Genomic DNA, 144,179 nt, shown 5'->3' with positions numbered 1-144,179 from the left:
CTTCATTAGGTACGCTGACATCAAAGCGCGAGAAGTTGATTTGTTTAGGCGGTGGTAGATAGATTTGCCATATAGCCTGTTTGGATAACCAATTAGCCGCAGTGGTCTTTGTTACCTTTGCAGCGCTTGCAAGCTTACCAATTGCGGCCTTCCCCTTCCAGTATCCTCTCGGAGAATAATAGATGGAATCCATGTTGTTATTATAAACGCTATCGTTTTCAATTACCAGCGCCAGAAGCTCCGCTTCCAATCATTAATTTACCTTTCATAGCCGATTTTACCAACCATGAGGCTAATTTTTCTTTGACGGATTTATCAGGAATAGCATTTAATGCGTGAATTAATTTTACATCCGCGATATGACGCTGTTGCAGATCGCTACTTTTGTAGTAAGCAACATCATGAGCATGACACGCCTTATCGATAGCGTTTATTGGATACTCACCGGGTTTGGGCTGATTTTGATCATCGAGTCTAATATCTAATCGTGTTCCGGGGCCACAGTAGTTATATCCTGGGAGGTGTTTTTCTCCTGGATACTTTGCCCACGGTGTTCCGGGGAGTTTTGCCAATTTGGCTGCGATGTCACCTCCTCGCTTTTTTTTAAAACATCCCCGGGTTTAATAGAAATGAATCTAAATTTCTTTGTACCGCATTGTACACACTTACCAGTAAGCGCCGATCTGTTATTTCTTGTTGTAGCGGTTGTCATATCATTTGTGCCAGTACGCACTCTACACTTCACACAATATAGATCCATAATTTATGTATAGAGATATGAATATAATTGATTTTTCGGCGACTAAAACAAGAGAACCAGTTAAGCATGTTGCAGCGTTACCAAACTCGATCCGGATGATTATCATCGGACCATCTGGATCCGGCAAGACGCAATTGTTACTCAATTTAATAATGAGATGGATGAAGTGGGATAAGTTGTATTTGGTTGCTCCTAGCGTAGATGATCAACGATGCTACGAGGTGTTGAAAGATTTCAACGAGAATGCATCAGCGATCGCTAAAAAAAATGTTATTGAGTTTATTACGGATATCAATGATGCACCGGGTATTGATGATATTGATGGCGACGTTAACAATCTAGTCGTGTACGATGATGTTATGTTAGACAATCAAAAAAACCCAGCTAGGATATTTTCCAGAGGCAGGCATAAAAACACTGACGTGATATATGTCACTCAACGATACACTCAGATTCCAAAAGTAATTAGAGACAACTGTAATATTCTTGCTGTGTTCAACGGCGTTGATACACACACGCTACGAAATATTTGGCAGACATGGTGCGGCGGTGACATGGACTTTAATGTTTTTCGAAACTTTTTTAGTCATGCTCAGTCGACCCCACATGGATTCGTAACGATAAATTTACATGATCCTCGGACACGATATCGTATCGGACTTGACCAAATATTCGGTTAAATTGTAAATAACCACTTAGCAGCAGAGGGGGCGATGACATCGACGCGGGACGCCCGATGATTACCACGGGAAAACACCAACGAGATGTTGTGGCGAAATATAGCGTTTTCGAGCAAAAAACGCTAAGGCTCCATTTGCCAAACGGAGACTTTATTTTTTTTTTGTTCGAAAAGTGAGATTTCGAAGGAAGGCTCTATTTGTCGTTTTAAAGCCTCAATCAAATTTTGTCTAAAAAGTTGTCGGATTCGCCCCCTCTGCTGCTTGATGCCCCAGTGCTAGACATCACTATAAACTGCCACATTGCAGACATCGTAGCGATATGACTGAAAAATCGTTAAAGCTACGTTAAAAAATCAAAAATCACATCACATCACATCACATCACTGATTTTGTTTACTATATTGCATTTGCATAGACTTGTTACTAATTCACACTCAAGAAAGCTAATTATCATATACTCAAGAAAGTTAATTATCATATAATCAAGAAAGCTAATTATCATATACTCAAGAAAGTTAATTATCATATAATCAAGAAAGCTAATTATCATATACCCAAGAAAGTTAATTATCATATAATCAAGAAAGCTAATTATCATATACTCAAGAAAGTTAATTATCATATAATCAAGAAAGCTAATTATCATATACTCAAGAAAGTTAATTATGATATAATCAAGAAATCTAATTATCATATACTCAAGAAAGCTAATTATCATATACTCAAGAAAGATAAATATCATATACTCAAGTTAAGGCCAGCTGCGAAACAAAAAACAACATTGACCCTGATCAGAGTCTGTGCGCGGTTTATCTAGTTCAGAAACTATTGCAACATACTCTGAGAACGTGTACTTTTCAATATGAATTTTATAGAGTCTCTCCTCTAAAAGCGTGTTTATTTTTAGTCTTACTTAGGTAAACGATACATGGGTGTGTGTGTCCAATTAACGCTTTCTGGTTGGTTAATCGAACAGCGTGATTGACAAGTGGCAATTGGTCAATTCATAAGAAACAAATCAGAGAAAACGATGGCCTGAATGCAAGTACGTTTGAATCTACTTGCGTATGTATGTATGTATGTATGTATGTATGTATGTATGTATGTATCTATGTATGTATCTATGTATGTAACTTATTTTCCACATAATCATAATATACTGATATCAATATATTTGACTGATCGGTACTAAAAGATTTTAATTAAATTATCTCAGTAGTAAATACCGGAAATACTCAGTCATACAATTTTGTTCATGTTGATAAATCTCGAGGTAAATGAGAAGGAATAATTCATTAAAGATATCCTAACGATGAAAGGATATTTTTATATCATTAACCATTACTGTATTCCCAACCTGCTATTTGAACTAAGAGCCAGTTATTGATCTACGAATTCATGTACAACGGTATACACTATTTACGTGTTACAAGTCTATGCGCTTGAAATAAGTAACAAAAAAAGAGTGAAGAGACCAAGCTTTGTAAAAGTAAATAAATAATTTATTTCCCTAAAATACAAATTGCGAAATAAGAAAATTAACGTACAGCATTGGAATTTAGTCCGAAACTAATCGCAGAATTAAAAAATGTGATGTGATGTGATTTTGATTTTTAACGTAGCTTTAACAATTTTTCAGTCATATCGCTACGATGTCTGCAATGTGGCAGTTTATAGTGATGTCTAGCACTGGAGCATCATGCCGCAGACATGTAGCATGATGTCCCACCCAGTCACATTATCCTGACACCAGGCCGACCAGTCCTAACACTAACCTCTTAATGCTGAACGCCAAACGAAGCAGCTGTTAGTACCATTTTTTAAGTCTCTGAAATATTTCGGCCGGGGATCGAACCCACGACCTCCCGCATCCGAGGCGGACGCTCTAACCACTAGGCCACCGGAGCGGTCAGAATTAAAATACACAAGTCCCATCAATGAAAAGTTCTAAGTGAATCGAGTTCAAATTCCGATGGTATCCAAGACGTCTGTAATAATCAGCGTTGTACTGGTGTGTCAACAGTCTGTTGTTGAATCACAGAAAATATTATTCCAGTTTTGTTCCTTCTGTATAACTTCGAAGGAATTTCTTTCTCTAAGAATTATCAGAGCACTTATGCATTTCCAGGGAAAATAATCACTTTAAAATTCAATAATTGAAGATAATAAAAATACTCAGCCCAAACTGTACAGAACATAAAACAACTCTATGTCTCAAGTGTTAAGGTATAAGAAATAGATATGCCTATCATAACATGAGCTATAAAACTGACTACAACGCGAAACAGATTCCCGGATGGGGGTCAAGAGTTTTACAATCTGGAAGAAATGGAAGCTTGTTACATGATAAATATCACGTCGACCAGATGTGACCTTGACTCAAATTAACTATTTTTACTTTTGGAAAGGATAACAAAATAAAAAAGTATTTTAGAAAAAGTGTCACTGATTAACTCTATTCTGGACAATATGAAATCCAAAGAAATAAAATTACATTACAGTAGCATGTAATGGAACAAACGTTTATTAAATCAAACAGACAAATGATTAAATTACATATACATTACGAGTTCCTCCATAAAAGAGAAAGAACGATTTATATAATAATGCTTTAGTTTTTACCATAGGTCAATTATACATGTGGTTTATATAAAAAAATAACATAAGAAAAAATCATATACAAAGAATACATGAAATAATACATTTATATATACGGGGAAGTGCAACGGATCTTAAATTATCTTTTCCCCTGCTGTGTCTGATGTCAATATTATATTCCTGTGACAATAAACTCCACCTTAATAAAATTTGATTTATGTTTTTCATCATTACGATAAAACTAAGGGGAGGGGTTGATCATTAAACACAATAATCGCAGAAGGAGCTGAACTAATGTAAACTTCAAAATGTTGTAATGCCAATATCAAAGCCAAAGATTCCTTCTCTATTGTAGAATAAGTACTAAAGTGCTTATTTAATTTCTGAGAAAAAAAGCAGACGGGGTGATTAACACCATCTTTATCTTCTTGAATCAATATTGCTCCAACCCCAACATCACTTTCATCAAATGACAGTTTAAATGATTGACTGAAATTTGGAGCTCTAAGAACTGGTGCACGTTTAAGTATAACCATTATCTTTTTAAAAGCCTCCTGACATTCTTCAGTCCAAACGAACATAGTTTTCTTCCTTAATCAATTTTTCAGATGTGCAGCAATCATGGAAAAATTGGAACAAAATTTCAGATAGTATCCAGCAATACCCCAAAATAGCATCTGTTGTTTTTAACTGATAGTCAAAGGGAATTCAGAGATAGACTTGACCTTAGCATCCATAGGTTTAACTTGTCCATGTCCGACGATATCTCCTAGAAATGTTACACAAGCACGGCAAAACTCACTTTGGATAAATTAATTGTCAAACTTGCATCCGTGAGTCCGTCAAAGAATTCCCAAATCGTCTCTAAATGTTCTTTCCGGTGTCGTTGTTGATGATGACATCATCGATGTAAACATATAAATTGTCTAGACCAGATGTAATCATATTCATTAACCATTGAAAAGTACTTGGCGAACCCTTCTTCACAAACGACATCACTTTATATTGATAAATTCCATCTGGAGTTACGAATGCCGAAATTTCCTTTGCCCTTTCCGTCAGTGGAATTTGCCAAAATCCTTTCAGAAAGTCGAATTTGGTAACATACTTTGCATTTCCAATTTTATTGAAGCAGTCATCGATTATTGGTAATGGAAATGAATCTGTTTTTTAATATGTGCACATGCGGAAAGTTTGATCTGGTTTCGGAGCAGGTTTACATGGTGAACTCTAGTCACTTTTACTCGGCTCTATGAAATCATTTTTCCAGCAAAGACTGAATTTCTTTTTTTCAAGTATTCATGTTTGACAGGGTTCAGCCTGTACGGGTGTTGTTTCACAGGTGTTGAATTTACAATTTCAGCGTCATGGTAAATTTTGTTTTTTCTTGAAGGAACATCTGGAAATAGGTGATCATATTCAAGTAATACCTGTTTAAGTACATTAATTTCTTCTTGATACAATACTAATGTTTCTAGTCCAGATTATTCATAATTTCAGAATTCCAAAGATTTGTCACTCCAAAATCAGTAGAGTCCGATGGTATCACTTCACTTAAATCCTCAATGAGTGGGATATGTATAACTAAATTAATTGCATGTTTACCTGGATATCTCTATCAACATACTGGCACTCCTGTAATTTATTTACATCCCATGAGTACTATTATTATACTTTAACTCAGTCGTCTTCATTCAAGTTTCTAAGGGCCGTAATACGTAATCTGAGTACAATTTTAAAGAATGAGCAAGAGAGACAGAACTCAATTACCAGACTCAAAAGTTCTCTCTACACTAGTTCTGTCAAACCAACAATTCGCTCTTGACTGGAATTGCTGGATGCCAAATTCAAGCATAAATGGCTGGAAAATTCCAGACCTAAAATTTTACACTTGACCAGATTAGACAGATATGGGAAGGCCAAATTGATTAAAAAAACGTTATCAAAGCTTTTACTATTTTTTTAGTTTTAATGTTCCTCGAAGAAATTTCTTCTTGGAATCTTGTTGACGCACAGACAATGGTCAACAAGTATTGGTTACTTGACTTGATCTTAGGTAAGGGAACAAAGCAATATACCATTATTCTGCTAAATGGTTCGTCAAATGCAGGAATATGTTGCAGATGAACCTTAGGTATCTTCTGATTGGCTTGTTCTACCATTTGACAAGTATGGCAAGTATTTACAAACTTAACGTTTAATTTTTGGCCAGTATCAGTGATTTAGAATCTTGTGATAAGTCTTATTAATCCCCAAATGACAAGCCAAAGAAGTTTCATGGACTAAGCATATCCTGTCTGTATGATTTAGAACTACTATTTGATATTTCACGACCACTCGTCACCATCAGGTATCTCGGGAGGTCTCCATTTTCTTATAATAAATCCATTTTTTAATGAAATAACAGGCAGGTACTTCTGCGGCTTCCGTTCACTAATGTCCCTTTGAAACAAACATGATATCTCAGGATCTTTTTCCTGTTCGACGAAAAGTGATTGTCGTTTGTTACCCTGATTAGAATAAAGATAATAAGTAGTTAAAAGAGGATCACCGTGATCAATATTTTTTGATTGATCCAAACAATGAGTGAAAGTGACCTCATCAAAATTCTGAGCATTACATGTGTCAGCTAAAGGAATACGTTTCTGATGAACATTATTCTCAAGAGCTTTCTTTGTCCTAGGCGTAGTAACCCCACAAGCTGGGTATAAAACAGGGAATTCTTTGTCAATAGGATCGACTTTCCGGGCAAAAATAAGGCGTGTCAGTTACAAGTGTGTTAACCACAACCTTATCTCCAACTAGGTTGTTGCCTAGTAATAAGTGAATGCCCTTAACGGATCAGGGATACACTGTTCCCACTGTCACATATCTTGAAACTAAGTCTAATGACAAATTTACACAATGAAGAGGGACATTAACAAAGCCGGACTCTACTCTCTGAATAAAAAATATTCTGACTAGAAGAAAACGTCTCAAAAAAAGCAAAGTACCTGATAATACTAGACAATGGGAAGTTTCTGTGTCCCTTAACAGTTTAATAGTTATAGGATTAGCTGAATCACCCAAGAGTGATATAGAACCCTTGGTTGATAATTCTACATGCTTTCAATACAAGACCGTGACCTTGACTTCTTAGAAATAAAATCATTTGGAATAGGTCTGTCTTGATTCTGATGCTTATTTTTCAATTTGTAGCAATCAGAAATAATGTGTCATGTCTTTCTGCAATATGTACACGTGGGAAGAGATAAGGATTTTTTTTCAAGCGTATCAGAGGATTGATTTCAAAAGGTTGTGCCAGCTTGAAATCTGGAAAGGCTCGTGTTAGGCTTAACTACTTTTTTACCAGACGACGGCTGAGTGGAAGACTTACTTACAAAGAAAACTTTATGAGCTAAAGAATACTCGTCAGCAGTACAAGCGGCATTTCCCAAGGTTTCGACCGTATGTTCATCAAAATAATTTTTAATGTCACTATGGATACGTTATTTAACTCTCAAGTAATAAAAGTTGTCTGAGATTTTCATAATATTTATTTACCATTTAGAGGAGCACCATCTAATGAATTGTTGTGCTTTATCCCATGGAAATTCGACATAGGTCTAGTCAGTTGTTTTTCTAGAATTTATGAAACCCTGTTGATAATCCTCCGACACCAACTCATAACCCTTTACAATATATTCCTTAACCACATCATAATCAGAATTCTGCTGTAGTGACAGTGAAATGTAAAAATCACGTGATTTACCAGAAAGTACATATTGTAATAATAGAGTCCAATACTCTCTTTGCCACTTCAAATTTTCGACGATTTTCTCAAAATGAGTAAAATATTGATCTACTTCTTTTCTATAAAACTGGGTACTAATTTGATATTTCTTAAAACAGCAATAGTGGGGGAGCGTTTTTCCTTTGTCAGCTCTATTTCTTTAAACTTAATCTGAAATTACATTTTTTTCTTATCTCTTCCCATCTGCCATTGTCTTTCTCTCTCCTCTTTATCCAATTGTAACTGTATTTGTTTATCTGCTTTCTGTAACTACATTTATTTTTGAAAATACGTTTATTCTTTCTGTAACTGCATTTGCATTTGTCTCTCTCTATCCTCTTTCCCCAAGCTTCAACTGCATTTGTTTCTCTCTCTCCTCTTTCTTTTTTTTACGTCTTCATCATTTCTACCTGGAACTGAACCTGTCGTATCTCTAATTCAAGTTTTTTATAGCTGTATTTCCATTTTCAAAATTTCTCTCCTGAGTAAAAGTATAAAAAAACTACTTTTGATGATATTGTAAAAAGCCAGTTGATTTCATTAAAGATTTTTAAAATTTGAAATAATACTTGGGATTTATTTCAGAAACTAGGGAAATTGAAATTTAAAAACAAAATTTTCTGAAATATTTTAGCCAATATTCATATATCAAGAGAACGATCAACCAAATATTCTGCCACGAGTCTATGCTCTTGAAATAAGTAACAGAAAAGAGTGAAGGCAACAAGCTTTCTAAAATTAAATAAATAATTTATTTCAATAAAATACTTAGTGAAAAATTTAAAAAAAAGTACTTATGCTATTACAAATTTAGTCCAAAAATAGTCCTAGAATTTAAATACACAGGTCCCCTCAATGAAACGTTCTCAGTGAATCAGAGTACACATCATGATGTAATCTAAGGTGGAAGGCGAGGACGTCTGTAATAGGCAGCGTTGTACTGATGTGTCAACAGTCTCGTATTGAGTCTCAGAAAATATTATTCGTCTTTTGAATTATGTATAATTTCCAAGGAATGTCTTTGTCCAGGAATGATCAGAATACTTATGTATTTCCATGGAAAATAATTTCTTTAAATTTCAATAACTCGAAGAAAATAAAAATAAAAAGCTCAGCCCAAACTGGATACAACAGAAAACAAATTGACCTCTCAAGTGTTAAGGCACAACTAATATAAATATTATCATAATATCAGCTATACAACTAACTATATTGCAAAACAGATTCCAGGATGGGGGTGAAGAGTTCAACCTTCTGGATAAAATGGAAGCTTGTTGAATTATAAATATCACTTCGACCAACTGTGACCTTGACTCAACTTAAATATCTTACTCTGAGAAGAAAACAAAACATAAAAAGTTGTTTACCAAAACTGTCATTGATTGAGAAACAAGGACACCAAGAAGATATAATGTATCATTTATTAGTTCTTTACGTCAAAATTAAAACAAATTAAAAAATCAGTAAAAACTGAACTCTAATGTGGACAATATCAAATCCAGTAAACAAAATTACATCACAGTAGTATGTAATGGAATAAAAAATGTAAATCTAACAGAACTATGATTAAATTTCAATTACATAACATACGGAACTTCATTTTATAAATTTTCCTTATTAGCATTACAAAACGTAAACATAAAACCAACGATACGTACACAACATTGTTATTAGAGATTCCTTTCAGTAAAAGCACCTTTGCGTTTCAGTCCTTAACTTCATATATTATTTGGACGACATTTTTCAGAATAAAAGTTTGGTTTGTTGCGTGATGAAATCGTTATGAACATACATCACTGTCAATATTTCAAATTGTTAACTCTGAAGGAATGGTATTATTTGAGAACAAATAGTTTCTGTCTCAAGGTGTTTAACAGCCTTGAATGCCTTATGTTGGTAAATTGGATAATTAAATCGAAGAAATGAGTTAAAACATCATAATTGTCTCGAAGTTAGAAACCGATACAAGACGAATGATGATTTGCAAATAAATTAATATATTTGGTAATATTGGCTTGAGAAGATAATACTTTCTTAAATATTAAATCCGACAATCGTTTCTGGGTAACTGTTTGGTAGCTTGCGCTGCGTGCGGATGCACTAGATTTGACAACTTCTGAGCATGTCCACCGAGCTATAACTAGTTATGACCGTGTTAACATGCTACGGTTGACCTCAAAGAGAAGAGTAGTTTACATAAGTGACGTCATCTGTTAAACATAATCTCTGGCAATTCATTGTTGTCTCAGATGTCGCATCATCATCATTTAACATCTCTTTATCATGTTCTATTTGCAAACGAGTCCCTCGAAATCACCAAAGGTGGCATTGCAAACTGTACATTGTAATGTTTCCCATTAACAGAAAAAGTATGCCTGTGTCCATTCCCACCAAAGGGAGAGAATACCATGCTATTGCCCATAACATACGGGAACGTATTCCAGATCATGGTAACTCACATTCGTTTCTTGACTTTGTTATTACTAAACCAGCACATAAAAGGACTTATTAGACTAACTAACAGATAACAATCTTCTTTTCCGAATAGTAACGAATGTGGTCTGCCAATTCCTTCTATGTGCTATTTTTGTAATCTCTTGGAGATACCAGACTAAGTATCCTTGTATTGTAACTTTGATGCAGCCATTATATTTACAGCTGCACCAACGTTGCTAAAATATGTATATGCCACAAAGCGTGGCTGATGGCTACAGTTCCAGAATTGGTTAAAATAGTCGTTACTGAAATTCAACTTCTCACCATGACATCTGAGATTCGTTCGAATCATAATTTCTGCTTCAAGACGGCACTCCTAAACAAGGATCAATAGATACGTAATTAATCCAGTATACATGCTTTTACTGGCATGATCAGCTGCAGCAAGACACGTAAGTTTTAATTCCACGCAAACTCTTTTCCCTTAAAATGATCCTGTATCACTCAAAGTACTGTTTTGTTACAGAACTATGTCGATTGGTGTTTGTGCTTCTTAAGGTAATCCTTATTTTCTTATTATCCAAACATTATTCTAAGAAACTTTAATTCTGTAAATTTCTACTTTCTTTCTAGTGAATGGAATTAGTTCACCTATTTTGCATTCACTATCTTCCGTGTGCAAGTTTCAGCAACCTGGTCGTGGATCGAATATACTTCACACAATTCTCTAAAATGATCAGTCACTTCTATAACGTACCAGTTCATTTTGCGGGATCAAACCACAGCTTCTAATACGTCCAGTGGCAGTTTGTCAAGCGGCGAGCCGACATTTATATTCCGCAAAGACACAAGGGCTTGTTTTATGCCGCGATTGTACAAATTTCCTGTATTAATATCCCATGCATATTATCTTTTTCATTTCTGCACGTAAATGGAACTTGCATTGATCAAAAGACGGAGGTGGGGCCGGATTATGTCAAATATGTCCTCAATTAACCAACGTAATGCCATATGCCGTAATAAGTATACTGCAGTGTGTTCAAATGTCCCGCCAACGTAATATAAACATCACCTAATTTGACAACAGAGAATATGCGTTTTGAGTCAAACTCATTTTAAGACAACATAATGCTGAAAATAAATAAAACACCAAAGTCTACTAGATCTCGTTGGTTTTCACGATCTGAAGCAAGATAACATACAAGGAAAATCGAAAATACATTTTATACATTCTCAGTGGTCTGTAATATTCATTCGTAGTCCACTGAGAGAAGACACAGCAGTGAGGCACAACATATTCTGTCAACTGTGAATGTATCCTGAACAAGTAGTGTTACCAAGAATACGTTTAGAGCGTTCATAAACTCTATGACCACAATGTATTGTCACGATGTTAATTAGAATTAGTTGAAGAATTGGTACAGTATGAACAGCTAGAACACGGTACACAGTGTTAGAATCAGTTGAAGAATTGGTACAGTATGAACAGCTAGAACATGGTACACAGTGTTAGAATCAGTTGAAGAATTGGTACAGTATGAACAGATAGAACATGGTACACAGTGTTAGAATCAGTTGAAGAATTGGTACAGGATGAACAGCTAGAACATGGTACACAGTGTTAGAATCAGTTAAAGAATTGGTACAGTATGAACAGCTAGAACATGGTACACAGTGTTAGAATCAGTTGAAGAATTGGTACAATATGAACAGCTAGAACATGGTACACAGTGTGCGTATATAAGCTTGAGTATCTTGTGTTTATCACGTCTTGCAGTAATTGAAGTTGGGCTTCGTGTATAAATCGAAAAGTTAGATGTACAAAGTATACCAAATTGTCACATAGAAAAAGCAGTAAAACAAATGCCACAACCAAGCACGAATTACAATGCAGCAGATATAGTACAAACATGGGAAATTAACATGGTACTACGGTATGGCGAATTAAACTATACGACTCTTATTTTAAGCTTTTAGGCTCGAATAAACAGTAAAAGAGTGAAAACAACAAGCTTTGAAAATTAAAATAATTTATTTCCCTGGAAAAATTCTGTAAATATGAAAAAATATGAACTTACGGTTTTATAGAATCAAATCCAAAATTAATCCAAGAATAACATTTATGAAGTCCTAAAATAAAATGTTCTAATGATGTCATGTTCGAGTCCCGACGAAGAAACCAAGATGGAAGACGATGACGTATGTTGTAATATGCAGTGTTGAAGTCTACAGTTCCTTGTAGAAACAAGAAATATCACTCCGGGTTTTGAAATCTGAATACATTTTTTTAAGAGCTGTCTTTGTTCAGCAATGTCACATTTTTTTTAATAGAACTGTCTTTGTTCAATAATGTCACATGAGCACACGTACTTCCAAGGAAAAAATAATTAATCATTTTGAATCCAAGAAATTTAAAATAACTCCAAAATGCACAACATATACCTTCCAGTGTAAGAGTCCAACTACTACTGAGAATATCTCTCCAAAACAAAGGTTATATCTTTTTCTAAAACGCAAAAAGGGTGTCACGTGATCATATACCAGAAACACGTCGAAATTATGTATTTGTTAAAAATCACGAACACCCAGTGTGGACCTGACCGAAAACAATTGTTTTACTTTAAGAAATAAAAGATAAAACAAAAATGTTTACATCTTAAACACGTAGTCCCATCATGACCTCGATATCAAGCAATCAGTTTAAAATTAAAATAGAACTTTTTTACGTGGATGCAACTAATTTTGAATCAAGTCAGGATCTAGATCAACACCTGGTGTTTACAAAACGAACAGTGAAGGTCAAACTATTTTCTGAAAAAGGTATCATCTCAAGTGAATAAATTTACATTACAATAGTATGTAATGAAAAATAAATAAAACTTAAAACTGACAAACAATTAAATTGAAATAAATATATATTAAATCAGTTATAATTTCAATCAAATATACATAAGAACAAGATCAAAATGAATAAAAATTGTACGTAGCTGTGGATAAATAGTAAATAAGCGATCAATGTATTGGCACAAAAGAAGCCAATTCAACAAAAATTTCTTTATTTTAAATAATTTGCTCCAGATGGTGTTTTAAACATATTTAGCATAGGACCCTAACTTTGTTCTGCAGCTCAGTTTATGTCTTATTGAAGCGCGGTCATAAGAAATATTTTACAATACAAATTTACTACACTGACATTCAATTTTTCACATTCACGTCACTCAACAGTTGCAAAAAAAATCATCTTACAGTGAAAATAGATATCACTGTGACGTAATATTCAGGCAGGGTTATCCAAATTGGGGAGTGTGGATGACAAAATATGGATGCAGTATTTCATATTGTTATTATAACAAAGAAACATACATGTGTTATCAAAATAAGTATTCATCTTCTTCTTCTTCTTGTTTGTTTTTTAACGGTGCATCAGCACTTTTAGGCTATTTAGCGCCAAACAAAGTGTTACTTGTATAATCTTTTAAAACTTATAAAAGGTTCTATATCGACCAGCGATATAAAAGAACAAATGGTTGAAATTAAAAACGGTAAGATGGTAACGGTGCAAAATAAAGCTTCCCGATCAATGGGAGATGTAAAAAAGATGAATAGGTATTAAAATGGGACGTATATATATTGCATAAAACTGCACAAGGTGATAGCATAAAAATCAGAGTTTAGAGTAAATATTTACGGCTTTCAAGAACTCGATAATACGAGTGATGTTTATATTATCAAAAAGTTCTTTCATGTCATGCACAACGTAATAACGATCGCGCGTAGGTTGTAGGTCAAAGCACTCTATCATAAAGTGCTTGACAGTGAATGGTTCATTGCAAGAAACGCACTCTGGTGGGTCTTCACCTTTTAGTATGTGGGTGTGGGTGATATAAGTATGACCAATTCGGATTCTTGCAATGACTACCTCCTCCCTACGAATGGTTCTGTAGGAAGGAGTCCATTCTCCTAGAGTTGGTTTGATTGCATGAAGTTTGTTATTTACAGCATCATTCCATGATGCCTGCCACTTCTGACGTAAGAACTTTCTGATACAAGGTTTAAAATCAGTATATGGTATTTTAAAATCAGATGGTTCTTGAGAAAGGGCCATTTTAGCAGCGCGATCTGCTTTTTCGTTACCTTTAATACCAATGTGGCTAGGTAACCAACAGTATATTATATTGTGGGAGACACTCAGCTCGGTATTTTTTACGAGTATGCTTTTCAATAATGGGTTCTCCAGTTTTCTATTGTGTAGTGACTGGAGTACTGATAGCGAGTCGGAGAAGATAATACTGTTTAAAATACAGTTCTTTTCTATATGTTGCAGAGCAAGGTCTATTGCTCTGATTTCGGCTGTAAAAATTGATGCTCCATTTGGTAAGCGAACTTGCGTTGTGTGATTTCCACAAACAAAGGCTGCAGCAGCCTTTTCCTCATCCTTTGATCCATCAGTGTAAATTCTGGTATAGTTTTTAAATTCGGTGAGGAGTTCATGGTAAGAGTTGTGGAAGATAGAAGGGTTTGTTTCGGACTTTTTCCCATCGTGTAGCGTAAAACGTACTTTTGGTTGTTTAATTAGCCAGGGTGGTGTTTCGGAGATGGACGTTTTCTGAATTTTTGAAAGATCTATATTTGCAGTGTCAAGGCTGGATGATATTCTAATGCCAAAGGAAGGTATGGCGTTTGGTTTATTTTCGTATAAAGTTTTGTATTTGGGTTGAAAAACAGCCGAAAAAGCAGGATTCAGAGGGCTTGATTTTAATTTGAGAGCATACTGTGCGGAAAGCATTTCTCTACGATGCGATAACGGTGGTTCATTCGCCTCAGTTAGAAGGCTTTCACAGGGGGATGTTTTAAATGCTCCCAGAGCCAGTCTTATTCCCTGATGATGAATTGGATCAAGCATTTTAAGATACGATTTTCTGGCAGAACCATACACAACGCAACCATAGTCTAGTTTGGAGCGAATAAACGTTCTGTATAAATTTAGGATGACTTTTCTATCAGCACCCCAGTCAGTGTGCGCTACTACTTTAAGTAGGTTAAGTGCTTTTAAGCATTTAGCTTTTAAGTTCTTTAGGTGTGGAATAAAGGTCAGTTTTCTGTCAAAGATTATACCTAAAAATTTGGTTTCCTCAACAACTGGAATAGGTGTTCCATCCAGTGTGAGGTTCGGTTCATCGTGATCTTTTCGTAACTGACAGAAATGCATGCATACCGTTTTTGATTTCGAGAATTTGAAACCGTTTGCATTGGCCCAATTTTGAATTTTGTTTATATTTTGCTGCAGTTGTCTTTCAATTGTATGCATGTGCTTTGACCGATAACATATTAGAAAATCATCAACGTATAACGAACAATCCACACCAGGAGTCAAACACTTGGTCATGCTATTAATTTTGATGTTAAAGAGCGTCACAGATAAAATACTGCCCTGGGGCACACCCATCTCTTGCTCGTGCAGATCTGAGAGGGTAGAGCCCACTCGTACTTTGAATTCTCTGTCGGAGAGAAAGTTGGATATGAAAGAGGGCAAACGGCCTTTTAGACCTAGATCGTTCAGGTCATTTAGTATCCCGTACTTCCATGTCGTGTCATAGGCCTTTTCTAAATCAAAGAAAACCGCTACTAAATGTTCTTTCTTAATAAATGCATCGCGAATGAATGTTTCTAGTCTAACCAGATGATCATTGGTGCTCCGGCCATATCGAAAGCCACTTTGGAAAGGAGATATTAAATTGTTAGTTTCCAAATACCAGACAAGCCGAGAATTGATCATTCGTTCCATTGTTTTGCACACACAGCTTGTGAGTGCAATTGGTCGATAGCTGTTGGGGTCTTGGCTATCTTTACCGGGTTTGGGGACTGGTATTACAGTTGCTTCTTTCCAGATTTTTGGTACATTACCAGTAATCCATAAATCATTGAAGAGTTTCAAAAGAGATGTTAATGATGATTCTGGAAGGTGTTTCAGAAACTGGTAATGTATCTCGTCAGGCCCAGCGGATGTATCATGGGCCTTATCTAAAGCCTCCCTAAGCTCCGATAGTGAGAACAATTGATTATAACTTTCCGAGTTGTTGGATGTGAATTTTAAACGTGACTTTTCTTTTTGAGTTTTAAGTTTTTGGAAGGCTTCTGAATAATTAGATGATGAGGAATTTTTCGAGAAACTGTCAGCAAGAATATTTGCAATGTCACGTTTTGAACTAAAGTTGTTATTGTTCAGTGTCAGATGTCCGAGAGGGTTTTGCTTTCTCTTTCCGTTTATTTTGCGTATAGTGTCCCAAACATTTTTAACAGAGGAACGAGAGTTCAAAGAAGAAACATACTTCTTCCATGATGCTCTTTTACTTTCTTTGATTATGCGGCGAGCTTTGGCCTGGGTAATGCGATATATATTTAAGTTTTCGGGCGTCGGTTGATTATTAAATTTCCTTAATGCTTCTCGGCGTAGTTTAATGGCTTCCTTACATTCCTTAGTGACCCAAGGTTTTTGGGTTCTTTTACAATATGGCAAGGACTTGGGAACGGATTCTTCTGCAATCTCTATTAAAATAGATGTAAAATGCTGAATGGTGTCGTCAACATTGAAAACTGTATCCTCATTCAGCCTAGTTTTACAGAGTGTTTCAAACTTGGCCCAGTCGGCCTTCTTTAAATTCCAATGTGGAATAACTTCATCGCCTGTAGAGTTAAGATTTACAAGAAAGATTGGGAAGTGATCGCTGCTGTGAAGGTCATCAGCGACCTTCCATTCATAGTCCAAAAGCAGAGAAGGAGAACAAATTGTCAAATCGATGCTTGTGTATGTACCCGTGCCTGGGTGTAAATATGTAGGTGTTTTGGTATTATATAGACACAGATCGTGTCTAGAAATAAAGTCTTCAACTTTGTGACCTCTGTCACTTATATGATTTGATCCCCATAAAATGTTATGGGCATTAAAATCCCCGAGTAAAACAAAGGGTACGGGAAGCTGTTGAACAAGATTGTCGAGTTCGTTTGGTACTAGGTTAGTGTTTGGTGGTAAATAAATAGAGCAAAATGTAATCACTCGATGTAGAGTGACGCTTACAGCAATGGCTTGTAAATTGGTGTTTAAATGAATGAAGCTATGAGGAGCTCTGTTGTTTACAATAACAGAAACTCCTCCTGATGCCCTATCAACATTTGGAGAGCAGGTGTTAAACAGGGAATAGTTTTTAAATGTGATATTGTCTGTATCTTTCAAGAATGTTTCTTGAAGGCATAGTACCGCAGGATCATGTTCGTTTAAAAGCAGGAGAATATCATTGTAATTTGCTTTAAGTCCTCGACAATTCCATTGTATGATAGTGTTTTTCATTATAAATGTAAATTAAAGATTGTGGAGCTAGGTTAGACCTTTCGCAGACGGAATTTGTTTTGTTATTTCTCTGGAGGAAGTACGGGGGTGAATTTTTTGTTTGTAGGTCTGGAGTTCCCTTGGGCGCATGGAGCAGATTCTTCTGCATCCATGCTCTCGATGTCTCCAAACCTGTTGTAAAGTTTGATGGGGTCATCTGACCCCTTTTGTTGCCTGTTTCCGTGAGATTTTTTATTCTTTGGTGATTTAGGTTGTTGGGTATTATTAAATGTAGTCTGAGTAGATGCCGTGTTTTTCTGTGCTTGGTAATGGGGGGTGTTTGAATTTGGTGTTGAATCGGGTGCTTCTGTTTGTGTTTGAGCGTCCTTCGTTGTTTTAGGATTGCTCTTCACTACAGTGGAGAAGGATGGGCCAGGATGGGCTGTTTTTGCCTGTACAATTTTTCTGGCTTCTGGATAGGGAATATTATTTGTGTATTTTACCCTCTGAATTTCCTTCTCCTGTTTCCAGGTATCGCAATCCTTGGAATTTGCGTGGTGCTCTTTTCCGCAGTTGACACAATGCGGAGTTGCTCTACAATCAGATTCCTGATGAGCATTGTCTCCGCATCGGCCACATATTTGGCTCTTGGAGCAGCGGTCTTCGTGATGGCCGTATTTTTGACACTTATAACACCGAAGGGGGTTGGGAATGTAAATCTCTACCTTTACTTGCAAAAAGCCAACTTTCACCACTTTGGGTACAGTTGGCCTGTTGAAGGTGAGTACAATGGTGTTGGTGTCCTGCAGATTGTTATTACGTTTAATACGTATTCGTCGGACTGCAGTGACACCTTCATCTTTTATTCCTTCGATGATGTCAGCGTCGGTGACTCCAGCCAAGTCACGGCAGCGAATCACGCCTTTGGACGTATTCAGTGTGGTGTGAGCGAATGAGGTTACTGGGATATCAAAGAACGTTTTCATTTTCCTGATATTGTCTGATTGACCTCGTCGCTCACACTCAATAAGAAGACAACCCGATTTCAACTTTTTAACACTTTTAGGTCTGCCAATCGATCCTGTGATAGTCTTTTCGATGACAAATGGAGATAGTGCGGCAAGCGGTTTCGTGGCATCTTTTGACTGTATGACCATGAAGCGTGGAAATGACTCCACACTAAATGGTTCATCGTCAGACTCTGATAAGGGTTTCGATCTTTTATTTTGATTTTTTTTGGAATTATCCATGATGGCTAGATTAAAAATTCAGCACCCGTGCTCCCCACCCACCAAGGAGCCCAACAAGGGGACACTTTTCAAGTGTCAGGGATACACAGATGCCATACTCAGTTGATAAAATTACCTTTGAATGACCCTGAAGTCGCCAATTTCTAAGGTCGGTAAAATTACCCCCCGATTGACCCGTTAAGCCACCGCCTTCTAGGAAGCCTTCTAAGACTTGGAAAAGGGAAATATAAAGGAAAAGAATATAGGGGCAACGGTGGTATCAAGAGGGATACAAGGAGAGAGAGAAAGAAGGTGAGAAAGTTAATAAAGACCTCCTAGGGCTCGGCGTGACCAGCCGATTTGTCGGAACCGGGCCCATCCCGACCACCTGTCTAAGAGAAGTAGAGGCCAAAGTAGTGTATTGCAGGGAAAGCCACTGCTCAACTACCAGGATCCTTTCCTCCCCCGACACGGGACGCAACCCACGGCAAACAGGTTGCCTCTACTTAGTCGCCTTTTACGACACGTAGCGAGGCACGTCGGGCCAATTCTACAACCCCGGACCCGCAGGGGGAAAATAAGTATTCAAGTCTCATGTCTATTTCCAGATGCGATAGCATGTGCTATAGTGTGAAATAGGTCTGCTTAATGATGACACTTTCAAACTGAGAAGACACAACCCAGCATTTATTTATTTTAATCAGTTTAATCTGATCTCCAAGAATATTTAAATTCCACTACCACGTGTCCGAGATATCACAATGCTAAAACAAACACGTGATCAATAAGGAACGGGCCATATTAAATACTCTCTAGTTTAAATAACTCAAGCATAGTTCAGCTACACGGATACATCGATTTAATATAGAAGATATATTACTCATTCACAACTACCAATCATAGGAAGGCAAGGTTACGATGAAAGTATAATTATTAAATTGTGCGCAACAGATTCAGCAATTTGATTCTGTTGGATGTGACAGTATATGTATACTACCAAGTACCATGGTAATAAAATGGCTATTGCTGTTGGATGCAATAACAATTTAGAAAACTAGGGTTAAACCGTGCCATTATTACCGAGGTAACTTAGTTAGTCCAGGGATTTTTCCAGGGGTTATTCTGAAGCTGCACTACAGTTATGTTAGATGATCAACTCCTACGCTTTCACGGTTTTAATCCATTGCAACTGTTATTGTTTTATGTGGAAAATTTGGAACAAAAATCAAATGTTACTATTATTCCAAATACCAATCTCACAGTGTAGAGTCGCAACTACAATGATGCATTGATACGATTCAACGGAAAAGGCATTATAGGAGTATCTACTGAATGAAATAAAGTTTCCAATTTTAGCCTTTTAAAATCCAAATTCTATACATTTTCCTACACCACATTAATAGTGCAATACCTTTTATTATCAACAATTATTAGAGTTTACTCCAGTCTTCAAACTTTAGCAAAATGCTTCACAGAGACGTTGTTTAACACAATGTTCATGACAATAAGAATCAATAACAGAGGGGTACAATTAACATACTAATTATTAGCATATACGATGAAGATGGAATCGTGGAAGATTTGAAAGGTCGCTTGTAAAGTGCATTCTCCTAGCAAAATAAATCGGGTAAGGTACACATTGGTAGAAAAAATAAAATGTCCAGGTCTCAATGACACTTTACACATTGAGACAAAAACAAACGTAAACCTAATAAACCTGGTCAAACAAATAACAGTGACATAGTAATAACTCGGCAATAACGATATAGTCACTTTATAATCCTGAAACATTAACGGATGCAACAAATACTAATTTTGTTTTGTGGAGAGTTAATAACAAATATCAACTTCATTTAGAAAGATAAATTAAGTGACACAGATGGCAATGAAGCAATGACAAAAAAATATTCCTGAGCTGCAAAAAAATACCAAAAAACTATCTCATGAGAAGAGTAAAGTGATTTAAGAGGCTCAAACCTTCTTGAAAAAGTAATTCATAGCGTTATCAACTGTCGAACAAGATCTACAACTAGTAAAGGGAAACATAATTTACCCAACAATAGAAGACGTTTAAGAACCAGATGAAGAGAGGATAAACATATAAGATGATGTTCTGGAGTGAGATCTAGAAAAGAAAAAGATATATTTAATCTTGCAGCCTAAGTTGAAGTAGTTAAATGGTGAAATCAGTACCAAAGCAGATAGGACCGTCCATGGTCCAAGCAATATTTTTAAACTAGACAGCATACGCTAGAACGTTGTTCAGAGTTAAAGAAACAGGATGATTTAACAGATATAGCCAAAATAATTCATGACTCCAAAGACAAACTGAATGTTAACGAAAGCATGTTCGAGCAAACGAAAACCTTTGAATTACCTTGGCTTGATTTGAATAATATAATAGAAACCAAACAATATGATACATCCACTGAGCTCTATAGCAAACTGAGGGTGCAAAGGAGGATGCAAAAGAGTACGTAGGTGGAGAATTGTTAAATAGCATATGCAAACACAATCCAGTAGTTAGAAAAATGATGCAGAAGGTCTAAGAAAACTGAGATAGCTGTCCAGCAATGTTCATGTGATTATATGAATGTACTAGGTGTGTTTCTGTCCAATAACATCATTTTTACATCACAGACCTGACCCAAAGTTTGTGCATGATTTGGCAAAGGTCAAGGTCACTAAATTTACTTTATAAACATAGAGGACTATTAAATCTGGAGTGGGTAAATAATGTTGTATGAATATTACTGTTGTTCATGAGTAGTGTCCCTTTCTGGTGATAACTTGTATACTATTTGTCATACTTCTTGTGTGTGCAACTAGCTATTGGTGAATTCTCCAGAAACATGACAGTGATTACTGAAAGCAGTTGAACATTACAAATGTTTATTTCATTATGCTCTGAGAAGTCTTTCCAGAGTAATGTCCCTTTCATAGTCATCGTGTATGCTTTTAACAGCTTGTACATACATGCTTGGTGTGCCTTATGGACATAAATTTTTGCTATTGCACATCCCCTGCCCCCCCCCCCCCCTCTCCATGTAAAACATCTAGAATGTTTCCTAATGAAAGCTTTATTTATGGGTAGATGTTTAAAAGTATGCCCTGCAAACACTTTCAATGCATGATCTTTGTGGAGCTTTGTCTCTTTTAAACCCTTACAGGAATTCCATCCTACAGATCCCTTGCCTACCTGTGTATAATTCCCCCTCCCTCCCCCACGCCACTTAAGCTACTGGAGCTGTCTGATCAAACAAATGCTGTGTGAGAAAATATAAAACTTTGTTTTGGAGTTTGGCTATCATTCAATAAGTAATATATATGAACATTGCCCAGAACAATTTTCTCTGATCTTTCCTAATGAAAGCTTTCTTTATTGGTAGATGTTTAAAAGTATCCTTGGAAATACATGCACTCTCAATGCATGATCTTCGTCTCCTTGTGTCCCCAACAGGGGTTCCATCCTACAGACCCCATGCCTGTCTGCTTATACCCTCCCTCCCAAACAATATTTCTAGATCTGACCCAAAAAGGTGTTGGAAAACTAATTATTTTTAAGCCAGAATAGCAGGTAACTGGTGGGGAATATAAGATAGGGTACTAAATGGTATAGTAAATTAAGTTGATTTTTTTCTGTTATACATTTTACCGACTTTAATCTATATGCTAGGGTTGAGAACAAACTATTTAATGTCCTGCTGACAAAATAGCATATGGACTCCTGGTGGGAGGCTATGTTATTAGGTGCATACCATGGAGTGTCCTGTTTTAGCCATTCAGCTTCACATTATGGTAGGTATCTAAAAATCAATGTATTCATTCGCATGGCAGTCATCACAATTACAGAGTTTGAGCTGCCAACAAAATTATTTAATCATAATGCTTTACAGCTCGTTCAGTGTTCAATAAGGCTAGAGTCAGAGAACACTGTAGCTGTCTTTGTTCATTAAGATTACAGGCATACAGCCATATTGCACAATCTCTATCCATCAGCACAACAGTGCCTTACTGTAGCTCAGTTTGTTCATTAAGGTTACAGACAGAGAGCCATCTAGCATTTCTATGTCATTAGTATAACAGTGTATTACTGTGAACTGTACTTGAAGATCACAGTAGAGGCGGACATCATATGGCTTATTTAATCTTTGATATGTAACATTGGTGCAAATGTAAGTCACCTGACAATGATTAGTACAGAATAGACTGGCAGAGTGATTGAAAGAAAAACTGAATGGCAGGTCACATGTGAGTTCAAGTACTGCATAATAAAAAGGATATTATGAATATCTACTTTAAAATGACATGGAACTTAATAAATGGAAATCAAAAATCATTTATCCTGGATCAACATCTTTCATGTTTGAAAATCACATGACCATTGTTAATGTGAAGTGTTACAGATAATCAGTATTAATAAAGAGTTACAGCAGACACTTAGATTTTAATAAATATAATGCAATGTGGCATACATTGCTTTAACCAAAGGATGACGTAACTTTATATATGACATACCTATATATATATATATATATATATATATATATATATATATATATATATATATATATATATATATATATATATATATATATATATATATATTAATGGCTTTATATAAATACATACATGAAGTTCTGTTTTCAGAATCAAAACTTAAGACTTATCAAAGTTATATACATATCAAAGCAGATTGTTAGAAATGCCTTCAAATTGATATTGTTATTGCTATATATGTATACAAGTTTGGTGAAAATGTACCTAAGGAAAATGAGGACCTGGTATCATTATTACTACTATATATGGATACAAGTCAGAATGTACATATAAACATTGAGAACTTGGTGTTTATTATTGCTATATATTTATACAAGGCTGGTAAAAATGTACCTAAGGACAATTAGAACTTGGTATCAGTATTACTATACATGTATATTTATACAAGTTAGGTCAGGACGTATGTAAGAATAATTAATGTTCTGATTTTTCCTCTATAAAGAATTCAATGAATCTGACCAACATAAAATATAAATTTCAAAGATACACGTTCAAGAACACACATGCAAGCATACACTGTCAAGAACACACATGCAAGCATATCACATTTTCACTGGTGAACGGTATAGCGAGAGTCCCTAGAATGAACCGTGACTCTTCTGTTGACAAGAATTTCGAGAAATAAAAAAATAAAATCATTTCTTTTTTTAAAACGATGAATATTAAACCATCTCTAATTCTAACGTCAGTGGTCTGTAAGTGTTAGCGTTACTGGCAGGTGTGGATGATAACATTGGTAGGAATGAATTTTTATAAATTAAGTCATGATAAATAGTATTGTATACTGTTAACATTTTAACTCAATGATAAGAAAATAGCTATGCTACAAAATTTGGTTTGTTGCAGTTTTTACACTAAAAATGAAGTTACCTCAAACGTAAAAATTAGTTGTTACCAAAATTGTTCTGTTGCACTTTATTACCAATAATGATGAATACCAGCTTATTCATTGAAATTCAGCTAAATACAAAACCTAGTCATATAACAAGATGTCATGACATCCCGTCTGTATGACCATAAGTTCTGGAAAAACTAAATAGTAGGATTGTCAAGCTGTCCAACATACTGGCCATATTGAATGTCAGATCATCATCTTTTTAATTTAGGACCGATTAGACCTCATACAATGTCTTTAATGAAAACTTCACATTGCTATATTGATTAATTGAAAGAAATAGCCATAACAAAGTCTTCTAAGATGGTCACACCATACTGGCCATATCATATCTCAGATCAGCAGTATTTCCAGCCATTATGCAGGTCATGTGGTATGTCAGTTTGGCATAATTTCCAGCCTGATTGGCATAATTTCTAGCCATCATGTTAGCCATACTGTATGATAGACTTGTATAATTTCCAGCCACAATGCTGATCATATTGGCATAATTTCCAGCCATCACACTAGCCATATTGTATGATAAACTGGCATAATTTCCAGTCTGATTGGCATAAGTTCCAGCCATCAGGCAGGCCATGTGGTATGTCATTTTGGCATCATTTCCAGCCGTCATGCTAGCCACACTGTATGACAAACTGGCATAATTTCCAGTCTGATTGGCATAAGTTCCAACCATCATGCAGGCCATATGGAATATCAGATTGGCATACTTTCCATTTAATATCAAGAATACATGATAAGGCTTTTCATGAAATCCACCTGAAGCTATGAAAAGCCATTTAAATGGAGTAATAATAAAAAAAGACTTGGTACTCATGTTACGATCAACACCACTTTCATTCATAGCCAACAAGATATAACAAAGCATTTTTTTAAAAGCAAAATCTCTTGTCAATATAATCATCAGTTCAGGAATTGTAGCAATGACACTGCTTTTCAGATGAGTACCATGGTTGCCATATTGGGTGTCAGATAAATGCCATTTGAATTTAGTTTGAACTAGCCATCATAAGAGTATTAATGAAAATCAGATGTTGATATGACCATCCATTCTGAAAAGGTAGTGATACCAATAGTTTCAAGTTGGCCATCTTGGAGTCAAGATTAGTTGTAAGACAGACACCATTTTGAAATAGTTTTCAAAAAATCTCATGTTTACACAAGCATCCATTACACAGGAATACAGATAACATTTTCAATATTGCAATATTGGATGTCAGATGTAGAACCAGTTTTTGTTTTGACCTACTATGTTTATTTTGGACCTACCAGTTTTATTTGGGACCTAGCAGACAATTGGATGTACCCAAAACATTTTATGGCATTCCTCCCCATTCTTTAAGTTGGATAGGTTTCGATAATCCTTTAGAACACAAGTAGATAATTTAGTTCTGAAGCAATTTAGGTATGATTCAAATGTATACTATTGTATTTTAGATGGAAATTATTGGTTAAAAATTGTTTTATACAGCGTTCATGGTGTGTTCACAAGCATAGTAATTTTTGTCTAATTAGAATCTTCCATGCTGTTAATCTGACTTTCCATTTGAAGGCTAGTTTTAAACTATCATCAACATGGCTATGATTAACCTCTATGGTCCTCAGACCAAGTTCTCTCTCTGAATCAACATGGTGATGTTTCATCTACTGTAAAAATAAGTCTGTTTATAATAATCTATTGGTCTACAAGCAATTCATCCATTGTAAGATGTTGTTACTGACACCTGTTTCGGTCCACATGTAATTCAGGTCTAACAAGTCTTTTCATAAATGTTTATTGGTCCACAACTAATTTTCAGTTGCATCAAGTCTGTTCAGAAATCTGCACTGGAAAGCAAGCAATTCGACTGAAAAAAATATTCTCTTTAGAAATTGGTTTGTCCACATAATATTCAACTATTCAATCTCTTCAGAATATATCAGTACACACGTAATTCAATTGTAAGAAATCTGTTTAGAATCTGTTTTAGTTCACAAGTAATTCAACTGTAAGAAATATGTTCAGAAATTTGTATTTGTCTACAAGACATTCAACTGTAAGAAGTCTTTTCAGAATCTACAACAATCCAGAAGTAACTCAACTGTAAGAAATCTTTTCAGAAATCTGCATCAATCCACAAGTAATTCAACTGTAGAAAATAAATTCAGAAATCTGCTTCAATCCACAAGTAGTTCAACTGTTGGAAATCAGTTCAGAAATCTGCATCAATCCACAAGTAATTCAACTGTTGGAAATCAATTCAGAAATCTGCATCAATCCACAAGTAATTCAACTGTCAGAATTCTATTCAGAAATCTGCATCAATCCACAATCAATTCAACTGTAGGAAATCAATTCAGAAATATGTTGTTGTTGTTGTGGGCTAAATACCATATTTCAGCACATTATACCTAGCAACCAGTATATCTGGTGGATGAAGAACTATGCATATCCCAAGAACAACCACTCAACCACTGGAAGCTACTGGCAGGCTTTCTCACATACCATTGTTGGCCAGGCCTGCGACCTCAAAACTATGCAGACAGATGTTAACTGCCAGTGATCTGTAAAAGCGAACGCCTTGGCCAGTCAGCTACCTCGGGTGTGGATCCAGAAATTAGTGCAAAAACAAACTGCAGACCAGGTGCCAAAAGTTTAACATACTGACCACTGTACACACGTTTTATTCACCTGCCCATTTTTATGATAAATGTCAATGATATGGGCAAAGCGCATGTCATTTGTCAAGGAAGGTAATTTATTATGAACAAAATAAAATAAAAAGTTGCAAGACATTTTTTATAAAAGCTGTGTTCTAATTACCATACCTACATCACATTATTGACTAATACTATAGTCAGAACACTGGTCATAACATCACATGCTCCATGTCTTATGGTGAGTATGATACTGTAGTCATTAGACTCGTCAGTATTTTAGCACTATCACAAATCAAATGCTCCATGTCTTACAGTGTGTAGAGTGCTAGATTCGGTTTCTTAGCACTATCACAAATCGCACGCCCAATGTCTTACAGTGATAGATATTTTAGAAAACTATTCATAGCTTTACAACTTTTCACGTTAATAATAAATGTTCAGAGAGCTGGGCCATAGAGAACAATCACAAACCCTGGTGTATGAAAATCTGTGCCTCTCCTGGTCTTGTTCAAACAAACTTTTTCTTTTATGAAATTAAAAAGTGATGTTCGGTCTGCGCCTCCTTACGGGTTTGGGCCCTGGGGATATATCTCCAGTCACCCTGCCCCCTCTTGTCAGTCATGACAGGGAGATAATCACTTGAACAATCCGTGCTACACATCATCAATTTCTATTGATATCATGCTTCATTTTTCCCTTATAATAAATAATATCAAAAGTCCCTTAAAGGGACTAACACTCTATTGTCTGCATATTGTGGCAGACATGTTGGATGTCAGAGTGTTACAATTTTCATTTTGGACCAGCTAAATACAATATGTCTTTTGGTGAAAAACCCATGATGGTATGGCCATCAATTCATGAGCAGTGATTAAAAAAATTTCAAGTTGGCTGTCATGGTGTTCAACTCGAGTGTAAGATGGGCATTGTTTTCATTTACGGCCAACCAAATAACACAAATCTTCTTAATAAAACTACTCCATGTATATATAATCTTCCATTTCTATGCAGAAGTGATTACAAGAGTTTCAAGATGGCAGATTTATTGGATATCAGAGTGGACCATTTTTATTTAGAATAAACCTCAACATCTAGTCTATAAAGCAACAGAGATAAAAGACAATAGAATAATGTAATGGACAAGCATACCATAAGCTCTTCTGGTGATGAGCAACAGATATACAATACTGTATAACAATTGTAATGGACAACAAAATCATAATCAATAGAGGTTAAATACTGTACAACAATTGTAAAAAACTGTACAATAGTTGTAATGGACAACAATATAATAAGCAATAGAAGTAAGTTACTGTACAATAGTTGTAATGGACAACTTATCATAAGCAACCGAGGTAAAAGTCTACAATACTTGTAATGGACAACCATATCATAAGCAATAGAAGTAAGTTACTGTACAACAATTGTAATGGACAACCATATCATAAGCAATAGAGGTAAAAGACTGTACAATAGTTGTAATGGACAACAATATTATAAGCAATAGAGGTAAAAGACTGTACAGTAGTTGTAATGGACAACTATCCTTAAGCTTTTTTGGCCTATGAGCAGTAGAGATAAGATTGCACAGCAAACGTACATCTTAAAGTTCTACAGCATTTGTACTTTCCTTAACTTCTGTAGTTTAGTTTGTAATCAGCACATATATTCTTAGCTTGTAACACTACTGCCACCAAACAATTCTTGGCTTTTAAATACCACAGATAGACAATCAATCCCTTTGACAAATTCACTTTCTGTCAAAAGACATGAAGGAAAAAATTCAACCCATCCAACATCTAATCAAAATATTACTCCATTTCTTTCAAAAATATGAAACAATAATTTTACATGCAAATTACTTATAGAAGTAATGCAATTCTCTGTCAGCTATTTTAAACATGTCTTAATCTAAATACGTTCTCTTACTTCAAATAAAACTGCCACTAAGCTATCTGCCATATAATATTGAAGAGAGGGAGTCTGGTCCAGGATTTTTAATAAAATAATAATGCTTCAGAATAGATTAAATAAGAAAATGAGAAACAACCCCCATTTTCCATATTACATGGAAGGTTCTTATACCAGTACAGGTAGTTAACAATGCAAACTGGAAAATTACTCACATCTTACAATCTCACAAAAAGTACATTTCCTATGTAAAGGAACTACTATATGCAAATAAATTGGAAATAATTATAAAATCGTAACTGTACTAAATGGACAGAAACAAGAGGATCAAGGTAGCCTGACATCATTCACCTGGCCAACATAATGTAACCAAAGAGCAGGCATATTTAGTAGTGCAAGAACATAACAGTGAACCCTGTACATAGATAAAATTAGGGCAATAAGAGTACTAATAAGCTCAATAAATGGAATGTAAGACGGTCCCAATGTTTTATGTGTAACTTGCTCAATATCAAGTCTGAGTGACAGACTGATATCCCAAGTTGGAACAAAATCGAGCCAGAAATGTGTCCTACAGCATGGTAACAAGTTCAGCCAATCAGATTCCAAATGACCTCAATTATGAGTGTATTTTGCTCTTATCAAACTCATTCATGATCTTAGTAATGTAAGTTTATATTCTAAGTTTATTCAAAATTCAATCAGGAATATGGCCTCAATTATGAGTGTATTTTGTTCTTTATTGAACTCATCCAAGATCTTGGTGAATAAGTTTATATTCTAAGTTTTATTTGAATTCAATCAGAAATATGGTTTCCAGAATGGAACAAGCAATTATTGATGGATCAATGACTGATTCAGGGACATGATATCATCTCAACTGGCCTTATGGTTTAGTGAACTAAAATGTATAAATGAGTTATTCTGCATTGAATAAAGCTCTGAACCATTCATGAACTGATACTCTTCTAGACTCAATTAAAATTTCATTCCAAATTGAAAAAACATCCTTTTTCCAATTGCCAACCATGTTTATATTAAAATAATATATGCTTCTTATTGCTAAAATATTTAGAATATTGATGCATATCAACATCCAACAACACAAAAACAATCACTTACCAGTATAACAAAGCTAATAAAAGAACAAATAACTGCTAGTATCGACCACTCCAGTGGCTTAGTGGTTAGATTGCCCGCCTTTGATGCGGAAGGTTGCGGGTTAAAACTCCAGCCGAGTCATACCAAAGACTTGTAAAAATGGTACTAGCAGCTCTCTCACATTGCGCACAGCATTAAGAGATTAGTATTAGGGCTGGCCGGTCTGGTGTCAGGATAATGTGACAGTGGGACATGTTCCTACATGACTGCGGCATAATGTCCAAGTGCTAGACACCAATATAGACTGCCACACTGCAGACATCATAGTAATATGACCAAACAATTGTTAAAGCTATGTTAAAACTCCAAAAACACACATACTCACATAAACACAAACACACACACACACAGCAGGTATCATGCACAGGAGAAACATACAACACTTATTAATTCTCATTACAAGCAGTTATTTTTCAGACATCAATAACTGTCTTTCCTGCATGGCCAGATGACCAATCAATTTAATAAAATAAAAGATAAAATCAGAACAGTATTTGTCAGCTCATTGAGAACACTAATTGTTCTCACCGCACCTGACGTGGATCACATCAGAAATTATTTACTGGTATTACAAAGCAAATACAATGTAAATGATATCACAGAGGCAGGTATGTAACCAGTAATAACGCTCAGTATAAACTGGTGTTTATCAAGTATTAATCTATAACTGTCTTATATGCATGGCTACTCAGGTTAGTGAAATATTAAAGCTAAGAACAAAAATGTGAAAAAGTTATTTGTTCTCTTTGAATCCCAAACACGTCATGAAGACAGTCATTTCATATTCATGTAATGTTTCTATCACTTGAAATGATCATGACAGTGTTTCAAACCTGAATGGATGATTTGTCCCTAGAATGGAGTCATCAGATTCGCCATTTTAAGCAATCATATCATTTGCATTAGGTTAGAAGATTAATGTTTATGTACTGTGGGTTCAAGTGAATCACCCATGCTGAGATTATAAGGCTATGACTTTGATAAGAGATAATCATATCTGAACTCATAATCCAGTGGTTCACAATCACGTCTGTAGTCATTATCATGACATATATGAACCCATAATGCAGAGGTTAACAATCATGTCTGTAGTCGTTATCATGACATATATGAACCCATAATCCAGAGGTTCACAATCATGTCTGTAGTCATCATCATGACATATCTGAACTTGTAATCCAGAGGTTCACAATCACGTCTGTAGTCGTCATCATGACATATATGAACTCAGAATCCAGGGGCTGAATATTATGTTTAACATCGCAATTATAACATACCTGAACTAATGATCCAGGGAATGATAATTAGAGTTTGAAGTCTCACTCATGGCACATATGAACCCAGGATCCTGGGATTGACAATTAAGTCTGTAAGTTTAAAGTCATAATCAAAACATTGCATGATAACTTATTGTAGCTATAATTCCTTTTGTTAAGATATACTAATGAAGCATGTACAAAGATATATTTACATTATTTACATCTTATGATGTTTGTGATCATGTTTTGCAAAATCCTCCAGTTAAGGGGTTGACAAATAGGTCTGAAGTCATAATCACGTCATATCTGGACTCAAGATCCAGGGGCTCAAAGTTAAATCTTAAGTCTTAATCACAACATTGTACAACAGCTTATTTATGTTAGTTACAACTAATAACAATGCAATCAGACATTGCAAAATCCTCAAATTAATCTGGTTGATTGGTTTATTATAAGAATGCCACATTGATGGAGCTTATTTTGTGCAATCATGTATGTGTATACTATCTCATGTTTCCATGACATTGTCTGTAGCTTTACCATACAGATTGATTCTCCTAATTCCATGTCATAGCTTTTCTATACAGACTGAGTCCACTTTGATACTCTATGAAGATATTTACGAGTCACTGTCATCAGATGTTTTCTTTGATTCTTGGGATTGACTTGAAATGAAATCCTGAAAGAGTCTTTCAAGAGTTTCAACCCTTCTGGGAAATGTTTGTAGTGTATCAAGGAAAGATGTACCTTGAACTGTTGAAATCTGAATGCCTTGAATTTCTCTTAATATTTCATTTTCAAAATCTGGGTCTCCACACTGCTTACTCAGAGCTACCAGTGTTGTGCAGATGTCATTCCAAAGTGTCAGGTAATCACTTGAATTCACTGTGACTGATTTTGCATGAGCAAATATTTCATTTCTTTTATCTCTCAAAAACTGTATCATGTTCAATTGCTGCTGACTTACAGTAAGTACAATGTTTGTAAATAAGGCAGATAAAAGTGAAATATCATAATCACCCAGGTTGGTACTTCCGCCCTGTGGAAACAAGATGTTCATTTGTGATTTATTTAGTATTCTGTTCTTCTTTAGATCGTCAATATCTATTTTGTTGCTGGCAAGAAATTGGTCAAGAGTGCAGTTTGGAGTAACTGCATGATAAAGCAGGAGCCGTCTAAGGACCCTTGATCCAACATTTACCAAGAGACATGCAATGTGCATGAACCTGTCAGTATCATCAACTGCTGGGGGTTGTGTGACATCAGCTGATGTGGAACTTGATGTTGGGGTTTGCATGACATTAGTTGTGGAACCAGATCCTGGGCCTTGAATGACATCCGTTATTGTTGATGCTGATGTTGGGGCTTGCATGACATTAGTTGTTGTGGAAGTGGATGTTGGGCATGGTGTGGATCCAGTTGTTGTGGATGGAACGGAACCAGATGTTGGGGCTTGTATGACAATAGTTGTTGTGGAAGTGGATGTTGGGCATCGTGTGGATCCAGTTGTTGTGGATGGTATGGAAGAAGACATTGTAGCTGGAATTACATTAGTTGTTGTGGATCCAGATGCTGAGACTAGCATTACATAAGTTGTTGTTGATCCTGATGTTGGGGCTTGCATGACAATAGCTGTTGTGGCAGTGTATGTTGGGCATGGTGTGGATCCAGTTGCTATGGATGGTATGGAACCAGTTGCTTGGGCTTGCATGACATCAGTTGTTGTTGATCCTGATGTTGGGGCTTGCATAACAATAGCTGTTGTGGGAGTGGATGTTGGGCATGGTGTGGATACAGTTGTGGATGGTATGGAACCAGATGATGGGGCTTGAATGACAATAGCTATTGTGGGAGTGGATGCTGGGCATGGTGAGGAACTTGTTGCTGTGGATGGTAGGTAAGCAGATGTTGTGGCTGGCATTACATTAGTTGTTGTGGATCCATATGCTGAGGCTGGCATTACATTAGTTGTTGTGGATCCAGATGCTGAGGCTTGCATGACATCAGTTGTGGTGGAACTGGATGCTGCTGTTTGCATGACCTCAGCTATTGTGGATGTTAGATATGATGCAGAACCTGTTGTTGAAGTTTGCATCACACCATTCACTGGTGCAGAAGCAGATGTTGGGACTGACATAACATCAGCTGTTGTGGAAGCTGATGCTGGAATGTGCATGGCATCAGCTGTTGTGGATTCTGATGCTGCAATTTGCATGGTATTAGCAGCTGTGGATTCTGGTATTGGAGCTTGCATGACATTAATCACTGCAAAATTGGATATCGAAGTTTGCACGATATCAGATGTTTTGGAACTGGATGTTGTAGATGATGTTGATCCAGTTGTTGCCGATGGTGAGGCATTGGTTGTTGGGGCTTGAATGAGACCAACAGCTGTGGATGATCTCGAGCCAGATTCTGGGGCATGCATGACATCTGCTGTTGGGGCTGGAGTGGGAACATCCGTTTGGGCTGGTGTAAAATGGTTTGATATGTCTGGCAGAAGAACTACGGGGGCTGAAATAGAAAAAAAAAGAAAGATTCTGATACTATATTTATACTGTTTTCCAGGTATGAAAATATTTTAATACAAGAAGAGAAATGTAATTACCAAATCCAATTTTACAATTCTATCATAATAAAAGAGATATCTATGAAATCTATCTACTATCGATATATCTATCTATCGATGTGTGTGCTACTTTAATAGGATTAAAGTCTATTTTTATATGTGGACAAGAGGCCCAAGTTGATCTTATATCACTTATCTGGCCTATGTAGTATTGTAATATATAAATATACCTTTGATGGTTGTGCTAATAACTTTAACCTCTACCATCAACTGCAGTAAGATCTTATTAGTAGTGGCTGAAGCTCAGCAAATTAGATGCAGTATGTAAATATACACAGGGTTTGCACAGCCAGTTAGATGCTGGATTATCATAAACAGATGCCCCGATTTTGCTCACAAAAATGATCTAACATGTTCACAATTCAAGTCCACTAACATCATAGTTTGCTTACTCATACATAGATATTTTGATCAAATAAACATCTTCACTTCATAATCTAAATTTTAGAGACCTGTTTATTAAATTTATATTAACCTTTATTATAGGGCTATATTGTTTTGTAATACACGATGCTGCATGGCTAAACTGCTTGAGGAAAGAAATGAAAATTGCACTCTACTGTTAATTTTCTGTATTTTAATTTGGCTTGTTATTTTGCCTTTCCTACATTAATTTTTTAAATACGGTTGAAATAGTGAGTTATCAGCATGCCACCTATTTTTGTCCATCCACCATGTACTCGGAACTCACACTTAACACCATTTTCAGGTTCAAAGTCACTTGTATCTCCACTACCACTTTCCGAGCTCCAATAATCTGATCTATTTCCAAATGTTAAAAATAGACTGCCTTCATCACTTTTATTAAACAGTATCTACGAAACAATATTGTCATCTGAAGATGAACTATGCTGGGAAGAAGACATGTTTGTATTTTATTTTATGAATTCATACAAATCAAGCACAATTCACACACCTGCATGCACTAGCAGCATCTATGGCAAGGAACATTTTGATGATATATGCCTAGAGTTATTCATAAGCTATTTCTCAAATCTGGTTATACCAGAGGCATAGATCTTCATGCATAAGCCTACTTACCAAATCTTATAAAAATCGGTGTAGACATAAAACATAAACTTTAAGAAAGCTATTTCACAATTGTTTTGAATGGGAAATTATCAATCTGCACATACCACATATTATATTTATCTTGATTTTATACACGCTGACCAACCATGGTCCACATGTTGCACATGTCTACCTTGACTTTATACACATTGACCAACCATGGTCCACTTGTTGCACATATTTCTACCTTGATTTTATACACAGTGACCAACCATGGTCGACATACAATATATATCTCTATCTTGACTTTATACACCAACCAGTCATAATCCACATACCAGGTTATATATTTGTTCGTCTTTGTTAAAATCACCATGAATAACATTATGATGCTTATTTTCATTGTCTGATACCTATTCACACTTTTACAATGATTCCTATGATATTCTTAACCACTTGAATTTACAATATGATGTTTGTCATCTCACATAAAAAAACACAAAAAGCATTCTTGTCTTCTTTCTCAACACATACACACACACACAAGACAATTTTCTTTTTTTTTAAATATTTCCCATACATAGGTACCATGGATAGCTACCCTACGCATCCCACGAAATACCCTACAATTCCTTTTTTCCTAAATAAAAACTGTCTTTATATTAAAGGTTTCAGCTAAACTTTTTTTAATATAGTAAAGGATGATAGCCTGAAGAAAGAGAAAGACTATATATATATATATATATATATATATATATATATATATATATATACACACATGCACATACACACAAACACAAGTTTTGTTTCATGGCACAAAATATATGTATCTTTTAGATAAGAGAAATATAAAATTAATTGCACTGCCTGACTCTAACAAAGTTACAATTATTCATTTAAGAGAAAAGGTGTACGGGAAATTATGCTTATTTCAAATCCACTGGCTTAAATCCTGGGTTCATAGCAGCAGAAGGCACAAAATTTAAGTAAAATCTGATGTTTCTTAATGGCATTAAGGTCACCCTACCCACCCATAAATTACTAAAATGATCAAATGTAAAAAAGTAGGAGTCAAACTTCATGAAGGAAAAGCACATATAATATGGCTCTAAATGAAGCTGCCAATGTACAAAGGCTGGTTTTGGAAATGTGTCTGACTCGCATTCTCAACAGCAGCCATAAAACATAAGCATCCTCTATACTGGAAGCTATCATTTAACATTAGCAACCTTACTATGCCAAATACTGCTTCTTGGTTCAAATCGCTAGATGTACGTTATATTCGCGTGAACAAACTCTTATGGTTCAAATCGCTAGATGTACGTTATATTCGCCTGAACAAACTCTTAAGATAACAACCGTAATATACTTAAAAAACAATCCCTTGCTGATTTGTAAGTCTTTTTAAGGCTAACATCAAGCAAGGTTAAATATTGAGGCTAATGTAAGTTTGTTTTAGGCTAATGGTTAAATTTTTAGGCCTTTTCATATTTTTGAGGTCGGGATTGAACCCTTTTAAATCATTCAAAAGTTCTTGCACAATCCCCCCAAAACTGAATTAACATTCCATACAAAAAGAACATTAATTATTATTTGCTATTCCCAATTGTTTCTAGACGAGTGTTTCTGGCAAAAACTATATGCAGTAATTGATACTAAAAATATTAGATTAGAATCTCTTGTAATTATGGATGTTGAGGCAAAATGCATTGTCCAATCCAATCAGTTTGGTAGGTTAATTTGTAATTTCCATTTAATTAGTTCATTAGTTTCTGATACTTCAGTGTCTTTCACCAAGAGATACTATAATTTTTCTGCAATCCTTTCCTAGTACCAGGGAGAAGTAAAGGATTTTTCTTTAAGTGATGTTTATCTCACCACCATGCACGATACTCTGGTCATATGCTCTTGTTTGCTGCTAAATATTTGATATACAAATATTATAGCTGGTAGCAGTTGATATCAGACTATTTACTGACGACATTTTCCATTTAAAATGCTTTATGTTACTCAGTTTTGTCCTTTCATAGATGGGTCAGCTATGATATGCACAGTATGATATATGATCTCTATGACAGACTGCATTCTTGAGTACAGTATGATATATGATCTCTATGACAGACTGCATTCTTGAGTACAGTATGATATATGATCTCTATCACAGACTGCACGTTTTGCAAGACCACATTCTTTTGGTAGATTTAGGTGGTCTTCCTTCATATCCTATCTATGAAAGAATACATGTCTCGAGTACAGTATGATACACAGTCTCTATGACACACAGCACTCTTGAGTACATTATGATGGATCATCTCTATGATAGGCTGCATATTCTGAATACAGTATGATATATGATCTCTATGTCAGACTGCATTATTGAGTATAGTATGATATATGATATCTATGTCAGACTGCATTCTTGAGTACAGTTTGACCTGCAAGAAGACATGCTGTTGACAGATTTAGGTGGTTTCCTTCAAGATGTCTTTGTATTTCAAAGGAGTTTGACAATAAAATCATTATTACTCAAACCAAATAATATAAAATTACCAAATTTTTCCCATTACTTAACTACTCTACTCCTCAACAAAAGGATTTAAACAGAACTAAATATAATTCTAGTTACTTTAAATCTTACCTATGGGTTGTAATGATAGATAATGGGATTCCCAGATGTGCCCTAGGAGAATAGGCATCCCCTGAAAACCTCTCTGTCCAACAACCCACACAATGTTCTCATCAGGGCCAGAGGATGGTGAGCTCATTACAATGAAAATATCCATTTGTAGTTTCCTAGCCATTGCAACCACCACCACATGGTCTGCCCATTCTCCATCCCTGGCCATTCGTGTACAGTAGTCATTGTATGTTTCATTGTAGATGAAACCATCCAAATGTATGGTGCCTTCAGATGCCTGAGAAGATGAGAAACATTCAGTTCTGTACTAGTTAACAAAATCGATACTAAATTCATTAAGACAAGGATGCTGATACTTTATTCTTTGATTAGTTTATTGCGTTTTCAACAGTCACTGAACATCACATGAAAACATCATTTTGTCATAAAATCATTAAATGTTTCTCATATTTATTTCATCATAAAAGTTATATGAAACTAATAAGCGAAAACTGTCATGGTCATTGATTGCATGGTGTGTTACCTGAGTTGCTGATTGCTGAAAAGTTCATTGTTCATTAAATTTCAAACTCACAGAGTAAAAGTCTAGAGAGTCATATAATGATATGGTATGAAGTGATACACTTCACCAGGATCAGTCAAATGCCTGCCTAACCAAACAAGCTTCTTAATGATTCAGTACCATTCCATACTAGATCATTAACATAATACAACTAAAATAACCTAATTTCCTTTAAGGTTTGATCCTCAAATACTTTAAGAAAGCAAATGTTTAAGTAAATTATGTTTCTCCGAGAATAATTACAATATCACATTATGTTAGGAATATTAGCCTGCTACCTCACGAATCCAGCCCTACAAAAGATACAAAAATGTTTTATCTTGTCTGTTTTTGATAGACAAAGGGCAGTAACTCTTGCCCATTACCTCACCTTGATATTAGTAGGTGTCAACAGCTTTTAGCTGAGCGAAACACTAATGTGGATCCTTGTATGACACAGGGACATTGAGAGGGTTTTTAAGTAATGTGATTAAGTATTCTCAGAGAAAAACAAATTCTCCTTCGAATATGTTCCCCAATCACATTACGTAAGAAGAATATGTAATAGGAAGGGATACTGAGCATTAGACTTCTACCTCGTGTATCCTTCTGGGGATAACTCATTTTCCTATTGACACAAGTAACACAGCCTGGGATACGTATATCTGGAACTCTTATATGGCAGTGAACATAAATTTGAAATCTTCACACCTACAGATTCACGGGCGATTCCAGCAAAGCCATCAGTCTGTGATGATTGATCGGTTGGGTCTGATGGATGTCAGTGCTGCTGCCACCGGCTCTACCCGATCCAAGTGTGTCTCTACAATGCTAAATGTCTGAGGAAAAACTCGAGAAGGTTGATTCTGCAAGCCTGTCAACAGCTTCTAAAATATCTCAGATTGAAATATTGCATTTGACTTCAAGGCTCACAGAGATGGTTTGTACCTACACGAGGCTAGTCTGATTGATACAACTCAGAGCAAACCAAGTGTACGACTAACTTCAGCCAGGAATAAAGGTCGTGAAGCATGATATCCTGTGTTCTGGGTCACAGAGATTACTTGAAACTTCAAAGCAGTAAACTAAATGAGACGATTCTGATCTAGTGAGACATCCAAGTACACAAAGTCTACAACAAACTTCAGAATGGGCTTGAAGTGTGATATCATGTGTTCCAGCTCACACTGGAAGCAAGCATCATTTGCATGTTCCATGACATATTTCTGTGCTCTTCAAGCGAGTCCTTGAGAGTGTGAGTCCTTGAGACGATTCTGATCTAGTGAGACATCCAAGTACACAAAGTCTACAACAAACTTCAGAATGGGCTTGAAGTGTGATATCATGTGTTCCAGCTCACACTGGAAGCAAGCATCATTTGCATGTTCCATGACATATTTCTGTGCTCTTCAAGCGAGTCCTTGAGAGTGTGAATAGGATCTTACATTATTCTGTTCTCAACCTGGCTAAAGAAAAGAGCGAGCAAGGGATGTTTGTCTACTGACAGACGGTAACCTATTTAGGGCTATAAAGCCTTTGTTATCATGAGAACTACCGAACCATATAATCTGAACGGAAGGAAATTCGGCTCGAGATAAAAGGGTATTCAGCCCTCTCATCCTCAACGCAGAAGCTAATGCTTTCAGGAAATATGGTCTTTACAATAGTGACTTTAGCGATCTGTAGGCTAGAAGTTTGATGGGGTTTGAATCGAGTCAACTTAAAACCCAGGACTGGATCCCTCTGGAGACAAAATAAGGGATATTGGTCAAAGAGACCACTATTCTCTAAAAGATCCGATAGGTCTCTATTATCGCACCTAAAACATGTTTGCTATGATGCCAGAATGAGTCCAATATCATTGGGCGGTAACCTTTGGTAGCAATTGGAGCCCGACTGTTTCTCCTCAGACAACAGAGCCAGAGTGAAGTCTGCCAGTTGAGGGATATAGGCACGCAGAGGGATGTTACAGTTGGTTACTCTCAAGATTCTCTCCACAAAACAAGGTTTGAATTGTCTGAGTCGCAAGGCTGCCCTGGTTAAAGTCTAGCATGTAGAAGAGGGCGGTCAATTCAGGTTGGACAGAATCTTCCTGGGTGTAATATAATTAGGGAAAGTAGATCGGTGATGCATGGCTTGTCAGCACAAAGAAAGGCTATCAGCATCATCTTGCAATTTTGACCTTGCAACTTTAGCACTGCAGGAGAGGCGGCAGAGGCCCCAAACCCTCCCAAATGGCTGATAGTGCATCCCACGACCCACGCTGTTGTGTCTGGAACTAGGGAGACGAAGGCAGGTAACTTTTGATGCCACCTCATCACCAAGAGGTTGATCAACGGATGTTCTTGAAGTGCATAAATCCGAGAAACGACCAATTGGTGGATGGGGCCATGCCATGTTAAGGACATCACCACCTCTGGATTCTTTATAGGTCAAGTCACTGATGCAGCCAGAAGGTGTCTAATTATAATGCTGATATAGAAGTTGTTGCAACTACATAAAAAATGCCAAGTTATCGGACCAAAAGAGGGCAGTTATATCCCCAGATGCAATCTTTACAGAAATGAAAAGCATTGATGACAGCCTTCATTTCTAAGGTGTTGATGCACAGAAGCCATTCACCAGGTGTCACTGACTTTAATGAAGGTCAGCAATGGGAGAGTATTCCCACCATACAACCTGGTGGCGGTAATTTCCATTAATCTGCAAGGGATTCTTCAGCGGGATTTAAATAGTGAGCCAACCTGGATTACCCCACTGATGTGGGAGTAATCAAATTTTGGGTGTGAATGCTTGATTACGAAGAAACAAAACTGGATGCCAATGTGCTGAAAAGGCCTGCATAAAGAGACAGCCAAGTGGGATCATGTCCACTGTCTTATAATAAACAGATAAGTTGCATGAGCTCTCCCAATGAAATCCAAGTTATGTGTTCTGTTGGAAATGGACCGGACGAGTTCATCGATTCTGGTAGCATGAACACAAGGGAACATGCCAGATTGAGACGTCCATAACCAGATGGACTAAATACTGAAATGGATGGAGGTCTGACTTTCCCAGTTCAAGAAAAATCCGTCGATGATTTAGAAGAGATGGAACATAGTTCCCGCCTTGGAGTGGGGTAGAATGTAACATGTGTTTATGTCCCATGCTGCCCAGGTATGCTGCCATTGATATGGATGAAGTTGCCTGGAACAGGAAGAAGAAGCAATTCATAGTCTGAGTGTACGCCTAGAGCTGATGTTGTAGCCGAAGGGAAAAGGGGTGAATTGATTACGGTGTTTCAGTAAGCAGAATGGGGAAACTAGAGACAGACAGGGTGGATACTGACATGAAAGTATGCATCTGTCAAATCAAGACTGACGATATACTCACTCTGTTGGACAGAGAGGCAGAATGACCTAGCCATCCCCATCTTGAATAGGGTGAGGAGACTCCAGTTGATGCTGAGCCTCCAACTGTTTGCGTTCAGAAAACCAATAGTCCTGAATAAACTGCTGGGGAATGTGGCTTTAACACAATTTCATGCACCTTTTATGACTGACCGTATCCTTTGTTGTCGAAAGGCATCCACCTCCCTATCTAATGGTGTATTCATGTGTCAAGTGGATTGTTATAAACAAAACCCGCTGCCCCTTAGACTAAACTGGATCAGTGCCTCCCCTTTCTGAAGGAAAATGAAGGTCCAGTGACCTAAAAACGGGTTTCATGCTGCCACTGTACTAATGTATCATAAAAATCGATGTAGGTGCACATCTGACAAGGGGGATCACCTGTATTGAGACCGTTTTATATTCCTTCACACTGACGAGGATAGAGAGTGGTTCCAAACACCAGTTTGGTTGGAGGAGCGAGGAGGACGGGCAGTACCTGAGCAGCCTGCCTCCAATCTCCCTCTAATCTTCCTCCAGAACAATGGGTCTTGAACGGGGTCACCCTGAAAGCGAGGGTATGACAAGGTAGGAACGATGTGGATTGCATATATGTTTCATGTCATATCAAGAAGAGATTGGCCAGACTCATCAAAGAGTTGGCCATGTTATGGTGAGGAGCCCTGGTCAAATACCCTAGCAAACCTGGCCATCGCCTCCCAAGTGATATACCAGATTGCATGAAGACTCAATTCCATCCTCAGAAAAGACAGATTTGTTGGTGACTCATCACCCTCACTGTGTACCGGGTCCTCATCCGGCTCAACTTCAACTCATATCGGGTAGTATTCACAGCTCCACTCGGTTGTATCTGACCAAGACACAAGCTCTCCCTTGAGGATAACCCATGCTTAATCTAATATCCAACACTGCTAACATGTCCTGGCTTTTCAGCACTGCTGGAATCATTAGCTCTGCCAGCCTTTCAAGCCCTGACAGCATCACTGGCCATTTCAGCACTGCCAGCCTTTCCATCACTGTCAGCTGGTGTAAATGGTGTGAGGTCAGCCTAAAACGACTCAACTCACTGGGTCTTGAAAGTTATGAGATCAAATGGATCTGTTACGGTGTGTGGTCGGCTTGGGTGCTGCCAGTATACAAATAGTGTGGCAATCGCCTGTACCGGCTTCACCGGAGGCATGGTTGTACAGAAAGATTTTTCATTCAAATGTCCGGCATGGTAATGATTTAGATAGCAGCAGATGTTAACGTTACTGATGGCTTGGTTAGATGGATGGATCTATTGCTAAGATCACCGCATGAACACTTTGGCTGGATTGCCAGTATCGGCTGGACTTATGGTGCCAGCTGGGTTGCTTCTGTCAGCTGGACGACTGGTAATGTGACAACTGGTATCAGTGTGACATTATTATTATTACAGATCTAACGGATCTCTCATTAACCCTATGCACCAGGACTTAACAGTCCCGACAGCCATGTTCAGACGTGCGGGGAGGCTTATACCACCTGGGCTGCCTAAAATGGGCAAATATTTCCTAGTATGTCTGTATCTCCCACCACACAACATAGGTTGTCTCCCTTGCTTAATTCCGTCTTTCCATCCCTTCAGTGCCAAACAGGACAATTGCAGTGCATGTGCATGTCTTGCATATAGTAAACACTCCTCCTTAAATGACACATGAAGAGAGACAACAATGAATAGATTAGCAAATTACAATGTGACTAACTAGCTAATAGCATAAATGATGCTACCTGGTAGTCCAGAATGCAACTCATTATATACGATTGGCACTATATATCAGAAACAATATATTCATAATATAACACTGTAGGAGCCAAGACAGACTTTCAAGCTTTGAAAATGCATAAAGATCATTTAAATTAATATTCTACAGAAATGACCTAAAATGCACAAACTAATGCAGAAACTAGTAACTTGTTCAGATTACACTGGTCTACAATATTTTAGAAGTCGTCTGCTTCAAAGATAAAATGTGCAATTTATTATGGAGTTTGATGTGCTGAATTCAAATATGACAATTAAAACAACTGACTGGCTACTGTGTCCAAGATATTTAAGTTTTTCCATTTTACGTCTATGTATATTGTGTTGTTGTTGTTGTTGTTGTGGAGTTTAACGCCATTTTTCAGCACGATAGGCTATACATGGCGGCCAGTATTAATGGTGGAGGAAGAACCCAGAAAACCCCGGAAAGAACCACCGACCCACGAGAAGCTACTGGCAAGCTTTCTCACATGCCCACATTGGCTGAATCTTAGACTCGAACCGCCGCAGACAGAGGTGAGATGGCAGTGATCCGTAACGAAGAGCGCTTTAGACCACTCGGCCACTCGAGGCCCCCATGTATATTGTGTAGATAGTAGAGTTTTAATCATAAATTGTAAACCAAGGGCTTTTCATGTGTTTATGGGAGCTTTACATGATAATATTTCACCTGTCCAGATTATATAGCACCTTAAAAAACAGCAAAAGGGTTCGATAAATAACATTTATTATGAAACAAAAGGCAAAAAGCTAATATGTATATATAAGTACATAGTTTAGTCCTTATTCAGTGTGTACTAAGCACGTCTTGGCTCATCTCTTGTATTCATAAAATGAAGCATCTCTTGTCACTGTCCAAAAATAGTCTTCAAGCAATGATGGATCCTTTTGCCCTGATAGGTTTCTCCAGTTTTGCAATGTTCTAGTGAAATCGCTTGCCATGCTCCTCACTTATTGCTTCATACTTGGTAGGTTAAATCTAGATGAGAGTGCAAAAAATGCATCTTTAGTGACATGTTATAACCAAGGCTTTTGTATGCCTTGAGGAGGAATTCCACCAATGCTCTAGTTGTCTGCCTTGTTGTCATCGAGAAAAGCTGTTGCCCACTAACTGGAAGGTGTTGAATGCCATCTTTTCCTTTCCAGGCAGTGCACGGTCAAATGCATCACCTCGAAGAAGCTCATGAATTTGAGGACCAACAAAGACACCTTCCTTTATCTTAACTTCTCTTAATCTTGGAAATGTTCCATGTTGGTACTTGAAAACTGCTTGTATTTTGTCCATGGCCTTGACAAAGTTCTTCATTAGACCCAGCCTGATGTGCAAGGGTGGTACCAAAATCTTCCTTGATTCAACAAGTGGTGGATGCTGAACACTTTTCCCCCCAGGCTCTAATGACTGTTGGAGTGGCCAGTCTCTCTTAATGTAGTGGGAATCTTGCACAAGACTATCCCATTTGCAGAAAAAACAGCAATACTTTGTGTATCCAGTCAGCAGACCAAGCAAGAGGGTAAGAACCTTCAAATCTCCAAAAAGCTGCTGATGATGGTCATAGTTTATGCACATCAAAAGTTGTTTCATGTTTGCACAGGTTTCCTTCATCTGATTTCATGACAAACTGGAATTGGAATTGATGGCAAAACATTGGCATTATGCAGGAAAACAGATTTAAGATTTGTCGTCAATGAATCGATGAACAGGCTCCACTCATTTGGATCATGAATGATGTTGAGGGCTGTCATCACACCACTGATGTTGCAGGCTACAAGATGACCTTCGGTGAAGAATTGGACAAAATTATTTTGATAGAGATTCCAGTGCTGTAGTCTGGAGCCCAACAGATTTGTCTTACTCTAGGATAGTTCCAAACCTCTGACAAGGTCATTCAGTTCATCTTGTGTTATGAGATGTAGTTCAAAGGAAGAGAATGATATAAAATATGGGTCATGTGACATTGATGATTCAGAACTAGAAGTTTCATTCTCTTTTTATTCCTCATCTGACTCAATTGAGAATGATTATGGTGCATCAGGAACCACTAGTCCTTCTCTATGGGTTACTGGGTTTACAGCTGATGGAATGTTTGGATAATGCACAGTCCACTTGTTCTACTTTGACACCTTTATCAACTGGAGGCACCACACAGAAGTAATATCTGCTGATATGATATGTTGGCTCTCTCCAAATCAATGTCACTGCAAAAGGCATAGCTTTCCTTTTCCTGTTCAACCACTGGCACAGATTTGTTGCACAAGTGTTGCAGCATGTGTGTGTGTGTGGCCCACATCTTGTCCTGATGTCCAATCTTGCAGTGAAAATATAGGGCTTTTGTGATGAAAAGTCACTTCACCACCAAACATAGCAGAAGTATTCTGTATTGGTCAAACAAGTACAAGGCATCTCTGCTAACTCTGGCTAAACAGAAATGTGTCTCTTTGCAAAATCAAACATTGACAAATAAGAGCGCATGACACTGTATGATTTCTAGAGCTGTTATATAGCAATTTGTTCAGCATAGTTATTATTGCATCATCCATAACTTCTAGGAATAACATGATCTAATTTATACCATGTATGATGCAATACCAGCTTCAGATTGCATCATTTATTGTTGTGCCTAAAAAGCAAGTACTGTCCAAACCCAGTCATATATTTATGTAGATCAAGTCAAATGTGTAATTTAGTCATTTCAGCTTTACACTGAGATCAACTCTCTTTATTACTCACTTATCCTTTGCCATTCCCAAGTCAAGGGTAATATATACTAAACCAATAACATATCTTTAAGGCTGAAGCCAATAAACAATTTTAAGCAGCATTTTTGTTCTAGTGACCCAAAATTAGTAAACTTTGTCTACATTCATTTCAGAAGCATTTTAACTATATACCAGGTCACTAAAACAAAGCCGTAACTAACATACCTGTGAACGTGTTGTATCATGAACATATGGTACTATATTAAGCTTATGCACAATGCATGGTTAAAGAAGAGACAATGCATAGATGCTATAGACAGAACCAGAATCATGGTAGACTCCTGTACTCTGATACAAGAGACACAACTACTGGTAATTAGAAACTGTAATATGTGAAGTTACCAGGTCTTTAAAACAAAACACTGTCGTAACCACATTTTAGAGATGCTGTATAGCAGAAACAATGTTTAGATAATATAAATAAAACAGGAGTCATTGTAGACTTCCATGCTCTTAAGTTTTATTTAACTCTTAATTGAAAGTTTGCTGAAACGACACAAGAATTGTAACTAAAGCATAAACTAGTAATGGGTCTATCCTAACTAACTGATCAATGAAGTGCCATATCAGAAAACTATTGCCCTGTTTTAAGCTTATGCTGCATGCTTAGTTAATAATTAAACCATAATTCTATCAAAACAGCGTGAAATATGAATAAACAAAACATCATTATCAAGCAGCACTACAGAATTTCGCTACTAAGAGCTCTATAATGGATGGAGTAAGTGAATAAAGTCAAAGCAAAAGCGAATAAAGTTAAAGTCACCAGTAATGGTTCTGTTGTAACTAACAGATCAGTGAACTTAAACAATGATAGCATGGTGGGATGTTGGTCCTATAAGACAAAGTCCCAACAAGTGACAAATCTTTCCAAAAATTGGCAGAAATTGTATAAAAGTAGCTAGATATATCCAAACCATAAATGCAAAATGAACGTTGGATAGATCCATAGGGACACAAAAAAGAGCTGGATTGTAGGAGGCTATTGCAATGCATGTATCTCAGTACACAGTGAAGTTCAAAACTAGCAACACTGGTGGCATCAAGGGGAGGTAATTGGCAAGATTTACTCATTTGTCTATTTAAGAATAGACAGAGTAAGATGATTTCGTCTTTAATACAGTTGGATTTGCGAGGTAGCACGCCAATATTACTAACGTAATGTGACTGGGGAAAGAGAGAGAGAGAGAGAAGAGTGCAGTCCACTGAGTCCTTTAATCTATAGGATAATGCTTGATAATAACATTATAAGGATTACTAATCAGCATTATCAGATAATTTTAATGTTGTACTCTATAAAATTTCAAACCGAGGTCTACATATAAATGGTACCCATCAGCTGACTTGCATGCACATACCCCTATACCATTTCAACCAAGAGTCGCTGTTATAGGCATCAGTGAATAATAGAAACGCCCACACGTCAACCTAATAATTAATTTTCATCTGTACACATTAATCCTGGACTCATATGATATATATATATATATATATATATATATATATATATATATATACACACATACACTATGCAGAGAATGGATACATGTGTGTGAGATGATACAACCATGTTTACAGCTTCTATTCATCAAACCATTTTTGTACATCTGAGAAAAGATTTTAAAAAATGGTCGTTTAGTTCACCTTCATGATACAGTCAACATAAAATTTGTACTTACATCCAGTACTCTATTAGTCCTCATGAAGGCAACTACCTCTTGTCGTAGCTGTTGTGGGGATTTTTGTACACCACAATCTAAACGCTGAAGTTGACTGGAGACTGCCTCAAAAAAGCAATTCCCATTAGCGGGTGTTTCGTCATGAATTTCCAGCCCCACTGATAGACAGTTTAGTTCCAGTGTAGAATGACTTGAAGCAGCAGGTTGCTGTGACTTGTGTAGAAACTGGCACAGCAATTTAGGGTCTGAACAAGGGACTCCTGCAAACAAAAGACAGAAGCTTGGGCTTCAATAGCTGAAATTCAAAAATGCGTTTTGCTACATCAGCACTCCACAACACCTATCTAAACTGTGGTTAGTGGCCATTACAAATTTAGTGATCCAGGTATCAATCAAACTTGTGTAGCTACCGTATAGAAAAACCAGCTTGAAATGTTTAGTGGCCATTACAAACTTACTTATAAGTTCAAAGTCTGTAGCATGCTAAGCCATGTCTTTACATACTGACAGGACTCAAAGTTACACATAAATTTACCATCTGTAGCTTCTATACTGTCACTCTACTGACAGTTAACAAAGCCTAAACCATATTTGTATTTACGGTCACATGTACAGGTACAGGTGAGTTATTACACTTGCCAATTAAAGGATGTAAGCCACAGCAAGTGCATGTGCAGGTAATTTATAACACATCAATTATAGGTTGTGAGCCACACTACTCACAAGTACAGGTGTTTGATGCACTTGTGAATTATAGGCTGTGAGACACATTAATCAAAAGTACATTTAATTTATTACACGTATCAATTATAAACTGTGAGTCACACTAATCACATGTACATATAACATATTTTACATGTAATTTATTATACCTGTTAATTATTGGATGTGAGTCACACTAATCACATGTACATTTAATTTATTATACTTATTAATTATAAGCTGTGAGCCACTTTATTCACATGTACATGTAATTTGTAACACTTGTCTATTATTGGATGTAAACCACACTAATCACATGTACAGGTAAAGAATTAATGAATAACCTAACAGTCGTGCAATCATAAAGGGATTAGGAAATAAATTACATGTTCCCACTATTTGGTATGTATTATGTGTTGTCCACATGTATGGTTAGATGGTGCTGATGTAATTTTCAAGTCCCAAATTATGGTTCCTAAGGCCACTTGAGTTGATAATTGTCATTCGTCTTACTGAATTTTTTGTTGCAAAAGTAATCATTTTACTTGCAATGTTGAGTGCTGTTTATTTGTTATAAATAAGTCAGTCTCACGGTTGATATAGTTTGTAATTAAATCACTGAACAGATTACACAACGCAGTACAGGATTAAACCTGGACTGTTTGAATAGTAAGTTCAATTTCAAATAAAAATGATATACCACTTTATGGAAAACAGGATTTTAGCAATCAGTGACACATATCATATGCCACAATATACCTACAGACCTACATTGTTAACGAACACCTATATCTAATAAAGTGGTGTGAAAACAACTCAAGGAAAACAGGAATGGAAAAATGTGGATGCAATGTGAGCTGCATAAAAACATCAGCCACGAGTGGGTCTGATATCACTCACTGCGCTTAACAGAAAACCAACAGCTGACAATTTCACTAAGCAGGTCTATGTAGTACTGTACGTCACTGTTTCCCAAATTTTACAGGATGATATTGATTTTGCATATTTTACTGTGAACATTTATAAACTTGTTCTTAATGACATACTATAAATAGTATCTTGATCTTAATCAGAACATAATCAGACATATAGTAGATATATTTTTAACAAGCTCAGTCAATCTGATGATTGACATATTGTTAACAAGCTCAGTCAATATGATGCTTGATATATTGTTAACAAGCTCGGTGAATTAGATTATTGATATATTTTAACAAGATCAGTCAGTCAGGTTCATCCTCAACCAATACTGTGATAAAAAAGACCTATTTGACAAGTTTGATCAACAGCCTATCAACAGTAGTCTCTAGAGTGATAAAATAATCTGTATATCAGATGCAATTCCAACTAAAAAGTGTATGATTTTATTTGTGGCATGTGAAAAATCATCCAACATCTAGCCAGTATTATCCTATTTACTAGGGGTAAAATGATACATCTCAACTGTGAATCGAAGACTATGATATGATATATTATTTATACAAATATGAACTTCGTGGTCTCTTCATATTTCGAAGACCTGTAAGAGGTAATGTGGTGCCGATTTATATCTGCTGACATCTTAGTTGTACTTCCAGTATGCAGGTTATGGACATAAACGTATCTGTTCATAAGCCGTTCCCATCCTTGACAACAAAGTTGAAAAACTTCCAAACACTATCAGTTGTCAGTAATTTTCATTCAGCCTTTGAGACTATTTCAAGCTGCTCTACCTGACAAGATGCGGGACTTCTTTAGCTTATCATACCCTTTGTATTTCACTGCATGAATGCTTTAAATCATGTTATTTTATGCCTTTACATAATTTGGAATGTGTTATGATCTTATGATCACAACTGCAGAAATAGTGTAATTTTCTTGGAAGGTGTTATTGTCTTCTAATCCAAACTATAGAAATAATAAAATTTTCTTGGAAGGTGTTATGTTCTTATCAACAAAACTATATAGTGCAACTTCCTTCGAAAGTATCATGGTCATGTGATCTAAAATGTAGAAATAGTGCAATTTGGATGGTGTTATGATATTATCATCACAACTGTAGAAATGATGCACTTTTCTTGGAAAGTCTTATGATCATATGGTCTCTACTGTAGAAATAATGCACTTTTCTTAGAAAGTCTTATGGTCATATGGTATCTACTGTAGGAATAATGCACGTTTCTTAGAAAGTCTTATGGTCATATGGTCTCTACTGTAGAAATAATGCACTTTTCTTAGAAAGTCTTATGGTCATATGATCTCTACTGTAGAAATTGTACAATTTCCTTGGAAGGAGTTATGGTCTTGTGATCACAGCTGTATAAATAGTTCAATTTCCTTGGAAGGTGTTATAGTCGTATGTTCACCACTGTAGAAATAGTACAATATCCTTGGAAGGTGTTGGTGTCTTATGGTCTTGACTCTTGAAATAGTTCAATCTGCATGGAAGCTGTTATGGTTTTATCATCAAAAATGAAGAAATAGTGCAAATAGCTTGAAAGGTCTTGTATTCTTATCATAAATGTAGAAATAGTGCTATTTCCTTGGAAGGTGTTATGGTCTTATCATGAAGAAAGTAGAAATAGTTCAATTTCCTTGGAAATATTTATGGTCTTCTCATCAAACATGTAGAAAGTGCGCAATTTTCTTGGAAGGTGTTATGATCTTATCATAAAAAATGTAGAAATAGTTAACTTTCCTTGGTTGGTGTTATGGCCTTTTCATAAAAAATGTACAAAAAGTTAAGTTTCCTTGGAGGGTGTTATGGTTATGTCATCGAAAATGTTAAAATGGCGTAATTTCTTTGGAAGGTGTTACGGTCTTATCATCAAAAAATGTAGAAATAGGGCAATTTCATTGGACCATCTTATGGTCTTGTGATCAAAAATGTAGAAATAGTTCAATTTCTTTGGAAGGTCTTATGGTCTTGTGATCAGAAATGTAGAAATAGTTCAATTTCCTTGGAAGTAGTCTTATCCTCAAAAATGTAGAAACAGTGCAATTTCCTTGGATGGTGATATGGTCTTATCATGAAAAATATAGAAATGGTTCAATTTCCTTGGAAGGTGTTATGGTCTTGGGATTTCAGCTGTAGCAATTGTTGAATTGAGATGTATATAATATGACCCCTCACCTTAAAGAATAAAATGGCAGATAACTAATCATCATTCACACCTGCTAAAGACTGAACCAACTCATATAGGGTAAGTATCATTTTGTATAGATTTTTCACCACTTGTATCAATATAAATATTTACATACCAAATATGTTATGCATCGATAAAATGATTGTTTCACACCTGCAGATATACTTTACCTCATATGTTAATACGTCAAAATTGCTAATGCATTGATACATTGATGGTGTTACCACTACTACTTACTACATCTGATTACTGTTAGGTTATAAATAGTCTCTCAAGCAGTGAGATGCTCAGTCCATCAAATATAAATATTTGCTCATTAATGTGCAAATCTTTTCTATAAAAACGTCATGCTTTGAAGTCTGCCACTGTTTTATTTCTACATTACTCCTCCCATTTGAAAATGCCATGCTTTGAAGTCTGTCACTGTTTAATTTGTACATTACCCCTCCCATTTCAAAATGTCATGCTTTAATGTCTGCCACTGTCTTATTTCTATATTACCCCATTTGAAAATGTCATGCATTTAAGTCTGTCACTGTTCTATTTCTACATTACCCCTCCCCTTTCAAAATGTCATGCTTTGAAGACTGACTGTTTTAATTCTACATTACCCATTCCCTTTGAAAATGTCAAACTCTGAAGTATGCCACTGTTTTAATTCTACATTACTCCTTCCATTTGAAAATGTCATGCGTTTAAGACTGTCATGGTTTTATTTCTACATTACCCATCCCCTTTGAAAATGTCATGCTTTGAAGTTTGTCACTGTTTTATGTCTACATTACCCCTCCGTTATGAAAATGTCATGCTTTGAAATCTGTCACTGTTTTATTTCTACATTACCTCTCCCCAGCACTTTCAATTTGTGCATGAAACATGTTAACAAAAATAAAAAAATCTCTTCATTTTTTATGAATAATGTCGATATTTTGACAAAATACCTAATTTTAAGCATCATATGTACAGGCTGAGTTTGTAAAACACTGGCCATACCAAATTAACTCTAACATTATTCAATGTATATTGCAGCTGTTCATCACACTGGAACATCATGGAGAAACTCCATGCAAATTGACAGTCTGCATTAAAAGATAAAAAGAAAATGAATGTTTATTGAGCTGATACATGAAAATATTTCCCGCAAGAAGTAGAAACATTTTGTACTATCACCTGTGACAATACAATATTTCTATTTTACTCATGAAATATTTGTGTATTTTTACTAAAGATCTAGACATCCTCTACATATTTAAAGTGTATCCAACTCCTATTATAAGTATCGCATCCCAAGGGTTAACAAGTTGATGTCCTCACTAAATTACAAGTGTATCAAAATCATATTAGATATAAGGCTTCCGGGGAGAAACATATAGATATACTCTATATATTTAAGATATATCCAAACTGTAAAATGTAGATGTTGTCTATATATTTCTAATTAGTTGTAAGATCACCTCATTAGTATGCATGGACTTTGGTCATTTTCAAACTTTCTTCCTCATTATCGAACTAGTATGAGATTTTAATGATATAAATCCATATCTCCTGTTATACTGAAAGCAGACTTCATAGTGGCAGCAAGCAATTGCTGACAGAGAGACATTGCACAGTGGATAGCACATTATCCACTATGGACCTAGAACAATAAAATAAAAGCATATAAGATAAATTAGATAAGTTGACATTTTATACCTTTCGACTGATACAGTTTACATGGAATGTTCATTGCTCTAGTCCTCACATCGTGGACATGGGGCATGTTCTGGTCTCGGATATCTGTACTACCTGAATGAAGAAAGTATCGTTTTACACAAAATGAGTTCTATCTATCTCTTCATGTAATTTGAAAGTACAAAATACAATGAAGAGTTACAAGCAACTTCAATACGTATTTATCCCATTTCTAAGGTCATAAAAGTAAGAAGTAGTGAAATCAGATTGTGTTCTTGTGAGAGAAGCGTAAAGTACCTAGTCCGAAATTAAGGAGAGAAAAGAAAAGCTTGATTGGAAACTTATCATACTAACAAATGTTGGGAACCCGTGTGGCCAAGTGGTCTAAAGTGCTCTCTATCACGGATCACTGCCATCTCACTTGTGTCTACGTGAGTTCGGTTCTCGGGCTTGGCCAATGTGGATATGTGAAAAAGCTTGGCGGTAGCTTCTCGTGGGCTGGCAGTTCTTTCCGGGGTTTTCCCGGGTTCTTCCTCCAACATTAATACTGGCCGCCATGTATAGCATAGATTGTGCTGAAAATGGCGTTAAACCCTATAAGAACAACAACAACAACTAACCAATGACCATGATACTGAATATAACATCCCAGTACATAAAATACATTCAAATGATAATGTGTTACAAAACACCAAGTTTCATCACTAAAGCTGAACGGGCCTGAAACTATTGAAAATAATAGGAAACAAATTACTGGCTCATGACTGTAAAGATAGGAAACTAATGTGAGATGCAGCAGTAAATGATGATAAAAAACATGATGGAAAACAAATTACTTACTCATTACCATGAAAAGGGGACCAGTGTAAGATATAACACTAAATCATGACACAGAAGTATACTAGGCTTATTTGCATAATCACTAACAACTCATTACAGACTGGAATGAAATATGTGATGTGAAATTCAAACTATTTGGCCTTGAACATGTAAATAGAACTCCAAATATGGTACACAAAGTGCCATTAAATATCGTCCTTTAATCTTGTATGGCTTGAAAGGTACATAATGAAAAGGAACACAAGGAACACTTACGATATTGTACCATGACCATGACCTTGACATAGGAGACCAAATCCGCATTTGTAATATGCGACACATTACTCCAAATCTCATTAACAAATCTCAAACAACTTGATATCCATACAATATAGAAAGTATGATGAAAAATTAAAATTCCCAAGTCACGAAAAATGACCTTAATGATGGCTGGATGGACAGAATGGTGAATAGATGAAAAAGTAAACAATATCTCACAAAAAGAAGGAATGGCAATTAATGTACGGTAAACCTTGGAGAAAAGTATTTAGTGTCGTTGCTCTGTCACGATATGGTGTGCTCTATGGTCTAATATTATGGAAAACTCTACACAGATAATTATATACTTTATAAACAACAGTGCAGCAAGCTATATATATATATATATATATATATATATATATATATATATATAAATATATATATATATATATATATATATATATATATATATATATACACACACACAAATCGAGAGAAAGATAAAAACAGAGAAATATACAGCTGTATCCATTATAGATCTAATCACTGTGCTTCAATAATTAACATAGAATGGTATGGTATTATAGAAAGAAAAATGGAGGATGTTCTAAACAATTCACGAGACTGTGCAGTTAAACGGAGTGTGCAGTTAACCGAAGTACGGTACAGTACAGCTTTAAATCAGCACGGCACGAATATAGGTGAAAAATAGCGTATAACGATGATTAGAATCCACTCTTTCAATGTTTATTTACATGAAACAAGAGTCTACAATGAACAGCACTAACATAATACTGTTAAATCAAACACAATGAAATTGACAATTTCCAAAAGAAATCGGCAATTGATGTCTGCACACAAGTTTTACTAATAAGTTGGTGAATTGCCGACTCTATTTTGTAAAACGGTTCAAACAGCTCGCATTCTCTCTGTTCCATGAATCTGCATAAATTCTGGAGTGACTGAATAGCGACTTTAGATGAAACCTGGTCATCTACTGCATCACTTCTTTCGTCATTTTCTACTGAGTCGTTGATTTCACCTTCTGTCTGAAGACTGTCATCTATTGCAACATATGATTGTTCCCATGCTACTATTCCCTGGAGGGCGGGAATATACATGTATCTACCACCTATGGCGTCCTTTACATGTCAATCATTTACAAAGTCGCATTTACCAGCTTAATTGTTGGCTTATTTGAAGCGCTACAGCAGTGGACTGGCAATAACTGATCCTGACTATACATGTGCAGTTAACCGGAGTAGAATTGTAATGAATAATGTGGCACAGGCAGAACATTTATCGTGCTATTATCCGGAGTGTGCATTTAAGCGAAGTGCAGTTATCCGAAGTTTGTTCCCATTGAAAAGCATTGGGAAAAGACGGGACCGTCGTGACTACGTGCAGTTATCCGGAGTGTGCAGTTAACCGATGTGCAGTTAAGTGGAGTTGACTATATATATATATATATATATATATATATATATATATATATATATATATATATATATATATATATGTATATATATATAATGGACAGTAACCTGCTAAATTCTCCAATGAAGTGATGTGGCTTCCAATGCCTGAATGGCTTACATTGGAAATTTATTCAAATGTTAACTTTTTCTAAAAGCTCTTTTTAGCATGGAAATTGACAAAGCAGATGAAATCTGTCAAAAATTTTAAGACATAAGCAACTATTCGAGTCAAAAGGAAAGTCCGATTATGGTTATTCACTGAGTTTGCAGCTCAAATGTTTTGATTTGTCTCTCTTTCTTTCTTTTTGGTTATCTCTCTCTTACATATGCATACACATTTAATAACCTATGCATATTAAAGGTATTATTACTCAATAGATCAGAAATTATAATGACTTGGATTTTAGTCTACTGTAACTTAAAGACATGACATAAGGTTATTTTTTTGTGTTTGTTATTTAAGGAATCCATACTTAACTCCAGAGGAATATTTTTGTTTTACATATTTACATAATCTAGCACATAAGCCCACACTTTAGAACCTGATGCAGGGAAATAATTATGCTTCCCTTTTTTAAAAACAAAATGTTCGATTAGATCTCAGCTTGTGCTATATTCTTAAATTCTAGGAAGATAAAAAACAAAAACAGCAGAACCTTGCTTTGTTTGCCCCAATGAACTATCATATTAACTGAATTAACATATGTATTTAGTTTCTTCCCATGCCCAACTCTTGGGTAACAGCAGGGTTCATACTAAATTCTGAATGATAAATTCAAAGACTTTTCCCAACTTTGAAAGATCACAAACATAGATTTCCAAGACCTAATCTCGTTAACATCTTGTATACAGGTTATATGAGAAAACAATGAATGCAAAATACTACAATATTGTTTAATGATGAAATTCAAACCATAATTAATTTCCTAAAATTGCTTTATAATGATCTGAAGATAGGTTAACATTCACTATTATTTCAGAAATATGTAACTTGTGCATCAGATTTAATACAAAATAAACTGTTCTCTTAAAAGACCTCAGCACTGTTTTAAATAAATTATTATATTTGCTGTTTTAAAATCGGTTTGGGTTTATTTCCACTTTCAAGAATTTTAGAAACCTCAGGGTAATCTGCTTGATTTTCCCAAACTTTCAAGGCCTTGAAATGACTACCTCATTTTTCCCAAACTCAAAGACCTTCAAAGACCATAATAACCTTGAGTAGGTATATTAACAATGTCCTGACCTTCCTTTTCTTTGTCCGTCTCCAAACCAGATGACACTTTCCTCTCCATCTCTTTGTGCCTATGGAGGTTGTCTTCTTTGCCCTGTAGGAAAAGTATATACCCTTACAGTATTGAAAGTTGCATCAACATGTCTGTTGGCAAAAATAAATTTCATCGCACGTATAACACAACAGAAACATTTATCTGTCACACAGATCAATAATTGCTATGTTGATAATACGTCTATTGAAAGTACTAATATAGTTCATATAATAAAATGCTAAATCCAATAGAAAATAAAAGGTCTGTATAAGACATGCTACATCCAGAATAAAATAGAAAATGAAAAGTCCATATAATGACATTCGGTGTGTGCATGTGTGATTTAGATTTTTGTTGAATATTTTAACAATTTTTCAGTCATATTGCTACAATGTCTGCAGTTTGGTAGTTCATAGTGATATCTAGAATTTGGGCATAATGATGCAGACATGTATCATGATATTTCACCATGTCATATTATCCTGACACTAGGCCGACCAGTCCTAACACTAACCTGTTAATGCTCAGTGCCAAGCGAGGCAGATGTTTTGTAACATTTGTTATAAGTCTTTGTTATAACTTGGCTGGGGTTCAAAACAATGACCTCCTGCATCTGAGGCAGATGTTCTAACCACCAAACAAACCTCATAACAAAATAGTTTGCAAGTAATTTATAATGCATGCTTTATAAGCTTCATTCAAATTTTTTAATTCAGTAATACTACATGGGAAGGAATTTAATTCAGTAATACTACATGCCAAAGGAATTTGTTTCAGTAATACTACATGCCAAAGGAATTTGTTTCAGTAATAATACATGCCAAAGGAATTTAATTCAGTAATACTACATGTCAAAAAATTTAATTCAGTAATACTACATGCCCATGGAATTTAATTCAGTAATACTACATGCCAAAGGAATTTAATTAATAATCTTAACTCGGAGATTAAAAACATAAGAATGGAAATATCACAGACAAGATAATTAAATAAAATAAATCCTGGATAGGAGTAGCCTATAAAACACATTTCTCTAGAAGGAATTAATGCTCAAATGGCTGTAAACAATTTACCAGTATCCCAAAAGATTTTCTGTTTGATTTGTGAAGAGTGTTGAAACCAACATTGATATTCCTAAGCAACTGTGACAACAAATATAAGATTAAGATCAGCATTTTGTAGGGCAAACAATACACCAGTAAAAGACTTTGAGGGAAAATCAGGTGCCAACATGACCATCTACTCATTAGTAACAGCGAACCTATGGTGGCCATATATGGTGTGTAACTGGCACCATTAATATTCAGTACCAACTAGGTATCATAAAACATAACTGGGTTAAAATGCAAAATTAATATTGCAACCTGCTATAACTATATTGTCATAAATTAAGTAACTTACAGAAAGAAGCAAAACCAACAAGTTTTATACAACGTATCAAACAATATAATCATCTATGCTATCAAATAAAAATGTATTATGAACTTACAGTATTATGAATTGAATCTGAAATAATTTTGAAACCGTTCTATTAAGGAAGAAAGGAAAATCCAAATAAATTTCAGATCTTCGATTGTAATGGTCTGCCAACAATGCTTACATGTCAAAATGACACTGTCCAGAACTATTATGAATAATTCACAATAGTCCCAGAATCATACTGTAGTCTAATGATCACTTTCTATTTTCACTAAATATTCCAAACAACTTTTGTTCTTTTTAAATAAGATCAAAATATAACACAACATACATTTACAGACCTGATGTTACAACAGAACATAATAAATGAGAAAATTGTTGAGTGACAAGATCTTATATACATAAGTAAAAGGTAAAACACAGAATCATTTCTCAACATAGAATGTCCAATTCACATGATCTCACATCATTTGATGCAGTACCTCTTAGAACAGGTTACAGTTGACAATCCATTTTTATGAAACATAAAGTGTCCTTTTCGCAACTAAACATTACACTGTAGCTACGATGTCGTAGCCTCAACTTGATTTTTTGTGGTTGAGGCTACGAACTGATCCCATATCATGTAATGGAGCAAAATAAATCATCACCTAAGTCAGAAAAACAAACAGTGTAGAAATCAACTACATAAGTATAATCATGTTGTGAAAGAAGTTTGGCTTATTTTGAATTTATTAAGCCCTTACACGATAAAATAAATTGGCATGGTTACTCTAACCTTATCCTGTCCGCCATGACAGATAACGCGAGACTCGCCGTGACCCCTTTTCTACGTAAGGCTTGCCAGACTATATTTTGGATATTCTACGCTATATTATTATCAATCAAGTGGCGAATAATCGCTTCTTTGTGGAATTTCAAAGTTGCCGAGAAACTGTATTTACTTTTAATGCACCGAATTTCTGACCCAAACGGCGCCATATTTTTACTACGATTTGTTTACATTTCCAAATAAGGCGTCAATGTCCTTATATGGCACACAAACAAACGAGGCTGAGAACGGAAGTAATCATTTTTTGAAATAATATGGCGGACGATCTAAACGAAAATATCGGCTAGAAAAGGTAAACAAGATTTTACAACTATTTCTACAATGATTTTCGATACTTCCGGTATCAAATAAGAGGACTACTAAATTTATTTGATTATATTCGAGGAATATGTTTAAAGTGCTATTATTAGGCTAAAAGAACGCCAGGTGTGAATCACACCCGGCTTGCTCCATTAACACGTATATGCTCATGTTAGTACCCTGTCCACGAGGTACGAGTAAGGGTACTAATATTAGTACTAATTACACTGATGCTATTTTCACATGAATGAGGGTTTACTGGATGCAGAAATTTCCATATGTACTGCAATGTATTTGTGGCCAGATATTTGCAGTATTTAATTCAGAACAGTAGACTATAATCTGTACACAAATTTAATTCTGAATTGGAATTGCATCATATATTTACCACATATGCAGTGGTTGGATAAAATTCTGTCAGTTTGGAGACTGGTTTATGTCTACATTCTTCTGTGAACAGAGTTGAATTTATTTACTTCTCTAAATTAACATTTAAACACACTTGTGTATAGGGTGGATTCCATGCTACAAGTGTCAGGCCTGCTCCACTCCCACCACAATTACCCGATATCAACTGAGCAATACCTTTATTTTCACTTGTTGTTGTTCCTGAGAGTGGATTTTAGCCATTTTGACAAGTGTGATATATTATACATAACATAACAATCCCTAGTGGGTAAATTGTCAATATTCAGAGAGACGAGACCATTTTTATTTAAATTCCTTTAGTGACTTGAATAAAAAATGGCCACATAAATATTCATTGTTGACAAGCAATTCCAGAAGTCAGGGTCAATAAAGTTTTCACCAAGATCGTAGCCAATCAGTAAGAGATTACTGCACAATAACTTCATGTGCTTATCTGGATCAATAATAGTGACTTAAAGTAATATGATAACGTGTGGTAATATAAAAAATATTAAACAGCACACGCTATATGTAAATTGCACAAACTATCTGATAATAAGCGATATCACATTATACAGTATATATGTCTGATGCTAAACAAAAGATATTTACCAGAGTCTAAAAGATGTCACATTAGACTCTATATATCATCTGATAGACAAGATATATGCACGTTTTAAGAGGACAAAACTGCTTGTACTCACCTCTTCCGGAAACCAGAACTGAAGCAGTTCTCGTGAAATGAGTGTATGACTCTTGTTGTGGGAATGACAAATTACTATTTCATTCTCTTGGATTAGTGACACAGCAATCAGGCCCTCAAGACTGTCTGCATTAGTATCAGGGCACTTTATGTGTATCTCAAACTGTAGGCTCTGGCCCAAGTTTCCAAGTATTTGTGACAAGTTCTCAAGGATGAACATTCTGGCTTTACTGCAAAGCTCTGATGTCAAGGTTCTGTCTTTGACTCCCATTCTTGTGACCCTTGCAAAAATGATGTAGTTCCTGAAGTGGAGGGTCAATCTATGATGATGGTCAAGGTCAAACACACAACAGCCACAGTATATTAGATTTTCAGACCTCTTTGTGGCAATGGGCCAGTGCGTCAAGCATGCACCAACAAGTCTATGGAAAATGGGTGGTGGTAAAAACTTCCCTGAACACATGAAGCAGAGTACTGATGTACTATCCATCTCAGGGTCTGATTCTGGGGATATGATTTCTTTCGGCATTGCTTGACGGAGCATACATGGTGCAAGGTAGTAGTCTTTGTGCTGAAATGCAATAAAAGGGTTTAGTGCCATGAAATTAAAGATATTAGGCAGAAAAAAGATATATGTGTTTCCTACTGCACTGGTATTTAAATTCAGGCTAGTCAGGAAGGATTAGTATATATAATGTATGAAGCACTTAAAAGTGCTGGGCAAGACCGGCTCAGTTAGATACCCAAATCAAGTTTGGTAATGTGCTTTTATACCAAGGAGGACGAAAGTTATACTGTTATCAATGAGAAATATCATGGTCAGCTGACTGGAAACACGCATTTTTGTTGCCATACAAAACAAAAAGACAAGTATATGTACCTATATTACCTTAAACATAAGATGTTTGTACATGGGATATGAAAACTTATCCTGTGAATTTGGCAATACCAATTAAAAACTATCAGGTAATGATCTTCAACTAGCACTTCTTAATAAGCTGGCAATATCATTATGGCACTTCTTTTAGTTTCCATATAAATGGCTTGAATGAGCAAGCCAATCTACATTGACAGGAACCTATCAGTCACTTCCAAATAATGAATAAATATTTATTTACACAATCCAGTGCAGAAACTGTTCATTTTGCTCAACATTCAAATCATGCAATATATTGCTGAGTTCAAATTATTTATCATCATTCCCCAAAGCAATGATTCTAGTTTTAACATGATAATCGAACAAGACATACAATGAACTCATGACTATACAATCAAGTTCAATAAATAACAGCATGGCACATATGGTCTCCAGGATGGTAATTCTCAGCCAATCAGACATCAAAACAATTTGGTCGTTTATGTATTCAAGTCATCTGAGATCTGGATGCCCTAGTCATTATGATGATGACTTTAAGGTAACTGTCAGAATGGCATAGTTGACGATATTCAAAGGTCTCAAAATTTACTCAAGTCAAAAGTTTTAAACTCATACAGCTGTGGCAAAAATGATTGACTAGTACCTTTGCTGCTGTTGCCACAGTTGATTAGTTGGTTGATTTAGTTTGGTTTGATTTTTTTATAAAATTATTTTTTAGCAATATTATATTAAGTGGAGGAAGAACCCCGAAAGACCACCAACGATGGAGGTTTCAAGGTGCAGTTGGATAAACTACATCGATTTAATGATAAAACTCCACAGCACTTTCCATGTTTCAAGTACCAATGTGGCACTTTTCATTTTGTATCTTTTTGCAAAACACTATGCACTATCTACCAGACCTTCCTATGTCATGGCTATTGGCTATGTGCACAGAGTGAACAATATCCCTGATCCAAACAACTCCTTTCTAATTCCAAACTTCTGTAATTGCTTCATAAACTTTTACAGCACATAGATGCCAGACTACCAACTGATAATGAATAAAAAACACAAATTTCTGTCCTGCCATGTCTCAATCACAATGCCTTACATTTGGCTCTATTTAAGTCCATGTTGCATTTTGGGCATTCATGTGGGTAGGGGAAATGACAATCTGGTTGCAGAAACCCAAACTTAGCTTCAGTTCTCTCAGGTTCAGATCAATGACAATGGTTTAATTGTTGAGTTTACTACAATACTCCAAGAGTACCCTCTATTGCCGTACGTGTCATGGCCACCCTCAAAAATAATGACAGGAACAGTGCCCTATCCATGCACTATGTCAATGTTTACAACTGCTGGGTTGTCATTTGGACCCACTCTTCCTTACCAAGGAAAGGGTTTCCAATAACTAAGCAGCTCAAAAAATCCTTGCCAACACTGCTGTTGCTTTGTGATTTTAATCCTCAATTATTCAAGACTCATAGTTTTAGGTTTGGGGCATCAATGGAGGGTATTAAGCAGGGTTTATTGGACAGTCTTGTTCGGATCTTAGATAGGTGGCAGTGAGATGTTTTTAATACATCTGCCTGAGCGATAGAATTTCTAGTTTGTAATTCTGTGCTGACTTCGGTATTTCTACACATTTCCATAGCACTTTCTACTACCTGGTTCTGCTTTCCAATTATTCTGCTTTCAGGTTTCATGGGTGCACAGATCGATGCAGCCATCCATATCATTGAGGATGTGCTCATGTTACAACACATTCTTCTACTGGTGTTCTGTGACATGGAATAAAGATGTTTATGGATATCGTGCGGACAGTTCAGAAGTCTCATGGGTGGACAGACCGATAGAGCCATCCATATCATAAGGCACATCACTCCATACTGGTTCATTGAAGTGCACATCATATGACTTCATTGAAGACGTGACTATCTTACAATACTTCGGTTTCACAATGGCATTCTGTGATACGGAATTCAAACATTTCTGAATCTTGTGTGCCCCCTAACTTCAGAATTCATTCTTTTTTGACACATGTGCAGGAGTTTGAATTTTTCTGTGTCCAATAATACTAGGTCAGTGTACATAAATGGCTTCAAGCGTTTCTTGAATTTTGGCCCTTTTAGGTGTTGTTGTTTTTCAAACTCTTTACATGAACTCTCAAATGTTTTGATTTATTTAGTCACATGCTGTCACCCCCTGCGATGTGATGAGACAATTCCATTGTATTCGGATATTAGTTGGAACTTGCCTTTGTCATCAACTGTTCCTCATGGACAATGGATGCACCTTAAGTAGAACTATAATGGATACGTCTTCCACATGGGGGCAGCTACCAGTGCTGCTAAGGCTGGAATTCCAGGCCATCTGATCCGGCCTTGGGTCGAAGGTCCTCTAATGTATATGGTAGATATATTCAGGTGCACCCCGACAGAGTTAACTTTGTGTAGAGGCAGATGTCATAGCATGTGCCTCACTTGTCAGCTCACACGTGTGTTGATCAATGCACTATTCCAATTCTTCATTTAATGATGGAACACTTCAGAGATGTTGTATAGCTATACATGTCAATCATTTATTTTCTCATCATACGCTACATTGTCATTTCAGCTGTATCTTCAATTTGTAGACATGTGACTTCTTAAATGGTTATCTAATACATGTATATAATATTGATACATATAGGCACACAATGATGATCATGTGGTTCGAAACCTAGTTTATGCGCTTTCCACATTACTGCATTGAAAATCATTATATCTTTATTTATCCTTACATTTTCTTAAACTGTGGGTCTTCGTTACAGTCACACTGTTTCATAATCACAGGGATCTCTTCACTTTGTCTGGGCCATTGCCAAGTTTCATGCATTCACAACTTTGCTTCTGACCCACAATTTGTGTCAGTACTTAAATGTACTCAACTATTATTCCCATATTCTTCATACCCGCTTCCTACGGTGCATGTATGGCATATCGGCTTATCGATTTTTCGTTTCAGTGTCTATATATACCTCGTATCAGCCCTTTGCGGCTCCACATACAAGTGTCGGACAATTTTCACAACCCTACAAACTCCCCCAAGTCTGTCTTCCTGAGGTATTCTTACAAAAAAAATTTAGAGCAATGTGCTGTGACAGTGTAGACCCCATTATGCCAAAGATTACTTATATTTACAATAAAGTTTACATTGAACCTATGTCGTATGTATTATTTAAACTTCAATATCCATCGTTATGAAAATGTGATTTAGAGAAATCCCCCTGTAAAAACAAATCCTGTAGAAATCTTTGTTCCCTATGTGATATTTCATTGTAAAAGTGGCAATGTAAAATCTGGGGATGGGGGGGGGGGGCAGCATTAATACCTTGAGTACAGTTTTGTCATAAAAGTAAAATGCATTTTTTGAGTTTGAAACTATTAGCAAGAGTAATAAAAAATTCACACTGAATATCTACTCCATATTTGATAACCATCTACATAGGCAATCATACAATAGTCTGCATGTCACATTAAACGCCTGTCCCATAAATAAATACTCCTGTTAGACACTCATACAGTAGTGTGAATGTCACATTAAACACCTGTTCCATAAATTAATAATCCTATTAGACACTCATACAGTAGTGTTTAAAGTTGCATTAAACACCTGTTCCATAAAGTAATAATCATGTTAGACACACATACAGTAGTGTAAATGTGACATTAAACACCTGTCCCGTAAAGTAAAAAGTATGTGCAGTCACATAACAATACTCTGAATGTAACATTAAACACCTGTCCCATAAATTGATAATCATGTTAGACACACATACAGTAATGTGAATGTGACATTAAACACCTGTCCCATAAAGTAAAAAGTATGTGCAGTCACATAACAATACTCTGAATGTGACACTAAACACCTGTCCCATAAATTAATAATCATGTGTAGGCCTATTAGAGTAGTCTGAATGTTACATTAAACACCTGTCCCATAAATTAATAATCCTCTTAGGCACTCATGCAATAGTGTGAATGTTACATTAAACACCTGTCCCATAATTAATAAGTCTGTGTTGTCACTCATACAATAGTCTGAATGTCACATTAAACACCTGTCCCAAAATGTAATAATCCTGTGTACACCTCATACAGTAGTCTGAATGTCACATTAGACACCTGCCTGTCCCATAAATTAATAATCCTCTAAGATGCTCAAACAAAAGTGTGAATGTTACATTAAACACCTGTCCCAGAAACTAATAATCATGTGTAGGTACTCGTTCAATAGTCTGAATGGCACATTAAACACCTGTTTATTAAAGTAATAATCCTGTGTACGTCACATTAAACACCTGTCCCATAATTCAATAATCACTTATGTATGCACGTATTAGAAATGGTTGACACTGGAGAATGGACAATCTTTGGTCAATGTACAAGACCTACTGATCCCAGAAGTTAATGGCTTCTTCCTTGCCCTATGAAGAAAACATTCATAAAATGTGGGTCAAGTACATGCTTTGCATGCTGCTATTATTATTTCAGTCAGCCATCTTGAGCACCGACCTTTTGATTCTAAAATTAATAGGGTTCTTCCTTTTTCTACATGCAAGCCATCCTCAAGGTTGTAACTATATATTGTATATATCTTAAGATGTTCTGTGTAAACCATTTTCAAGACTTCAGTCATGATGACCTTTGAACATTGAAATTTTCAGCCATAATTTGTTACTTTCTCCCTCAAATGTTGTAGACAGCTTGTTATTCTGGAGGAACTGAGGATGTGATGTGATGTGATGTGATGTATGTATGTATGTATGTACGTACGTACGTATGTATGTATGTAGGTATGTAGGTATGTTTAAGTAGATATGTAGGTAGGTGAATACGTAGGTAGGTATGTGTGCCTGGCCTGAAAATTTAGTTTTATTTAACTCACTAGTCTAGGACCATTTAGACCAAAGATTGTCGGGTCCACAGAAGCCAAGTACCAGTCGAGCAGCTATGCCTGACAAGTAAATATTTACCACAGTTTCTTAACAAAAAAGAGAGACAGGCTAAAAGAAAACATGAGTACAAGCTCAAAATGCAGACAACTACTTTACGGTTCATTCAATAATATAATTATCAATCTTGACATTTTAGAATTTTAAAATGACATGATCAGGTCTTTGTGTGACATATCACATGTGTAGCTATTTTTAGGGTTAGGTAATCACTCAATATTTCATGATCAGTCTTAATCTTCTGCTCTATAACCTTAATGCTGTACAAGTTTATGATATTTGTAACATTTAAATATCAACAGAAGGTATGGTGAGAACAACACTGGAGGGTCCTATCTTCAAGATCAAGTGTAGGATCATGACTAAGTATTTAACATTTGCATCACACTTTCCTAACCCTTAAGCCATTTGAGATTAAGGGATGACACTTTATCTAATTATGCACTATCACTAGACAATATGTTGCAGTAATTATGCACTATCACAAGACAATTTGTCACACTAATTATGCACTATCACTAGACAATGTGTCACACTAATTATGCACTATCACTAGACAATGTGTCGCACACCACAATATGGTTACTAGATATATCACACACTTTTTAATTACGTATAAGCAAACCAGGTTCACATCAAAGACACAAATAGCTTTAAAGTTATGGAGCAGAAACAAAAGAATGACAGATGGAAGGAGGGGTACTATGTCCACAAAGTTTCTTGAACTCAGGGAAGACAATATTTACTGATGCAAGGAAACTTATTTGTCATGTAAGGACCAGAATACAGTTACAGTTCAATCTGGAAATTGAAAACTGAACTTCAGTTTGGTTTTATTAATATTCTGTTCTTTCATACCGAATCTGATTTGACATAATAAAGTACAGACAAGTTTTCCTTTAGTCTCCATCAGTTTTATGCTATATGGACAGAGGGAATGGAGCAGCCACTGTCCATAAACATGCTATATGTATACTCAAAAAAATGTGGTTTATGCAAACCTAAATGCAATACTAAAATTTCAGTTTTGTATTAACATACCTTTAACTCCTTTCCATCTTCATTGTATGACCTTGGCTTTGCAATTATGTTCAATTGTTCCATGATAAGCAACAGGTGATCCTTATTGTCATGGAAGTCTGGATTTTTCTCCTTCGTCCAGATGGCATCTAAAACAACAATGAGGAAATATATAATATTTACAATCACCATTAACTCAAACAACAATCACTCAATTACAAGGCATCGCATCAAAAACTCACTTTGACCTGTGTGAAGGAGCTAGAGACTCAAGTCAACATTTTGGACTGATATCAGAGTCTTTAAATTTCTCTGTGATTTGAAAGTCATTTATGACTGAAACGTACACTGAGACTTTAGCTACCCACCACAATGGCACAAGCACAAGACTTCAACCCATGTGCTCATATGCTAGACCTGTGCTCCATGGATAAAATAAGGAGAGGAAATATTCAACTTTGTATAATATAAACATGAACCTGCATGGTTGAAGTGACTTTGCTTCACCTTTTTTTCCACCAACATTTGACTACCACTAAATTGTCCCACATTATCAGGACTTTGCTAAATGAAGATGGTCCTGCCAAGGATGGAAGGCTATGAGGCTTTCATTTCCAAGAATTTGATACGATGGGTTCACTTTTGCTGTGTCCACTTGCCACTGACCATCTTGAAATCTGGTAGAAATTGGGCTCTCTAACCTGATGAGCATACCTCTATGCAGCTTGTGACCTTTGGTTGTAAGGCTTCAAAAGGAAATCCACATTGTTAACCATTCTCTGTCCTGTAACAGCATTAGGACATGCCTGAATTTCATTGAGATCTTTCTCTGCTGATCTAATCATCAAGAAATAGGACACCCTGAGAAAAGTGCCAACTGCATGATTTGCTGCCATATTGAAGAGACCAAAGGGTTTTAGGTGCTCCCTCGCCACAATATTGTTTAAGAAGCTCTCTCTACTGCTAGGACAATATTGTTGATTCATCTAGGAGGAAAACAGATTACACTGATATTGGTGAGCAACTCCATACCTAATAATTAAATGTTGTGAAGGAACAATCGCTAACTTGTCCACATTGATTATCCACCACAAATGTTGAATGGGGCAGAGAAGGTTGTACAAATGTGAAATGAAAATTCAGCTTACAAAATGTCAAGTTCCTTCAAGAAAAGTAAAATATAAAACACATTACCAAATCATAAAGTTCCTTCATATGTTGAACACTGTAGTAACGATTGCATTTAGGTTGGAGATCGAATAACTTATCATAAAGTGCATCACGGTGATGGGTTAATTGCAAGAAATGTACTCAGTATGGTCTTCACCATTTAATATGCAAGAGTGGGTTATGACAAATTCTTATTCTTTCAATGACTACTTTGTCCCCGTGAGTATTTCTGTAGGAAGGTGGCTATTCGCCTAAGGAAGGTTTGACCACATATAGCTTGTTATTGACAGCATCATTATATTATTTCTGCCACTTTCTTAAGCAAAAATCATCCTTTATACCAGGTTTTATGTTAGTGTATGATATTTTAAAATCAGATGGTTGTACAGATAGGGCTATATTAGCAGCGTGGTGTGCTTTTTCATTACCTTTACCACCGACATGTTGGGGTAACTAAGATTATAATGCAACAGTTACGCAGCTCTGTCTGTCTGATGGGAATGTTGGTCAGTAGTGGGTTTCCCAACTTCTTATTATGCTGTGAATGATAGTGAATTGGGAAAAATGATAGCATTTAAAATAAGTCTGCATTCGATGTGTTTTGGAGGCAAGTTATACTGCCCAGAGTTCTGCTGATAATAGTAATGCCTCCCCTGATTTCCTCTAACTATGTCTGCAGCAACCGTTTCCTATCAGCTGTTGATGAAAATTCTTGAGCAGTTCTTAAATTTGGAGAGAAGTTCCTTATAAGAGTTATGACAATTGAAGGAATCTAATTTTTCTCTTTCAGGATGTGTTAAAGGAAGGTAGGGGGATGTTACAGAAAAAAACAACTTCTGGATTTTTTAATGGTCAAATTTTGTGCTGTTAAGATGGAAGATATTCTAATGTCAAAGGTAGATATGACATCTGGTTTATTTTCTTTCATATGCTTTGTATTTAGGTTGGAAAACATATGCAAAATCTGGATTTAAATGTCTGGCATACCTTACAGTTAATGTGTCACTGTGATGATGGGGGTAACCCATTCACTTGAACCAAAAGGTTTCATATGGGGAATCATAAATGCCCACAGAGCGAGTCATATTACTTGATTGTGAATTGAATCGAGGATCTTGAAGTATTATATTCTGGGTGAACCGTAAACAATGCAACCATAATCCAGCTTGATCTAAAAACGGATCTATTCAGGTTAAGAACAGCCTTTATATCAGCACCACAGACAGAGTGTCTATTACTTTGGGTTAGACAAAAACGTTCAAGCATTTAGCTGTCAGTTCTAAAAGTGTGAAATGATGACGAGTTTTCTGTCAAGTACAATACTGAACAACTATATTTATACAATTATTGAATACAGGTGTTGTGACCAGTATTAGTTTAGGATCATCCTACCATTTTCATAGCTGACATAAATGCACACATATTGTTTTTCATTTTGAGAATTTGAAGCCTTGGACAGTGGCAATATACTGAGTCCTGTTTAAAATCTGTTGAAACTGTCTTCTAATTGTATGCAAGTGATAACATATTAGGAAATCATCAAACTATTACTAGCAATCTACACCAGGTACCAAATACTCAGGAATGTTATCACTTTTTATGTCAAAATGTGTAATAGATAAAATACTAACCGGGGCACATTCATCTCTTGCTTGAATATATTAAAAGGTGTTGGTCCCACCCATACCATGAATTCCTTATTTGAAAAGATGTTTGATAAAAAAGTGGGTGGATGACCTTTCATACACAGTTCATGCAAGTCATTCACTATTCTGTACTTATGGTGATCAAATCATTGGACATTCTAAAGGAGAAATTCGGAAGGGTTCCAGAAGGTGCTTAAAAAAATGGTATTTCTTCAGCGCCAGCTGCTGTATTACGTTTTTACTGCATCCAAAAGTTCAAAAGTGAAAAAGGTTGATTATATTGGTCTGAATTATTTGATGAGAATTTCAAATGTTTCTTCTCTTTTTGACCTTTCTAACTTTGAAACCTAATGAATATATATGATGATGAATTGTTAGAATAGTTATCTGCAAGTACAGTTGCTATGTCATGATTGCAGTTGAATAATGTATTGTTATATTAGAAAGATTAAATTTGTTTCCTCTACCATTTGTTTTATGGATTATGTCCCATACTTTATTTTAGAGGAACAAGACATTAAAGCAGAATATAGTTTATTTTGTGCTGATGCTCTTTTACAGTTTTAATTATGTGGCACATGCCAGGAATATTAACTACCTACATAAATTTTCGGGCATCTGATGTGTGTCAAATTTTCTCAATGCTTCTTGACAACATCTGATGGTTTCTTTCGTCAATAGTGAACCATTACTTCTGGCTTCTTTTAACGTTAGATAAGGACTTAGGAATGGATTCGGTTGTAATATCAGGTAAAAGATGTAAAATGCTGAACAGAATGAATAATTAATAAGCTATATCTGTTCAATTTAGTCCAGTGAAGTGTGTGCAAAAGATACTACTGGAAGATCAAGGAAAGTCTCAATTTCCTGGATATTTTCATATTTTCAGTATGTGTGCTTTGTTCACACTCTACAAACAAACCAGATTTCACTTTTTCACTTTTTTCTGTGTGCTGACTAACCCAAGAATAGTCTTTTCGACTACAAATGGAGCTAGTGCAGCAAGCACTCTATATGCATATTCTGACTGAATCAAAATGAAGCATGAACATGAATCCAAACTATTTGGTTCATTGTCTGTGTTTGACAGTGGTTTGGATCTTTTCAGTTGATTTTTCTTTTGATATTTATTATGTTTTTGGTCAGCATGCTCACCTACCAGCAAGAGGACACTTATCTAGTGTCAGAGAAACACAAGTGATAGGACTTTAGACATACTGTGATGTGCCACTCTATTTATGACTTTGGAGATGTGACTGACCGCATTCCAGTCATCATTGTACTTGGTTATCTCTACCAATTGGTACATCATGTGAGAGGCCAAATCCAGAGTAAGAGCAGAAACTAAATAATGTACAAATTTTAAAGTAGTTACAAACCTGTCTGTAAACATTGTACCATAGAGTGGATTACATACTGATGCAGTGAATATATGACAAGGCTAGGCACTTCCATACAATACTATGCAACCTGTACCAATAAGGAGAAAAGGTGGCCAGGGGCTTACCAAAATGGCTACCGGCTATATCTACAATATTCAAGGACGCAAAAAACTCTGAAGGCTGTATGTATGTCATCTTCAACCTTATTAACTGGCTGCATTGAATATGTTACGCTTCTGGGCATTGCTGGACTTGTACCAAATGGGTAGCCTTGATTTGCATAATGCAAATTTGTTGTATTGGCTTGTCGACGTTCTTTTTGACAAAGCTTTATGAATCATATTCAACACCCTTAATTCTGGATCTCTACTGGTGTTGCCAGCAACGTGTCCTCTGTATGATGCAGTTTAACATGTGGAGTGGGAGTCATTCCTCCTTCCTCAATTAAACTGATAACGAGTCAGAGGAAAGGTGTAAACTTTACATGTCTTGTTCACTACTTCTGGATTGACGATATTTTCTTACCCATGAAAACACTGGACCATATGTCTTCTATCTATTTAGTGAAGGCAAGGCATAATTCTTATTGTCTACTGTCACCATAAAACGTTTTGAAACACCTTCATTTTGTAGCATTTAAAATCCATTTTGTCCCAGAATATGTCCAAATATTATGATAAAAACATATCAGGTGTAAATACAAAGTGATGAATATATGTGTCCGTGAGAGGTCCTACATAAACAATAGTTGGCAAATGGACAGTGAAAATAGGTATTAATCAACTTAGCAAGAACAGAACGGAATGGTAATTAAAAATATACTGACAATATCTTATAAGCATATCATAATAATGAGATAATGTGTGAATCATCGAATGATGAACAAGAACAGCTCTACTGTGGTGCATAGCTGTTAATATGATGTTACTGATATAACGAAATTTCAAATGAAGTAGTGACAAATTTATTTGCACAAAATATGTGAAATATCACCAAAATACAAAACATGAAGTCTGCATTATATGTAATGATTGTTTGACTTACTGTGCCCCAAAAAGACTTTTGGAGTTAAAACTAATGGTATATAACATTAGGAACTCCCCTAGTGGGGTAAGGGGAAGTAATATGCAGGAGTTACTTCCTTTTGTTTATCTGAGGTAAAAGTATTTTTTCAAGTCGATGGGAGGGCTTAATTCTGGTGAAAGCAGAAGTAATTTTTAATGTTAATATGATTGGGTACTATATTTGATGGATAAATGTTAAATTGCTAAGCTTTTGTAAATAGCAAAGTTCTACAAGTGTGTGTTAAATAAAAAAAATATTTGTCACAATCAGTTTAGTTAAAGTTTAGAGAGAAAATAATATTGCAGAAAATAGTTTTAAAAAAATAATTTACAAACCAATTAATTCTTGAGAAAGCTTTCCCTTCGTCTTAAATTCAATCCACTTGTCTGAGACAGCTTTGTTGTTTCTCAGGATGAACATGTCATCAGCAGTGATAAGTGATTTAAGGGCATCAATCAACCACTTTGGGTCCAATATAATCTTGTTCCTCAGTACATCCATGCTGCAGATGGAAGAAAAAGATTATGTAATAAAATAATATATACACAGCACCTGGTTCTGTAATGTATCTACTACTGTTTCTGTTGCCGATTTATATATTTTCATCATAACTAAATCACTAACAACTCGTCAATCTGACCTTAAGAGAGAGGGATATTGATGCTTTGTATCACACAATAATAGAGGTCAACTGCATATTCCAAGTAAATATTTATACTACAGTCCAAAATAAGTATGTATATGTGTATCTGTATGTATGCAAATAAATCACAACAATACAGAGCTAAAATAAAGGCAGGAAACTAATAACATCAGAAATACTTAAATTCCTAAGGAAAATAAACCTTTATAGCAGATAATAAAGAGGTTTTCATGGAAGATGAACAAAAATGAAAGAATTATTTACAATGCAAATAAACAAATTGTTAAGAGTGAGCATTCACAAACTACATTGATAAAATATATTTTATACAAACATTTTTTCAATGATTTCCTCTGGTAGCATATTTATCAAAATATTTAAGCTGAAAAACATTAGTCCAATGGCATGGCATGCACTGTGGTCAATGTTCACCAATTTTGGTGTGTGTGTGTCATTTGCATTTTTAACGTAGCTTTAACAATTTTTCAGTCATATCGTTACAATGTCAGCAGTGTGGCAGTTTACAGTGATGTCTAGCACTGGGGATTCATGCTGCAGACATGTAGCATGATGACCCACCCAGTCACATTATCCCGACTCCAGGCTGACCAGACCTAACACTAGGCTCTTAATGCTGAACACCAAGCGAGGCAGCTGTTTGTTATGACTCGCCAGAGGATCAAACCCATGACCTCTTGCATCTGAGGCAGACACTCTAACCACTAGACCACTTAGCGGTCCCTTTCTGATGTAAGTAAGTGTAAGATATGTGTATCTCATACTCAAGCAACATCAGGTCTAACTGCATGCTGAATCTGCAAAACAGGCTGCAGTGGGAATATTCCCATTTTCACATGTCAATAACTTGCAAAGTGTTTCAGTAATACATTTCATCACAATTTAGAAGTGTTAATGTATTTAATAGTAGCAGACTTCCAGTAATAGATTTTATGCCAATATAGAAAGGGAATTGTTGTATTTAAAAGTCTATAGTGTTCCACTAATACATTTCATGAACATGTGTAAGTGATGTGTTTTGTATTTAATAGTCTGCAGTGTTCCACTAATACATTTCATGAACATGTAGACGTCGCTTTGTATTTAATAGTATGCAGTGTTCCACTAACACATTTCATGTCAATGTAGACGTGGCTTTGTATTTAATAGAATGCAGTGTTCCACTAATACATCTCATGTCAATGTAGACGTGGCTTTGTATTTAATAGTATGCAGTGTTCCACTAATACATTTCATGTCAATGTAGACATGGCTTTGTATTTAATAGTATGCAGTGTTCCACTAATACATCTCATGTCAATGTAGACGTGGCTTTGTATTTAATAGTATGCAGTGTTCCACTAATACATTTCATGTCAATGTAGACGTGGCTTTGTATTTAATAGTATGCAGTGTTCCACTAATACATTTCATGTCAATGTAGACGTCGCTTTGTATTTAATAGTATGCAGTGTTCCACTAATACATCTCATGTCAATGTAGACGTCGCTTTGTATTTAATAGTATGCAGTGTTCCACTAATACATTTCATGTCAATGTAGACGTGGCTTTGTATTTAATAGAATGCAGTGTTCCACTAATACATCTCATGTCAATGTAGACGTGGCTTTGTATTTAATAGTATGCAGTGTTCCACTAATACATTCCATGTCAATGTAAACGTGGCTTTGTATTTAATAGTATGCAGTGTTCCACTAATACATCTCATGTCAATGTAGACGTGGCTTTGTATTTAATAGTATGCAGTGTTCCACTAATACATTTCATGTCAATGTAGACGTGGCTTTGTATTTAACAGAATGCAGTGTTCCACTAATACATCTCATGTCAATGTAGACGTGGCTTTGTATTTAATAGAATGCAGTGTTCCACTAATACATCTCATGTCAATGTAGACGTGGCTTTGTATTTAATAGTATGCAGTGTTCCACTAATACATTCCATGTCAATGTAAACGTGGCTTTGTATTTAATAGTATGCAGTGTTCCACTAATACATCTCATGTCAATGTAGACGTGGCTTTGTATTTAATAGTATGCAGTGTTCCACTAATACATTTCATGTCAATGTAGACGTGGCTTTGTATTTAACAGAATGCAGTGTTCCACTAATACATCTCATGTCAATGTAGACGTGGCTTTGTATTTAATAGTATGCAGTGTTCCACTAATACATTTCATGTCAATGTAGACATGGCTTTGTATTTAATAGTATGCAGTGTTCCACTAATACATTTCATGAACATGTAGACGTGGCTTTGTATTTAATAGTATTCAGTGTTCCACTAATACATTTCATGTCAATGTAGACGTGGCTTTGTATTTAATAGAATGCAGTGTTCCACTAATACATCTCATGTCAATGTAGACGTGGCTTTGTATTTAATAGTATGCAGTGTTCCACTAATACATTCCATGTCAATGTAAACGTGGCTTTGTATTTAATAGTATGCAGCGTTCCACTAATACATCTCATGTCAATGTAGACGTGGCTTTGTATTTAATAGTATGCAGTGTTCCACTAATACATTTCATGTCAATGTAGACGTGGCTTTGTATTTAACAGAATGCAGTGTTCCACTAATACATCTCATGTCAATGTAGACGTGGCTCTGTATTTAATAGTATGCAGTGTTCCACTAATACATTTCATGTCAATGTAGACATGGCTTTGTATTTAATAGTATGCAGTGTTCCACTAATACATTTCATGAACATGTAGACGTGGCTTTGTATTTAATAGTATTCAGTGTTCCACTAATACATTTCATGTCAACGTAGACGTGGCTTTGTGTTTAATAGTATGCAGTGTTCCACTAATACATTTCATGTCAATGTAGATATGGCTTTGTATTTAATAGAATGCAGTGTTCCACTAATACATTTCATGTCAATGTAGACGTGGCTTTGTATTTAATAGAATGCAGTGTTCCACTAATACATTTCATGAACATGTAGACGTGGCTTTGTATAGTATTCAGTGTTCCACTAATACATTTCATGTCAATGAAGACGTGGCTTTGTATTTAATAGTATGCAGTGTTCCACTAATACATTTCATGTCAATGTTGATATGGCTTTGTATTTAATAGAATGCAGTGTTCCACTAATACATTTCATGTCAATGTAGACATGGCTTTGTATTTAATAGAATGCAGTGTTCCACTAATACAATTCATGAACATGTAGACGTGGCTTTGTATTTAATAGTATTCAGTGTTCCACTAATAAATTTCATGAAGATGTAGACGTGGCTTTGTATTTAATAGTATTCAGTGTTCCACTAATACATCTCATGTCAATGTAGACGTGGCTTTGTATTTAATAGAATGCAGTGTTCCACTAATACATTTCATGAACATGTAGACGTGGCTTTGTATTTAATAGTATTCAGTGTTCCACTAATACATTTCATGAAGATGTAGACGTGGCTTTGTGTTTAATTGTATGCAGTGTTCCGCTAATACATTTCATGTCAATGTAGACTTGGCTTTGTATTTAATAGTATGCAGTGTTCCACTAATACATTTCATGAACATGTAGACGTGGCTTTGTATTTAATAGTATTCAGTGTTCCACTAATACATTTCATGTCAATGTAGACGTGGCTGTGTATTTAATAGTATGCAGTGTTCCACTAATACATTTCATGAACATGTAGACGTGGCTTTGTATTTAATAGTATTCAGTGTTCCACTAATACATTTCATGTCAATGTAGACGTGGCTTTGTATTTAATAGAATGCAGTGTTCCACTAATACATTTCATGTCAATGTAGACGTGGCTTTGTATTTAATAGTATGCAGTGTTCCACTAATACATCTCATGTCAAAGTAGACGTGGCTTTGTGTTTAACAGAATGCAGTGTTCCACTAATACATTTCATGAACATGTAGACGTAGCTTTGTATTTAATAATAGTATGCAGTGTTCCACTAATACATTTCATGTCAATGTAGACGTGGCTTTGTATTTAATAGTATGCAGTGTTCCACTAATACATTTCATGTCAATGTAGACGTGGCTTTGTATTTAATAGAATGCAGTGTTCCACTAATACATCTCATGTCAATGTAGAAGTGGCTTTGTATTTAATAGTATTCAGTGTTCCACTAATACATTTCATGTCAATGTAGACGTGGCTTTGTGTTTAATAGAATGCAGTGTTCCACTAATACATTTCATGTCAATGTAGATATGGCTTTGTATTTAATAGAATGCAGTGTTCCACTAATACATCTCATGACAATGTAGACGTGGCTTTGTATTTAATAGAATGCAGTGTTCCACTAATACATTTCATGTCAATGTAGACGTGGCTTTGTATTTAATAGTATGCAGTGTTCCACTAATACATCTCATGTCATTGTAGACATGGCTTTGTATTTAATAGTATTCAGTGTTCCACTAAAACATTTCATGTCAATGTAGACGTGGCTTTGTATTTAATAGTATTCAGTGTTCCACTAATACATTTCATGTCAATGTAGACGTGGCTTTGTATTTAATAGTATGCAGTGTTCCACTAATACATTTCATGTCAATGTGTAAGTACTGTGTTGTATTTAATAGTCTGCAGTGTTTCAGCAAGACATGTGATGTCATTGTATACATACTATGTTGTATTTAATAGTATGCAGTGTTCCAGCAAGACATGTGATGTCATTGTATACATACTATGTTGTATTTAATAGTATTCAGTGTTCCACTAATACATCTCATGTCAATGTAGACGTGGCTTTGTATTTAACAGAATGCAGTGTTCCACTAATACATTTCATGTCAATGTAGACGTGGCTTTGTATTTAATAGTATTCAGTGTTCCACTAATACATTTCATGAACATGTAGACTTGGCTTTGTATTTAATAGTATGCAGTGTTCCGCTAATACATTTCATGTCAATGTAGACGTGGCTTTGTATTTAATAGTATGCAGTGTTCCACTAATACATTTCATGTCAATGTAGACGTGGCTTTGTATTTAATAGTATGCAGTGTTCCACTAATACATTTCATGTCAATGTAGATATGGCTTTGTATTTAATAGAATGCAGTGTTCCACTAATACATTTCATGTCAATGTAGACGTGGCTTTGTATTTAATAGTATGCAGTGTTCCACTAATACATCTCATGTCAATGTAGACGTGGCTTTGTATTTAATAGAATGCAGTGTTCCACTAATACATTTCATGAACATGTAGACGTGGCTTTGTATTTAATAGTATGCAGTGTTCCACTAATACATTTCATGTCAATGTAGACGTGGCTTTGTATTTAATAGTATGCAGTGTTCCACTAATACATTTCATGTCAATGTAGATATGGCTTTGTATTTAATATAATGCAGTGTTCCACTAATACATCTCATGTCAATGTAGACGTCGCTTTGTATTTAATAGTATGCAGTGTTCCACTAATACATTTCATGTCAATGTAGACGTGGCTTTGTATTTAATAGTATGCAGTGTTCCACTAATACATCTCATGTCAATGTAGACGTGGCTTTGTATTTAATAGTATTCAGTGTTCCACTAATACATTTCATGTCAATGTAGACGTGGCTTTGTATTTAATAGTATGCAGTGTTCCACTAATACATTTCATGTCAATGTAGACATGGCTTTGTATTTAATAGTATGCAGTGTTCCACTAATACATTTCATGTCAATGTGTAAGTGCTGTGTTGTATTTAATAGTCTGCAGTGTTCCAGCAAGACATGTGATGTCATTGTATACATACTATGTTGTATTTAATAGTATGCATTGTTCCAGCAAGACATGTGATGTCACTGTATACATACTATGTTGTATTTAATAGTATGCAGTGCCCCACTAATACCTGTCATGCAAATGTATAAGTGATGTATTTAATAGTCTGCAGTGTATTAACAGGGAATCCTTATAAAATGTTTATTGGAGAGCTTCTTTAAAATCTGAAGCAATTGAAACAATTTGTTGAAGCGTTTAAGAAAAAGTCGGAGATGCTCAGATAATAGAATCAGCCAGAATAAATAGCTACATCTGTGGAAAACTGAATCAAAACATTATCTACAGAAAACCTAGATGAAAATGTAAACTCTGATGTCATGTATCAATGACATTTATGTAATAGCTTGAAGTCACCATGCATTCATGTCAAAGAAGCTCTGTTTATATTTGGTGACGAAAAGATGTTGCCAGAATGTCGCAGGCAATCTGCATGCTTATGACCCAAGATAGTGAGACTGATTACCTTTCCATGGAACTGATCTAAAACATATCCCCCAAAAGCAATTTGACTGATTATTTTTTTTATGGAATTTTGATAAATGTCAAACATGTACCAAAATTAAGTTCTTCTTAAATGAAAACAAGGAAGAATAAAACAGACCAGTCCTGAATTGTCAAAGAAATGAATAATTACACACATCCAGCCTTTCCTTCATAGTAGAAATTTATATGTCTTGTCTGCATAAAGCTAAATCACTATCATCTCCATTCTCACACATTATCTCTCTTTAAGAAGAAAATAATACTTTTATTTCTTAGACAGGAAAACAATCCCATTCTCACCTGAAATAAAGGACCGTGCCAATATCATGTTGAAACCTAAGAAATAAATCCTGTTCATCTATGGATATTGGAATACCACCTGTCCGGTTAAATTCTGTCAGTAAGCTGAGAGGAATCACCTGCAGACAAAAAGAAAGACAATCATGTATAGGATTGTATTCTACATTAATTTGATGCTGTTTTCATTGTAGAAAGATATGTTTCGGTCATGATCTTCTTATCTGTTTGTGAATGATATCGCAAAATCTACATTCATACGACAATATTTTCTTTTTCACTGAACAGTAACTCAAATGTATAGTATTACCAATATATAAATTTAATGTAGCACAATTCAGTTACATGGAAGCTGTACAAATGCATCATCGTATATGCGTATTTTAAATACAAGTCAGTTACCTGTGATTATGATGTAGAATCATTTTCAGATTTCTCACATATATTACATGCATGTGGTAAAACAAGTATTTCCAGATAGAAAAAAACCACCCTACCCTGTCCATGACTTGAAATGTGTTGTCAGTGATGCTCGCATGATACCAACTCAACATGCATTTGTGCTTCATGATAATTGTAATTTAAGCTGTCAATTTTCATCACATTAAATACTTTCTCTATCCCTCTCTGTGTTTGTGTGTATGGCTACCATAGGTACTATTGATACATTTCAAAATCATTGTGTAAATCACTGAATCATTAAAATCAGGTCACAATGATATAATTGTAAGCAAGACCACAAGCAAGACATGTTGAGGAAAATAACCATTGTATGAAGGAAAACTTTACAAAACTCTATGTGTATAAAACCAATTTTAAAACCTGAGCTGAACAAATGCTAATCTGGAATAACTTTATTGAAATCCTGCAAAACCTACATTTTGGAAGAAAAAGATTTATGGTCATTTATCATGTCAGACTTTTCAAGGTGAGATACGACGCTTTTCCAGATGAAATGTTTTTAGCAATGTTGCTATCTGGTAACATGCTAGCAAAGACTTTAAAAGGAATAACTCGTGTGCTTTGAAATATTTTGCAAAGTACAAATAACTTCACTTCAAGCTATGTCACGAACTAACAGGATGACTAAACAGTGGATGTCAAATTCACAGAGATTGTTATGTTGATAGCCTTTTGAGAATCCATGTTGGCTTTGGGTTGTGGAACAAAAAAAACAATACAACATCTACTGCTTTGCATCACTTTTCAGTTGCAAGTGGTTCCTGAAAGAATTCTAGAATAATATTAAAATTTAAGCCTTTTTCTAGGTTTCATGGAATTAAAGAGTTCTGATAATTCTCAAGAATCACTATGGACCCTGAATATACACTATTTTCATTTCCTACTTTAATACCAGATATATTTCAAAGTGATAATTTGACAAATGGCAAAGCCATTGGTGAAAATGTATCCTTTTTGGTGAATTTGCAAACTCACTTCACTTTCATCATATAATGTGACATAAGAAAGTAGCAGGATTGAGGTGACTTAATCTGTCACAGTAAATTACACTTTTGTCTTTTTGTAAACTATCCGACTCCATCTAAAATAAATGCAAGTCCTATTCAGCAAATTCTCAGTGGTTTTATCATTGTTGTCAAAGGAAGTAATGGGGCATAACTTCAGAGATTGGAAGGGTGTCTCATCAAATTTCTATATAGAATATTAATTTCCATGCCTGCAATGCATGGCATGTTCTATTTATTTTTTCTAGCTTAACGAGTACTAGTCTTCCTGCAGGTAAAACTTTTGTAGGCACACAATCAATTGTTGCATGGCATGATCGGGTATGTTACATTTTCAGATATGAAAATATAAGGATATATTTTTCAGATGTGAAAATATATGAATGAAAAATATCAAACTTGTTCTGCCAATAAGTCTCTATATTTCACACTTAAAGTATATAAAAAATGTAGATAAATCTCTTTATGTTAAGACCCATAAAAACTTATTTTGTATAAAGGGTGGGCTTCTTTAACCTTGTAAATCTATCACAGATTACTGGATATGAATTATTCCTCTAACACAAAACAAAGTATTTTCAAATAATGTTTTAAATCATGTATGTAAATATGTACCTTCACTCCAGCTGCCCTCAGCCTCATCAGCTCCTGTTCCAGAGGAATCCACCTTGCAGGTATTTTCTCCCCCCAGTATGGCTGCTGTGATGCCACCTCTACAATTTTCCTCTTCAAATTCTCCAATTTGCTGTCTACAACAGTGTTGTCTATGGCAAAGTCCTCATCAATCAAGTGAAACCTGGTTGGTTTGTCACTAAGATAAATGTGGATGGCTTTGAAGTATCTCTCACAGATTGCATGTATCTCAGGCTGGTTGCTCTAGAATTATAGGGAGTAAATTGGCACAAAGTGTGAAATGGCAAAGTCACGTACTTTATGAATGAAAGCAATATTTATAAAGCTTCCATGTTCATTCATCCGAATATCTGTATTTTCAATCATTGGTAAAATTAATTGATATTAGTTTTAGCAATACGGTTGAAAACATGATCTGTACCACAAATTATATTTTTGTCATAATCTACTTTAAAATTTCTCTTCAATACAAAACATTATTAACTAACATACTCCCCTGATTCTAACCAGCATATAATGTATATTAAGCCATCAGTTTTTTGTGATAGTAGGAACATTTGATTAAATGATTTTAATACATATCTTTTAAGTTCTTTCTTTTTACTCCGTGTATCATCTATCTAATCATTGTATGCACCTCAAGTTAGATCACTGTTAAGTTAATTAAAATAGTTTTAAATTTGTACATGGTAAAACTTCCCTGACTAACACATCTGTAAATCCTGAAGACTGGCTATATCTTTTGTATACAGTAAAACATCCCTAGACAAACTCTTCTGTAACCCCTGCAGAGTGACTGTTTGGTTCTGCTACTTTAATAGTAATCAAATATATGTAACTATGCAAAATTATGATAAGAACGAAATGTTGGAGAATGGAGTGACCTGTCTTTGAATGTGTTTGTCTGGACAAAGTGTTAAATGCAACAAGTTTTCCTCTACTTTATCCCTTGCTCTTTACATCTGCATCATGCAGAAATAAATGTGACTGTCTCTTTATAAAAAACTTGACTACACAAATCTCGCAACTTTCATGACATAAGAGATCGAATATTTACATGATACCAACAATAAACCCTTCCCAATGTTGTTATACATGAATTTAAAAATATTAAATGAATGTTACATACTGTTTGTTGAAACCTAACAGGACACGATTCTCAACATATTTATTCCAGGAACAATTACCCAAAAGTTTTCACTTCTGAATCAATCTGGACATAGCCAGACAGCACATCTAAATGCAGTAGTGATGTAAGACATCAAAATATTGTTTAAAAATGCTCAATTCTTGGTAAAGCTGACATTCTCCAAGTTGTTCTCTGAATAAATATATTGAAAATTATGCATCCTTTGTTTCTTTTACATCTTGTGACTGTCATGTCCTATTTTTGACTTCATGCAGGTGTGACTTGATACAACAATGTTTAAATTTGCTTGGCCCAATGGTTAAGTGGCCACCACATCTGGCGACTGGGCAGTGGCAGCAAATTCCAACTTGTTGCCAATCAATAGACTCTGACCTCACACCCTAACATAATTATTCAAATATCCAAAATATGGTGGGAAGGATCAGAATAAACTCAGATTACTTGCCTTCCAGTGGTACTGCTGGATTTGGCCTTTATCACGCTAACTTAATATGCAAGTGAACAAGCCAAATTGAATACTGACCCCTCCCTGGTCTACAAAAATACGTTTATCTGGTGCCACATTATGTAATTTTGCTTGACCATTAAGTTGATAGATTTCTACATATTTAGCAATATTAGAATTCACTGCAGAAGGTGGGTTGTGGTAAGTTTTCTATTAACAATGATGTTTAACACTGTGTTCTCTTTCCTAACTAACATATAATAAGCTTTATCACAATGTATTTTCGATAGCTTCAGATATCAAAACAAAACCTGGTTACGAAAGGTTGTATAATTTGCATTTTAAAGTCTGACAGATCACATGTCATAGATGTGTTTGCTTCTTGTGAGGCTAGACTGGTGTTTTTACCTTCTAATTAAGCAAAGGTACAGATATGGAGCTATCCATGGTCAAAACAGTCTACTAGATGAATCTAATTTGCAGAGTATTTGGATTTACTATAAAAATATTTACGTCAGTGGTCTATATTGCAATCTTCAAATACGCTCATCGGAACTTGATAAATTTAACTCACAATTAGTTCAGTTATGACTAAATTACATAAATGTTTTTGTCATCAAGTAGTGGTGAAAAATTCTCACATTTTTCGTGACTTTCATCAATTTTCCCAAAACTCAAGAACTTTTCATGGTTTTGAAAAGCATATAGCTTCACCAGACATTTTCCCAATTTCACCCCAGCATGGGAAGCCTGCAGGGAAGACGCAACAGTTAATATTTTCAAAAATATCTTCAAAGGAGGTGCAACTGTTGCTCTGTCTAAAATGGTAGATAACAATATGACATTATGGGCCTATCAAATGAATGATAGAATAGAGTGGCTAGATGTCTTTGACTTGCCTAATTTGATTGCATTCAGCATTTTTTCAAATCTTTAGTTTATTTAGGTTTGCTTCAGTTTTTATATACCTTTTTAAGGTTTATATAGACAGAATGAAATTGTAGGTTTTCTAGGTTTCTGAGGTCAGGTCTGCTGCATAATTCTAACACATTATATTATAAGTATAGTGATTTATTAAAAGGACTGGCCAGCTGCATTGTAAACAGTAAACATTTTGTGATGATAAAATATGACCATTGAAAACTAATCTAGTATTTTGCCTAGAAAATGAATCCAGACAATTATGCCAACCACCCAAATGCATATACAGTAGTATATAAGCTGTCATAATCAATGGCTCTACATTGGGGACCTTAAATTGGACAATCAAATTTATCATCGGTTTTGTGGCAAAACATTATTAACTATATTTTCTAGTCAGCAACCAAATGTTTAGAAACTGCTTGAGTCAGTGACAATAATGCATGGAAGCAAAATGAGATATCTTTTCCTCTTGACAAAATCTTGTAATCTAAACTATACCTTTTTTGCATCCACACCTACAATCATCTCCCCAACAGGTTTCGCAGCTGATGGGGCAGTCATTACATCTGCTTTTACTCTCTTCTTCCTCCCTTGCCACAGTCTTAACTTTTTATGTTTTTTGAGATGATCTTCGCCAGAGAAGGCATGGGTGCCTAAAAAAGAAATCGTTTTTCTTCAATCCTTACCTTTTTATAAACTTAAACATCTGAACACAAAATAAATTCTCCAAAAGAGCTTTTAGTTGATGGAACAGATATCAACACACTGCCTCTGTTTTCTGAGATGTATGTGCACCTGTAAAATGAATTGTTTACACCAGTCTTCAGTTGTATGAGTCTAACAAACCTGAACTCAGAATATAGATTCTAGGACTATATATGAATTTGGATGCTAGAACTTAAGCACTATATTTGGAAGCCTGTAACCACAGCTGTCTCAACTACTTTCCTTTGGATGTTACTATGGGTTTAAACAGTTTTAATACACTGAATTACGTTATTCAGAGTAATTATAAACCAAACGTCCTATGCTCTGTTTTAAGATGAGGAATTTGTAATGGATCTTTTGCTGATCAAAAGTTACGTCTATTCACAATCAATATTTAGACTTCAAACTTGTTGTTCATTAAGGAATGTGAGAAAAATAATCCTTTAATATCCGTTTGTGTTAGATATTAAAATTCCACATCTAGGTTCAGAATTTAGTATATACACTGACACATACGAATTATGTTCATTCACTAGGGGTAAAGTAATTCATCAATATGTTACAGTATGAACAATATCGCCATATAAACGTGTCACTACAGGAGGCGATAAATCAGTATAAATGTCGACTTACCCTATGCAATTATATTCAAGTAACTTTAAAAGGTAGATAAACTCATTTATGTCAGAAAAAATATTTGACACACTCCCCTGCTATAGGTTATACAAGGTTATTAATGCATGTGATTCAAAAGCTGCTTCCCTATGTCCTGAATCGCCAAATCCATATTTGTTTTTTTATCCCGCCAGCATGTTCAGCCACTGATAGCACATGTGACTTTTAAACTTGTCCTCCATGTATGATTTAAGTACTTTACTGATCATTAATTTTCTCTGATCTTTATATCTTGTCTACTTCAAATGAATCTTAAGGCCTCCACGTCCGGTAAATCACGTGGTGAAATAAGCCGTATTCATTTCTGATTGGTGGTTACCGCCTGTTCCAGTGCTGGGAAAATGATAACCACCAATCAGAACTGAATGAAGCTTTTTCATTACCTGACAAACCAGAAGTGTAAGAATTCAAACCTGGATCCAGGTAGATGTAAAGAAACAGAGACACTTCACATTAGAGCGTATTTTAAATGATTAGTAATGTACTTGTTGATTAACTCCTTTGTTTTGATATGCTTGCTAAATGACTGAATGTGCAAAGAGGATAAACAAAACTAGCACAGAACCAGCGAGGAATAAGATTTCTAACTGCATCAGTTAATCAACTTGTATCAACATTTTGAATGGGAGAGGAAGCTGCCACGAGATTTCCTTTTTCAATGACAGAAATTGATTCCTATGGAGTAAGCCACCTGTTCTGCACCTGCAGGAAATAAAATATGAGGGATTCTATTCAGTGATTTCCATTCCTTCATCCAAACGAGTTCTAGATAAAATTTTCCTTGCACAAGGAAACTACAATTTCTTCTGTTTTTAACATAACATCGGAATACCTTCCAAATGTAACTGAGTCATAAAATTGGTAATAAAATGTTTTTAATCCATTCATTATGTGCAAACAAAAGGGCGTGATGACAAAATAGTGTTGCATGCAATCAAACCAGCATCCTGAAGTGCCTTAAAATGTTGAATCAGAGCTACCAACCAATGTATGGACACATATAAAAATGGCTAAATAATAAAAATAATATTAATAATAATTTTCATACAGAAAGCGACTCATTTAGTCAAGCACTATTCTCCCTTGAGGTTCTCCTACTAAGAGTATGATCATTATATGAAAAATAACAGCAATTACTGTTCAATAAAATACTAAATTCTGTCATATAGCCATGAGATCAAACAAAATAATAGGTGGACATTAGTATTATCTTTTCACAGATGAGAATGGTAAATAAACAAGAGGACAAGTCTAGTTAGTTCTATAATATGCATACTGGAAATACAATCAATATATAGACATATATGAAATTGCACAAGATGAAGCCAAACAAAGTAATAAGTAATGTGTGTGTTTCTGGCTGCACTGGTTTTATAATTAGTGTAGGGCAGGTCATTTTTTTAAAACATTATAATGTATTTTATGGGATTTTAAATACTATTAAACAACTAGCTGTTAGAAACAACAAAACTGACCGAACCACAGGACCACATGTGTGCGGAGAAAAAGTGCATCGCATACAGCAAATTTCATGCTTCCTCTTTACCTACCTGTTGAACTTGCAGCAGATGTCACCTCTACTATTCCTTTTCTCTTCTGCAGCTTAAAAAACTTCCTCACAGCCCCAAGGATGGTCGAGACCCTGGGTTGTTCATTGGAGGCTGTGGCAGAAGGTGCTGATGTGGTGGGCAGTGTGAACTCTCCCATTTCCGTGGTTGTGGATACTGTCTCTGACTCTTTCCCTTGTGCTGATGATTGTTTCTAAGAAGACATTAAACAACACTATTAAAACTCACTTTCAAAAAATATATAAAACAGTGAGGCTGTCAAAATGTTAATAAATATCTTCATTGTACCTGTCGATCCTATGTTTGGTTACCCAGAAAATGGAATTCAGTGTGTAAAATCCTGAACATACAGTGTGTGAAATTTCTTAAAAGTTGCAATTGAACACGAATCCATTGTGTGGCAAGATCATATTAACAACCTGTTACTTGCAGATCAACAAGTAACACACTCATGGCTTAATCAAATGGTTGTCATATAAGAAAATGAACTAAGTGATTAAGGTCAACATTCAATGGAACAGGCAGAAATCTATTTGGCACTAAACAAGTACATGTATTAAACTTGTGGCTCAATCAAAAGGATTGTCAACATCAAAACAATGTGTGTGTGGCCTTTACAAGCCAAGGGGTTATGGGGACACTTGCATTGGCTGAAGATATTTGAGAAAAATCACTTCTGAATTGAACATAATTTATGGAAAAAGGAAAATAAAACATCAATCAAAACTTGTATTGCATCAAATGAAGTATTTATTCAGCAAAACACAAATAATAACACAAATACAGCTGGTCCGTTCTGACACAAAAATGAAAGCAATCACACAGAAGCAATGTACTTTGTAGTAAACACCCACGGTAAACAACAATGATGGACTCCTCACTTTGTGGTGGGTAGTATTAAATTTCTGCATAATATTTTCAAATTATTAACATCCAAATAACTGTAGATACTAGTACATGTACTGATATTGAATACTATGATGAACTGTACAAACAGTGTGCATACTGTTACAAGCATATGCTCTTAAAATAAGTAACAGAAAAGAGTGAAGAGAACAAGCTTTTGTAAAAGTTTACAAATAATTCACTACCCTAGGATACAAAGTGAAAAGAAGAAGAAAGCAATAAAAGAAAGACCTTATGGTATTGCAAATTAAATCCATAAATTAAAGTCATAAGTCCTAGTAATAAAAAGTCCTGAATAAAACTCAGTTCGAGTCCCAAAGAGATCCAAAATTGAAGATGACATCAGTATTAATTTATGAACTGCAGATGTGTCAACAGTCTCTTGTTGAATCACAGAAAATATTATTCCAATTTTGAATTCAGAATAAATTCCAGTGAATGTCTTTTTCCAAGAATTCTATCTGAGCACTTTTGTATTCCAAGAAAAAATAATCACTTGAATTCAATAATTTGAAGAAAATAAAATTCAACCCTAACTGGACACAACATACTACAAATTAACGTGTAAAGTGTTTTAAGCCCAACTGACAAACCTTTATCAAAACATCAGTTATATGACTAATTAAGATGCAAAACAGATTCCCAATTGAGGGTCAAAAGTTCATTCTTGTGGAAAAAATAGAAGTTTTTTTACCAATTGGCACATGATAAATATCACGTAGTCCTCGTATGAACTTGACTCAGTTTAATGATTCTTATTGTGAAAAACATATTTTTTTAAAAAAGTTGTTTACATAAAAAAGTTTTAAAAAAAATTGGGTCAAGCAGAAATGAACTCAATTTTGGACAAGGTCAAGTCCAACAAACAATATTACATTACAATAGCATGTAATAAAAATGAAATAAAAAGTAAAATGATTTGAATTGAAAGAATATATGTGTACTGCAGATATCTAAAGTTACCAACATTACTCCCAGATCTGTCAAATTGTTTTGTACGTCACACATAAAATGAACCCTACTATGCATGAACAAAATTTCTAGTAAAAGGGTTGACTTTTAAGTAAGTATATATGGTAAATGGGTACCTGCTGGTTTATTTTATTACTGTGGTTATTATCAATGGGCAGGTCCCTGCTGGCAGGCATATCCAGAAGCCCAAATCTTAGTAGTACCATGCCACTTGAATTATGTCATGCACACCATTTTCAGACTCTGATACAGCATTCATTGCATGAATTTCACACTGAGTTTTTCTGTTTACTACTCCAACAAATAAAGTTTCATCATCTTAAAAAAGTGGTTTTGTCATGTACTAGTTTTAGCACATCGGCATGAAGCAGCATCTGCCTCTATGTTAACACAGAAAATCTGCTGATCCTATAATGCTTTGCTAAGACCAAACTGAACAAACTGAAGTTTGCGTTTGTTGGTTATTTGTCCCGGGAAGGGGGAATCTAACTTTAATTATGTAATAAGTTAGCACATATCTGCAATCCTTGCATTGCATTATATCTTTCCATGGTACTACTTCCCAGTCGAAGAACATTCTTCTTTTCACCAATTAGTAATTACAGGTCTTGAAAAATAAAATAATATGATCCTAGTCTGATACCATGGCCTATTCCAACAATCGGAATATAACCTTCCTCTTACCTGGGTTGAAACTGAAGACATGAATAGGATTAGAGTCAAGAAGTTTTCATCATTAGCTCGTAAGTATTGCCAAATTAGTGTTATTCCCCATATAGCTACATTTGTGTAGCAATAACACAAGTCTCTAATTTACCAATCTGGTGAGAGCATAGTAGGTGAAGATTAACTGAAAGGTGTGCCATTATTAAAAGATATATATGGATCTGATAAAAATGGAATATCAACTTACATAGAAATTCGTACTCTGCAGACCTGGGTTCGAATATCCATAGAGTACGAATTAAAAATTCTCTAATCTGTATTATAGTATTATTTGTATTAAAATATTAATTCTGCCTATTATTATGAACCATTCTTCTATAGAATCCAGGGATAGCATGTTGAGTTAATCTGGTGTATATTTATAATTCTCTATAAATAATTATATATACCTTGATTTCTTTCATAGGAATCCGTAATGACTGTGTAGATACATGAGAATTAATTACTATGGCATCCTGCGAGTGTGTCTGCTACACACGAGTGCATATAACACCGACTGAGTAACATTTGTTTCGTGATGTGTGCTTAGTCGTGAGGGAATATAGGGTCGTGTGTGCAGGCAATGTGAAGGGTGCCATTCCGTAAAGTATGAATCAAACATTCTCTAACCTGTATGTTAGTATTATTTGTATATATATATATATACACACACACACACACACAAAAGTGTGCAGATATATATAGTCCATATTGTCGAGTCAGACATTTGTTCTTATGGACACGCGAATATAGCACAGTAGGCAAATAAATTTTGGTCTTTAACTTGAAATGGTAGAAGTTCTCATTTTGTCTGAGCACCTTACAGGTGCATGGCATATTTAGATACATGTAATGCATGCTGAAATTTATCAATTATAACTAAAACCAGCCGCATCATCTATGGATACAATCAATGGAATCAGTCAGTACCAGTTTAATTGATATCTTTTTATTGTTATATAAGAATTAATTTCATTGGCTGGAGGTAGGGCTTCCCCAAAGAATCTGTTGTTTTGAAACCATTATAATCTGTACAATACGGTTAGCAATTCTTTAATGTGCCGAGCATAATTACAGTGTATTGGCAAGTTCTATCTAAGCAGTGAGATAAAATTTAAATGTGATCAATATCTTTTTATTTGTGTCCAACTGCAACACACCCTCGATAACCTGCGTCCTGATAACTCGCAAACCCACTTATAGCGTGGGATCAGGTGTGGATCCCATTTTTTTAACCAGAAAATACCAACAATACAATTGTATTCTTATTTGTTGTAAAATATCGTGATCAAAATTGGTAATGGAAAGGGATATATCGCTCGTTTTATCGTTGAAAATGGTATATAGTACCTGGAAATTTTCATCAACATTATGAAATATCAACTTTAAAAAGAAGTCATACAATTTTTTACATTTTTTATCTCCAAACAACATTCTTAGTACACTGTAATTAACGATACTCAAGGAAAGTTTTATGAATGAAAATGTCACGCCTAGTGGATGCAGTACTTTGATAACTAAATACCAGTTAAATACTTTTGTGTATCAATTTAAATTTGCGTTCTAGTTCATCATAAATGCAATGTATCCTGTTGTAATTAAACATAAAATGTTTCAATCTAAGTTAACAGCTCTCCGCAGGCATTTCTCCGAGAACGTATTTAAATGCCGACCGTCTTTTGACATCGGACTAGCGGAACTATTTGTTGTAATGTTGCACTAAATGAAAAGCAGGCCTCCTTTCCTATTATTACGTCTTTCCGGTCATACATCAAGTAACTCAATTCAGATCCTCAATTGAACAGCATTATAAACGTTATTGTGTACATAATCTAATTAAACTACCTTAAATTAACCTACTCAATCATAACTGTGATTAGGAAGGCAATCAAGCAAAATGAGTACTTTGTAAAATAAAAGTGCTTTGTTTCACAAATACAGACCATTGTGGGGAAAACGGGTTACCGATAATTCCTGAACTAGTATGTAGCGATATTCTCAAGGATGATAAGAAGTTTCACTGTTACTTGTAATGAAATCACGGCATCAATATTATTCTAATTGAACAATTCAAAATTCAGTTTCGATGTCGACGATTGTCTCAAAAAATGTGGTGTTTATCTTGTTTGGTAGTGTATCAACTGATTCAACAATTAGTCTGGTTCCCGGCTTTGAAAACTCCATTTCGAAAAACATATCATACACCACTCCATGAAACAGCCTAATCAGCAAAAACAAAAAGATGTGATGTAACATACGAATATTTTCATGCACCGTGTTGGTTGTTGAATCCAGTTGAAAACATGTTATCAATCTTTCAGATGTAGGACATTTTGAAAATAAATTTGATTTATACAGAATAACAACGAACTTTACCAGGGAAAGCTCTTTATTGAAAATTATTCTCAAAACGATTATAAAACAAGAATTCAGTCAGTAAACAGCCCAGATCACCCTCAACCCTGCGGTTCTCTAGATATCTTTTGTCTATCTGATTTTTGGGAGATAACTTGGTAACTCGCACCCTCGATTATAGTGCGGTCTATGTTTTTGGACCCTGATGTACGTTAGTTATCGAGGGAGAGGTGTATACACCAGGTCTTCTAGTGAAATCCCATACTGATAAGACTTCCAATTTAGGCAGAGTGGTAACAATAATGGAGTCACATTGGATACATGTGCACTAAAGAAATATAAATAATAAAATGTTCATCTGGTGAGAACCCCATGTCAAAATGACTTTCTGTTCAAGGTGGGGGGACCGAGTGGCCTAAAGCGCTGACCGTTACGGATCACTGCCATCTCACCACTGTCTGCATATGTTCCGAGTCTCAGGTTCGGTAAATGTGGGTATGTGAGAAATCTTGGTTTTTTCCCGGGTCGTCCCAGGTTCTTCCTCCACCATTTATGCTGGCAGCCATGTATAGCCTACCTTGTATTGAAAAATGGAATTAAACCCTACAACAACAACAACTACTTTTCAAGGGGAGTAGAGAGAACAAGATTTTAAAGATAGCTCCAAAACCAGTCATAGTGGACATCAGATGGGCACCAGTTTTACTTTAGATCAACTAGACACGATAATAAGTCTTATAATGAAAACCCTATGTCTGGATACCGTCCATTCTGGAGGAATAGTGATAATAAGATCTTCAAGATGGCCACCATAGCAGCAATACTGGCTCTTGGAATGGCACTATTTCCATTATGTACCGGTTCTGGTGAACATTCCATGTTGATCACGACTATCCACTGAGAATAGTGACAGCAATTTTCAAACTGATTGCTCTTGCTGCCATATCGGCTATATGATCGGCACTATTTTTATTTTAAACCAACATGACAAGAAATTGATTAGTGAAAAGCCCATCATGATATTAACATCCATTCAGTAGAAATAGTGATAACAAGATTTTCAAAATGGACAACGTGTTGGCCATACTGCATGTCCAACAGGAATCATTTCCATTTAGGATCAACCATATCATGAGATAAATGCATATGTACAATTTCGTAACAATCCTGCAAGCAGTTTAAATGAGTCATGATAACAATCATATGCTAATGGACAGACATACAATTGACAACAGGCCATACCATTTGATCTTCTGGTATATGATCAATAGAGCTAAGCAGGCAGACGAGGGAAGATCTAACGCATCCGACGTTAATGTCCATAATATGTACCTGTGAAATTTTATCCACATGTGTTCCCACCAAAATCACAGGGGGGATGCTGACTTCTGATGCTGTTGCACATGAATGTACGGAGTTTAGCCAAACCTCAATCAGTTCTGAAAATAAATTATTAACAAGAGTAGTATCAATGGCACATAATGAACCCACCCCAAGTCAATTAACTGTATATATATATATATCAATGTTTTTTCCAGAAATAATTGTTTTCAAGGTTCACATATGACCATAACTGAATTAAATAACATTTTAGATTATAAAACATGCATTTTCCAAATCTGAACATGTTCCTCTTTCAAGACTCTTCAAAGCATCTAAGTCAGAAAAGATGATCATGTTGAAAACCGCAAAATGTATTACATGAAACAAGTTTGATTATATTCCTATAAATTGGCAGGTAAAACCATTTCAATGTACAGAATAAAAATTTGAACTTTATTTTGTTGACTTGCATTATGTTGCTAAGTGGAAACAACATAATGAACATAAATTAGTATTGTTTCCTTTTAAACCTTTAATTCTAAAGAATTATATAGCAATATATATTTGCATCTTAGAGCAAGTAAACATTTCATATTATAGTATATAAAAAACAATACATGCAAATAATTAGAATCTTGTCTTGTAATGAAAACATTTTAACCATGAATTTATCTGCATCAGTAAAATCCCAAACAAGATTTTTCAAACAACCTAATCTCCTTATGATGATCTGGTTAACAATCCATCATTTAAGAAAAATTCAAAAGGGTTCATTTAAATTTTGACAAAAGACCTTCAAAATTATATACTGTTGTATAAACAATGACTGAATTTTCTGTGAAATCAACTTGTCTTCTTGTAATTCATTAAACCAGTCCCTAAACTTGTATTGATACCGGGGCCATTACAATATTGTTTTTGATATATAATACAAGGTACAACAATTTCTTATTTCAGCTCTGAGATTCAACTATGTGGAAACAAATATGGCTTAAAATGAATAGCAGTCCGTATTCTAATGTATGTTTCTTTCGAATATTCCCACACCATTTTTCATATTTGGGCATTTAGGTTGGAGTGTGGGGGTCATTGCAATTACATATCGAAAATTTGAATTTGCTGCCACTGTGCCATAGTGAAATATGAAAGTCAGTTACCAGAGAACCCAGAAAATTTAAACTTATGTTAACGTCAACTTATACCTGCATAATTTATTTTCTCAAAAATAGCAAATATAATCGTTATGTCTTTAATCCACTGACAGACTAGATAAGACTACAGCATAGATGATACCTACATGGTACTCGCCATTTACATTACTAATCACATAACTTCACAAATCTCAAACGACAACATCGAAGTCCAATATTCACATGGTATCAACAACAAACTGCTTTCATTTCAGATTTAACAATTTGGACTACAAATTAGGCTTAAAACAAATAGCAGACCATTTTCTAATCCGAGTTTCCTCCAAATATTCCCACCGTATTTTTCATATTAGGACATTTAGGTTGGGGTGTGGGGTCATTGCAATTGCATATCGAAAATTTAAAATTTGCCACCACAGTGCGGTAGCGACAAATGGCAGTCACTTAGCAGCAGGCCTAGAAAATTGAAAACTGTTATATCGACTCATACCTGCATGAAATCCATAGGAAAATAATTTATTTTCTCAATGGCAAGTATTATAATTGTTATTTTGTTAATCTGCTGACAGACAAGAAACTATGGCTTCGATGAAACCAGTACTCGCATTTGCATTACTAGTCACATGAATTCACAAATCTCAAATGACACTGGAAGTCCAATAGTTACGTGATATCAACAGTAAACTCCTTTTTAATGTTTTTGTACAGAAATTCAATTATATTAAATGAATGTCAGATACTTTTTGTAAAAACCAGCAATCTGGTCAGTCTGATTTATCAAGAAGAGAGCACATGTCAACGTGGTAGTCACGTGATACAACAAAACTCCAAGAGTTGTTCTCAGAATATATAACTATAAAGAATTTTGTGTTCTTTCATTTTTGTATTTTTATTACAGCCAGTATATGGCTTTCATTTAATATTTCTTTTATTTTTTCTCCACATTTGAAAATGTGGGTTGTTAGATTTGTGTACTCATGTGACTAGCAATGCGAATCATGAGTACCAGGTCACGTTTCATCAACAACATAGTTTTATTTGTTTTTCTGCAGATTAAAGACATAACGATTTTAATACTCACAATTTCTAAGAAAATAAGTAATTTTCATATCGATTTCATGCATGTATCACTCGATCTAACAATGTTTAAAGTTTGCTAGGCCATCTGGTAAGTGGCTATGCTTTGCCACCACCATGCTGGTCTCTTGTGATGCCAGACTGGTTTTCATACCTTCCATGTAAGGAAAGATACTGATATTGAGCTGACTTTGAAAATAAAAGTCTACTAGACGAATCTAATTCACTGGGCATTTGGACTGACACAGCATATGCGTTTATTGCAAGCAACCAATTGATCCATACTGCACCCTCTGAGTATTCTGGTTAGAACTTGATAAATTTAACTCAAGATCAGTTTAGTTACGATTCAAATACGTGATTCTTTCTGGTGTCAAGTGGTGGCGGAATATTTCTGGGTGTTTCCTGACTTATTCCAGATTTCACGGTAGCGTGGGAACCCTGTAACTACTCCTTTACTAATCAAATTGACTGAGCACTGTATAAATATATTTTGGGCTATCACCCAAATGATCCACACTGTATCTTAACTGAATGATGAGTTCTACAACTCTGAAAATTCCAGTAAAAAATCACTAAATTATAATCAGCTTCCCAAGGGTCAGTGTTTCTTACTGGGACTTTCCTGGGTTCTTCTTCCACCATTTATACTGGCCACCATGTATATCTCATGCACTGAAACATGGTATTAAACCCAAAACAACAAATTCAATTAGGACCCAATTATGTATTTTTTTTCTGTCATCAAGTATTGGCTTAAAATGTCCAGGACTGCCCATCATCGACTGAGACTTTTATCAATATTTTCAGAACTTCATGGCTTTTCCTGGGTAGAAACAAATCCAATTTGTCTCCCAAATTCTCCCCAATAGCTCAATTAATACATGTTATGTAGAATTTACATTTGTTATCCAGATACCGATAAGTGCAAAATGAAGTTACGTTCCAAACGCAGAGGTTAAAAAAATTCATGGAATTAAAGGAAAGCACATGGATGCCAAAGTAACTGTCATGCCGAGGTTCAACTAAGTTTAGATTCACAAGTTTTTCTTTACTTTTCTATTGTCGTTTCTTTCCTCTTTGGGAATAAAACTGTGCTGACTTTGCATTACTGTATTAAATAACTAAGAACATAAAAGTTTATTATTTAAATCTGGCAGAGTAGGAGTAGAACTCACCATGAACTCTGCACTTCATTATCCCATCACTATCAAAGTAACACTCATCAGCTACAAAATCAGCAAGCTCTCTGCTGACATCTGAAACCAAGAGGTAGATGGCTCGTCTTGTCAGGAAAGTCTGGTGTGTCGTGTAAAAGGCATACTGGCCTGCAAAGTCCCATATTGTCAGTGGTGAAGTTGTGTCTGTACCTTGTTTCAATTTATCAACATTTTCCTTCAACAATTTTAGCATGGCTATCATGTTTGTTTCTGACTGACTGGGCTGCCTCTGAGCTAAAACTGGGTGGGATTCTTCTTGCTGACTAGCAGTTGATGAAAGATCCTGGACAATATCTTGCTGTGGAGAACGGATATATAGTACTTCTGATTCCTCACCTTCAACAGCAATATGGGTCACTTCATGGCTCTTATGAGTTGTCTTTCCTTGAGGAGGAATTAGCATCTGTTCCTCGTGAATAGCCTTGTCTTTCATTGATTGCTGCTCATTCAGGACTCTGGCAAGGCGCTGTAATCGATAATCCTGCGTGGAATCTGAAAACACAATGAACAGCAAATTCAGCTGAATTTTAAGTTGCACCAAGCATGACGCTCACAATGAAACTGAGAAAGTAAATTAGGCACACTTTACCACCCCATCCTCATATAGGAACTGCAAGTAATCTATGAGCAGTTGTTACACAGACTTTAAAAAAATTCACTTGTTCGGTAAAATTTGTATTGGATTTAGCCAAAGTGAAGTCAAAACAATATAAAAATCATTTTTTTTTTAAATTACGAAAACAACAATGAGAAAGTAGGATTTGTTAATGATCTTTTATTCAAATGCAAGACACCAATGCTGCATATTTCTAGAAAATAAAAATAAAATCCAAGACAAAACAACGGACCACAGAATGTATATATCCCTGGATTTCTTTATTAATGTGTAACAGTTAAATGTTTTATTTCCCCACCTTTTCAATGAAATAGTTTTGATGATTTCTCCATTGTTTTTCCTGAGCTTTAAGGTATCACAACACAAACTGAGTCATCAAGCTGTTATTGCAGCTCAATGTCCCGAAGTAAATATTATCTTTTTTTCCAAAACTTACTTGTAATAAACAGAAAGCAGCATCATTACAATCTAAGCAGAAAACAATGTTATTATTTATTCCCTGACTTTTACTCTAGATTTTCTAACCAATGAAGAATGTTACTTCTGTTTAACTGAGATCAAGAATAAAGTTTATAAAGAAAAACAAGGTCATTATTAGGTTCATCATGTTGACTTTAACAGCTGAATGCCTAAATTCCATGAAGTTGGTGCAGCCATCATCTCCAATAATTTTGTACAAATTTTAGGATACACAAATTACACTATGCGACCTCTACGTGACATCAATATTGTTCACTTTAATAAAAGAACAGGATATTAAAATATAAAAAATATATGAAGAGTCCAGTATTGTTAAAATTCTGGACACATTCAAATCTTACCCAAGCAGAATTCCATCAAAAACATGACCAAAATATATCAAAAAGAAGGACTATTGCAAGAATGATGCTTGCTACATGTTAACATGTGATGCACATAGTTTTTTATCATAAGATATTTAACATAAATAAACATTAATTGCTGTCATAATTAAAAATTCTTTAATCTGGAATTAAATAATTTTGCTTTGCTCTTCCTCTGTATAAAACAATACTGCTATTACAGAAATAATAAGGACAAAACTGTAAATGAGCTAGATACAATTTAAGCATAATTCTTTGGGTATATTTGGTATATAATCTTCATGTAATCATTCACAGAGTCTGGAGGAAAACGTTTGGACCATATCAAATTATTGTTGGCCTTGTTTAAAAATGTATGATCAGTATAGATCACCTTGGTAGTGTAAAATGCTTTAATATTGGAACATAAAGTATCTGAGTGATGTGAGCCTTCCTTCACATATGTACATAGTTCACCACAGTGTGACTATGCCTGTATATAGGCCAATCACTTAACTGAAGAGTGCCCGACATGTGTATAAACACAAACACACACACACATTAGAAATGGTCAAACCTTGTCTCGATCTTATTGAATGAAACCAATCACAAAAAATTTCTCATACGATTTAAAATTAAGATTCTGGTTTTTTTTATGTTCTTATTCGCTTCGAATTTTACCTTCAGCTGATATAGTCTACAAATTTCGACGGTTATCGAAAATAGGGGGTAAAGTGTATATTATGACGTGGTTGGCTGCTTGTCGTGATTTAGCTCCGATGCTTGCTATTAACCTTTCTAACTCATGTTTATTATTATTATTATTATTATTATTATTATTATTATTATCATTATTTTGTTCATCATATTTCCGAACAAAACTTGGCAATTTAGCCAATAATTTTAACACAAAATTTTGGTCTGAATTTTTTTTTTAAGCACCTGAAAATATTTATTCAGCTGATGCTATTCACACAAATCCTGTCTATGTTGGGCTCCAACTCAGAGTAAGGCTACAATTTGAAATCCCGAGTTGTTGCACTCATCCTGTGTGGAAAACATGACTACAAACTACCCCCAATCAAACCAAAACATAAACACCAATACAACTCCATTACCAGTTTACCAATTTCTCGAAATTCCCCAATCAAAACTACCAACTGGACTCCAAAGAAACAAAAGCTACCATTACTCCACATCAACAGCAACCAAGTCAAGATAGAGCAAACAACTCAGCAGCCAATCAAAATGAAACATATCCAACCAACACAAATCAAGAAATTACTGCTCCCTCCACACTCAATGCAACAAAACCAACTAATACTAATAAACAGATGTCCCCAACAAAAAACAAAAAGAAATAATTCATAACAGTCAAATTCCTGGCCCCTCAGGGATCACATCAGGGAGTAGAGCTAATAACCAACTCAATAAGGAAAAATCTACCAAATCAGACTACCTCTCCACCAAAGACGTACCCAATGAAGAAAAAAAATCACCTACACAGGAAATGGAAAGCTTCCCATGAAATCTAAAACTCCATCCATCCCAATCCAAGATGGGAATCAAATAACAAGGGCAAATAACTCCAACACAATAATCATGAAGCAAAACCCAAATTCTACTCACTTGAACACACCCTATACATCAGTAGCACGGACAGACAACTAATTCATCTAAGCTCCAACATTATCTTAGGAGCCCTGTCTAGAGTACCATGGGCAATTCAGACTGATAAGAACAAAAAAATGATTATTTGAACTTCCAATGCAGCACACTCAGCCAGGTGGAAAAATTCCTACAACTTGAAGGCATAGGTCACATCAAAATTAAAGTAGACATTACAAAATACAAAAAAAAGACAGACTTGTAAGCCAAAACTCCACCCACTCAAGACCACCAACTGAACCTAACACTAACAATGAGTCCACCAAACCACCTCAGACAACAATGTTCAAAGCAGTACTAACACTTAAAGGATATAAAAAGGACATAAACAACCAAACATTCCTCATAAAACTTAACGAGAATGGAACTAAAGTAACAAAAGCCTACAGAATCAGGAATCAAAAAGGGCAGCCAGCATCAAAAGCAGTAATTGAATCAACAGAACCACTCTCAACCCTGGTTAAGCTAGGCCCCTATGGGGTGTGCCACAAACTGTAACCTTTAATTAACAAATCCAGGTTCTGCACCAACTGTTAACAGTTTGCCCTTATATGTCACTACAAACCAAGATCTGATCGTTTCGGGGGGGGGGGGGGAATTGCAACAAAAAAATTATTAAATGCCCTAATTGCTTGGATCTACACCACCCTAGAGTATCTGCATGTCCTTACACCATCAAGGAAAAGCAACTCGTAGAATTCATGAACACAAAACAATTGTCCTATATTTAGCAGCCAAAAAATAATTAAAAAACACCAATCCAATACCCGACAAATCAGATTCAGGCAAAAGACCCAGTAACCCAAATCCAACCAAGACAATTAAAAGCCCCCATCCCCCAACAATACTTCCAAAACTATATTCAAATCATCAAACACGCAACCAGAGTTAACACAGGAACTAAAAATAAAAACAACACCAACTCAGATCAAACTGAAAACACCCCTACCCCCCCTGCAAAGGTATTCCAAAAATATTTACATGGCCGATGCAGCTAGAACTCTTTAAAGAGATAAACAAACCTAACAGCACAAAACCCCCAACATTAGACACCACAGGTGTACACCAAAATTAAATTGTAACAAAACGCTTTCAAGCAACACACTCAATCACTCCCCAGTCTACCATTAAAACTACAACTACCAATAAATGTGGTCTAAGGTTGACATTGCCCGGGGTGGGAATGGGAGACAAGCGCCCCAATCCTCCAAAATGCCCCATACGGCCTGCGTCTCTTACTGCCTCTGTCAACTAAAATCCAGCTCCTGGCCTTCGCGAGTGGCTTAGATTTGAAGCCCGGCAGACCATGTTTTCTACTAACAGGAGAAGGGGTGAAGGTGGCCCACTGGCGCCTTAAAACCAGTTGCTTCGGGTAGATGGGACTCGTAAACCTTGAATGGTAGCTCATCTAGGAGAAGGAAAACTCCGATTCCAAACCTCTGCTGCCTTGTGGCTATACCCACTCATGGGAAAGGCTAATGGAGTAAACCCATACAGAAAATCCGGAGATGGAGTCCCTAAGGCGGTATGACATTGACTTCAACGTCATTCCGGCAACTCCTGCGACGCCGTTGGTGCCAAGCTGTATCGGCATTCGTCGTTCCCTTGGGCACACCAGCTGCGTGGAGAGGGGGATCTGCTGCATGGGCAACAGCTGATTCTCCATACCACCCTGCCCAGGCTTCATAGCTCCACTGGAGAGGACACTCCAGCGTCATCGTACGGCGTCAGCACAACACGAGAAGTAGCAGTTTACCGGTTCTAAGTCAAAGCTCGATTGGCATAGAGCTTGGCGCCAGGGGTTACTTCTGTCGGTGGGAGAGATCATCAGGTCTCACTGGACAGCTACCGCCCGCCTCAAGCTGGGCAGCCCCCAGTCAGTAAGGTGCTGCCCGCCATGGCCTGCCTGCTTCACTGGGTGCGTGGAGCTTAGAGAACCATCTCGACAAGTGGGCCACAAAACTCTGCACCAGGAAAGACTAAAAGAAGAAATAAAAAGACTCCAACTCTTCGTTTTGCAACCTGGAACATAAGGACCATGTGTCCTGGATTGACCACTGACCTACAGCAGATCGACGATGCACGGAAGACTGCCGTCATTGACAGAGAACTCTCCTGACTGAACATCGACATTGCCTGCCTCCAAGAGACCCGACTGGCTGACAGCGGCACCATCAGGGAAGCCAATTACACATTCTTTTGGCAGGGGAAGCCCTGGGATGAACCTAGGCAGCATGGTGTAGGCTTTGCCATCAAGAACACGCTAATCGCCTTCACTGAACCTCCATCATCAGGTACTGAGAGAATCCTTGCCCTCCGGCTGTCAACATCCTTAGGCCCGGTCAACATCTTCAGTGTGTACGCCCCAACCCTCTACTCCACCTACGAGGAGAAAGACAAGTTTTATGAGGCTCTGGATCAGGCAATATCCAGTATCCCCAACAATGAAAGCCTTTACTTAATAGGAGACTTCAATGCCAGAGTGGGAGCTGACCATGAGGCCTGGTCCACCTGTCTCGGCTTTTACGGAAGGGGCAAGATCAACGAGAATGGTCAGCGACTGCTGGAGATGTGCTGCTCCCACAGCCTATGTGTGACAAACACTTTCTTCAAATGCAAGGAGATCCACCAGGTGTCGTGGAGACACCCACGTTCACGCCACTGGCACCAGCTAGACCTCGTCATCACCAGGCGTGCAGAACTGGCCAGTGTCCTCCTTACCCGCAGCTACCACGGTGCCGATTGTGATACGGACCATTCCCTCGTGGCCAGCAAGGTGCGAATATTACCCAAGAAGCTGCACCACGCCAAGAAGAAGGGTCACCCACGTATCAACACCTGCTGTGCAAGCAACCCAGAGAAAACACAGCAGTTCATCAGCAAACTGAAGGAAGCCCTCACCAAAGTGACACCTGATGACACCATTGATTCCAAGTGGTCCCATATCCATGACTCTGTGTACAATTCAGCCATCACAGCTTACAGGAAGAGGGAGCGAAAGAATGTCGACTGGTATGAGGCAAACTGGGAGGAGATGGAGCCCGTGACTGAGGCAAAGAGGAAAGCCCTCCTGGCATATAAGGCTGCACCTAGCATCAGAACACTACATGCCCTCATGATTGCAAGGAATAACGCCCAGAAGACTGCCCGCCACTGTGCCAACACCTACTGGCTGAACCTTTGCAACAGTATACAGACAGCTGCTGACACCGGGGATACAAGAGGAATGTATGATGGTATCAAAAAGGCGACAAGCACCCCCAGCTACAAGGCCGCCCCCCTCAAGTCCAAGACGGGCGAAGTCATCACAGACCAGAGGAAACAACTGCAGCGATGGGTTGAGCACTATCTCGAGCTATATGCAACCCAAAACAGTGTCACTGGAACTGCCCTGGACGCCATTCCAGACCTGCCTGTCATGGAGGAGCTAGACACACTGCCCACCCTGGAAGAGCTCAGAAAAGCCATCGATTGCCTTGCCTGTGGGAAGGCTCCTGGAAGCGACGGCATTCCGCCTGAAGTCCTCAAGCACTGCTCCAGCCCTTGCACACACTCCTCTGCCTTTGCTGGGAACAGGGATACATCCCACAGGACATGCGTGATGCCAACATCATCACTTTGTACAAAAACAAAGGAGACTGTAGCGACTGCAACAACTATCGGGGCATCTCCCTCCTCAGCATCGTCGGAAAGGCCTTCGCCCGTGTTGCCTTGGCACGCTTGCAGATCCTAGCCTCCCGCGTCTACCCAGAATCCCAGTGTGGATTTCGAGCCGGCACGTCAACTGTAGACATGATCTTCTCACTACGTCAGCTGCAGGAGAAGTGTTGCGAGCAGTGGATGCCCCTCTACATTGCCTTCATAGACCTGACGAAGGCGTTTGACATGGTTAGTCGGAGTGGACTCTTCAGACTCCTGCAGAAGATCGGCTGCCCCCCACGTCTGCTTGCTGTCATTATGTCGTTCCACGAGAACATGCACAGCACAGTGTGCTTCAATGGCGCAACATCTGAAGCATTCCCAGTCATTAGCGGAGTCAAACAAGGCTGTGTCCTTGCACCGACGCTCTTTGCCATCTTCTTCTCCATGCTTCTCCAGTACGCATTCAAGGATGGCAGCGAGGGAGTGTACATCCATACCAGGGCTGACGGCAAGCTGTTCAACATTGCCCGTCTCTGTGCTAAGACTAAAGTCACAGAGGTACTCATCCGTGAATTGCTCTTTGCTGACGATGCAGCCTTGACATCACACACGGAAGATGGACTTCAGCAGCTGGTATGCTGCCTCTCCCATGCATGTAAGGAATTTGGACTGACCATCAGTTTGAAGAAAACAAATGTCATTGCACAGGACATAGACTCTCCTCCCTCTGTCTCCATCGATGGGTACAATTTGGAAGTTGCCGAGAACTTCACATACCTCGGGTCTAACATCTCCAGCTCACTCTCCATTGATTCTGAGGTGGGCGTCAGGATTGCCAAGGCAGCAGCAGTGATGGCCAGACTTAACCAGAGGGTCTGGAACAACCCCAACCTCACAGAGAAGACCAAACTGCGTGTCTACCAAGCGTGCGTGCTCAGCTCACTTCTCTACAGCAGCGAAACATGGACCACCTATGCAAGACACGAGAGGAAACTCAACATCTTCCACCTGAGATGTCTGCGGCGCATTCTGCACATCCAGTGGCAGGACAAAGTACCCAACACAGAGGTTCTAGAACGCGCCAACATGAACAGCATGTTTTCCATACTCAGCGAGAGGTGCCTTCGCTGGCTCGGCCATGTCAAGAGAATGGACCCAGGTCGCATTCCCAAGGACCTGTTATATGGGGAGTTAGCAGAAGGTGCACGACCAACTGGACGACCACATCTGCGCTACAAAGATGTTTGCAAGAAGGATATGAAGACAGCAAACATCAATGTCAATGACTGGGAGAGCTGAGCAAACAACCGTTCCAGCTGGCGTTTAGCTGTCAGGCAGGGAGTTCAAAATGCAGAGGAAAAGAGAAGAATAAAGCAAGCTGAAAAGAGAGCTAAAAAGAAGGATAAGCAAAAGCGTACTTTGGAGCTATGCCATCGTCTCTCGTAGTCGGACGGATGCCAATGAACCAATAAATACAATTGTAGCACAATAAAAAAGCTAACAATTCAGCAATAAAATTATCACAGATTAACTAAAAACCTTCTCGAAAAATAATACATAAAATCATACAATCAATCAACCAGATATAATCTGCCTCCAAAAAGCTCACTTACCAGATAATCCAAAATAGCTACCTAAGATCCCAGGGTACTCCCCAGGCATACTTAAAAGTCTCACTAATGGAAAAAAGGGAGGTGGACTTGCAATTTTTCTCATTGATACCCTACCCTGCTCAGAAACTTTAACAATTCCAATGCCAACTGATACCAGCAAGACCTTTGAAATGCAAACTCTCCTAGTCAACATTGGATCCAATAATATTCAAATAGTAAACATATATGACCAAGAAGGCAATGAAATCTCAATTAACTTAAATAATTACCGTCAAATCTCCACAAATTTAACAGACAACTTAATCATCTTTGGTGACTTCAATGCACACAATGAACTATGGGGAGAAAGTAGGAGGGATAATAGAGGCAAGTTGATTGAAGCATGGATTGCTGAATCCAACATAATCAGCCTCAATGATGGATCAAAAACAGCACTCAATCTTGAGGATGGCTCATTTTCAACAATTGATCTAACCATATGCACACCCAAACTAGTCCAAGTTACTAATTGGTGGGTTGATCAAGAAAATACATTAAGAAGTGACCACTTCCCCATTATTATCTCCCTCCAGATGTCAGTTCAACACAACCCCTTTGAAGCCCAACCCAAATGGAGATATGATAAAGCTGACTGAGATAACTTTAGAAACATCCTAGTTGTTATTAATACCAAAGAATTAAAAAGTACAGATACAACCATATTCCATAAAAATATAATTAACACCATACACAATGCAACCATATTAAGTATACCTAAAACAGCAAATACCCAAACCAAACAATCAGTACCCTGGTGGAATGACCAATGCAAAAAAGCACATCAGGATAAAAAAACTCACTACGATGTCTGCAGTGTTGCAGTTTATAGTGATGTCTAGCACTGGGACAACATGCTGCAGACATGCAGCATGATGTCCCACCCTGTCACATTATCCTGACATTAGGCCAACCAGTCCTAACACTAACCTCTTAATGCTGAGCACCTAGAGAGGCAGCTGTTAGTACTATTTTTATAAGTCTTTGTTATGACTAGGCCAGGGTTCGAACCCACAATCTCCCGCTTCCAAGATGGACATTCTAACCACTAGGCCAACAGAGCGGTCCCCTCAACAAGTAGAAGCACACATGAAACTACCTTGATCTCATCCAATACAAAGATAAGGATAAAAACTAAAACAAACCATAAAACTGGCTAAAGAGAAAACTCGGCAAATTTATTTTGCTCCAAATTAAACTTAAAAACAAACCCTATGCAAGTATGGGACAAGATAAAAACCATGCGGGGGAAAAAACTAACCTAACACCTAAAAACAAAGAAATGGCTAACATGCTTGCTAGTCAGTTCTCTGACATGAGCAGTAGTACCAACCACTCCAGAAACTTCCAAGAACACCAGGAAAAAACAGAAAATACCTTTAATTACCTTGACCCAGGAACCAAGGTCTCAGACTTATTTAATGAAAATACCTTGGATGAATAGGATATAGCATTAGGGTCAAAGAAAGTGATATCACCTGGAAAAGATCAAATTGGATATATCATATTATATACAAATCTCCCCAACAATATAACAGCAACCATTCTAAATCTACATAACCTAATTTGGAATAGCAGATAATTGCCCAATAGCAATATGCCATTTCATACCAATCTCTAAACCCGGCAAAGACCCTAATAATAAAAACTCATATCGTCCCATCTTCCTCACTAATAACAGCTGTAAACTAATGGAAATTATCTTAGCCAATAGATTAAAGCACCATCTTGAAAGCAGCAACCTGCTATCAGAAAACCAAAGTGGCTTTCGTAACAAGCGTTCCACCACAGACCAGCTATTAAGACTAGAAGCAGATATTAAACTAGCATTCAGCTCCAAAAGAAAATGAGACTGTAACCTTATAGCCATCTTCCTTGACTAGAAAAAGCTTTTGACCTTGTCTGGACAAAAGGATTGATTGCAAAACTCAACCACTTAGGAATTATTGGACGCATGTTTAACTGGATTGAAAATTTCCTAACAGGTCATAGAATAATCATCAGAGTAGGGAACACTACCTCGAAAGAATACCGCCTCGAAAATGGCACCCCACAAGGGAGCATACTCAGCCCTACGCTATTAAATATCATGATCAACAACATCGACCGTAATCTAGCAACCAAAAAGGTTAACATCTCACAATTCGCTGATGACAGCGGCATCTGGAGGGAAGGAAACCCCCGCTAACAACCAAGTTATCGTGGAAATCCAGCAAAGCTTAGATAACATAGGGAGATGGGCGGATAAATGGGGTTTCAAGATCTCTCATGATAGTCGCCAAAAGCAAACTAGGAGACTCAAATCCTGCTACACTTAAATATAGTATCACATAAGCCTAAAGCTTTACAAAAACCAATATTTACCAAAAATGGCAGAATCACTGGAATTCCAACCCCAAAGGTAGAAAACTATACTTGACCATAAAATACGTTAAGTGGTCCATCAAACCACCTAAAGTAAACAGCTTGGACCAAAATATCATTAACCATATCGTGACAGGCAAAACTAAACAAGCAGGAAGTTTTGGTAAAAACCTAGGACCCAAACCTGCTAACATTAACTGCTACCATTGCAATACCATCGAAGACCTGCAACACGTATTCAATAATTGCACCAAATACCAGCTGGCAGGAGCGAAATTCCGAAAAGCTCAAAAATAAATTGGATCCCCTTACATCTACCCAGAAATTCTAGGTAATAATAACCCAAACATAAATATAACATTCCGAAACATCCTAAACTTCCTAGACACAACTGGGCTAAAAGAGAAAATATAATCTACTCCAATCAACCCTGCCAGGGAGTAAGCCAATCATAAATAAAACCTAATGTTAACAGTATTCAACTCTACTTAAAAAAAAAGGAAAGTATTGCAGGGGGGAGCAGCGTGCCCTCGTAAGGACAAGGGCACGCATGTCGCTAGGTCTCCAAGTTTGACCCTACCCTGGTTTCGTTAAAATTGGCAGCTGCAGTAGTTATTCCAGAATACAACATCCAAATGAGAACCAGACTACCAGGCCACTGATCTACTTTCACTACAGAATTATGGGCAATTATTTAATCAGTAAAATTGATTAAAGATAATAACATTCAAAAAGCAGTAATTATCAGTGACTCCCATAGTGTAATAAAATCAATTAAATCCCACAACACTACATGAAGAGCACGGTTCTTTGCTAGGACTTACTATATGCTTAAAGAATTGTGCACAGGGAATCAGTTTGTTGAATTCATGTGGATACCTTCGTTTATAGGGATCCCTGGTAATCAGCTAGCTGATAAGGTCGCCAAAAGCAAACTAGAAGACCCAAATCCTGCCACATTTAAATATAGTATTACAGAAGCCTAAAGCTTTACAAAAACCGATATTTACCAAAAAATGGCAGAATCATTGGAATTCCACCTCCAAAGGTAGAAAACTACACTCTGCCTTAAAAGAAGTTAACAGGTCCATCAAACCACTTAAAGTAAACAGCTTGAACCAAAAGATCATTAACCGTATCATGAAAGGCAAAACTAAACTAGCAGGAAGTTTTGGTATACAAACCTGCCAACATTAACTGCTACCATTGCAAGACCATTGAAGACCAGCAACATGTATTCAATAATTGCACCAAATACCAGCTGGCAGGAGCTATATTCCAAAAAACTGAGAAAAAGAATCAATCCCCTCACATCTACCCAGATTTTCTAGGTAATAATAACCCAAACATAAATATAACATTTCGAAACATCCTAAACTTCCCAGACACAACTGGGCTAAAAGAAAACATATAATCCACCTCAACCAACCCTGCCAGGGAGTAAGCCAATCATAAATAGAACCTAATGTTAACAGTAGCCAACTCCACTTAAAAAAAACAAAAAAAACATGGAAGGACTTGCAGGGGGAGCAGTGTGCCCTCCTAAGGTGAGGGGCGAGGGCATGCATGTCGCTAGGACATGATTGTCGCCAGTGAGCGATCTTGGATCCACAACCTGGGGGCAGACATACTGCACCCCTTAACTACTTAGAAGTTTTTTTTTATAAACAAAAAATGAAAATAAAATAATAGCTCAATAAAAATACCTGCCCCTAATCCATTACGAACCATATAAAGCTTAAACTAAAAGAGGGGCGCCTTTGATACATCTCATGGGACCTGAACACTCAACAAAGGTGTCCGTCTTTCTAAATCATTGAACAAATATACCCCACTCAACAATACAATTTTTAAAAAAATTCTTTCTCACCCCCTACTCCTACCAATCTCTCCCTTACTTACTACACACACAAAGATGATAGTCACTACCTTACCCCCCCCCCAAAAAAAAAGAACAGAATGAGAGTGTGCTGGGTCTACTCCCACTCATGACAGCCTATCACTCAGGTAGCATGAAACATTCTGTTTCGCTATCTGACAGCTCAATTAACAGCACTCCTTGAGTGCATAAACACCTGGTGGATGTGGCTCCAATTCCTTTCCCCAGGAATATGTATCAAACGATACTCTTCATTTCATATGTAATGAGTCCGTATTCATCTGATGATTTAATGAAGTTTCATAGTATTTCAAACTCATAATATATTTTTTGGTTGCCATAAGGATAATCATTTCTACAGTGGGTACACAGCACTCATGCACATAGTAGTTAGAAAAATTGAGTACAGTCACCATGTAAATAGACACTATTTATTTAGGGAAGTTTATGTTTTTCTTTCTTCAAAATCACTGTATATACTCTGGTCTAAGCCCGTTCACATATAAGCCGACCCCAAAACTGAACAGGTATAAAGACTGAAACGTGGATGACCCACGTATAAGCCGACCTACAACTCTGAGACATCTTATGATGCACAAGATAAGTTCTAAATGCATTTATTTAGGCATACTTATATTTTGAAAAAATTATATGGATACTTATCTTGAAGTTGGCGTGCATGATTATTAAAAAGAAATGGAATAAACTTATTTGAAAAGTAATTTATTTAGCTTTGTTTTCTTATCGTTTCTACCTACATTAGATATGTGTATAATTTGATAATTTTTACTTTTCTTTGAAATTGTAAATACCTAACCCTGTAAAAGCTAAGTTGTAGATTGTTTTGATGTAAGTGACCTTACACCATACCTATCAATTTTCATGACGGAAGGGGGAAAAACTCCCGATTTTTGGGGTCACTCCACGTCTACCTCCCGATTTCATAAAATCTTCTGATTTTTTGCAGAGAACTCCTGGTCATTACATTATGTCTTCAATTTTCATTTCGTCTAAACCTGTGAATTATTGTTGTGATGAAATAATTACTTTGCTATAAAGAATTTGCTTCTTCACTAAAAAGAATGTTAAGTTTAAACATTATTCATGTAAATTAATGATTTTTTTTACCTCTACAATAATACAAAAATAAAAAAGTAAACAAGAACAGAAAAATAAAACAACAATAAAATCGTCCACAATTAATTTCAATCCCAAGAATTATCACAACGAATGCTTAACTCCTTATGCTATAGCGCCATTAACTTTTAATCAGTCGCACTGGCTTTCTTGCTTGTTTATTTAAGACTAATCTTTAGCTATTGTGCAGTTTGACCACAGATGACCAGAATATAAAAGCAGGGCACGTCCTGGGGGAAAATAGGTCATGTCATAGGGAGAAACAGTGAGTCTTTTTGCGAATTTCATGCATATTGGACTATGATGATCGATCAATATTTCGTGAAATCAAGGCTTTAAAAATACCCCCACCCCAAAAGAAAACCTTGAGGTTTTAGGTCCCAATCTCTATTTTTTGTATTCAGTCCCTATACTTGGCTTTTGACAAATTCATAGATATGCCTTACACCCTGTTTTATAATAAATATGGTAATCGTGCTAATATTATGGAATAAAAAGCAATTACACATCAATCTAATGGTATAGTTACCTGTCAAACTTTTTTCTTATCACAAGCCAGTTTCAGGGTTTGTAATGATTAAATGGTCTGTACTGCTGTCACAAAACGAAAGACAAATTTGTTGACTATCAACATAGGAGATGCCGAAACATCAAGTTTTCCGCTGTGGAAAGTTATGTTCAGCTAAAACACAAAACTAAAATTGATTTATGTTGATCTTATATGATCTATATGAGAAGTTTAGCCTTTATTATTACAACTCTTTGTGAACATGTAAATTATGTTAGTTATATGCCTTGAACAATTAAACGTGCATACCTTTTTAAAAATATTACCTCAATTTGTAGGCTCGCTTAGATCATTAAAAATGAGTAACTCATGAGCATGTGATTCAACATAAATGAAACAGTTATTAAGGACTACCTGAAATGTTATCTGGAAGAATGCAATTTGGTTGAAACAATGAATAAAGCAAAATCTGCACCTAATATGTTTGGGAATAAGTAAGGATTTAAGTGATGCTATGCACGCTTTGCACTGTGTAAGTACTGTGCATTATAGTTCAGCATGGTCTCCCTGGTAAACTCAACCGGCCCGCGAATTATGAAATTTGTATTTACCTTTATTTAACTTCATGTTGGAGAAATCAGAAAATACGCACTGGCAAAATAATAACAAAATCAATCATAGTACTTTATAACGGTTTAATAGTTGTCAGGTCTTCGAAAGTTACTTTTTTACATGCCTATGTCTAAGGAAATGGAAAAACTTGTATCTTGTACCAAGATTTACAGCCATTATAGTAGTCAACAAAAAGATCTAAAAACTGTCAAGATCAGATATTGGCCTGTGGATAAACCGATCCCTCCTTCTTTCAGCCCTTTATGGATTCCTAAATTATCCGGCTTATATGTGAGGATATACGGTACATAAATTCTAATTCTTGTAAAACTTGGAGCAAACTAAAAATTGTTATTTCAGTTTCTGTAAGAACTGAGTTACATGGTCTAAGCAGTGTGACCATTGGCAGAACTTGACACTACCCTCCTGACCGCTCCAATGGCGGTCAGAGCATCTGCCTCAGATGCAGACGTTCTTGGGTTAAAAAAAAAACCACCCACCCCCGAGTCATACCAAAGACTAATTAAAAATTGGTAATAGCAGCTGCATCTCTTGGCATTCAGCATTAAGAGGTTAGTGTTAAGATAGCTGGTCTGGTGTCAGGATAATGTGACTGGATGGGACATGCTACATGTCTGCAGCAATGATGCCCCAGTGCTAGACAGAACTATGAACTGCCACACTGCCGATATTGTAGCAATATGACTGGAAAATTGTTACAGCTATGTTAAAAACCCAAATCACACACTCTCACACACCCCTTGCCAACAACAATACACACGTGCAAACATTGTCAATGTTAAGGCCAGGCAGAATTAGGGCCTTTGACATAGTCCTGACCCAACCTATGACATAGTCCTGAACCAACCCATGTAAGGGTGTTAATTTTTTAACATAAATGATTAATAATATGGTGCTAATATTAACTGTGACCTCAGGGATGGCTCGAGGATTTTTGGCAACCAACCTATCACTCCAAGAAATAAAAATCACTTCCACCTAATTTAGCACCACTTATACCTGGAACCAGGCAACTGCCTAGTACACCTATATGTTCAGGCCAGCTCCATATGACAAAGAAATACCAGTACATAAAATATGATAACATCAGGCCATCGTATAAAGACAAGACCTTTATGGTTATGCTCTGTATTTGTATTGATGTCTATAATAATACATGAGTAATTTATATTGGGGTTTTAATGAAATCCAGTGTTCCAGTTTTCTGTTAGTCATTAGAAAGGAAGCATACTCATCCCTGTGGTCATATTCTAATGTAATATTAATATAACCGAGCTTGGTAATTAGTTATTTGGTTCAGATGGGTCAAGCAGTGAATGACAAGAAAATCTCAAAAGACTTGATATTTAAATCCCATATGAGGTATTTGAAAAGAGTGGAATCAGAACTTATACAACTTGAGAAAGACAAATACTGTATATTCATATTTTTACCCAAAATTTATCTCTGGACAGCCAAAATATTTGTTGTGATAGTTTGAAAACCTTTGTCATTGCTATGAAAAAACTTACTAAATAAGAACCCTATGCCTTTGTACTATTTACAAGATGAAGAAAATGATGAGTACTTTAAGAGGTGTCAGACACTGATAGATAACTGAAGTAAAAAGTGGATCGCTTTGAAGTATGCTAATTTTACTCCAACAGCTTTGCTGGCAAAGAAAATGATGGATCCCTCATACCAGCATTACTTGCAATATACTGGATGAGGGATATTTTCACGTTCGAATAATTGCCCTTCATTCATCACATTCCCAAGATGAGGAATCTAGTGTTAATGGTGTATAAGGATACTTCAAAAGTTGTGGTAGCTCCAAACCTTAGATGGGGAGGGAAAGTCTAGATTGGACTACAGATTTAATATCTAAATTGTGTTTAATAAAATCTATTCAGGAAGAAATATGTTTCTTGGTGTTTAAGCAAGCTAACAATCATAATACAAAAATACTGATGTTCACACAAAAACCATTCAGTGCAATTCTTCTAACCCGAACCCCCAGGTCTTTCTGTAGATAAAGTTGCCTGGTTAATGGCTTATATGGTGTTAGTACAGATACCACTCACCATACAGCTATGTTACAAAGCAGGTTAGCATGCAACAGAGGGTGATTAAAAGCCAAAAGGTGCATACAGGATGAAAGCAGCATATACATTTATGCACATCAAAGGAAAAAGCACACTAAAAGATAAAATACAAACAACATCAGATAACTGTGTTACAAACATACAATGCAGTCAAAGGTGAATATCAGAATTATATTGATTTATGGTTATAAAAAGTCACGGTCATATGACAGAAGAAAGTTGGTTTCTGTCATATGATGGAAGAAAGTTGGTTTCTGTCATATGACAGAAGAAAGCTGGTTTCTGTCATTTGACGGAAGAAAGTTGGTTTCTGTCATATGATGGAAGAAAGCTGGTTTCTGCTAGTAACTCAAGTTCTCTACAATATACAGTACCAACACTGTGTGGATGGCTAATACTTCTGATTGGAAAGTAATCATTTCTGGGCTCAAAAGCTAATGTCAGGGCCACTGAAAATCAAACAGTTTCCACAGAATAAGTGGACTTTTCCAACATTTACTGACTGAAACAATTTTTAAAATGTTTTTTGTACAATAAAAAAATAAACATTAGTTCTACATCTCTAACACTGTCCAAATATTGTTGAGGGCTTTCACTCAGCGTATCAATTTTGGGGTCAAAGTTGTTTTATTTGCAATAGTTATAAACCTTCTGATATTTATATGTATTTATTACATATTCACCGTTTTCAAGACTATATCATTTTCAATGATAAAGTGATACATTACAATTTAGTTAAATATCGTAAATAAATTTAAATCATTAAAAAATTATAATGACTAATTAATGTTAATTACTTTCATAGTACTTGGGCCTGTATGTAGAAATGACTTCTCCTCAAAACTTACAACTGACCCTTTGAGCCATTGTGGGCAACCCTGTTGCCAAGTGGCAAATTGGACAAGAAAGGTTGGCTCAGTTCTTGCATGGTGTGGCTAATTTTCACTTCTCATTTACCATACCTGTGGCTACATTGAAAAATAGGTTACCCACACAGGCCCTAGAAAAATAAAGGGTCAATGGATACCAACTAACCCTCAAGAAAATCAGCATTCCATTTCTGTATAACAAATAGACGTTTATGTGGAGAGAGTCAATCTGGTCATGAAGCAATACTGACTTCACCATCTCCTTGTAGCAAGTTTACGTTATGAACAATATACTCCAAAAAGCAATGGACAGATTCACCTCCCACGTAATTTCTGTAAACAAGCCATTTTATGAAAATACAGTCCAGGGTAAGAAATTTGTAATGAAACATGTCTTGAATGTAAGATCCAAACATCATCAAAACTTGGTCAATTTATTACCTCTATCCTGAAAGGGTCTACGGATTCTTTCGAGGTACACTGTTTGGTATACTGACATATTTCCGCTTCCAATGAGTTCTTTGTTCATCATGAGATACACAAATATATCAGAGTAACTGTCATGATAAAGCTGATATTAATGATGAAAAAATTAGAGAAATAAAAACTATGGACTTTTTGATGAGTTGTCCTTTTTTCCAAAGTAAGCACTTCTTCTGGTCTTACTATGATTTAATAAAAAGTAAGCATACTTCCAATTTGTAAGGACTGGTATGAACCATGTGATTTGTGCCCCAGCATTTACTTATTTAATATTAAACTGAGTTATTTAACAATATTTTCATTTTCAAGCTTGATTTTATAATTTATGCTCTTTTTCTCATCTTAAGTCCTTTCCGATTGAATTACAAGGCACAAAAATAAAACTTGGAAATATACCATGCCTAATCCATTTTGATACTTATAGAGATAGTTTCAGAGTACTTAAGCAAGCTTTTTTTTACACATCTAGATAATAATCATGGCTGAGCAGCCAGCTGGTATATTTATAAATAAATAAATTGAATCAGAAAGGCATCAAGCATAATCAAACATGGCTTGTAGCTTTTGTGAAAGGCATCTACTCTGACGCTGCTAATATAAGCACAGTCATACACTCTTAAGATTTTCTAACAAGTATAATCCTTAAAAGTATGAAACAATGCAGTGTTATACTGTAAGCCAATTGTAATTAAAAGCAAATATGTAACTTGTGCACAAACAGCTTCCTCCTATACATGAGTTAGCATGAAGTAAAATCACACAACACCAAACTTTGACACTAGAATGGACAGACAACAGTATAACATGATAAATTCACTTCACAGCCTAGGTATAAATACATAACAGGATGTTTTATGATTGTGTATATGCATATACCTTGTGTTCGTCTTGTCCATTCCCAGGTCGATAAAGAAACATCACAGCAGTTGACATAGACATCTATGCCCTCTGTACTACATCTGTCAGAAATGTTTACTTCCTCCCCAAGAAGTCGCTTGACCAGGGTGGTCTTGCCTACACCAATGTGTCCGACAACCATAATTCGTATGCTGTATACTGCCTCCCTTCCATCTTTTAGAGCCTCTTCAAAAAGTTGGATGGATCTGTCATCCATGTTTAAAATTTCTACTGGAATACCTGTGCAAATGATTGTTAAGTTACATAAATAGTTCCAACATTGCAGTCCAAAATTCACAAACTTAAGTTATTTTAAAATAGGAGAATTGATTTTTACCTGAGTAGGCAGTACCAGCTTCTAAAATTACAATGAAAAATTAGATTATATAAACTGTTTTAAAAACAAAGTTATGATCTTTTTATTTCCGTGTTATCTCTGAAGTTCGGGAAATAAAAATGGCAAAGCAGAGCTAGCAGTTGTTTGAAAGGACACATCTAAAGCAAGGCATATCTTATCTTGTCAAAAACAAATTATACCCATCACACTCATACACCAAAAAATAAAGAGAATTTAAATTTATTTTAATAATTCCTACATATACCTAGTGTCTGGTTTTCAACAGCAATGATCAGTTTTTTCTTGAAAAATTAAATCCATAGCAAGTTACAAAACTGAATAGCCCAACCTAAAGGTTCCTGTTTCTGCCAACTTTGGTATTCCAGGTCCATTTATATGTTATTAGTAACCTGACAGGCACCAACAAAGGTTCCTGGTCTGCCAGACATTTAGTTTTATTTTCACTTCAATATATGTAAAAGCAGTAATCTGATTGGCTAATCAAAAAGTCACTAGAATATGGCCTCATATCAATGTCATTTAGATCGGTACAAAGAAACTTGAGCTTAACACTGAGCTAAAGCAACTCATAAAATATTCTATCCATTCACAATGATTAGAAACTTTACATTTTTTTCTTAAGATTGCATTACTGAAATAGGCCTAGTTGTATCATGGGATAGAAAAAACTACATTTTTGCGAATTCAACTGTTAAATGAAAGTCAAAAAATGTGGATACTCTCCAGCTACTTCTGAGCTCTGTATTCCCAACTGATAAACCATTACATTTATATTAAACATTTATCAAATGATTTATTTCTAAGGTACCACAGGAACTTGTATCGTTGCTTAAAGTTTACCTATAAATCATACATGTACTATACTACTATTATAGTAGTACTGTATATAGTGCATGCATAATTTATGGGTAAATTATATGCAACTATACAAGCCCATGTGGTGATTGTTACTGATATTAATGCCCAAGTTCCACTGGGGCTCTTATCATTGTCCGTAAAGGAAAAAGGCTATTTTTATATACATTACATCACAAGTGCATGATCACACACCTATATTGATAACTGAATGAAGTCCACAACACATCTATCAGTACCAATACAGATTTGGTGGTTTGATTTATGGGACAAAGGACTGTCGGACTGATGTATTCAACATGCAATATACCAGCTGTTATAACAAGCAAAATCAAAATAGTGTATGAAACTCAAATCACAGTAAGAAAATTCTCTAAATCATAAAAATGAAATCTTAAATAAAATACTTTGTTTAATTACATACTAAATAATCCAAAATAATGCTTGCTGAATAAAAACAGATGCATAACATTATTGTAAAATTCATAATTACACATTTCAAATGTTTGTGCATTAAGTACATCTAAAGTAACTGTGCTTTTTTCATGCCATTAACGAGTTTCTTTTTTCACAAATTAGAACAAAAATGCAGAAGGTAACATGGTTTCTAACGTTTCAGGAGATAAAACAATCATCATTTTGTTGATAACTATGCCATGTAAATACTTCTGAAGACCGGTGATGGGGCATGATACATAATGGTATGGAGCCAGACCAGTCTTCTTAATAACACTATTGCCGAATTTTAGTGCCGAGACATGAACATGTAGCGTATATATTCATCATATGATATTTTCTATCTGAATTATCCACCATATTCGCCCAATTAAAAAGTACATACATTTACAGCCTTGTCTTTTCAGTGTGCCATATAAAGTCAATGCATCCTTTGGAAATGTAAACACATCCTAGTAAATATGGCGCGCATTGAATAATGTATTGTAAAACATCTAAATATGGTATAGCAAACATTAGACTGGTCCCCTGTCATACTCTACATATCGCTATAAAATTGAAGAATTTGATTAAACATATATTTCCATTGCGATTAAACATTTTTTTTTCTAGTTGATAAATATCTTATACGATCAGTATATAATCGCTCCATAAACACGAATGCTACATAAAAAATAAAAATTTAAAAAAAAAAAAACTAGATCAGAATACGTGGGAATTTTGAACGCTATAACACTGAATGGTGACCCGGTCTAAACCTGATTCAAGGTCGCGTGCCAGGAGATATCAATGAAAGCGCCACCTTCTGGGAGAAAAGTTTATTACTCTAGAATGACAGAGTTACGACTGTACTAGCCAGCCGCCATTAACACAACCAGTCGATATTTAAAATGTTTACATGAAAATTTTGTGATGACAAACAAGGTGCATATCATTTAATAATCAGGTCTTAATGTAATTGAGTACATGTATATTAGTATTAAATTTTAAATGAACGAATAATATTTTATTTATACTTAAAATCAATAAAGATTCCTAAACATCACGACTGACGTATGTTGGAATCATGGCAATAAAAATTAATTTATTTCATTTTTAATTTATTTTACATCTTTAAAACATATTTATCTTATAATAAAGTTATATGTGTAACATATATAATTCATATTATTGTTTTCAAATGTGAATTGAAATCCTTCATGACTTTAAAAAAAAAATAAAGTATGTAGTTTTAGTTTTCGTGTTATGTAAAATTTGATTTAATTTGAAATAAATCATTCATACCTGGCTGATGTGAATACTCCAGTCTGTACACTGTTATCACATTACTGTTCCTGCTTGTGTTGTACATAACTCCATGCTGGTCATCATAGAATATTCCATAGGGACTTGATGACACTGTGTGTATGGTCACTAGTTGACCGCTGTCTGTCAGCTGATGAATGATGTTAGAGTTCAAGCCACACACGTAAATGAAATTCCTCCTATCAACCATTATTGAGTCCGGTGTAAATCCATCATGTTGATACAGAAACTTTGGTGTGTGTGGATTAGAAATATCATATGCATACACACCATCAGTAGTGGAGTCTAAAGTCCAACACGAGATGTAGACAGTGTTGTCTTTTACGGCCAAGTGACAATTCCAGCCCCAATGACAGACCTTGTGAGTCGAGTCTACACGTCCATCTGTAAGGTTTACAACACACCAGTACAACTTTTCTTCGTCCCTTTTCCAACCGCTGACAACGAGTTTGTCTGAATTCAATTTTGCCACTGAATGACATTCATAAAATCCTGTCCTTACATTTAATGTTTTGACCCGTTTTACGTCATGTATAGATTTCAATGACATGATTACAATCCTACTGTCTGACAGACACACAGCAACTTCCGTCTTGCTAATAAGACAGACACCCATGGGATCGTCCTCCAGTTTGTGTGATGTAGACATCAGTTTGCCGTCATGGAGTCTGTAAAGATGGAGATTCCTCGCATTCCTGTCTATGCCCAGCAACATGTCTTCTGTCACCACAACGCCATTGTAGACGGGTTTACGGCCGGCTGTGGATAAAAATTTCAGACGTAAGGAAACGGAATACACAAAATACAGACATATACACTTATAGTAAACAATGCAAAATAAACGTGTAAATATCTATACACTCATTTCTGATCTAAACAGTAGTCTACTATCCTAAATGTAGCCACCACCACCATTATCGTAATAGTCGTATTATTTGTATTATTATTGCTATTATCGTAGTTGATATTTCATACTGTTTTGCAACTAAAACAACAAAAATAACAACAACAACTACTACTATTAATAATAATGTCATAATGTCCGTATCTGCAAGGAATACACTTAATCGATTTTTTCAGTTAATAACTTTAATAAGTCATTACTGAGTAGAGGAAAATATGTGTTGTTGGTTTTTCACTTTCAGTCAATAGAGAATTTTTGCTTCAAACGAGTGAATAACGGATATGTGTCATATGGTGTGTGAAAAACTCTGTACTTTCACCAGCGGCGAATCTAAAAAATAACAAATTTTTCGTCCACGAGATGAAATATATCCGTTATTCACTCGCAACAGGCACATATTTATATCTGATGCTTAAACCTACTGGCTTATTTGAGAAAGAAAGACAGTAGTAAATAAAAGGTAATAGAGTAAGATATCTGCTACTTCAGTCTGATGTAAATATTACATGACAATATGCTTGATTATAAAATAGACTGAAAACTAATATCGGTCAAAGTAAAGGAGGGATAAACAGGTGGCAGTGAATTTACATAAATTTCAAGTAACGCATGAGAAGTTGACATATGTGATTTATGGCCCAAGTATCAATACGAGACATCATGATGTGATTAGCCCGTGGTCTATCCCCACCCTAAAAAAAATCATCCCCTGGGTCATATCATAGAAACTATTGAGAAACCCACCCTATACGCATAATACACACTTATTCGGCACGAAAAGACAAATTTACACGTACAACCAATTTTACAACTATGGACAATCTCTACTTAAAAAGAGACTTCATGACATATTGGAAACCATTGAGATCCACACAATATACATACAGAATGCATGAAAATTAAAATTAAAATATGCAACCGAAATAGCCCTTACTAGTAAACTTAGCTCTAGACATTTCCCACCTCATAACCACATATAAATGGCATAACGTTACTTGCTGGCTATAAAGGACACATGTAAAGACAAACACAACTAATGTTTGCATATAGGTCAGTTCTTATTCACGGGATCGAGACCTACACATTATTAGGTTCAATTTTCAGGCTTTCTGTCAAAACTGGAACAAGCTAAGATTATGATAGATGTTTAACATATACAAAATTCAAGCTGTTGATTGTTGTTAGGTAAAATTACCAAATAAAATCAAATCATCAAATAAAATCATGCACAACGTATGACTGTAAATTGAAACTCTATTTCAAAGAACCAGGGAAAAATTACATGAAGGATAGAATGTGAGGCGATGATGGACTAATTATCCGTAAAAAAATTATTTAAAACCCGTGAACATTTTCTTTCGAAAGTAAAATAAAATCTGCATTCATTCAAGGCACCAGTTAATGTCAGTGAAAAGAGAACAGTTACTGAAAACACTCGTTTCCTTCTAAAAATTAATATAATGGAAATGGGTGTAGCCCATATATTTTCTTTTACTGACGATAACACGCAGCCCTAATAGTACCCGTGGAATTTAAAACAATAGTTTCTAAAATAAAAATAAAATAATCGATAAATATGTAGGATATATCATCCTCAGTATTTGCCAATGATGTTCAGCATTACATGTATATACTACCCTTACTACTTCAAAGAAAAGTCCTGTTTGCATGTAAACTTCTGTACTCTCCGTGATTCCTGTCGTCTGCTACAAAATCCAGCTACGCGTTCCTCGTAGCTCGCGCTTCATTAACACTGGGCGTCTTACAGCGCATTAATACACAACATACGGTCATTGGAACCTCCGGGCCATATTGCATCAAAGGTTAATAACCAAGAACCCGACTATTTGGCGGTTTAGCCTCGCTCCCAGATGGTCGGTAGTTACCGACGCTTTTTCAAAAATGGTAGTCGTCTTTAGTAGCACACTTCGAGCACAGGTTTGTTCATACCATCTCAATAGAAAAATTGATTTCAATTGTTCATCATTTATATTATAAATTATAAAACTGCATATTCATGTATAGAGTGCTTATGTTGCACTAAGAGCATAAAGTGTGCAGCAGCGCATGTGAAAGTTGTCAACGATTTCAAATTTGTTTACTGAAAGGACGGATTAGATTCTTATACCCTTTAGACGTTTTTGCATGTATTAAATGCCTTTAACATTTTAGTGACTTGGGCAAGCACAGCTACGAGAATATCTTAAAACCACGTGCTGTATTCTAATAATAACTGGAGTCCCTGTGGCTAATTGGTGCTTTTTTACACAGGCATTTGATTCCGGGGTAAACTAATGTGTACACTCACCAATTAACAGTTAATTGGTGAGTGTACACATTAGTTTACCCCGGAATCAAGTGCCTGTGCCTTTTTACAACCCTTACCATTATTGTACTTTGACTTCGTTAAGATTTATTCCAAAGAAATTTTCAGTCTTCCCCAAATGAAATTACTTGAAGTATTTTCATATTTATTTAAGTTCATGTGCAAATTGTATCAATCTTAATCAAGGGAGACCATTGGGATGACCCCAGGTGGCTGAGTTACCTACATAGCTCTCCATTACTGATCACTGCCATCTTATCTCTGTCCATTTAGGTATGAATCTCTGACTCGACTAATGTGGGTATGTGAGAAATTGTGCCAGTAGCTTTGGTTGGTTAGTGGGTTTTACCAGAGTTTACCCAAGTTCTTCCTGCACTAGTTATAATGGCCAACACATATTGTCTATCTTGTACTGAAAAATGGCTTTTGAACCACAACATCTCATGAAAGAGAAGTTAATAGTCTGGATGTTTTATATACCGTTTGAGAATGAATTTCCACACATTGTAGCAAAGAAGGGTACCCTCTAAGGAATATCTCCTCTCCAATCTCCACTCCAAACTGTTCTAAAAATACCTTAGTGTCAGATACTATGTTTTAAATACAATTCCATTGCCAATTCTAAGCAAAACATAGGTACATAATACTTTGATACAAGTTTTTTGGTATTATTCTTGGACAGTTGATAAAATGTTTTACCCTCTTTCCCCAATCCAATTGAAGAAGTCCATTTAACATACTATCATTTACCATCACCACCCTTCCATTCCAGTAAATATGTAACATGCTTGTTATCAGCAGTGATGAAGTTAGATAACTTTTTCCAATACTGATACATTGACATGGAGGAATGGAAAAACTGTATATGTACTTTTTTGATGATAAATTTGTCTTAACCATAAAATAAAATGATATTTTAACTTGAAATAAACCCAGTAGTACAGAAGTCTTATTAGTACAAGTCAGGTTACCAATTAACACTTGTGGAAACCATATGGTCTATTACAGAACTTTAATGTTATTAAATATTTTATTACCTAATCAAATAATAAAAAATATTTCACACAATAATGTTTTTATCATATATATTAATTGCAGTCATATTTACCATTAATAAAATAAAGGTAAGCTGAGAGAACCATCTTTGTTGTAGGCATTTTATTGGTGGGGTATGCATTTTTTACTTTAACTAATAACAGGAACCTCAGAGGAATTTGGCCCTACTAAACCCTTGCTATGAAGAAACAAAGAACATTAATTAATGTAGCTATTTTCAAGGAAGTTGTTTTAATCCATCATTTTTCCCAAACCACTGTTCTCATTGGGGGTGTTTGGAAGACATTTCATTCTGTATACATACATAATTCACAATGACTCAATCTGGTGTTATCTCTAGCAATACACAGTAGTTACTAATACCAGAAAAGCATCAACAGTAATTAATTGTATGATTGAACTATATATGTTTCAATATAATATGTACTAAGCATTACATAAATTGCACTCATAATTTAGGTCTCTACCCAAGGAAAAGGCAAATTGGTTTGGGGCTGTCCAGTCATGATTCTGGCTATAACTTGTAAGCATGCTTTTTAAAACAAACATTAAGTCAGACAAAACCAGACTGGATATTTATGTATTAAGAGTGGGTTCAAAAATCTGATTTGCTTCCAGTAACGGACCTTATTTTTAAGTTATTTGCATACATTTTTTCGTTTTTATATGTTTGGAAAAGGGTTATAAGCAACATTAATAAAAATCATTTCGGGTTGTCAAATGGCATTTGATGGGCATATTAACCTTAAGTGAAATAACCTGATTAGACTTGCATGCCCTGTTGGTAAATTTTCATCTTTTACCCATTTTTAAACTATTGAGACTTTGAATTGTTGCACACAACTTTGAAATGAAGATTAAGTCAAAATCATTTGAAGCAGAAAAATGAAATTTATTAGTCATATTTATAACATACAAATAATCTGATTAGAAATTGAAGTCATTGTAGCAATTCATTTTTATAAAAATATTGGACATTTTTGTAATACCAAAACCTTGTTTTCCATTTACATGTAAGCAATCTATCAAGAAAAACTAAAAAATAAGAAACAAAAACAAAAAATAAATTTAATCAAACCAGGCAATATCAGATATTTTAGATATATTCAGTAGGCATTAATATCTGTTTAAGTTCAGGTCACTCTTTTCCTGTCATTTAATTTGCACACCTATTTAAAACCTTTAATGACGTTTATTTCAAGAAAACGTGCTTACATAGTTAATCAGCAATCACTTATGTCAGACAAATAACATGTATAAGCATATTTTGCTATAATATATGAATGACCTGAATTGCATTTCCATGCCATTCAAATTTGTACACATTTAGTAAAATATTTAATTTGACTTTTTTGATAATAACTGTTGGCTCCATTTAAAACCAATTACTTGATGCAGGCAAGGTATATATATTGGTATACATAGGTGGATTAATTCAATAGATTTTATGTTATCGTACCAAATTTCACATATTTTACTTTCTAGGAACAAAAATGTTTCCCTTTGGGCTGCAAAATCAGCATATGTATGCTACACTATTAACAACATTCCCTTAACTTCACCTTGGTAAATGTTTCCTTTCCATGTATTAAGTACCAGTAAAGCAGAATGACATTACTGTGTGGCTAGCATGGAAATATATTTTTTTGTTGTTCCAAAACAACTTGCTTCAATTTCACCAAATCGTAAGGCTATAAAATCATTGCTCTGTTAGATGAATGCATTCTAAAACATCCCATGATTTGGGTCATTTAACAATCTTTGTTATATATATGCACCACATGCATTATAAATAATATGTAATTTAAAGTGTTGGTTTTAAGCAAATTCATATACCAATACTATTAGTATATCAAACTATGAACCGCCCCTGGTGCAGTAATATGCATATGTAAACATTCTCGCGTAAGTAAAACAGTTTCTTATTAAATCTAGATCAACGATGAATTTGCACACATTAATCATTAGTGATGTATGAAAACAATGATAAAAAGGGTTAATAATTCCGTTTTCTAAATAAATTTAATATGGTACACAATTTCATTTTTCTGTTTTCTGTTACACCCCCCCCCCAACCCCACCCTCCGCTCTAATGCATAACAGAAAAACTATGCAGTAACCTGGGTAGGAGAGAAAAAGGTTTTGGGTTGGATGAAAACCTTGAAACTGAACTTACACCAAGTATTCTGCAAGAATACGGTTCATCGTAATGGTATGTATGCACTTTCCTTGGGATTTATCTACAGTGTTTATAAAATCAATGATACAAAGTTGCAAATCCTGTCGACATTATATGGTAAATCTTTTGGTTAGGTGGACCATATACTGTGTTGTATTTAATGTCCTGTCCTTGTTGTTTCATAAGCCTATTATATTACATTTGAACAGAGTGCTGATTCATTGTAATGCACGCCACCCTCTAGGGGTAAATAGTTGTAACATCACTAGAGTCTAGGATGCGACCTTCTCAGGCAGTACAACTGTACCATCACTAGGGTCTAAGACTGTTACTCCATATTCCCAGGAAATACAACTGTACAATCACTAGGGTCTATGACTATGACTCCATCTTCCCAGGAAATACAACTGTACCAGCACTAGGGTCAATGACTCCACAGGGTATACAACTGTACCAGCACTAGGGTCAGTGACTATGACTCCACCTTCCCAGGAAATACAACTGTACCATCACTAGGGTCAATGACTCCACAGGGTATACAACTGTACCAGCACTAGGGTCAGTGACTATGACTCCACCTTCCCAGGAAATACAACTGTACCATCACTAGGGTCTATGACTAAGACTCCTAAGTGGAAGCTTGCAGTGACATCTTGACACTAGGGTTTATGACTCCATAGGGAATACAACTGTACCATCACTAAGGTATATGACTCTGACTGCTAAACTGAAGTCAGCAGTGACTTATTGTGCCCCTGTGACTGTGCAAGGTTTGAACAGAGTGCTGTTACATTGTAACATGCTTCCCCCCTTCATTATTAATACAACTGCAGCATCAACAGAGTCTGCAGTTTTGATGTGGGCATGCTTGTCTATATGTTGGTGATAGCTGCATCTCATTAAGGTAGACCAGTGTCTAAAGTTGGAGACATTTATAAAAGCAAGTTAATCGTGTGGACTTCCTTTTCTCAATTTTTTATTATTTAACATTTCCATTTTTTTTCTTTTGGCTTTATTTTACAGATGATTTTTTTTATTTAGGTATGAAATTAAATGTTTAAGTCTTCAACTTGAAATCAGCATCACAATTATTCATGAAAAATATTTTCAATAACTTGCACAGTTAAAACTGTTCATTTTAGATCACTGAAGTTTGGATACTGAGGAAACTTGATAAATGGATACATCTAGTGGAACACATTTCATGTTTAGAATAGGTCACACAACAACATCGTTTGCACAATTGCTGGTATTTTTATTAATATCTGTTTTCACACATTTGTCACTCAAATTAATTATACTGAAACTTAATATATGAAACTGAAATAACACATTTTTATCTGTGCCAATGGCTTCCAGGAGCCAAAAAAATATATTTTTCAAGGATTTTTGTGTGTGTATTAGACTGTATTTTCACTGTCGAATCGTGTTCCCATATATTAGATCAATAATTTAGATATAGGCCTACAGGGCGCATTTAAACCTAGCAACAGTAAGACTGACTATTTCACTCCCATATCATTTTGCAAATGAACTGTATCAAAGGAATATAATTTACAGTATAATTTACTTCTGTCCAAATGATTGTTAACATTATCCCTCCGTAAAAATCAACACGTATATTCATTGTTTACAGAATGCGTAAGGGTCGTGGTAGATATATAAAACAAAGGAAAATTACTGTTACGTAAAACATCTTATGTCCTGCAATAAAAAATAGGTTAAATATAGCACTTTAACCGTATGAACAAGCTATTGTCAATAGATAAATATAACAGAACCGTTTATTTTTTTAGTAACATCCCGAATGCAATTGCTATATTCCAGAGCTTCCCGCCAATATTTAACACATTCCTTTGTAAAACAGTTAAAACAGAAAACGATGCAGTATTGGATCTAAAGTTCACATATTATTTTCTCCAATAGTTTTATTTCGTTTGCATCAGGGCATAGAAATTGCGGGATCATCTACGCTTCGTCCATTTTGTTTACATTAGATACAGTGTTCGTAACCTTGTTTTAGGAAAGGTCAAGGCTGACGAATGCTCCTACCAGTTGTTAAAGTACGACAGGGGTCCAGTCTACCTGTCGGCTCAGGTGCTGTTCATTGTGACGTCATCAGGATATAGTGACGTATGGCCTTCAACCGTTTAACATAGACATGTGTTCCATCGCCGCAAGAAAATAATTACTCGCTGACTGAACTAAAGAATTTTGAAAAATCTTACCATTCTGCATCAAAACCACAGTAGGCACCATATGCAATCTAAACTAAGTGTGCTGCATTTTTCAAAGGGTGTGATTTTCTCCATTGGCATTTTATTGCACAATTCATAGTACTGTACTGTGATAAGTATACTCAATGGAACTGAAGGCCAGGCCAATGGGGTTATCAAGTGTGACGTACACTAACTGTTTATTCATAGACTGGATTCGAAACTTTAACAAGAACAAAAAACTGGAACTTTAGATTTACGAGTTGGGTATTGAAATAACTGAGGAGGAACGTTTTTAAGAAATGTTACGATCATCCTCGTCATTGTCATCATTGTCAAAGTATTCATCAAAATAATCATCACAAGTATAACAGTACCTACATCACTGACACCAAATTTGTATAATCATTATGATTGTTAATATGGTCATGTACGATGATCGTTAATTCTATTATTTCTGTAATTTTGTTGTTGTTAATCTTATCCTTCCTGTGTTTTCTTTATGTTTGAGGGGTACGGCTTTCAACGGCTAACCGACGCTTTCTGTGTTATGCAGTTTTACAGTGTTTCAGGGATGTTTTATGATAAAATACATGATTTGTGCACCATTGTTTCAAAAATATACAAAAATAATTGTGCGAAAAGCAATGTTCCATTTCTCTTTCGTCTTCATTATAATCACATTTCTTTGCCACCAGAAAATGATATTGTGTAGCAAATTAAAGGTCAGTGAACTTTATGTTTTCAAAACCATCTGCACGTTTGGCCTGACATTTAGTTCAGTTTGATTTGGTGCTTTTACGTACAGCAACACAAGTGGGTTATTTAATGCTCAAACAATTGGGATAAAGTGTCTTCGTTTCCGTCTGTCCGTCATTCCTTTGTTCTTGTATCCTGAATTGTTACACTGATTATGAGAGAATTATTATACTGGGTATCATGTTTCAATATGATGGGTAGATAACAAGGAAAGTTTCGGATCGTGAATTGCCGAGAATGGGGGTTGGGGGTTGGAGAGTGCGTGTAGGTAATCGGAATGCCATCTACATTGACAGATGTAATACGTAGACAATTGGAGTCTATTGTCCAAGAACGTGCTATCAGTCACCTATTTTAAAAATAAATCCGTACCTATACTCATTTTCATAGCCTTCACACGAAAGAAGGGCATACGCAATTATTTTTTTTAAACGTACGGAATTTCTGAAGAAATATGTTCAAAAAATAAATGAAAAAAAAATAATATACATATTATAATAATGACTCATTACAAAATTCAAATATTTTTTGGGGAGCTGATGAAAATATTTACGAGTTTAACATAAAAACTAGAATGTGAGTTATAAGTGATAATGTGTATTTGTTTACAAGTTTCGATGGGATAAGCGTGTAATCAAAGATAAATATGCTACAATATAACATTCAGGAGAATAAAATGTTGGTTTATCAATTTTAAACAATATTCTAGAAAACGTGAACATTTATATAGTAAATTAAGGGATTATAGCATTGAAATAAGCTGCGTCAAACCTGATAATACTATTGATAAAAAAATGTTGGTGTAAAAAGGAATAAATTACCTTTATGTGCAGGTTAATAGACATAATTGACATTATACTGGTAAATTTAAAAGGGTGCTTGTAAATGCCACTTTTCTATGTTTAACGATTAAGGTGGATCATGTTATCTGTGTCCAAGTTGTTATATTCAATGTATCTATCACATACCTGTCGTTTGTAGTTCCATAGTCCTGTCTTCGACCAGATCCTGTTATCTGTGTCCAAGTTGTTATATTCAATTTATCTGTCGCATACCTGTCGTTTCTAGTTCCATAGTCCTATCTTCGACCAGATCATGTTATCTATGTCCAAGTTGTTATATTCAATTTATCTATCGCATACCTGTCGTTTCTAGTTCCATAGTCCTATCTTCGACCAGATCATGTTATATGTGTATACGTTATATTCAATTTATCTATTACATACCTGTCGTTTCTAGTTCCATAGTTCTATCTTCGACCAGATCATGTTATATGTGTATACGTTATATTCAATGTATCTATCACATACCTGTCGTTTCTAGTTCCATAATCCTATCTTCGACCAGATCATGTTATCTATGTCCAAGTTGTTATAGTCAATGTATCTATCACATACCTTTCGTTCGTAGTTTCAGAGTCCTATCTTCGACCAGACCATGTTATATGTGTCCAAGTTGTTATATTCAATTTATCTATCACATACCTTTCGTTTTTAGTTCCATAGTCCTGTCTTCGACCAACCTGCAATCAGCATATTGTGATATTGATGCCGCCATCGTGACGTTTTAATTTACTGTGAATCTAGGAGAAATGAATTGTCAATCTAACGCACTGCCAATGTTAGGACTCGGCTGCAAAAGAAAGGGAACGAACTATATTAATAATCTCCAGCATGTGTGTGTCTCTCTGTGTGTGTGTGTGTGTGTGTGCTTACCCTCATTCTTTTTTTAGACGTACGAAATTTTCTGAAGAAATATGTTTGTGAAACATGAAATATTTTCTTATGCTTCAAACTTAAGACCATTTGTACGTACACTTGTGTTAGTTTGTGAAATGGAGGAGGACGGCCTAATCTATATGGCTACAGAATGTTCTATAATTCACGATCTTGGTTCCGAAAACGGGTTCCTTTTTTCAACTTTTTCATTTTCATGTGAGCAGCAGGGAAGTTCTACAGACCAGGTGGCACAGACGAAATTAACCCTTCTAGACAAATAATTTCCGTAGAAGCCTCAGAATTCAAAAATAAAGCCTCCTACGCGAAATAATCCGAAAAATTCCCCCCAAATTTGCATTTTTGGACACAAAAAAAATGGCAGCTTTTTTGGGGGGGGGGATATTGTAAAATTTATTTGGCATTGCAAATTCCGGTTGCAATTTTATGAGTAAATCTGATCAAGACCGACTCGATACCTACTACGCGGATCATGAAGATTAATCGTGACAAAACCGTGCGGTGTTGCCTGAGCGTGACTGAAGAAATTTTTAAACTTATTTATGTCCATATCGCCGTTGCACCAGGTTTGATGGATATTTCTTAGCGTGTGAGTATCAACGCCATTAAATACCGATAAAATATTACAATTATCTCTAATAACCTTCGGAATTTGCGTATATCGCTGCGTCACGTAAATCACATCGGTGTTCTTATGTCGGCCGCGCGAGAATATCCTGGCCGGATTAGTTTGCTTATCCAGCATCACATCGTCGAAAACAACAAGATTATTAGTATCGCCATCTAAAGTTTCTACTGATGGAGTTTCATTGATATCCGTTATAAATTCTATTGTGCCATCTTCAGTATTATCGCTAAATTCCTTCAGTACCTTATAACATCGCTGATCATCTACGGACGGCGCAACTAAATACAATTTGTCCCATTTTAGCCATCTCATTATCAAATTTAGCAATAACTGAGTTTTTCCAGAACCGGATGGTCCAATAATTATCATTCTAATCGAATTCGGTAATGCGTCGACGTGTTTTACTTGCTCGCGTTTTTTCGTGGCTGAAAAATCAATTACATTCATGTTATTAGAATATTATGGATTCATATTGTGTTAAGTGTCGCACTCGAACTGCTACGATAAATCCAATCGAAGTCGTTACACGCAACAACAGGAATGCAATCAAAGGCGAATGTGCGGTTTGTGGTACAATCAAATATAGATTCGTTAAAAAAAAGATAGAAGAACCGGAGGAGATATTACCGCCTCCTTAACAAATCTGCCAGGATTGCCTTGGGCGAAATATCCCGGAGAGAAACATCTGCCAGGATACAACTATTGCGGACCTGGTACAAGGCTAGATATAAGACTTAATAATAATAATCAACCAAATCCTGGTGAAGAACCAGTAAATGCTATTGATAACGCATGCTACTATCACGATCTCGCATATCGCAGTGGAGATTTAGAACAACGACATCTCGCTGATGTGAAGCTAATTCACGCAATAGACGCAGTACCTAATAAAAAATTCAAAGAAAAATTGGCAACTTGGTTGATAAAAGGAGCAATGAAAGGTAAATTAGTTCTCGGTGCTGGTAAATTATAATGGAGCAGATATATTATTCTCCGCGAGGATTTTGGAAAGGAAAATCAGCAATTGCCAAACTTGCCAAGGCCGCAAAAGTAAAACACTCCACCGCTGCATCATGGTTATCAAAGCAAGCTGTTTGGCAAATTTATCTTCCTCCGCCTAAGAAAATACCATATGCGAGTTTCTCTGTCAGCGTCCCTAATGAAGTCCATCAGGCTGATCTTATGTTTCTTCCTTACGATACCGTTGACGGAGTTATATACAAATATGTTCTGACGGTTGTTGATATCGCTAGCAGATACAAGGAAGCGGAACCGTTATCGAATAAAACAGCAACAGATATTGCTAAGGCGTTTAGCGAAATTTATTCACGATCTCCATTAACATGGCCGAAGCTTCTCCAGGTTGATCCAGGTCGAGAATTTCTTGGCGCGGTTACTTCACTGATGAAAAAGAATAATGTTAAAATCCGTCGCGGTATTGTAGGTGTTCATCACAATCAAGCTATCGTTGAGAGATTCAATAAAACTCTTGCAGAACGATTATTCGGATATCAGTACGCGCGCGAATTTATCCAAGATAAACGATCTCACGATTGGGTAACAAGATTACCTCACGTGATTAACGCACTAAATAACGAAGTAACACGAACAATATCAATGAAACCCGCAATTGCAATTACAAAACCAAATATACCACTAAAGCGAAGTTCAATAATTTCGCCGGTGTTAGGTAGTGTCACGGTTAGATATTTATATAAAGAAGGAGAAGCCGAGGGAGGAAGAAAAAGAGCAACCGATCCAAACTGGAGCGTTACAACGCATAAAATATCGGCAGTAACAAGATCATCAGGAAGACCAGCAATTTATTTTCTAGATTCATTGGCACCGCAACGAGGATTTACCAAAGAAGAACTACAAGTAATTCCAAGAGATACTCAATTACCGCCATCTTCGTTAATGTGAAATCTAATCCTACCTAACTGAGATAATTTTCTTACTCGAGAAACAGCTAGATAAACTAAATTTGACCATGAAATTCTATCATCAACAATCCAAACTTGGCCATCTACTGTCAATCCCTGTGACGAGTGAATCGTTGCTGCGTATCCGAGTTTCCACGGCGATCTTTCTGCGTTTATCGCATCATTGACAAGATTAATATCGACGAAAATAATATCGTTTAAAACCATTATTTTTTCTTCTCCACATGGCAAAGTAACATTAATATTTTGTTTCCTAGTATCAGCTGGCCTATAGCATAATGGTACCGGCAACGTTGGAAATTTCTCATAATGAAGTTTGAATAATATTTCCTGAATATTATCACGAACAATTTTTCTGCTAGCCACAATCAAATGATCTGGACGCCACAAGGATAGAAAATTATCCATCGAAGTCTCGTCAATTATTTTTCTCATCACATCACATTGAAACTTATTAGGTTGCAATCGAATCATTTTTTTAAACTCAGTTAGTAAATTATCATTAGATCTATAATCGGCATCAATCTCTTCATAATAATCCACAAAGTTTCTGAGCCATCTATGAGGAGATTCACCATCAATAGGATCAGGTTGACCATGATCGCCGCACATTATTACTGCGGTGTTTTTTTCTTCTAACCAACTTAGGAATGATTTTAGTATAACTAAATTTACTGTGCAAATTTCATCAAATACTATAATCTTGTTGATATATTTGTTTCCCATTCGAGCCGGATCCCATAATCTACCACTGTACTTGAAATAACTGTGATACGTGCAAGAACTAACGCCACGCTGCTTTATTTCTCTTGCTAACCTGTGAGTTGGAGTTAACACTATCATATCAGAGTTTGAAAATAAGTTTATCGCTCGTGTGGTTTTACCACTACCGCCAGGACCATTCAGATAAACGAATTTGTTTCGTGAAATCGGATCAAACGCAGATGATGCTGCTGATACTTCATCACATTGGTCTTTATGAAACTTATCGCAATCTTCTACATCAGCGTCTTCACAATAATCTAGAATATCCTCATTCTTTATTCTCCAAGTTCCCCATGAATCATTAGTGATTAAATTTTCCAACCTACACTGATATTTCTTATCGATATAAAATGAATCCGTTGCAACTCTTACCGCGATATCGGCAAATTTATTTATCATCGACAATAAATTAATACTCACATAAGCGAGCATCGATGATCTTAGATGAGTATACTGCGCTGATTCTCCATCGAGATAAGTAATCACGGTACCTAATTTTTCTCCATCAATAATAATATTTTCTCTGTTGCAAAATATTCCTCTTGACACCGTATCGGCAATAATAAAATCCATTTCAGCGTCATTGATGAATAATCTAGCATGGCGATGTTTATGATCAACTGATCCTCCTTGAGTAAATTTACCAATTATTTTTCTTCCAATATCTTTCGCGTTTTCACAGTCCGTGGGTAACCACACTTCAGTTTGTTTCCTATACGATATAATTGCTTCACTTACCGTCAATGATATTAACATCGACGAATCCAACATATATCTCAACAATACCGTAGGGACCCATCTTCGTTGAGATAAATGCCGACCAAACCAAATATAGCAAATCCTATGCAAATTCTCAGCAAGTTCGAACGAAGTAACATGAGCGAATCCTGTCATAACAAAATCGGGTAATGGTCCGTTAATTGCCACTCTTGTCATCTCGTTGGTAGGATGGCCGAATTTAGCAAAGTAATCCGCACAATCACCATATCCAAGGAAACTTCCAGGATAGCACGCGCTCATATCAACTGAAATCATATCTTCGAAATAATATTTGGTATTCCACAATCCTCCGTGACCATATTCGATACAGCTAAGTTGAATATCATTAAGAAATTCATTCTTCGTGGGTTTCCACGAATTTCTCTCTCTCGCAGCGTGAGCGGCAACAGACGGAATGGTAAAGCAGTTCGTTAATAACTGATCTGGATTTGACGAATACTTCTCCGCGATATTTTTCATCGATTCATGTAATATTTCATCACGGTAAATATCTCCGCGTGGCAAGATAAATTGATCATATCTTTCTTCGCTTGAGAATAACCAAACCGATATTGGATCAGATGCGGCTAATAATTTGATATATCGGAACATTGCATCAGCGCCATCCGTGGAAGATTCCGCGGGATAGAATTTAACAACACGATCCTTCGGGAATATCATCACTGACTGCGACCACGCATGTGAATTGTGATCAACGATTTCGATTGGTGTTCCTCGAGAACTATATGGTGAAGAATATAATATTTCACCCGATAGCGTTTTAACCGTAATAGGAAATTTAAGTTTCTTGCTCAGCGCAGCAACATCATCAATCGATGCGCCATCAGCAACTGTCTTTGCCCATGAATTAATTTTATCCAATCTCAATTGGGTCAGACCGGATCCGCGACGAGCATTTTTCATGTGCTCGATGACGCGCTCAGCAACGCAATTTATCATCGGTGATTCTTTCATCGCTGGTAAATTTTTCGCATCAGGATTATTATTCAACCGATAAATTCCATAAACTACAGCACTAGATGGATACGCTCTAGCGTAATAAGGACCATCAATTCCCAATAACAATCCTGGTTTTGAATTTTTATCAAGAACGACGTTTTTCTTACTGCCGCGTACCGGATCTCGTTTATCACGAATAATCCAAGTATCGTCCGGCATTTGTGCAATAAATTTTATTCCGAAAATAAATCGCTCATCTTTGTGTTCAGATTTTATGTGTTCGATTATCTTCTTTGCTCGCTCTAGATTCATCGTAGCATCAATAAAGTTAGTTTTCCACGTCGACCAAGTATGAATCGCTCCATCATCAAAAAATTCCTTCTTTGCACGATCTACTTCAGGAATTATATATTCTGCCTCATCAAGATCAAATAAATCCATTATTATATTTTAGACAAATGTTTAAATTATAATGAATCAATGTTCATGGATAATAGTTGGATCAACAAAATCATGTGATAAATCTTGCAGAGGTGAATATTGCGGCGCTCATATATACGAAGTTCGACGAGGCAACAAAGGACCGCAACGGTGTTTAGTTTGTCAAGTTGGCATTCGAGGAAAGACTCGATTATGTTTTTCTTGTGGTGGAAAGAAATATCGTGAGCTACGGAGATATTATGAAAAGAAATCTTCCTCAGTAATTTCTTGTGAAGAAGATTATATTAATCGTTTCAAAGCAAATTATGATTTAGAAGTATAAAATATTATATATGGAAATGAAATCAACGATTCCTATGAGTGAATATAGATCACATCCTACCATTGATGATTATGAAGCATCCAAGGATGGAAATGTGAGACACATCAGAACGAAGAATCTTGTTGGTAATATTAATATGAATGGATATCTCAAATTCACAATCAGCAAAAATAATAGGCGAAGAAAAACAAATTACTTCGTTCACAGATTTGTGTTCGAATGTTTCCATGGACTCATCAGAGACAATTTGGTTATAGATCATATCGATGGAAATAAACTTAATAATGAATTAACTAATCTTCGAGTTGTGACTCAGAGTGAAAATTGTTCCTCGGGTAACACTGGAAAACATCCGAAAGATGCCAAGTCAGTTAAGTCGGTAAATCAAGAAACAAATGAAGAAATTGCATTTGAGTCGATATATGCTGCTGCGAAATTTTATGAAATTACTCCAGTATCGATATGGCGAGTAGCGGAGGGAATAAACCACAGAACATTTTCCTACAATCTCGGTGAGTGGATCAGATTCTTCTATGTTCCAATAATATTTGATGATGATGAAGAATAATTAAATACTACAAAATTAGTATAATGGACGAAGAAATAATAAACGATATTATGGGAGAGATTAATAGTTTGAAAAGAAAAATAGATCTCCCATCGGACCTTGATGTGAATAAAATCAGATCAGAATTCGAAACAATTATTCTAGGGAGACTCGAATATAAATATACCCTGCCGTCAGAATATAAATTAATAAAGAAAATTCAAATTGCGATGTACCAATCACTTGCAACGGTCAGTGATGATCACATCGAGGATTTTGTTAAATTATCAACGCTAGTAGAAAAAGCTAGATTAATTTTATCCGACGCATATGAATCAAGGAAAATCACAAGTTCTCGTGTCAGACAACTGAAAAAACTTGTTGATGAAAAAACAAGAGAATTTTCCAATCTTTGAAATTTTACAAAATAAAAAAAAAAGATTTAAATTTCCCTGGATTTTATTTATTTTTTTAATTTTGGCGGGGGTATTTACCTAACGGATTCACGAAATTATATAAATTACTTCGATTTGAGGGGTAAATACCCCAGCGGATTCACGAAATTATATAAATTACTCGATTTGAGGGGTAAATACTCAACAAAAAACATAAAATTACGAAACTTTCTTAATTTTTCTGATTTTTATTAATTTTTTTTTATTATTTACCAAAATAATTTATTTACTGAAATTACACAAATTTATTAATTTTGAGGGGTAAATACCCCAGCGGATTCACGAAATTATATAAATTACTCGATTTGAGGGGTATTTACCCCAGCGGATTCACGAAATTATATAAATTACTCGATTTGAAGGGTAAATACCCCCGCCAAAATTAAAAAAATAAATAAAATTCAGAAAAAATATCTTTTTTTTTATTTTGTGAAAATTTCCCTGGATTTTATTTATTTTTTTCGTTTGTTTTTCCCTGGGATACAGATTTAAAAATCAAAAACTTTCGATTACGATCTCACCAACAAACTTATACTTAACGTTTCTCTGCGAATATCAAGTAAATTTCCATCTTGATTTGTTAGTTTGAAATTTATTCTTGATAATAATCGATTATGACAGCGTAGGTAAAACGGATTAACCGGCTCCTTTATTATCAAGTAACCAGGAGAGACGTTAGGAGAGAATGTGTATAATACAAATCCCTGCTCCGCTCTTGATATTGCAGGATCAACATTATAGCTACCTTCTACAACATCAGCGTGAAGATAAACAGCAATCACTTCGGTTATATTAACTATCCCAGGAGAAATGTGTCTTCCTTGTCCAATTCCATCATTATCATGCATCAAGACTGATTCTGCTTGTGATTTCTTCTTAACCCACGCGTCGTGTAATTTAGGAAATAACCTATCGACTGTATCAGCGACAAATTTTCTCATCTCATCAACATTGTAGCCGGGAAATTTATAATTTGGCAACGTCCTCTCGGTTAGATTATGTCGTTGCATAAACGCGTTAATAATAAAACCCATACCAAAGACGGCGCTGTTTTGTATATAGCCCGTTGCTAGTTCGTTAATAAGTTCCATATCAGCAGCTAATTTATTTATCCGCTCTGTTGTAATTATAATTTCGTTGCATGAAGCTTGTACGTTAAATACGCAATCTTGGAAATAATGTTCTAACAGTTTCTTTTGTATTTCGTATTCGTTGATAATTTTAACAAATAATATTGTAATACTATCCTCGAACAAATCTAGCATATAAACTGATCCTGATGAAAAATCAAGACTCGCCTTAGTTTGTTCATACTGATCAACAAAGTCCAAGTCAAGTCCGTGGAAGTTTTTTTCATTGCTGATAAAGTCGGATTTCTTTGGTTCTGGTGTTGTTATTCTGCCAGGCGGAATATCAGGCCAGCCTAATACTGTCCTAATAGATGAACGGTAAATATCTACCATATACGGCGACGATACTTCAATGATTGATGATAACGTTGGTTCATGTGCTGATATCTTTATTCCTGGATGAGCATCGCCAGTAATATTCGATATTCTAGTGTTGAACTCGCTATTTATCTGTTCAATCTCATAGCTGCCGGTTGGTATACTAACGACAAACCAACTAGGAGTTCCATCGGCGTGTTTCTTATCAGCAACAACAAGTGAATTGTTTGATAATAATTTACCGAATGATTTTGATCTGATATTAGGCCAGCTATTATAAACACGCAATTGTATCAATGCCATTTCCTTGACGCTAATTGGAGTTGGAAAACTAATACTAAATTCTGGATTAGTTGAGCTTAGTGATATTAACGTTGTTGTCGGCGGTGTTGTGTTTGTCACTATCTGGACTAACTCGGACATTATTAATATTTATTTGTTCAATCTCAGAGTAGATGCTGATCATCGAATAAAATTCTATATCGGATATAACTCCATCGTTGAGACTTTCGGAAATCAGCGATGATAACTTCGAATATGCGTCGTTAATTTTAGTTAGTTTATTTTTGTACGATAATAGTTTCTCGCTGGTGCATGAAGATATTTTTCTTGCAATAATATTGAGAACGCCAGCTATCGTTGTTGTTGATGAAATTATTATTGTTGCTACGATCGGCGCGATTGTTGTTACTACGGATAAAACAATACCCGCGCCGGCGATTATTGCTGATGCGGTATAAACAACAACATCAATAATAACTAATCTGCGCTGGTATTTCTTTATTTTTATTTGATATTCGTCTATTTGTTTTTTTAGCGAATCTTGCCATGATCGCGCAAGATTATATCGATAATCTGATGCGGTCATTATTAGTTATTTATCCAACCAATTTGGATTGTGTTCTCAGATTACCCCACTCAACTAAATATTCGAATATTACGATATAACTAACTGGTCTCATGATTGTTCTATCTAATGACGTTAATGTGAAAGTTCTAGTTTTATTTTTGTCCGTTTGAATAATGTAAAATCCAGGAAAAAACGTATGAAAATCATCTTCTTTTTCGTGTATCATAAAATCTATTTGTGATAAAACGTATATTCGATATATACCATCAAATTTCGGAGTAAATGTAAATTCATTATAATCAATTGTCCAAAAACCACTTATTTCGTGAGTCGCAAACGATACGTGACATTGTAACTTATCTGTTGCTACTTCATCAGGTATCGCGATACGCGCCAGTTCAGGAATATTCAACTGTGATAGTTTTGTGTTGATGTTAAGAATTTCTCTGTCGTACAATACTTCATCGACCTTTTGATTAATTTTTATAGAAAGATCATTTAATTCTGTGGTGATTTTTAGAATGGATGATTTATCGAATTTTTCATTCATTGCTGCATTCACCTTAGCAATTTCATCATTGATAGATTTTACTTTCTCATTAATATCATCAATTGTTTTTTTATCAACTTTTTCTTCTATCGCAGTATTTATCTTGGTAACATCTGCGAGAATATCATCGTTGATTTTCTTTTGTTTCTTTTGGATATTGTCGTGTATTGTTTTATCAACTTTCTTAATTGCGATTTGGCGTACTGCGTTAATATCTTCAATGATCTTAGTATTATCTTCGTTGATTTTCTTGTGAAGATCGTCGTGTGCTGATTTATCGACTTTCTGATCACGAACCGCGTTAATATCATCAATGATGGATTTTGTTTTCTCGTCGTGTGCTGATTTATCAACTTTCTGAACTATTGCGGTATTTATATTTGTAACATCGGCGAGAATGTTATTAACGTCCCTGGTTGTTCTTGTTAGTTTTTCACCAAGATCGTCGTGTGCTGATTTATCGACTTTTTGATTTGCTAATCCACGAACTGTTTCAACGTCGCTGCTAATCTTAGTAATATCTTCGTTTATTTTCTTTGTTTTCTCGTCGTGTGCTGATTTATCGACTTTTTGATTTGCTAATTCACGTACCGCTTCAATATCATCATTGATGGATTTTATTTTCTCGTCGTGCAATGATTTATCAATTTTTTGAATCGCTAATCCACGAACTGCGTTAATATCGGCGAGAATGTTAGTAACATCCCTGGTTGTTCTTGTTAGTTTTTCACCAAGATCATTGTGTGCTGATTTATCGACTTTCTGTTGTGTTAATCCACGAACTGATTCAATGTCCTTACTAACTTTAGTAATATCATCACTGATTTTCTTTGTTTTTTCGTCGTGTAATGATTTATCAACTTTTTGATTTGCTAATACACGAACTGCGTTAATATCCTCATCAATCTTCTTTGTTTTTTCGTCGTGTAATGATTTATCAACTTTTTGATTTGCTAATCCACGAACTACTTCAATGTCCTTACTAATCTTAGTAATATCCTCATCAATCTTCTTTGTTTTTTCGTCGTGTAATGATTTATCAACTTTTTGATTTGCTAATCCACGAACTACTTCAATGTCCTCATCAATCTTCTTTGTTTTCTCGTCGTGCAATGATTTATCAACTTTTTGATTTGCTAATCCACGAACTACTTCAATGTCCTCATCAATCTTCTTTGTTTTCTCGTCGTGCAATGATTTATCAACTTTTTGATTTGCTAATCCACGAACTGCGTTAATATCAGCAAGAATGTTAGTAACATCCCTGGTTGTTCTTGTTAGTTTTTCACCAAGATCATTGTGTGATGATTTATCGACTTTCTGTTGTGTTAATCCACGAACTGCTTCAATGTCCTTACTAACTTTAATAATATCATCACTGATGGATTTTGTTTTCTCATCATATAATAATTTATCGACTTTCTGCTGCGTTAATCCACGAACTGCTTCAATGTCCTTACTAACTTTAGTAATATCATCACTGATGGATTTTGTTTTCTCATCATATAATGATTTATCGATTTTCTGTTCACGTACTGTGTTAATATCTGCGAGAATACCAGTAACGTCCATGGTTGTTTTTGTTAGTTTTTCACTAAGATAATCGTGTGATGATTTATCGACTTTTTGATGAGTTAATCCACGAACCGTTTCAATGTCCTTGTTGATTTGATTGATATTATCATTAATGGATTTTGTTTTCTCGTCGTGTGATGATTTATCAACTTTTTCACTTATTGCAGTATTTATCTTTGTAACATCGGCAAGAATGTTAGTAACGTCCCTGGTTGTTCTTGTTAGTTTTTCACCAAGATCATCGTGTGATGTTTTATCACTTTTTTGGTGTACTAATCCACGGACTGTTTCAATATCTTTGCTGATTTGATCAATATCATCATTGATAGATTTTGTTTTCTCGTCTTTCTGATTCATTAACACACGCATCGTTTCAACATCAGCGCTGATTTTCTTTGTTTTATCGCTAAGATCGTCGTGTGATGTTTTATCAGCTTTTTGGAATGTTAGTGAACGCACCGCCTCGATATCTTTATTTATCTTGGCAATATCATCATTGATGGATTTTGTTTTTTCAACAAGATCATCGTAATCATCACTTCCACGTAACGATTCGATGTGCTTATTGATTTTTGCAATATCATCGCTAATTTTCTTTGTCGTCTTGCTAAGATCGTCGTATAACACTTTATCGCCTTTCTTATCCATTGTGGTTTTTATTTCAGAAACGTCAGCGATAATATTAGTAATATCTTCGTTGATCTTTCCTACTTTATCAATGAGGTCATCGTGCAATTCCTGATCAACTTTTTTCTTTGTTAATTGATCTGCGACGAATGAAGTATCGGTAGTTTTCTTTATATTATCATCAACTTTCTTGCTAAGTTGTTTTAAGGTTTCATCGAGTTTTTTAAGATCGTTAGTTAGTTTAGTTAGTTGTTTTGTAAGTTTTTCCTGATCTTCATTGTAGACTGCCTTATCCAACTTTAACAATAATGTCGCTGATAGTTCTTTATCAGATTTTTCTACATCTGCGATATTTGCCTTTGATGGTAAACTTGCGATAATATTAGTAACGTCAGTGATAGATTTTGTTACTGAATCTGATAACTGAGTAAATTGCTTGATGCGTTCGTTATATTCATCTCGGCTAATCATATCAGTTACTTTGACATTGCTAGTTTGTAATCGACCTTCGGTATTTTGAAAAACAGCAATTTCACCAGGATTTATCTCTGCCAACGATAGAAGATTGTTAATGTCTTTCTTGGTTGCAAAATTTGATGTATCGATTTTTTTTTCTTCATCTGTTTCTTCTTTCTTTCTAAAGAGAGATCTACCATAAATGTCAACCATGATATTTATCTACGGTATATTCAAATAAAATTTTGTGATAAGGGCGGGATGATTTTGAAATTGCATCAAGAACGTTAATTGATTCTGGACCGCATATTGGTGGATCGGTTGATGTTTGCGTTGGAAGTGTTGAATACCAAACTGGAAGTTTCAGCGAGGAAATATATTTGAAAAATTCGTTTGGTGGTGCTAGTCCATACGAATCAAAGTAAATGATTTCGCGAGGATTAATCGCGTACGCAACCCAGTGAGTGCCAGGGCCGGAATTTTTATCGAGGTTAATTATTCCTGTCTCGGTAGAATTTGGTTTGTCCGGTAATTGATCTCGCATGAATACTCCTCTGAAAAATCTTATTTTCTTTTTCTTTGCTTCATTGATTAAATCTAAATTCGATGATGGCGTGATGATCTTAGGCCGGATCCGTACATTGGAGGTCGTCCTAGTCTCAGGCCGGATCCGCGATGGTATTTTTTTTTACCGTATCTTCCTCCGGTAACTTTATCCAATAATTTTTTAACTCCGAATCCAGCCGTTGCTGATAACGCGCCCGTTATCAACGGAGCTAATAAAGGCAATAGGAAAGGAAGGAAGCCACCTACCTTGACCATGTCTTTCACTGCGCCAATGGAGAGAGTTACATGAACACCAGAATTCGCTGATCTGGCTTTGGTAAATCGTCCGTGTTGACCTCGTGTCAGTGATAGTTTGTTAGGTCCACCGTGAATCTGATTATTTTTCAAGATTAATTTTAAACCTCTTCGCGCTGTTGTTGCTGCTTGAAGTTTTTTTATCTGACCCGGGGTCAGTGTTACGCTGACGTGTTCGTATGGCATATTAATAATCACTTTATCTAAATTTAGAATTTATCACATATTTTCTACGGGCGCGTCGATGACTCTCATTCTACCACTGATGCCTTCTAGGATCATTGTTCTATCACTAAGAATAACCGCGATGGCTCTTG

General features: G+C 35.8%; 1 protein-coding gene across 1 annotated transcript; it reads right to left on the bottom strand.

Annotated features, from left to right (window-relative positions):
* Positions 1-27,923: 27,923 nt before the first annotated feature.
* On the bottom strand, positions 27,924-119,838 carry LOC149770850 (uncharacterized). Its single transcript, XM_089949028.1, has 16 exons — positions 119,479-119,838; positions 116,505-116,765; positions 97,234-97,767; positions 93,837-93,943; positions 87,549-87,759; positions 85,114-85,268; positions 82,079-82,339; positions 80,001-80,119; positions 73,121-73,287; positions 67,544-67,671; positions 60,649-61,218; positions 56,964-57,045; positions 53,181-53,273; positions 47,662-47,921; positions 37,507-37,783; positions 27,924-33,742 (listed from the first exon to the last, which is right to left on the bottom strand). Exons 1-16 carry the CDS (start codon positions 119,687-119,689, stop codon positions 31,848-31,850), a joined length of 5,331 nt encoding a protein of 1,776 aa, XP_089805154.1. The 5' UTR covers positions 119,690-119,838; the 3' UTR covers positions 27,924-31,847.
* Positions 119,839-144,179: the final 24,341 nt, after the last annotated feature.

This window comes from Sinohyriopsis cumingii, unplaced genomic scaffold (genome assembly GCF_028554795.1).
Source record: "Sinohyriopsis cumingii isolate HCF-2022 unplaced genomic scaffold, ASM2855479v2 utg002256l, whole genome shotgun sequence".
NCBI classification, from domain to species: Eukaryota; Metazoa; Mollusca; class Bivalvia; order Unionida; family Unionidae; genus Sinohyriopsis; species Sinohyriopsis cumingii.
This window is presented reverse-complemented; position numbering and strand designations above follow the sequence as displayed.

Coding starts and splice junctions, on each gene's coding strand:
- LOC149770850 (XM_089949028.1), bottom strand. CDS start 119,689: ATGGTTGATAGGAGGAATTTCATTTACGTGTGTGGCTTGAACTCTAAC. Junction 116,766..119,478: donor GGAGTATTCACATCAGCCAG/GTATGAATGATT, acceptor TCATTTGCACAG/GTATTCCAGTAGAAATTTTA. Junction 47,922..53,180: donor TAAACTGTATCAGTCGAAAG/GTATAAAATGTC, acceptor TTTTGTTTGCAG/GAGTCCCTTGTTCAGACCCT.